Below are 144,179 nucleotides of genomic sequence, written 5' to 3' on the forward strand. Positions count from 1 at the left end.
GGCAGGAGGAGCAAGCGAGTCAGTAATCAGTGTTTTCCTCACTGTCTCTGCTTCAGTTCTCGCCCTGGTTCCCTTCACGATGGATTGTAAACCGAAGAAGCCCTTTCCTTCTCAAGTTGCTTTTGGTCATGCTTTGAGCCTTATCGCACCAATTGATACTGGGACCGTGGACTATTGCCGTGACGGATCTGACCATGTCCCCCCACCCCTCTTACCCCCACCCCGAGGTTGCAGGGTCAGAGGGAGGTGCTGATCGTGGAAGTGCTCAGAACTTTGGCCTGGAAGAGCCCACTGAGTTCTCAGAGCTTAATCAGCTATTGTGGGAGCTTAGAAGACAATGCTCTAAAGAGTTCAGACAGTGAAGGCCTGGCTTGTGAAGCTTCAGAAGGAGGTTTGAGAGTCTCTCAAAGACTCTAGCAGGGCAGTTCATGTGGTAGACTTAAAGTAATCCTCTGTAGTGTGTGGTCAGTTAGAGCTGAAGAGTCATCCATGAGCAAGGCGGGATAAGGACCACTGAAGTGAGACCTTTGCTTTATTTACTGCAGTGGTTCTCAACCTTCCTAACCCTTTAACACACTTCCTCATGTTGTGGCGACCCCCAATAAAATTATTTTTGTTCCTACTTCATAATATGCAGGACATCTGATACGTGACCCTTGTAAAAGTGTTGTTTCGTTCATGCCTCACAGGTTGAGAACTGCTACTTTATTGGGACAATTGCTGATGGTCAGCTGGAGCTGAGAAATCAGCTATGGTTAAGAGGAGACCAGCATTAAGGGGAGACTAGTATCGATGAAGTGAAATTCTCTGAAATTATTTCCTCAGGGCTAGTGCACAAAAGCTGTGGTCTAGAAAGTACCAAGGCTGCACCTCGTACTGCTGCTGAACTTGATAATGCGTAAGAGTCCCCTAGGCGCTCCTGGTTTTGAAGACATGAAGGGTCATGGAGAACAGTTGAGGCTTAGCACTGTGAGAGGCCAGGAGAGGTCATTGTGAAGGTGCATCCCAGATTCAAGACTTTGAGCTACAAGGATTTAATTTACATTGTTGAATTTTGGTTTTGCTTTGATCACAACTATGTCCTGGTCCTTTCCTCTTAGAATAAAAGTATGTAACATAGTTTTCATTTTTACAGGAGCCCACAATTGAGAGTTTGGACTTTTAAAAGTTTTTTTTTTTTAAATTTATTTACCTTTACTTCATGTGCATTGGTGTTTTGCCTCCATGTATGTCTATGTGAGAGTGCCAGATCTTAAGAGTTACAGACAGTTCTGAGTTGCCATGTTGGCCCTGGGATTTGTACCTTGGTCCTCTAGAAGAGCAGTCAATGCCCTTAACCACTGAGCCATCTCTCTAACCCCAGGAGCATTTGTACTTTCAAAGAGACTTTTTTTTTTTTTTTAATAGATCTTGGACTTTTAAAGGATTTATAAAGTTCTGCTTTATTTTATTTGTTGTGATATTAATAGCAATATGGGTTCTCAGGGACAAACAAGAAAGGAAAGTTTATGGCTCAATAGTGTTGTGTGTCAAGGTGAGAAATCAATTATGTTGGCTAATTTTTTTTTTTTTTTTTTGTGAACTTGACACAAAGTCATCTGAGGGAACTTCAAGCTGAAAAAATGGCTCTATCATACCGTGGGCAAGTCTATGGGGTATTTTCTTGATTGATGTGGGCAGTGCCATTCATGGGCAAGTAGTTCTGGCATATGTAAGAAAGTAAAACAACTGAGCTTTCCTCCATGGTTTTTGATTGAGTTCCTGCCTTGAGTTCCTGCCCTGGTTTCCCTTCATAACGGACAACTGTAAAATGAAATGAAATAAACCCTTTACTCCCCAAGTTGGTTTTGGTTATGGTGCTTTATCAACATAATAGAAAAATGCACCGAGACAAAGTCTGATACTTTCTATGATGCACTTTCCACTGTTTGTTCCCAATCTTTAAGAGTGAGGTCTTGCGGGGTTGGGGATTTAGCTCAGCGGTAGAGCGCTTGCCTAGCGAGTGCAAGGCCCTGGGTTCGGTCCCCAGCTCCGAAAAAAAAGAAAAAAAAGAAAAAAAAAAAGAGTGAGGTCTTAGGCCAAGGTATAAAGTTGTGTGACTGATTTTTTCTACTTTAATGTTTTTCACTGAAAAAATATCTTTTGAAACAGTGTCATATAGTGCAAGCTGGCTTCTGGCCTCTACTACTAAGGCTAACCTTGACAGAACTGTCCTCTTGCCCCTGCCTCCCAAGTGTTGGTATCATAGGATTATAGGTATGTGCACTGATTGGCACAGAGATTATTTTAAGTACTTATGAAGCAGTGATATCAAGGTTCATATTATGCTCTGAGCATTTTTTTTTTCTTCCCATCCATGTGTGCTCTGTTTGGCTTCTTTTCGATTTGGAGTGACCAAAGTACATTTGAAACTGGTCTGGTAGTGCCATACACACCTTGGCTCTCAGTATCAGATCTGTGAAGTAGTGCTGTGTCATGACAGGATGAAGGTGTGGGGAGCTTATAGCAAAGACGGATCACGTTGTGTGTGGTGTGCATGTCAAGGTCCAAAATGGACATTGGTTGCCTTCCTTGATCACCTTCTACTTAAGTTTGCTGAAATGGTGTATCTCACAGAACTCAGGGCTCACCAATTCTGGCCAGTTTGGCTAGCCTGCTTGTCATACAGACAAGTCATTGCCTTACACATGTGGGGACTACAGAGCTGCCACACTTGCCTGACTTTTGTTTAGGTTCTGGAGACACACACTCTGGTTTCTCATGCTGACACATCAAGCACTTTATCCACCGAATCAGCTCCATAGTCCTATGGACTTGTGCTCTAAAACTACACGAACAAGCCTTCCAAAACACCACAGTTGACAATATCCATTTTCTCTGGGTGGCTGGGGTAGGTTGTAGAGGAGGCATGAAGACAGAGAGCCCTCCATTGAGGGCTTACAATAGCATTGGCCAGAGTCCGTCCATTTTCTTAATTTGCCAATTCCTTTCAATAATATTATACTCTTGTTTGTATGTATCAATGTTTTGCCCCCATGTATGTGTACTGTGTGCACGCCTGGTACCCAAGGAGACCGGAAAAGGTCATCTCATTCCCTGGAACTATAATAGGTAGTTGTGAGCTGTCTTGTCAATGCCAGGACCAAACTGGAAGAGCAGCTGGTGCCCTTAATTGCTGAGCTGTCTTTTTAAGGCCACTTAATTGCCAATTTGAGAAGAAAACCCAGGTCCTTGGATGTTTCAATGCCTTGACAAATGGGAATGTCTGATTTTGGAGGCGCTTGTTAAACTTGGTGGACTCTCTGAAACCATTTAAGGTCTGTGATTCCTTGTGTATGCCTATACATAGTCCTGGGTATATGCGTGCCCGTGAACAGGGTGCTCCTGTTGCTACGGAGGCCAGAGGTTAACCTTGGGTGCCATTCCCCAGGTGCCACCCACTTTTTTGAGACAGGTTCTTCGATTTGATTGGGAACTTATTAGGTTAGGTGCCAGGGAGTCCCAGAGGTCTGGTTTTGTGTTGTTAGCACTGGGATTACAAGTGTGTGCCACTATTGGTTTTTCTGTGGGTTCTAGGGATGGAATTCATATTCTTTTTTTTTTTTTTTCTTTCTCCAAGATAGGGTTTCTTTGTGTAGGCCTGGTTGTCCTGGAGCTCAATCAGACCAGCCTCAAAGTCCGAGCTCTGCCTGCCTCTGCCTCCTGAGTGCTGGGATTAAAAGGGTATGTCATTACTACCCGGTTGCAGCGTATATCTTTATTTTGTGTGGCAAACATTTTACCAGCTAGCCCTAGTTCTCCAGCCCAGGCCTGTGATTCTTTCTTGTGGGGATAAGGGACAGGTAGAGGCTGGTCAAGGTTGTCTTGGCATAGCTAAGCTGGCCCCACGTCTTGTCTAATTTTCACAGGTACTGGAAGGATCTGATTCTCTTGTGCTCACAGCAGGCACTCGTACCCACTGAGCTTATCCTCCCCAAGCCCAGTTTTTGGATATAGGCGCAAGCATAACAAATGACAGGAAATGAAGAACACTTTATTAATGTTTATTTCTAATAACAAGAAACAGAACATCAGTCCCTTATTTGTACAAAAATACCTGAAAGTTTACAATTAGGTTCACGAGCCAAAGAGCTATATAGCACAGAGTGAAGCAAAGCACGCGGGATAAAGGTTTTGTCTATCAATTAACACCCTCTGCATTCCCTGAAAACGTTTACATGTCAGGTCATTTTCCGGTCACTGCAGTTTACACTATGATATCACAAATCTACGATGAGCTAGTAGCGCCCTCGGAGGCACAGTGATCGGACAGGCTGTCAGGTATTTAAGTGCAGAAAGGAGAAGACAAAACATCTAAGCTGAGGCACATATTTCTTCAAAGTTTAAGCAAACAAAAAAAGAAAAAAGAAAACACGTTTGGAAACTCTTAACACCTAATAATATAACAGAGCCTACGTATTAAAACGCTAAAAACCCAAAGCATTTGGCATTTTCCTTCTCAACTTAGTCCAGGTGGTTACACGGAGTTGTTCTTAAGAAAAGAAAATCACAGGCAGAGATTGCAAAGTCAAACAGGCTCCAAACAACCCTGAGCTGTCCCCTTACATTCATGTCAATTAAATACAAAAATAAAAGTCAATTGTCCTTCAGTCTCCGGTTAGGGGCGGCTGGGTGCCCGCTAACCTAGGGACCAGCTGTTTCTGGTGGAATTCCCAGCTACCTGTGCAAAGGCTGGTGAGCGAGCTCGGGGTCACTGAAGTCTGCTGCACTCAAGGCGGGTGGCTTGCAGCCTTCAACAATTCACTTCAGCAAGGGAAGTACAAAATACTACGTCAAACCAGCTACGTACAAAATTGTGAACCAGAGTCAAGCCTATACTTCCGCTTAAATAGAATGCGTACTTATAAATATGAGATACACATCTTAGCTGTCTACTGTAGAGGCAGAAGAGTAAAGGGTTATGCACTGTGGGGACTGGTCTGTGTAAACTGGAGAAAGAAATCCTAGGGCTGTTTGTTATCTGTTTGTAAAGGTCTGACCTCGAAGTCAGCGGAAAGAAATGAATATGGTAAAACTGAAATGTCCACTATTTGTCTCAAGGGGAAGATCAGTGGGAGCCTGCTGCCAAGTATGAACTTGAGAATTCTCTCATTGTCAACTGAATGATTAACTAGCTGCGAAAGAAAGAGAAATGCAATTGAGCGTTTATGCGTAAGAAAATGTTTTACTAAAAAAAAGTCAAAAAAGATTAAAATGAAAAAAAGGAAAAAAATTCTTCATTTGTTGTAATAACATCTCGTGGAAACACGGTTGCGTGGTCTGTGAACTACAGTGTTCCTACACCGTGGACCAGCGTGCCGCTGGCCTGCGTTACAAAGCGCTGTCATTAATCTTCCACCGGGCCGTCAACCGCAGCGCAATCAGAAGTGGCTCCCTGGGGAGCACTTCGCGCAGTCGGGACAGGCAATCTAGTGGCTAGCTCAGGTGTGTAGCAGACTTCCTGTGTGGTGTCAAGAAAGGGAAATAAATGTGATCACCACAGCTGTCTGTGTTCCTCAAGGGAGTCCTGTCTGCTACTCTCATGCCTGATGAATCATCAAGGGGACAACAGAGGGTCCTCCATGGAGCTCAGGGGACCAATGATCACTCCGGCCACCTTCTGACTCCTTTCTCAAAGGAGGCAAACATCATCCTCCTAAAAACTATCCAATGTTCACAACCACTGTGAGGTACTTCTCACCCTAAGCCAGCAGAGGCAGGACCTCTTCATACCCTGCTCCGGCTGGCTTAGGGGGTTTTCAGTAGGGTGCAGAGGTCATCAAGCGAAGACTCAAAGCCAGCCTATGCCTGTGCCTCTGCAGTGTTTCCTTCTCTTTAATCACCAAACATGCTCAGAGTGACAAGAGCACAAGGCCAACAAGTTGGCATTTTTCTCTTTCGATCCTTTAACCCCACCCCCACCCCACCCCTGTGGGAGAACTGAAATGGCGGAGGCTACTGCAGAGGGTAAAGGCAGCGATCATTCTACAACAGTGGGCGGCTGTGAAAATGGGAGGCACGAGGCACCCCGGATGGATTGTGTGGCATCCACAATGAATACCAATGTGTTCCAAGAAGGCTGGCGGACATCAGTCTGAAGCTGAGCTCATGCGGCTGTGCTGCGCTGGGGAACAGCGAGTTTTCCAAAGTAATGAGGTCTCCGGCACTGGAGAACGAGACACACTAATAATAAATGACCAGACGTCAGCACAACAACAACGATGACCAGACTGTGGCAGCTTGACTGCGTCCACAAAACATGCTTGGTGTCAACTGCGGTTGACACTTTTTATTTTATTATTTCTTAAAAAAAAAAAAAAAGCTTTTCAAGTATAATGGGAAGGACTGGGGTGTCTATAATGTAGGAGCCAAATCCACACTGTCATAACCTGCAGAGCGCAGGATGCCATCTAAGAAAACTTGGGGGACCCATTTGTAGGCCGAAGCCTGCCAATTCAAAAAATCTTTGTCTCATCTGGGTTGCAAAGCCACATCCTCTCCTACCATAGGCTGAGTACAACATTGACAACGAAGAAGGAGTGCAAAAAAGTGATCAATACAAAAAGTAAACATCGCGGTTTGAATTGTCAAGGTTATTCCAGGGCAAGAGTTCATTTCCAATCTTTTCTCTGCGGTTTTCACCCTACGTGGCCTAATCAAAATCATCATTCCAGTTTCTTCCCACACTTGCACTGGATCTCTTCCCTCCCCCAATTTAAATGGCTGATGCAGAGGGAGGTGGTCCTGTTTGATCCGCAGCGGCAAATCTTTGTAAAGTCCAATAACTAATTGATGTTGGTCGGTTGGTACCGATCAGAAAGCCATGTTATTCTGAGTCCTTGGGTGGGAGTGGGTGTGTGTTCTCACCCTCATGCAGGCCTCTCTTCTCCGTTCCAGTGTTGCTGCCTCCAGCCTGAGTGGGCAAGGAGGTCATAAGGCCACGCGGATGCAGTGGTGCTTCAGCTTGCAGGGCAGGACGCCTTTGTTGAGCTGGTAGAAGTCGACCAGCTGAATCAGATCCGAGAACTTGGTGTTCCCATCATCCAGAGTGAAGAAGGTTTGCCCATCATCCTCGCACTGCGGACACAGAAAACACTTGCCATGTTAGAGGGCGTGACCCTGGGGCACAACCTGTGGTACTGCAGGAGACTTAGACTACATTGGACACCCTCCTAATTTCCATGTTTTAGAGGAAAGCAATGGGGATGGAGAAGGTGTTCTGTAATGGCACAGTGGACCAAGGGCACAACTGTTTGGTAATCCAATGACCAAGTGGACAGAAAACTCATGCTCCCCTTGGGAGCCACTGACCCATCAGCAAGTTCCTTTATAATTCTGAGCAGCCATAAGACACATTGGCTCAGGTTAGACCATTCATTCTTGTGTTGAAAAGAGCCAATGTCAAACTGCTCAAGACCCCAGTAGATCTAGACTCTCCTGCTGAGGTTCGCAGGCGCTGAGATCTCAGGGCAACAGGGGCCTCTCAGCAACATCTCCTCTTGGAGACTCTTGAACTTCCCTCAGCCTGAGGCTGTCGGTCCTGTCCGTAAGCTGTGTTTACATTGGTAAGTGCATTAGAGCTAGAGCGGGGACTCAGAGGGTGGGCTGATTGAGCGGGGACTCGGAGGGCGGGCGGACTGAGAGGCTCGGGCAGACCAAGGCGCGGTACTCACGGGTAAGATCTGGAAGTTTCTAATCTTCTGCTGGTGACACAGCGTCAGCACGAAAGCCTTTGGATTGCTCTGACTGTCACGGAGGAGGAACAGCCTGGGGAGTGGGAAACCAGCAATTAATTATTGATTCCTTTTAAAATCCAAAATGAATTGTCCATGTATGAATATGCATGTATGCATGTGCATACCAGCCAGAACTGACTGAGAAAAATGCGCTTGCAAACCAGGACACTTTAGTGTTGTGGCACATGAGTGTTGGCATCTGAGTGACTTTTAGTGGCTACAGAGACCATCATCCAGAAGTCTAGAATGTCATTCAACATTGAAGGAACCAGGGGCCCTAAGAATATGGCTGATTCTGGCAAGACAGAGAAAGTATAAAGGTGGAACTGAAATGTTCTGTGTTAGAGGGTCAGAAAGTGTTCAAAGATTGACAGGGACATGCCAAAATTATCCAACAAAGAGAAGCTTTTCTCTTGAGAAGATGCCTAGCACACAAGGGAGGGCTGGGAGACTACAAAGTGTTCACCTTGGGACAGAAGCCTGAGAAGAAAGTTTTATTCCCACTGCAACAGTACCATAGTCTTGATATTTACTCTTTACAAAAGGGAAAATATTAGCTTGATGGTACAGGAGTCAGATTGAGAGCATCTTCTTCCAGTGTCAGATCGCCACCATGGGAATAGGACAAACAGTCCTCAGATGTCTCCAGCCTCTATATACTGAGGAGGCTACTGCACCATTTGCTGTGTACTCCTGCCCCAGACATATAAGCCAACTCTAGCCATGGGACACTGCCTGGAGCAAATCCAGACACCACTTGTCAGGTCTGGTGTCTGCTCCCAACAGGACGACAATGCCTATGGGGACAATGCCTATGGGGATGTTAGACGCAGTACCCAAGGTTGTGGATTTTTCCTTCTGTTGTGAAGCATACAATGAGGGGTACTCCAAAAATTTAAATGAGTAAGTAGCAACGGTATCAGCGTTAGCTTCTTGGCTTTTATAATGCCACTGTGGTTATGTAAAACCACGCAAAGCTTCCACCCAGAAATCACTAGGAATAAGAGGACATTGAGCTATAATTTACTTTTAAATGATTAAAGTAAATAAACAATGGTGGAGTGAACGTGCTGTCTCGTTAACCACTGGTCCTGGTAAAGTTATACATGAAAGTTAACTGCATTTGCCTGAGACTTTCCTACAATTTCTAAACCATTACAAAATAAAATTTAAAATAGAACAGCAAAAAGAAGCCTAAACTCATGCTTTCCTATACCTGCAGACTTTAGACTAAACTACCACCAACAGTGGTGTCGCCAGCTTGTAAAGTGTGATACCTGAACAGAAGGCAGTTAATAGGACTGGGAGATCCACACCAGCATGCTAGTCCCTGGTTCGGTTTAGCCAGGCTTATAGGGAGAATGTTATCCTGGACCTAAGATATGTCCATGTTTTCCTCATAGTCGAAACCCATCCTTAACTATTCATCTTTATCTGTAACTATAGGGATCGCATGAAATCCGTGAACGTAGGAGGGAACAGTCCTATTTGATAGAGAGGAGAGGGACTAGTGGAAGACAAAGGACAAAGAAGGTAATATGGGAAAAGTGCAATGACAGGTATGTATGAAAACTCTGTAATGAAGCCCATTGTTTTGTAAACCACTTTTTGGGGGGGCGTGGAGGGGACATCACCATGGATGCTGTTGTAATGCGACTCGTGCCAATGCAGGCAAGATAACAAGATGCCACGAAAAGGACGTGGTTACTCACTCACTGAAGTCTGGAAGCCTAGAGTGCTCCTTTCTGCTCAGAGACAAGATGGTGGTCCCTGTCTCAGTCATTTACCTCCCTACTATTTTTGTCTGTAGATAGGGTCCTGGGACAAGACGAAGGCAAGGCTGGGAGAGGCCACTGGGACAACAGTGCTGTGACACAGCTTGCACCCTGAGGTTCAAATTCTCTTGCTGACTCTGATTACCTTGTGATAGCTCTGATGTGAATGTAGATCAACCTGCTATACACAAACATACAGTCGCCGAGTCACTGGCCAATGGCTGCCATCACCCACATCCTCTGTTGTCCAGAGTGGCCTAGTCGTGAGGCAGTCTACTTGAGCAGTCCCAACTATGAGATGCAAGTCTCTCGTGGTTCTAAACTACAGCAGTCTGAGGTTGCTCCTCATAAAAGGGAATTTATAATATATAAATAAAAAGGTGTTGATTTCTTTTTTCTTTTTGTTTATTGCCTTAAAAAGTACAACTAACCAGCCTTGTTCCTTTTTATTAAACTTGAGTGAAGAGGTAGAGGGCACATATGTTTGTATCTGTAGGACAGGATATCACCTCTGCCCTTAACTTGGCATGGCCATCGTGCTTGGCCTCTGGGCTGGTTTCTGCAGGGAATTCCGAGTCCTTGTGTGAGGCAGAGCATGTGTTCAGCACAGTGAGACCTCAACAGGTCACAGATTTAATTAATTCCTTACCCGTCCACGAGACCTTGTTGCTTGATGATCCTGTGAGATTCCTCGCGAGAGATACGTCCATGGAACCAATGCTGAGTCCTGTGAATCACTGCAGGAGAGATGGAGAATGGAGGGTAAGACACGGTTCCTCTACAGAGACCCTCAAGAGCCCAAAAAGCAACATTGACAAACTCGGAGCTCAGCTCTAGCAGTGTGGCAGCTCAGGTCGCTTGGCCCATGCACTGCGGACAGCTTGGAGAGGCTCAGAGAGTGGGGTCTTTGTGTTTACAGACGTGCTTACCCGAATTCAGGGTCGAAGGATGAAGGGGACTTTGGCTGCTTAGGATATTCATCCTTGTGCTTCGCTTCTGCAAAAGAAATGCTTACATCAGCAAAGATGAGAGACTAAGTTACCCAGTATCCAAAACATGGTGGCTGAGCAGTGTCCCCTAACCCTTAGCCTCCATGACACTACCTGACTATGGAGAATAGAGAGGTTACTGGCCAAAATGGTAAATCAAATACATTTTGGTGATTTCTAACCAACTGAGGTTGTGGTAACATGTTTCTTATTTCGACTACTTAGGATACAAATCCTAGAAACTCAGCAGACCAGCACAGGCTAGCACTTTAAGCTCTGACGACTCTCAGAACACTGCTCTCCTGAGTCCCTGTACTGAAGACTTTTGCCCTTTTCCCATAGTATGGATGAAGGACTGGAATGTCTTCTAAGCAAAGCTCGGGGCAGGTGTTCTGCACATGGTCTTTAAATTTCAGGGAAACCTGAGATGGGAGATAATCTTTCCATCTGCACATTCAGCACTTGAGCTTAGAGAGAGAACTGTTCCCCGTGGAGTCCTCATGCGAACGTCTGGCCCCGTGCCCTCAACGAACAGCCACTAGTAATTTATCAGCAGGAACAGCTCAGGATAGACTGGTGAGGAAGGCTGACAGCATGGCGGACCTTTGGGGCCAGCTGCTTCCTGCACTTACTCCCATACTCCCTTCCACTAACACCAGCAGAGCTATTCTCCTGGCAAAACTTGGGTGTATGTGTGTAACCAGTTTCAACCAGACTAGGGTTAGTGCCTCACCCGCCAGGCATGGCCCTCTTCCAGGGCAGCACTCTGGGCTTCAGCCGGGTTATCAATCACTCTTCCAATTTGTCCAGAAAAATCCATGGCCACAAGAGAATTCTCAGAAACACTGCGCTGCAAAGCAAAGGCCACAGATTCTAAGACGCAGGGAATCAGCCAGGGCGACATATCAGAGGCCACCTTCCTATCATAAAACCCGCAGAGTTCCCTGTTTTGGGCTGAAAGCTCAGTTATCTAAACAGAACCACACTCAAAATGTCTTTGGGCTTTGTTTAAAAAGAAGGAAAGGAAAGAAGGAAGGTTGATCATCTCCAAAGACCATGCTTGGGGGCATTAGTTTAGGGAAGTAGACACAAGGCTCTTCTATGATACAGCTCACTCTCTCTTCTGGGAATAAGTACCAGAGAGTCTTTAAGATCATATTTTGATAATATAGTGCATTTCTGCTTTCTGGAAGCAGGAGTGGTTATACTGTCAGTGTCTTCACTAGGAAATGACTTCAGCATCCATGGGTTCCAAAACAAAAGCTAAAGATAAGAACAGGCAAGGCATGCTGCACTGTGGTTCCCATAGCCTTGACCGGTGAGGGCCCTGACTCCACTTACCATAGGCGCGTTGAAAGGAGGAGCCAAACCCTTTCTCTGCTGCGGGATGCGATAGTTTTGGTACAGGAGCATTCCATACTGAAGAGGAAAGACTAGAGTCAGTACCAGCACCCAAGAGCTCCCACAGCCCCAGTCTTGGGGGAGGGAAACGAACAGGGCAATAACACATCACAATACCAAGATCAAGATAATTACCTTTCTAGAGTTCTACATGAGTCAAACAGTCTTAAGTGGTCTACTGCATTTGCTACTACCCATTTTTATGACCGATACACTAGCCTCACTTTATAGATAATAGCATAGAAACACAAAAGAAGGAAGCAAGTGACCCAAAGTCACAAGGAAGAGAGGCATTTGGGACCCGGTACACACAGCCAGTTCTAAAGTCTGTCTCCAGAGGACAGAGGTTTCATATATTTTGAACAGTCCCCAAACCACTCCCAAACTATTGATTCAAAATACCAAATGAGAAAATTGTGAGAGCAAGTGAGTGAGCAGGCACCAGGAAGAGGAAATAAAATTATGAAGTGACTGCATCATCCTCTTGTCCTTCCTTCCTGAGACACAGGCTCTCTTGGAGCTTTTGGTCCTATAGGAATACTCCTCCCTAAAGTACAACATGTACAACATGAAAAACCATTCTCCTGTGAGAGGAGAAGAGAGGGGACAGGTCAAGACAAGTGTTTAAAGTAAAAATCACCAGGAATTCCCTCCTACTGCTGAGAAGATACCAGACTACAGAGTCAAGAATATATAAATCAAACACGTCACAGACGACTGTTAAAAACAAAACAAAACAAAACAAAAAAAAACAAAACAAAACCCAGAGAGAAAAAAATACATCAAAACCAAAAGAGAGACAAAGGACAGTGAGAAATTACTGCTACTAGTGAGCTTTTCCTTCAATAATGTAGGCAAGACTAAGTTTCTAGGGTCCACTAGAACTAGAGTTCAGTTCTCCTAGTTCTAGAAAAGAATGCATGTGCAGGGGAAAAGTCTGTGCAAATCTGCTGTTGCTAAAACTAAAATGTGACTCTATAACGCACAGCAGCAGGACGTCTTAGGGATTTTAATGCAGAGGGTGATTATCTACAACAAGAGCATTTCAGATAGATGGTAAGACACGGAGATAGCTCTATGTCAGCCTGACTGTGGCGAAGGGATCAGATAACATAGCTTTTTAGTAAGTTAAAAAGATGCATGTTGTTGTACTGTGGTGCCCACTGGAGAACAGTGGCCTCTGAGTCATTAGAATGGCCTGCCTGATATACGTGCTTAACTGGGCGCCCTAGGCAAGACCACAGAGCCTATGTTAGAATGTGACTCATGCTGGGCCGGGGGCCATGCTAGGGACTAAGGCTGGCCACATAAGTGATGGGTCTGTATGGCCAACAATGCATGGAAATTGGGCCTGGAGAGCGTCTCTGGTCAGTAAAGCTTTGGGTGAATTATACATTTTGTCATTAGGTTCAAGTACTGTATGTACCTGACTCCTCTCTTCTATCCACTCACACCTATTATCCCTTTCATTACAATAATGTGTATAAGAACTTTGCTGAATTTGTAGCCCTAGCTCATTAATGAGGGGAAGGGAGATCCAGGGGGCATCTCCCAACAATACCCAGTGATACTACTAATAAGAAAATCTAAAATATGTGAACTCTTTTGAGCAACAATATAGAGTCTCAAGTAGAAAATCCCAAATTTGATTTTGGGATTGAAAGTGATAGATCAGTGTTAAAACCTAGGCAAGTGTGTAAAAAATTACTTCAGGCACGTATAAAATATATGTATGAAACAAGCGTATTTCATGTTTACACAGATATTCCTTGGTCACAAAAAGCCAAGATGTTTCTGCTGCCAAGTATTTTGGAGAAGGGTCATTCCCTCTGGATTATACTATATGATTATGTTTGGGAGTGTACGCTCTTCTGGTTCCTTTCCTCAGACCTGCCCTCCCTCGCTAATTGGCTTGAATGCCTTCAAGAAGACACTTAGATCACTGACTTTAAGCTTTCTTTCTTTCTTTTTTTTTTAAACATGTATTCAACATTAACATTTGTCTCTGAAATTCTGCTGTAATTGTAATCTGTGGTACTTTTATTATTACTCAATTGATATATCTTCTGATTTTCTTTTGCCTTCTCTCCTTGATCTGTGAATTATTTTAATAGATAATTTCTATAAGTAAGTATAAATTATACTTTATTTGCATTGGATTTTTGAATGTGATTTTTTTTTAAACTCAGTTACTAAGGAAGTAGAATGTTTTCACATTTATTGTTTTTAGTTTAAAGACTACAAATTCACACCGTTTCTACTAAGAATATAAGGACGCACATGGTGGTGGTTGTATCCAGGGTACGTTGTTAAGCTGTTAGTCATTATGTTCTAGCTGTCTATAGCGTTTCCTTCTTTCATTTCCCTTTTCAGCTTAGCTGACTGGGCTTTAAAGATACATGTATAGTCCAATTAATGTTATTTCCTTTGTGTGCCCTAACAATGTTTCCTGCTTCATTGCCGTGTAGCCTTTCATTTCCTAGTCACATCAAATTAAATGTGACTCTCTCAAACAGCAGAGGATTAAGGTAATGGCGGACTGTTTTGTTGCTTTGTGTAAAGAGACAACGGCCATGTCTCCACATTCAGAGCTTGCCATGTTAAGAAATATCCTTCTGGGCTCTCGGTGAGTAAAGGTGCTTGTCACCAAGGCTGGATTTGGTCCCCAGAACCCACATGGTGAGGGAAAAGACTACCCCAAGTTGTCCTCTGACCTCCATACACATGCCCACACACATTCCCCTAAAGAAACTAATTAATAAATTAACATAATAAAGAACCATAAGCACATCAATAAAGTTCACAGGAGTTTAACATTACAAATGGGGTTGAGTTTGAAGATCTAATGAAAGGAACCCATTTGCTTTGTGAATCTATTGTGCACTGACAGATTTCATTTATTACCTAGTTTCCATTCTGGCCATTAATCCTGGAGGTCCCAAAACGTCAAATAAAAGGACAGATCTTTCTCTACTAACTCAGTAAGACACATAGGTTCTTAAGTGAGGTGGTAGGCAAGTTTACTGCTCTATGCAAGGGTAAAAAAAAAGGTTTAGAGTCATGGACAAAGAATGCTTCAGAGAATGTACCTTAATTCCAGGAATGCAAGACAAACTGAGAGAAATGCTTTTCAGCAGGGGGAGGCTAAAATCACATGGGAGGCAAACCCATTTAGCATAGATGTTGAACAAAAGCAATCTATTAAGTAAAACTAGACTCAACCCTTCCATGGGCCCTGGGGTTGGATGGCTCATGTCCTTGGTTCAGAAGTGGCAAAGTCATAATCTTGAACATAACTGAAGATGTGAGTTATCCCTTCTTCAGGTCATGGAAACCCAAGCTGTGGCCGCTTTCCTTGCCAAGTTCTAGCAGGCCAAGGGTAAGGAATAAGTTGCTGTTGCAACCCACTGAGACTAGAGATGCCTCACAATACTCTAATATGCCACATCTAAAAGAAAATCAGGCCTTTTATTTGCTTGTTATATTGGGCTGTTACAGATTCTACCCTGAAACAGGGAAAAATTCTACTATAAAAATCTTTGAAAATCACTAGCTTTGGCTTCTTTAGGGGAAAAAAAATACAAGGAAGGGTCTAAACCCACAATGCTTACATTTTAGATACAACAAAGAAATACATTTGGGGAAGGGGAAAAACCCTAGCTGCCTAAGGTTTGAACAACCGACTTACGAAGTTAGACAATTAACTGATTAACAATTAACTGGTCTCATACAATTATAAAGCAAAAGCTATTTTAACATCATTAGGTAAGGTAGCCACCACCTCAGAATTAAGGGTTGCAAAGCTGTCCTTTCCCTCTGAACACAATTAGCTTGAGGTCAAATTCATCCTCCTGGTCTTACCCTTCATTTCTACCAGGGACTGGAGCCTGCTTTCAGTAACTGAGACTGCCTGTGTGGAACCTGGAGGGAGTACATGCACCCTAGAGGAGATCTCTTGAGGAGAGGCTGAGGACACTAAGCCACCCAAGTCACTCTGCGGTTCTTAGTCTGCTGCTCTCCCTGGCAGTCGGGTCTAGGCTCGGCAAGGCTTCTCTGACCTCTTTACACCCAGTGCAGTCTTTTGTTCTGCATAACCTTCTCACTGCAGAAAGGACTTTGAGCCCCACATTGAGCTGCTTCAGAGCACTGCAGTGAATTTCTTTGTTTCCAGCATGCTGGTCCTACTGTCAAAGTGCTTTTGCAGAGGAGGCTCCCGTGCCTCTTGGTGGTCTGCTGTCTTGCAGAACATGAACCTAATTGCCTTTTCAGGGTGGGGTAATTTAAAACCAAAGCAACCACAATGGCAGGCTCTTGTGCTGACTCAGCAAGACATTTTGTGGGGGGAATTTTTACATCAGTTTAAGAAACTTTCAGAAAAGGAGGGAGAATAGGAGAAGTAGGTAACTGTTACAACTTTCTAACCCTCTAGTATATAGTCCTGTGTCCAAGAAATGATGAAGAACAAAATCTGACCGTACGTCCTGCATTGCCCACTAAGTAAACCTGCACCAGTGAGCACAGCAATGCCTTTCTCCTACATACACATCATTATACACTTATTTTTTAACTAATAGTTTTTCTAGAACATCGATCAACTTTTTATGTATTTTTGCATTTTTTTTTTTTAAATGAAAGGATTTCTGTCTAAAGTCTAAGCTGGCCTCAAACTCAACAATCTTCCTACCTCCCTCCACCTCTAACTGCTGGGATCTTAGGGATGTGTACCACACCTAGAAATCTCAGTATTTTAACACATAAAAGTATTCCTTTCATGCTCGGCTTACATCCTGTCACTTTGATGACAGACTTTGAACAGGCTTAGAACTTAGAGTTGTCTACTGCAGGGGAAATTCCTTACCCCTTGATGCTCAGAGGACATTTGGAAACATCTACAGGCATTTTTGGCTGTCTCCACTGATTGGGGGCATCTCGTAGAGAGAGCTACAATGCATAGAGCTCTGTCTTTAGCCAAAAGAGCATCAGTTTCCATCAACACTTACAGTGCTCAAGTTGGAGAACCTGGCTCTACCCTTTCTAATGGTCTGAGACCTTACGTAGTAGAAGGATAGACAACTCCAGTTGATAAATCACATTTGGTAGAAACGCCATAGCATTTTGGGCAGGGATATATAGCCTTAAGCCATGTACCTTGAGCAGTCTGAAGGCTGTCATCCAGCAAGTACGGATCTGCTCATCTTCGGCACAGAGCAGACGCAGCTCCTTCATCTCGATCTTCGCTTTGTTTGGCTACAGGAGAAACGAAGAGCCGACCAGTGAGTGAAACAGTGAGAACTCATACACCCAGTGTTAGAGAAGGCTGTCCTCAGAGCTTAGAAACCTTACAGCACAGGGAGATCCAAGTACAACTAGTCACTGGTCATCTACTCAAAGTCTCCCACCTCCCGAGTATCCACAAAGATTAAATAAGACAGTGACCATAAAACACTTACAACAGGTCATGATAGAGTTCAGGAGACAGTAGTCACCACTGTGATAACCAACACTGCTACAATCTCACCAAGAGGGAAAGGACATGGTCTTGGCTGTGGTATGTGTGCATGTACGTGTAAGCCTGCATGTCTGCACCTAAGTGTATATTCACAGCTGTGTGTTCTGTACAGGCACACATCTGTATCCATGTGCCAGTGTTCTCATACACACAGAGCAGGTAGGCAGTACCATGGTCAATCATGACTGGACGCCCACACAAACAGTGGCACACTCAGTGACTGGAGCCACTGCAGGAGGCTAATGGCTACCTGGCCTTAAGTCACTGAGTCCCCTCAGTGATCCACAGAGCATGTGTCTACCTTCCCCAAGCTCCCGGGCTATTACAAAAGAAAAACATCACATCCTAAGCACACAATGAGGACAGTGTAAAGGGAAAGAAAAAGTTTCTGTTTAGAGCAGAAGGATCCACAACCAAATAAATACCGGCCAGGAGAAAAACTCCTTTGCACGGCTCCCAGCCCCAGCCCATGGACTGCATCCATGGAGTACCTTGATGCACATCCCGTGTTCATTGGGTGCGTTGTACTGCTTCTTTCCGGCAATCAGGTAGAAGATGCTGCTTTCTTCGAGGTCAGCCAGCAGCTGCAGGTGTCTGGGTTCCTGCAAAACAGCAGTCAAGTTAACTGGTCACAGTTTCTGGAAAAAAAATCTATAGTGCTAAAAGCTCACCTTTCCCCTGGTCACACACACAGAACTGAAAGAAGATGTGGAATCTGAACAGCACGAGCTCAGACACCAGCTCTGCTAGAACAGACTCGGGTTGTCTCACACGAACTATGCAATTCTTAAAATTTGCTCCAGTAGAGTGAAAACCATAGTTTGCTTTATGAATACAGGACAACAACCCAGCACGTATCCTATGGCCAGGTTGGATCTAGATTCTAAATTCTGGAAACTAAATGCACCCTTGCGTGGACCGAGTCAGTCAGGAAGGTCTGCGTTCAACCCACAGGCGGGTTGACCATCGAATCCAGGGCCGACCATCCTAGAGGACAGGAGCTGCTGTGTGTGATGCCATCCAATTTCTGACAGACCAATACACTGGGTCCCTGCGTGTACCGTTTTATATAAATTGCTTATTAATTAGTTAACACTAGCATAAAAGAGGTTCAGGATTTTTTTAAAATTAAGCCCAAGTCCACAGCAAGAACACCTAGTACAGGGAGCGGTGGGGAGTTCTAAAACTTACCTTTGAAGTCCCCTTGGTGGAGTAATAAAGGCCAGATCTGCGCAGGCACACATACAGCTTCTTCCAAGACTTGCGTCCCACCTCCTTCACCTGCAAGAACCCCTGGATCTCAGGGCAGCTGCTGGAGTTCAGGAAATTCTGCGAAGGAATACACTTTTACAATTAGGCGGTATGCACATAAAACAATTAAAGCACGTATCTTATTACTACATATAGGTGACATTTTCGGAATCATTAAAATATTTGGGGAAGGTTAGGCAAAATTTTCTTCCTTAAAACTTCTTAAAATCCCAACTGATATTGTGTAGAATTCTGTGTAGGTGTTGACATAGAAAGAAGCAAATGGCTCCCACTATAGTGTAGATATAAGGTTGCTACTTTCCTTAGAAGATGGAGGATTTCAGGAGTCTGCTCCTTATTTCAAACTTCCGGCAAGAATGAATGCAATAAGAATTTTGCTTAATACCTGCAGAAGCTGGGCCTGGCCACCGTTGGACTGCTGGCACCAGGTGACCATCTGATCCGGAAAGAAGTTCTGAGAGACAGGGAGAAGCAAGGGTATTAGGGACGCATGTCTGACAATAGTAAAACTTCTCCACGTATGATCATGACCCACTTGTATTGCAGATGACAGTCCTCATTCTGTTTAATTAAATAGTGTCCCACTTCCTAAACCCACGTACCCAGTAAGTCTCAGCTCATCATCTGATAATCAGGTTTTATTCAACCCAAGTATAAATTCCAAGATTTCAGGAAACTTACCACAGGGTTCTTAAAGAACTCGTACTTGGCATAGTTCTTTCTGAATAAGAATTTACTCTCACTTGGCATGGTGCTCTCCACTTGGACCACGATCTCATGGTCCTCCAGGCACCTCTCTGTAGGGAGAAGCATCACATGTAAGATGTGACGAGACTTCAGTGCAATCTCACAAGGTCAAAAGCTGTTTTTAAGTCCTGAGATGAGGAGTCTGTCAGGAACACTAAATTTAACTCTCTAATTCTCTGACAGGTATCTAAAAGAGGTCTGAAAATTCACTAAAACACAAAGTTTGGGTTAGTACCTACAGGGATTTCTTGACACAACATTAATGAGAGAGTCACAAATGATTTCTACTCTTATATTACAAAACTATAGGCAAAGGAACATAGGCATAGACAGCAGGAGGCAGGGCAGGTAGGACCACAGGGCATACAGGTGGTAAGACTGGGAGACCAGTGGATACCAAGCAGTGGGATGTACTCCTCATTCATACCTAGCTAGTTAGCACTGGTCATGCCATGGGATGAAGGCTCCAGCTGGACTGTTTGCCTCTTGCCTTCACTAGGTAGATGACTCACTCCTCTCAGAACACCCTACGTTATGATCTAGAATGGCTGCTTAGTCCCTTCTCTGAACCTCTGCTTTTACAGTAAAGAGAGCATGAAGGAAGGGTCCAGCCTGCTCCCTGCTGACACGAATACCATGTTTGGACGAGCTGTGCTTTTCTCTGTGGAATGGAGATCAGAGGTCCTCCCACAAAGCTCCTGAAAAGCCATAGTGGAGGTGGTAGTGACACAGAACTAACCACATCAAACAACAGGATAAACTATTGACAAGTCCACCCCAGGCTACACATGTGACCTGATGCCAGCCAGGCATTCACAGTTTAAGTGAACATAGGCGCTCTATCCTGAGTCCCCACTGTCTGCCTCTCATGCAGCCATGGCTGAATCTCTAGAAAAATCTCACCTTCGAAGGAAGGGAGACGGTTAGGAAAAGACACTTTAAAGGGTCTCAGAATTGGGAGAAAGAATTTCTGTTCACAAAGGAGAACTGTGGCTATGGGGCACTGCTCCCATTACCAAGAGCAGTTGGGCAGAAGTAGCTTTAGCCTCCATTTTGATACTGCAAGAAGGGGACATCTTGGCAGAAACATATTTAAAAGCAGAATCTGTCCCCGTTGGCAGCTACAACTGTCACAGGGCATGAAAAGCCAGGCTTGAGGCAAACCTAGAATAGTTTCCATTTATTTCTATCTGGGAGAATTCTCCCTGGAACACATGAACGCTTGTGTTTATACAAGGGTTATATTTCCTCAAGACGCATGCGAACAACCACATACATTGACTAAAAACTGATGCATGGTTTAAGAAAACAGCCAGGCTTAAGTTCATTCATTTTAAACAGACTTTCTCGTCCAAAAACACATCAGCGAATTCCATCAGGGGCTTTACTCAGAGAAAATATTATAAACAAACTTAGAACAGAACTCAACGACCCAATAACCTGTAGGTGGTTGCTTTATAGAATAAAATATTTTCACCATTTCAAAAACAGTAAAGCAGAGAGGTAGCAGCCACCCCAGTAAGAATGCAGTGGCTAGCTCTAAATCAAAAAGTGTGCTTTCCAAAGAATCTGCGGAGGCACAGGGACCCTGTGGGGAGCTTCCTAGCCAAGACCAACGCTGTGGTCTGTACAGCTCTGCTCCCTAACAGCAGCTGCCTGGGAGAGGCCGGGGGAGCTGCACACATACTGCACGTACACAGAGGGGAGGGCTTGGTGCCTGGGGAAAGAGGCAGGGGAAACTGGGCCCCACTGTGGTTTCAGGTAACCAGTGACTGCTAAGCTAGCCCATGCGGCCCTAAAGGATCATGCGTCCCTCCTCCCTCCCCTGCTAGTCAGTTGACCCCAGAGGGGCCTCACTGAGGGCTCCTCCTGCAAACCAGCTGCAGCTTTGACTCCAGTTTCCTTCCCCAGGAAGCTGGGAAACAGTGGAGAAACCCTGCTGAGCCCTTGTTCAAGACTCCATAGCTGGTGGCCTCAGGCTGCATTGGTGGAATATCTCTAGGCGTGGATTTATTACTGACTATTCCCACTTTCAGGAGGCTGTTACCGCTTCTCCATCAGTCCACTCCATGACCATAGACTCTTCTAGCAGAAAGGGCACTGGCTCACACAGAGCATCTCTGCAACTCTGTCTACTTAAAGAATTAACTTCTGGTGAAGTTTCCAGTAGACCAGCTGCTAAAATCAGCATAGGAATTGTTTTGAAGACCTTAATTTGAGGTCACCTATGAACTAAAACTATCAGAATGCTATCTTTATGCTCCCATTTGTCACAGTTTTGGGTCATAATCTGTTTTAGAATTTGTCTGAAAGACTTGTACATTGTTCCACTGTTTCCCTGCGTGTCCTCCCTAATAAGGCTCAATATAGACTTGCCTAAGAGAGTTATTTCCCTGGAGACAGTGATTCCCAGGAATGTGAGGCAGGGTGGTTCCATGCTGAGCCCCCATAGGTGAGGCCCCACGCTTCAGGCCAAGACCCAGAAACTCACCCTAGAGCAACAGCCTAGGTTCAACAAGTCTGTGGTTCAGCCCTCAGCAGCAGGGCAGCTGACTCTGAGGAGGGCTTTCTGAGAGGAACCACAGCGCCAGAGCGCCATGTCTCTCCACTCACAGGACCCTGACAAGAGACTGCTGTGTAACTGTGGCAGAAACAGGATTTCCTTTAAAAGAGCTAATTAGCTATGTACTTTTTTTGTGTTTTGTTTTAATTAAATGACAGGTTGAATCAACACCCAGCACCACCATACACGAACGTGCACACTTGCACACACAACCCCGCCCCCCTCACATGGAGGGAAGCAAGAGAATTGGAGGGCAGAAATGGAGCTTGTGTTGGGGTTGCTTTCCAAGATCTAGCCCAAGCGGCAAGTGTGTTTTACTGTCTGTAACAAGAGAGGAACTGGTGTGGAAAGAGCACCCAAGGGAAACAATGTCTGAGCACACATCCAGTTCTTCTAGATTCTGGCCTTGTGAGGCCCATTAATTTCTTTTTGTGAAATGAGACCCAAATTTTAACTCAAATGTTTCTGTTTCTTTTAAAATAATTTCATTTATTCTTTCTTTTACATTTTCCCCATTTTAATTTGATTTTCAAATAATATACTATTCATTTTAAAGTACACTAGTGTACTTCTAAAGTGACTGAGAAAAGAACAAAGAAAGGGACACAGAAATATCGCCATTGGGAGGCTGTATATACCGTGTCCTCTCTTCGACTTCCTTACAGTAAGGTGCTCTAGTTCTTCCCAGAGCTTTAGCACTAGTTTATGCACTGTGTGGTGACTCCACATGACGGCTCTGACCAGAAACTCTTCAACTGAGTGCAGTTTCCAGGCCATCCCTGTGCATTAAGAACCCTGTGCGGATCTGTGTGGATTTTCTCAGTGCACGCCATTCTACCCACAGACTGAACACAAGTACCTGGGACAGTATAGTTCGACTAGACAGACTCATCCCTGCAGTCTTCCCCACAGTCCTCACCCCCTCTGTTTCTTCTGGCTTCTCACTACTGCTTAGTTTTTAAGTGATGTGTGTATCAACAGAGATTGCTAATGCCTGCCGTAGAGCACCATACCGTCTACTTGCAGTCTGACAGGAGTCGGTCATCTCTATGGGAACAATTGACCCCCATTGTCGGTCATTATGGAACAGTGAAGGACTATGACAGAAGGGAGGATAGGTAGTAGATGGGAGAGAGGAGTGTGATGGCTCATGTCGTATGACTGTACTTAGAGTCATTTAAGAAACACGCCTTAGGGCACAATGTGTGAAGGGCTTTCCAGAGGGGTTTGGGCCAGAAGGAGGAGACCCACAGCCTATGTGGAGAGCTCCCAATGAATGTGGGCAGCGCCACTCCACAGACGAGGGTCAGAGCTCAGAGGACTAAGCAAGGCAGTGGCAGCCGCCTCTGCCTCTCCTCTACAGATGAACTGCAACTCTGCTCCAAGGTCTGCTCTATCCTGGACTCAATCCTCTCCCACCCCAAAGCCCCGCTCCATAAGCCTTTCTGTTGTTGTAATGGGGAGAGTAGCTGAGACAACGCACTAGAGTTCTGTGTGCTTGCAGCAAACATTACAGGAATCTGCAAGTCCAAAGAGAGGCGGGAAATCGTGACTCAAGCTCACATCGCATTATCTGTGCTTAAAAACTACACTATATTCTGGAAGAGTGCAACCGTTTCAGTGAATATTCTAAGACAAGAGGCCACACTCCACTTTACTAATCTTTCAAAAGGGTTATAAGAAGAAATTAAAACTGTGAAATTTGGTATCTCTCTTTTAAGACATGGAAGGCATGGGGAAATTATAGCTTAATTGAGTGAAAATTCTGTTTTTAAATACCTGCTCACGATTTTGCAGGCTTCAGACTTCATGCAAATAAGATTTTAAGCAAAAGTCTGAAAGCTTCTTTACCTGAGATGAACCAACTGAGTTCTAAAATACACTCTCGTTCCACAGACAAGATACAGACATGTATGTGCCTGTGCACACACAGTACAGGCTCCTCCTCACAAAGATGCTATGTAGGCATTATACGCCTGTGAGACGCCTCTGTAATGTTATCCTGACTCCCTGTCCCTACTGCAAAGCACTCATGCCTCCTTCCTTTGTCACAGTGAGCTGCTCTCTGATTTGGGCAGCTGTAATCCAGTGGACGATAGGTTCTAACACACGTGTGGGCAGCAAGTCCCCTCAGGGGTCTAGACATCTGAGAAGAACCAAGTCATAGAAGACCTACGACCCAGGCTAAGCCTCTGGGAAGTTCCTGCTCTAAGAACTCGGAAAATTCTCAGAGTATCAGAGGGAGAGGACTTGGAAGGAAGAAAAGTGAAATTTAGGAAAAAGGAAGGGGCCAGAGGGAGTGAAGAAGAACTATTGGCCACCAGCCACTGTGGCAGGAGACAAGGACACATTCAGTCTTGGCTGTGGCATACCCATCTGGTCACATACTGAAGTCCCGGGTGATGTTCCCAAGCTAGAAAACCAGTCCCCTACCTAGTCCCAGTTGTGGGTGGTGCTCCACCAGAGTCCAGCTGTTGTCATCCACACAGTGACTTTTGTAAACCAGCAGCTGGCACAGGTCCCTGGCAGTCATGTCGGTTAGAATCTCCACCACTTTGCTTGTCCCATCTTCACTAAAGACTTTGACATCCTGCAACATATAAACGGGACAAGTACATATGAAGCAACTTTGCATTTACATGAAAGAAAAACAAGATAAAACAAAAGTAAAGACATGAGTGTCTCAACACATGGACAAGTGGGCATTCTGGCTCCACAGACGTAGGCCAAGGGCTATGGGATTCCCTTTCCTCTCTTTGGAGGAATCAGGGAACCTCATAGGCACAGACAGAACACAGCCAAGCCACCAGTCTAGCTTAGGGAGTAACAGAACTCACTAAAACACTACAGGTGGTTCCAGGTTGGACGTTTAGACTTAACAAACTCAGCAAACGTCTGAGTTGACCCTCCTTCTACCCTAAATTGTGGTAACTCTTTCCTCTCTATCTCTACACAGGGTCTACAGCTCCTCCTAGCTCTACACCCTTCACAGCTCCTGAGGGACAGGAGGAAGCTGAGATAAATGAATTAGGGATATGCTAATGTTTAGACTGATGAAAGGGGGCATGGAAGAATTCAGTCATGAAATTGTTTGGCCTTCTTCTACAAGACTGAAAACAAGCCATAGTTTCCAGGTCCTATTCCAGGCCTAGGGAAAGGGAATAGAAATCCTGGGAGGCTAAAAAACATTCTACCTTTTCCAGTTGATGGGGATGCAGTCTTTAGGAGATGTATTTAAATGAACAAAAACAACAACTATACAAACCCTATCACCACCACCACCGACAAAGCTCTACCAAGGACCTCACCTCAGCAGCATGGAAAAGGCAGACAGAGGGACATGGTGGCACTCTTAACTGTGACTGCCTCCTGCCTGGCAGGCTGTTCCTCGTGTTCCTACCTTCCCTGGGAGGCTGGGCTCACGGCTCAGCAAGAGTTGCATGCAGTCCTGCTTCAATCAAGGCTGCCTTTGCCTGCCCGCCTGCCTGCTGCCTGCCTGCTGCCTGCTGTCTGCCTGCCTGCCCGCCTGCCTGCTGCCTGCCTGCTGCCTGCCTGCCTGCCTGCCTGCCATCTTACTCACCCCTGAGGTAGGAATCAATCACTTCAACAGCCTGCTCATGCCCTTGCTAGCACTGATGTAACTGCCTCTGGGCTCTCTTCTCCCACTTGTCTGTAGGGGGACCTGGGGCTGAGGCTGATGACAATGGTGACACCAGCAATGACACGCAGCATGACTGGCTGCAAAACTCCCTGGGTGGGGAAACCCTAGCAGGCTGCTCAGACTGGAGTGTTCTCTGGGTTCTGACCAACTTTCCATTAATCTTTGTCCCCAACTGCTGCCATCAGTGGCAGCTGAGTCTGCCATCAGTGGCAGCTGAGTCTGCCATCAGCTGCCTGTTGATGTCCTGATAAACTACCTCCAGGGGCACAGGTCTCTGCTCCTTTCCCCAGTTCAGATGCTTGGAAGGATGGCTGCATGGAAGGGAGTCAAGCCAGCACTATGGAGGGTGCTATGGCACTGGGCATAGGACCTATGTGTACATCCTCTTGTAGAAAGGACCACTACTGCTCAGTGCAAGGTAGCACGAGGCTGGGGAGACGAAGGTCATACTTCTCTGGTCTTTGAACTCAAAAGTTGGGGTAGAGATGCTTCAGGGGTTTCAGGAAGGGCCCTTCTCTACACAAGAGAAGCTAGGGGAATCCAAAGGGCCTCTCTACTCCTGCCACTCCCTGACTCAGAAAAATCTTAGGGTTTGCTTTCAAACCCTCTTTCACTTTTAAAGAAAAATACTCCTCCCTCTTCTGGAATTTATGCCTCAGTGAAAGTTTGCCTTGACCAGCACAGCAGATGCCTACACACGGCTCACATGACTGACTCCGTCTAGGAACTAACACTTAATTCAGATCAAGAAAATATGTCTGTGGTCTCTAGGCAAGAACATTCTTTCTAAAATGCCTTAACATAAAAGAAACAGACATTTGGAAAGTATAAATGCATTTGATATTCTGGTTTGCAGTGTACAGGGCCTCCTAAGTCAGTGAAGCTTTCCACTCCTCAGATTGGTCTTCTAATGCTCTTCCTTTCCTAAGCTTTGAAACATTTATGTGGTTACAGCAAACAGTGTCTCCTCCAGGAAAGTTATGTGGCGGTGAAGTATGTGTCTCATGTCTCCCCAAGTCTACTCGCCACTCTTCCTGCCCAGATCAGCCGTGGCTCCACGCTTCAAAGTCTGCTTTCAGCCCACTGCATTTTTCTTTAAACTCTTTCTTTTTCCCTCAAACGCTCCACAGCCAACCTCTCTCCCTGATCTATATATAGTCTGGGCAGTACAAACTAACACGTACTCTGTCACAGGTTTATCTCCACTGCTTTGAGATTCCTGCAAAAAGCCAGGCTGGCAGGACGGGGCAGTACGTGATGGGCAAAAAGCTTGCCTCCCACCCTGAACCCCAAAGCCTGTGACAGGGAACAGACAGAAAAGTACACATCTCCCGTTATAGACTCTAACTGACACACCATTCTTTGGCTATTTCCCCAAACTCCACAGGGCTTGCTGCCCACAAGCCAAACAAGCTCCAAGACAGAACTCTGGAAAAACCATTACACACACCAGCAGTGTTGATCTGGGTAAAGGCTGGAAGCTACAGAAGGGACGTTTTGTGGCAAGTATATAAGGCACAAAGCTAATGCTGTGTGCAGCTCCACGCTCCCTCCACGGAATCTTTTAAAGGAGGGTTCTAGGTGAAGCATTTTGTGCCACACTGTCATATGTCCCTTTAGCAGACCTCTGAGCTGTGCTGGGGCTCATTAAGGAATCAAGTAAGGGTTGTATATTTCTTAGGTCTGTGCAAGACCCTGGGCCAAGAGCTCCTGGGAGCAGCCTGGGACGCTTAGGCACACTGAATGCTCTTATTTCTTACTCAGGGTGGACACAGAAGGTTCTCTCAATAAGAGCAAGTTCTGGGCCCCCCGCAACTCATATTTCAGCAGGGTGAGAGCCATAATCTGGCAGCTATTTTCCATGGGACAACTGTCCAGGGCACACATGATTCTGTGCAATCCTGGAAGGGGCTCGAGAGCTGGAGAGACAGAATTCTATCCTGACATCTAGGTAGCTTCCTTAGCCTCACCTTCCTCATCTGAGCCCTGAAGCACTATTTGACAACAAGTGGGACTCACAGAGCCTGATGCTCCATGTATACAACTTTGGCAATGGTAAGAAGTTTTGGCATGACAGTTAGGGCTGGTTCTAAGCAGCAATTCTAGAATCAGAGGGAGCCACAACTCCCTGCACAAGTTACCCGACCTTTCTGAGCCTCAGCTTCTCCATCTGTGAAGTGGGAATCCGTGACACTGCATTCGCAGTGTCGGTTTGACACTGGTTCTTAGGTTGCCTCTTTGAAAATCTCGCAGTGGTCTTTGTCCACAGACCTGGACGGGTGAGTTTCGCCAGCTGAAAGCCTGGAGGGAACTTAGTAGAGAGATGGGGAGGGCTCTAAATACCTGTTCACCAGTACTCCCAATTCTTAGAAAGCAGACCTCAACTGGTTAAGATGCAATGGGAAAGCATCACAAACAAACAAACCAAATATTCAAATGCTTTAAAAACAAAACAGTGATGTGAAAGAGACCCACACGATTACGTCAACAGAATAAAACTTTTTGAGGGGGATAGGGATGGGGGTGCTTTTTTTGCTGTATTGGCCCACTATACACACTGCTGTGAGGGCCCTGATGAGGGTAAAATGTTCCATTGTTCCCAGACTTGCTGTCATCTCTTATACAGTCACCATATAGAGGAAGAAACAAAAGCCCCTTTCTCTTCAGACCTGAAGGAAGGTGTTTAGGAAGAGGGTGTTGGGGCACCTCTCTCCGTGGCCCCAGGCTGTAATCTGGGATGCCTGGCTTTCTGTCTTCATGGTCCCCAGCAGGTGAACAGTGTGGGGGTCTTTTCGGCCTCTCAGTCTTGGCATAGATTCTTACCACAGCTTCCTGTAATAGACCTTGCTGCTGCTGGCTGGAACCTAAGGAATCCTGTTACTGAATTCAAAGGTCTTCCGACTTTGGCAGCTAAAACCCTGCCAGCAGCTCACCTTATAAAAATAGAAAACAGGACACTCGAAGCTCTGTGCCTCCCTGTCCCCCCTCACCAGCTGTCTACACTGCAAGATGTCCCTAAGTAGACGGCCTGGTCCCTGGGGGCACCCAGGCTGGTGTCCAGTCTTCCTAGCACTGCACAGGACCTGCAGCAGTGATGGCAGCCGAAAGAAAAGGCTTTGGGGGACTCAGTTGTCTTTATTCGTCATCTCTGTTTAAATCACCCCTAGATCAAAAGATCTTGAGGCTGGATGCAATCAGGACCAGAGGAGCTCTGGGGAGGGCATGCATGGGACACTCAGGGAACCCTACACTGAGGTCTGAGCAGTGACTGTTATTCTGAGACTGCAGGGCCGAGAGAGACAAAGGTAGAACAGTCATGCCGGAGCAGGCAGAGGAAAGCTGCCTCAAGGGAGCTGGTGTCACCCCAGCCTCATCAGAAGCATTCTGGAGGAGAGCCAGTCCTGGGTCCAGGGTTTGAACCTAGGGCTCTCTGCTCTAGTTGGCCTTTTTTCCTACACTAGCCAGCTAGCTGTTCCTCAGCTCTTTGAATCCTTCTTGTCAGAGAGGCTCCAAGACTTTAGAGCTGAGATGTTTCAAATACCCACAAACAGAGGAACAGGGGACTGCCCCATGACTTGAAGTTTCAGGATGAATATGATGGGCTAAACTAATTTTAGTAAAAAAAGAACTGAATTTAATTGAGCCTTCTGGAGTTTTAAGTTTGTCTCTGAGAATTGAAGCAGAAGCACAGGATTCAGTGGCATGGTCATGGGGCTCTTCCACCCGAAGAATACACAGCCCTGCTTGAATGTTAACTTCAGCTTACTCTGAAAGGGTCTCACTGGCTGAGACTGCCCTGCACTGGTTCTACTTCAGCCGACAAGCTTATGTGGATGAATGGATTTTGTTTTACTTATCTGTGTATTTACCTAATCTGAGATGCATAAACTCTGCTATTTTGACAAAACTGATTTTTATATTTTAACACCAAGTCATATCAAATTAAACTGAAAGCTACTTAGGAAAAAAACCTGTTAGTGACCCAAAGATGAATCAAAACAAGGCTCCCTTACTTTTGTGGCCCCTAGAGCTGCCTGGGACAAAGGACAGAGAGCACTCTAAGCTACGTGAGTTGTTCTGTGAGTGTGGGCCTGTGATAAACATTCAGGTACAGACATGGTACGGAATTAACAGCTCATAATAACAAACAATAACAGCGCTTAATAAAACAAAACAATTCTGAGGAAGTATTGTGGTGAAAAGTATTCAAGTAAGTCATTGCTCTTAAAAATATTCGATTTACTCTTACCTGTTCAGTTACAGAAAGTACTTTACGGCTTCTCTGTCATTCCCAAGTGGCCAGGATCACTGTTATTGGGCTTTAGAACTCTTATTAAATAAAACAAGGGTTGCTTGAACTCAAGAATTGTGATACCAAAATATACAGTCACGTTTGCACATGAACATATGAACATACCTGTACAGTAGCAATATGCACACATATATCCAAATACATACATATGCATAAAGATAATGACTAAAGACAAATACATGTTAGCTTTATATAGAAATGACGTGATTCGCGTATCAAACTGGAAAAGTACAGTAAGGAACAAAGGGGAGATAAACTCTGCTAATCACCGACAGTTCACAGACTCGCTGTGACAACATTCTTGTGAATATGATATTTATAAATAGAAACCCTGACAGAATTGTAAGCATACTGCACACACACTCAAGCCGGGATGTCCAGCTTCACATTACATCAGAGACACTTCACCATGTCATTATGCGTCTTCGCTGCTTCAGAGCTTACAAGGCATCAAGAATGAAGAACTCTCCCACGCTGTCCCCTGCCCCCCTGCTTTTTGTTCTTATTATAGATTAGAATTGTCTTCCAATATATATCTCAGTGCATATGTTTATTTTCTTAAGATGGATTGCTTGACATCATGCCTTGCTAAGACATCTCTCTATTAGGCTTAAACATTTGTCAAGGACTTAGTTGGCTAGACATTTTGGGTAAAATGCTTAGCTGTTGAGGAAAAAGCAAATTTGTGGACACACCCATCTGTCATCTCCAGATCTTCAGTTTCCCCAATGCCCTGGGTATTTCCCCCTGGTGTCCACTTGTCACATCTGCCACACCAGACAGAAATTGTGGTGCAGCATGAACTTTCAGCCCACATGTCCTAGACATGTCCTAGGCTTTGCTGCCTGCTGCATGTGTCAACCCTTCTGACCGGATGTTCTTAGCAGTACAGTTAGAACGGTTCAACACTCAGGGTGTCATGCAAACCTTACAAAGAGTTTGCACTCAACAAGTGATTTCTGACACTCATTGAATGTATTAATCGATACCATACACACCCTCCCAGATGGCTGTCACAAGGACTAAAAATCAGGCAACCCAAGCAAAACTTGCTACTGAGGACACCATTACAACGTCTTCTGGCCTGCTGGACAGATGAGACTGCTGGGGAGAAACTCAAACCAAGAAATAACAGTGTGTGCCCTATTTCCTTTAAACCAAGGGAACAAGGGTCTATTGAGCAGAACCTCAGAAGGCCAACCTCAGAATGAACACAGACCCAAAACTAATGTTGCACATTTTACTGCCTTCTTCCAAGTGGTTGGTACTCAGAGTCAAATGGGTTTCCAGGACAGATTCAGATGCAAATGACACTGCCTCAGATCTCTTGGCTTGTCCCCTTGCTCCAGATGGGCTCAGTAAACATCGTCTAGAGAGTCTTGAAACTACAGAACAACTAAGCAGCATGGTGGACTGTCTGATCCTTTGCCTTCACATCCCAGGCCACGGTCGGCCCAGAGTCTCAGTGATGAAAGGCTACTCGTAGGAATCTAACAGAACCAGGCCAGGGGCTAGTCCCATCAAACCACATGACTGTCTAATTCATGGACCCCACTTGGACAGAGCTGTACCCCATCAGGTCTCTTACTCTGTAGAGGGTAGACTTTCTCTTCTGGGACTTTTCTGAGGTCTGAAAAGCCCCGAAGAGCTCTGGCTGTTCAGTAGAACATATCTAGCCTAGTTCAGGGGAGGGCACCACTGAAGACATGCTCAGACCCCGCGGTCACCAGGCCTGCCATGCCAGTACTGTCCTGTGCACCACCGGAGATGCTCAAGGCTTCCTGACCCCATCTTCCTCCCTTTCTCTGTTCTTCAAGCTCTTCCTCCATCCTCATTATACCTCTCCTCCACTCATTAAACAACTTTATTCCTTATATTGAGGAATATACTTAGAAACCAAAAGCAAAGAGAAAGTGTCAACTGTCTTATTGTTACAGTTTGAACTGAGTGTCTCCAAAGGTCCATGTGTCCAGGACTTGGTCCTTAGACTGGTGAAATTTAGAGAATGGAAGCTTTGGGTGGTCAGTCACTGTGGGCAATCTCTTCAAGGAGACATTGTGGAATTGAGTTCTTCCTCTCAGTGCCTCGATTAACAGCAGCACCCCCACACCAAGGAGGGCCGTGTGATCTTGGACCAGACCCTCCATAACTGAATCAAAATAACCTTTCTTTTTATCTTTAGAGGTTTGTGCCTCAAGTCTACTTTGCTGTAGTGGTGGCAGGCTAACACAATTATTGATAAAACACTGTTTTGTCGTGACTCAATGATCAGAACTCATATTTATATTCCAGAGTTACATGAAAAAGGAAATACTGTCACTTCCCCTTTCAAGTATTTATGATATTGGTGCCACTGATCTGGTTCCTTTCCAGGGCTCAGTGGAGAAAGTGGGGATGGTGTGAACAGAAACACTCCCAGGGATAAAAGCCGAGGAATGCACTGCTCATGTAAACGAATCCAAGATGCCAGGACTCTAAAACCGTTAGGAACCTACCGCTTTGACTGAGCACAGCATGTCTGTGTATGAAATTACAAGAAGGAAACTACTTTGAGGTAAGGTGAAAGATAAACAAGTAGTCATTTGCATGTAGTTGTCTAGAGAACCTGAAGACATGTAATTATTAACCTCTCCAGATGAGGTCAACATCTGTATTCTCTTTCCTAGACGTGTGGAGACTTGGCACTCGTGGCCACGAGAGAGAGAGTTTACTCCATTCCCTCTGCTGAACACACTCAAAATACCCTGCTGGCTTCCCTCCAGGGATTCTCCTCATTCTTATGTTTGTTCTGACTCCACTCAGGCTGGTTAAGAGGGTGAGGTGAATGTCTGGGAGACAAGTACCCAGACATAGATGAGGGGGGAGGGATAAGAGAGGAGGGAGGTGCCATGCTGGGAAAAAAGATACCTCACAGCACAGGCGCACATGTGAACAAGGGCGAGTCTCAGCCAGCAAGGCAGTTTTATACTTAGCCTAATGCCTGCCTCTAGAGTGGAGAGGCTAATTAAGGCTCGGTAGTGGTGCTGAACACTTCCCAGCTGTATGGGATACCCTCAGCTAAGACAAAAAGCTTTCACCTCTGTTCTAAACCAGGAGGAGCCACCAGAGGTGTGGAGTGTGGGAAAAAACACATTCTTAGTTGCTCATAGGGCCTACCTTAAATGTGTGTAATTTTAAGTTTCTTTAGTCTGGGGACTATTTGCATATGCACAATGAGGTTACCTGGGGAGGAGACTGAGTCTAAATGTAAAGTTTAGTTTCAAGAGAGGACTAATCTTTAGCTTGAAGGTTCTTTTATATAATAAAACAATAACTTTAATATGTTAATAGTTTAATGAAGTAGCAAAAGTGGAGTGTTCCATTTGTGGCCTCATGTTGGAGTCTGAGGCATTTCAGATGCCACTTTTGGATGAGAGATGCTTAGCCTGCGTCTATAAAGAGCAGATATTCACATGCTGTGGGTGTAACAAGCTGCCTCCCCACCCCCACACCCCAAGGTGAATTGTGGGTTCTAATGCTAACACAGGGAAGAGTGCTCTTTGAGGGCAAGCAAGATGGCAAGCCCAGCCACTGCAAAAGGGATGCGAGCCTGTTTTCTGATGCTGAAAATAGAACACTGACCAAAAGCAACTTGGTGGGGAAAGGGCTACTTGACTTATAACTAACTCCAGGTCCCAGCCTATCACTGTGGGAAGTCAGGCAAGAGTTCAGTACAGGAACAATGGAGGAACATTCACTCAGCCAGCTTTCCTTATAGTTCAGACCCATTTGCCTCTGGATGGGGCTGCCCAGGCATGGGCCAGGCCCTTCGACATCAATCACCAGTTAGGACAATCTCTCACAGACATGGCCACAGGCCAATCTGATCTGGGCAATCTCTGAACTGAGCCTCCCTTCAGATGACTCTGGGCTGTGTCAAGTTGACAGCTGAAACTAACTAGGACAGAAGCTAATCAGGTAAAACGTTCACTAGCTGGCGACGTTCCCATTTTCTAATGAAATTTAAAGCCGAACCATCAAGTAAGAATTCGCAAATCAATTTTCCCAGGACAATGATTTCTGGTTTCTAGCAGACGCAGAGGCTTTTTCTTCTTCTTCTTCTTCTTCTTCTTCTTCTTCTTCTTCTTCTTCTTCTTCTTCTTCTTCTTCTTCTTCTTCTTCTTCTTCTTCTTCTTCTTCTTCTTCTTCTTCTTCTCCTTCTCCTTCTCCTTCTCCTTCTCCTTCTCCTTCTCCTTCTCCTTCTCCTTCTCCTTCTCCTTCTCCTTCTCCTTCTCCTTCTCCTTCTCCTTCCCCCCCCCCTCTCTCTTAAAATTACCAATGTTCAAAAAATAAGCCCTTCCCCTTGCTGGTCTCTGATTCTGCAGAAGGATCTTATCACCTTAGTCCCTGTGCAGGGAAGGCACAAACTCATTCCTGTAGCTAAAGGCTGGTGGTTCTTTCCACAAGATAAAATTTAAGGCTCATGTTTGCAGTACTCTTTCAAGATAAGAGAGATCTGAGGCTGTAGTAATCAGCTAGGCTTCTCAAATTTATAGAATTTATATAAGATATTTATAGTGCAGAGAAACACTAGGCTGGGATTTCACACGAGATTCCTGGGACGACTTCTTGTCTCATTTTTAGCCAAGCACATGGTCGGCTCTAGGTCACGACTCCCTGCTGGGATTGCATCATTTGTTCAGAGGCGAACAGAGACATGAAGGTACCGTCACGTCGTCCAAGCAAGAGGGACTGTGCTCAGGTTCCAGATGCTGTAAAGCTTGGGGCTCTGAGCGCTTAGCAACACCACGAGTCAGCGTGACAGTCAGGGCAGCCTTTACTTTTATCTTGGGCAATTTAGCACCAAAGCAGGCTCTGTGGGAACTGTTTTTATGTGAGTATTTTTATAATATGTAGTATCTAATAAATACTTAAAATATGTAAAGTTTTTTTTTTTATTTTTTATAAAAACCTTCAAAAAGCTCTAGGTTAACTTGAGTTTTCTTTGTTAACTTTTTCAGGTCCTCTTAGACCAAGTAGGAAATGTGAATTCCCAAGAACGTGGGGGAAAATGCAAAATTTCCCGAACTGTGGAATACCTAGAGTCTTGTACTTGCTAGACAAATCCTGCACCACAGAACTATATCCCCACCCCAAGCTAGTGGTTCTGTCTGGCTGCTTTTGGTAAATTCACATGGGTGCTCCTAATGAGACGGTGCACGGATGTTCAGCTTGCTCAGAGGGGTTCTGAGGCTCAGGTTTGCTGTGGCACCTGACTTCAGTAAAGGTCTTACATGTGAGTGGTCTCAGATACAAATTTTATTCTTTTGACATTTTAGTTACTGACTGCAAAGTGGCCTTGCCTTTCTTGGGCCTTGGTTGATGTTTGAGCAAGTCTCTGGTGGTCTGTTCTATTTCACAAGAGGAGAAGAGGATAAAATAAGTGCCCACAGCGGTAGCTGTGGCATTAATTAGGTCTTGTATCAAATATAGGAAGTAGCTGCACTGTGTCTATATTTTCCGATGTGCCGAATTAATATCTGAAAGACGAGGGTGACACCAGCCTCCTCCAACAGACAGGGAGCTAGGGCTTCCCAAGGTGCTGCTGCTCTGAAGGGGTCACCAGCCCTGTCCTAATATGAGTCTAGGCTCACCCACCACACACTGGGCTTGCCTCTTAGTACAGAGGAGATGGCCACCAGGCAGGGCCTCCCTGGAGAGATGTGAGTGAGTAGGAGGTTAGAGAAAAGAGATGGGTGTGCCAAGCAGAGGGTTTTATCTTTTGACACGGATGAGCTGATATGTCTTACGCCAGGCTGCCACAGGATACTGCCATTGTCTCTGTCTCACTGGGTTATCTCCATCTCAGCTCTGGCTGCAGCCCGGGGACTTCTGTGAGCCACAATTGTCTCAGGATGTGGCACCTGAACTCAAATTAAACCTCGGCTAGGTCTAGGTCGCCATACTTCTGACCTCAGGAGGCACCAGATGACACGACATGCTGTGAGGCACCGAGAGGAGAACTAGGGATTGTGTGAGCGTCTACTCTTCACATTGTAACCACGGTCAGACTTTCCCATAGACCAAGGTCTCAATGGCAGTGCACTCACGGGATGCAGGTAAAGCCTAGGAAGACCCCAGTGGCCATCGGTACATGCAGGAGTAGAATCCTGTGTAAGGCCATCAGTTCAGTTCCAGAAAATTAATTTTAAAACTAGGCGAAGGGAGAAGACCTGTTTGGGGCTGGGGCCGTATTTGTGCACCATTAATGATGGGCACAGAATATGAGACTAATAGTGTTTAAAGAGCGAAAGGAAAAACATGCTAAGGAGTCACTATGTGGTCACGTGAAACTTGACTGGTTGAAGGAGAAGCCTGCCATTGCTGAGCCTGTTATGAATTCAGTAAGGTCCCATCTACAGCACTACCTAACATGAATCAGACCTCCTGTTCCGAGTTCCCTTGTCCTCCATATTTCTCAGAAGTTCTGCCCTTGAACAGTACAATCCAGCAACAACTTATGTCCGCTGTGTCAGTACACTCCAGATAGGACCTCAGTTTTCCCTGTCACCACTGCATGTGTTCAAGCACCTGGCTCACCTACTGAGGTGGAAAGGTTGTGCTTAATGACAGGCCCGATTTTGGTTACGCTAGCTCGGCCTACAGAGACAGTGTATAAGTTCCACATCACAGAACAAGGTCAGGGCAGCTTCTGCTTTCTGCCCCAGATATCCTACTCCATCAAAGTTGTGTCCTCATGAAGGAAGCCAGCCAGGTTTGGTTTTCTGCAGCTAAATATATCCTGACAGTGGCTAAGACAACTTGGAAATCCATAAATCCAGCAGCCATGTTAGTGCCATTGTCATCTGTAACTATGTCAGTCCTCAGTGATATGGGGTCCCTCACATCCTTCCTAATAAGGCTGTCCCACCAGGCTGCTGAGTACACGGCCCCCAGACAAGGTGCACTCAGGGCAGTGTCTGTCGGATGGTAACAAGCTGGATTTAGCTTACTCTACTCTCTGCACAGCCCCTGTCTGTATGGAACGAGAAGCAGAACTGGGGAGCACTGTTGTTTGCAAGAGTGGGGCTGGGGGTCTTTTCTGTCCCCTGCAGAGTTTCCCTCCTGTGCTTCCTTGAGTCTTGGGGCTTCCAGAACCAGCTGGTTACTGAGTTTCCATGAGGCATTTTGTGAATCTATGAAGGAGCCAGGCTAGTGCTGCAGGGCGACCGAGTGTGGCAGTGGCCCCCAGACAAGACCACTGGAACCTTTGGTAGCAGAGCTGCATGTGGCCACACGGCACTCTGCAGCGCTCCAGGTCTTTGGTGTTCACATGTGGTCACTGGGATGGGCTTGTGGAAGTGTCCCATGCAGGGGAGGGTGTCCACTCACATCCTCACCTTCCTAGGAATCGGTACTAGGACTCTGATGCCTAAGATGAGCAACAAGTCCACACCCCACTATCTCTCTCAGGGTTGGGGTCCAAACACCTATGCCAGGCCACTCTTGCCCCTTTAAGGAGCCATTAAAAAGTCCCTGGAAAGGAAACTCAGAGGGAGTGGAAGGAAGGCCTCTAACTCGCCGAGCTGGGACAAAAAAACACAAGAAAGTAGGATAGGGCTTCTGTGGAAGAAGAGACTCAGAAAGAGTGGGATATTGACAAAATTATACAATTTACGTGCATGAGGTTATCAGAGAATAAATACAAAATAGAACTAAAAACAGCCACAAAGAACAACAGCCTTCCACAAGTAAGAAACACCCTCCCTGCTCTCACTGGTCCCAGTTGGCTTGAGGAATCTGACGACAAACACACCAGTGCACTGTTCTCATGAAGAGCCAACTCTGATCCCAAGAAAAACACGAGCAGGCAAAATTCCCGGGTTTCCTTATTCTTACAAATTTGGACAATCGGTGGGGAGGAGGCTTATTTTCTTGCCAGGCAAGGCGAGGGCCAGACAGTACTTTTGTGGTCTACTTCAGGACAGGAAACTTGTAAACAACCTCGGGGACAAACCATACACGATCATCAGGATCCTTACTCAAGGCAGAAGGTCACCAGGGAGGTAGACAGCCCAGATGCACTTCAGCATGTGACCCTGTGCGGAAGCCAGGACCGTACTGGCTCTGAGACAAGGAACACTGACCTCACCTTCTAAGTCTGACAGTGCTGTAATGCGGGTGGCTCGAGAGGCGCTCAGGGGTAGCAGTGTTCCAAAGTCAGCGAGAATTAGAAAAAGCCTAGTGGAGAGCTGGTGCTGTGTGCCACTAGGCTGCAAAGAATGGGGCTTGCTGGCTCCCCTGTGTAAGAGAACAGCAGAGGCGGGCAAGCGGGAGGAAGAGTGGTTCTAGTGGGAAAACAGAATCTTTTAAATTGCAAGCTTGAAAGAGGCAGTTGTAGGTTGACACCAGCCTCAGTTTCCTCCACTGTAGGAGATGGTGGCATCTGTACTGAATTTATAGGGCCAACCAGAGCAGTAAGTGAGCACCGCCGTAGCAGCCTGGGCTGCGAGCGGAGCCTAGCCTCCCTGTAAAGTCACTGTCTCTGTTAACATTCCCTGCCGCAGGCTGTGGTGTGCTGCTGAGCCCTGGGCCATCCTGTTCCCAGCCCACTGCTCACCAGTCGCCTGCCCATGTCTCTGATAGGCTGAGTGGCTGTCACTGGGGAGTTTCTCACATGGGGGCAGTGACCAGCTCTCCACTGCATAGTACCACTTCAAAGGAGAAACAAGGTTTAAAAGGACAGTTATCTCCTGAGTCAAGGGGCCATCTTTGGCCTTGAGCAGGCTGCATTCCAAGTCAAGACCTCAAGATGGAAACTCCGACTGCATCCCATACTGAAGAGCGCACACAGGACGGCCCAGCGGTGTGCGCACAGCAGAAGGGCTGGTTGACCCGGACGGCCTGCTTGCACAATTTCTTTAAAAGAGCTAAAATCATCCTCAAGCATCAAATCATTAATTAAAAAACAACAGCAGTATCAACAACAACAACAACAACAAAACACAGTTAAGATTCTTTGAAACACAGTGATGCGTTCCTCAGTCTGGTGAGAGGCTAAAGACACTTGGATGCTAAGCCCGAGGTCCTGAGTTCGATCCTCCAGGACCTGCATGGTGTAAAGAGAACTGGCTCATGAAAACTGTCCTTTAATTATATATATGCATCATGGCACACATACTGTCTCTAAGAATAAATAAACACATAAATAAGTATATAAACACAGTAATTTTTTTTTTTTTTGCAAAACTACCCTGATACATTCTTAACTTAGTAAATTGAATTTTAGCCAATGCATTAAAAGGACTCATGAGACAAAAGAAGTTCAGTATCAACCCAAAGAGGCCATCTTAGAACTTCCCTCCTTTCTCCACAAAGAAATGCATCACCGTGCTGTAGTCAGGGACCACTTACATGCTTGGCAGGAGGCTGGCTCGGAGGAGGAGGTAAGGAGCTAGGAGCAACCGAAGGAGGGCTCCCAGGGGCCCCCCCAGCGAGCTCCGGAAACGGATTGGGGATGGCCGGAAGAGATGAAGTTCGGAGCTGCTGGTCTTCCTCCTGAAGGCGCCTACAAGGAAGGAGTTAAAAACTAGTGTGCCATGCTCGCACGCACTTGCTGGGTTTACACCCCAGAGAAGGAAATGCTGGGTTTCTATGGATGCTGGTACAACCATGCTCATGATGACAGCACTGTTCAAAGTGGCCCAAATCGGGAAGTAGCCTAACTGTCCAACCGTGAATGGGCATGTCTCTGTAGTGAAATATCATGTAGCCTTAAAAAGAGAATTATTCAAAAAATAAGGGGAGGGAATTCTGACATATACTGTAAGTGCAGAAAGACACATACTAGAAGACTGCATCGTGTAGGTCATATAAAATAGTTGAATTCAGAAAGTAGAATGGTGGGGACAGAGAAGTGAGAGCAGGAGCTCCTGTTTAATGAGTACAGTTTCTGTTCTCTAAGATGAGAATATTTTGGAGACTGGTCATCAATCCCAATTGGTCACTTACACTTTAAAAAATGACGGCTATGCAACGTATATTTTGGGCTCAGCATACCATACTCTATTGGCATCTATCTGTTCAATGTGTACTTCGTACTTAAAAAGGTTTTGTGAATAAAGTCAGATTGAAGAGAACAGGACTTCCTGGTCTTTGAAATTAATACATATCTAACCATAGGAAGCTTCCTGTTTCCTCACCTGAACTGTGGAAATTATCAATTTATGAGCAAAGTGATTAGGACTATACTGTTTGGAAATCAATGCTTCCTATATCGTTCTTCCTAGAATGTTCTCACTACTCATTCTCCTCTGTATTCCTTGGTACTTATTTAGGGTCATCGTTCCTTCCTCCCCACTTTGGAAAATCCAAAGCTCACTAGTTACACCATTAAGCAAAGGATGATGAATTGGGTATAATAATGAAAATAGGAGAGAAATCAAGTTCAAAGCTAAAATGATAATAAATTCCCAGTTCTTTTCTTTGTAGAGTCCTACCAGCGACCTCCTGACTCCATTTCCCAGGGCTTTCCGGAGAGACACTTCGTCCCACTCACCCACCAGTGAGGGAACATTACCAGTGTGTAGAGCCTTCCTTTCAGGATAGGCAGAGAAGGGGCCACTCATGGTCTGCTCAGGTCTGGCCCTCCTCTTATTTCAGCACACTGGGGAACTACCCTTTATATATTATCTTCAAATAATTTTTTGAATATTTTTACCATCTGATAAGATCATTGACCTATGAGCCTTCCTGGGAGAATTGGCTATTGGAAAAGTCACTGTGTGATCAATCACTGGCTTTACCATCCATTCTGACTTCCAAGGAAGACCTGCCTCGCCATTTTTGTATGGACCAGGAAATAGTGCTCTGACCTTTAAGATGCCAGCTCTCTCAGTGCATGGAGGGGACCTGTGCTGTGAGACCTGAGGCAGTCCTTCCTATACCAGCCCATTACAGATCCCGTTAACAGATCCTGATCTTCCTGTAGCACTTTCAGCTTCAGCCTCTTTGATCGACAGAACCAGATGGGACTCTTTCTGATGTTCCAGAAGTTCACAAAAGCCTCCTTCTTTATTAGGGTGTATTGACAGTTTATACATTATTTCAATTTTAACCTCATTAATCTTTTTATGCTATAACATTTCACAGATACTGCGCAGAGGTGTAATTAAGGGGCATTATGCAAAGATGAAGGCAATCCCCGACAGAGGCTCACATCAAGAGGCTGTCCCTGAGGCTGCAGAGGGGAAGTGTCTGTGGAGAGGATCTGGATCCGGGGATGTCAAGATGGTTGTAGAACTGTGAGGACCTGGGAGGTGGAGGGCTCTGTGTTTCCAAAACCTTGCCTGGTCTTTTACTTGAAAGTAACTGTCTCCCTCACCATGGCCTTCCTCCTGCTCCATTAATTAGCTGTGGAATATATGGACCTTCTGAAGACTTTTCTTTTATAACTGCCTCGACTTGGCTCACCCAGCCTGTGGGAATCTTTGGGAGCCCCCCCACAGTATGAACCCAGCATCCACATCTTTGGAAAGAGTAGATACCTAGGGAAAGATGGTTACTGAGGCTGAAGAAGATTTGAAGAACCCTTTTAGAAGTTTCTGGAAGCAGGGAGGTAGAACATCCCAGAGTAGGCAGTGATGTACAACCACCAGAACTGCAGCTGGACTGAGGCCGGGCAACAACCCAAGCACAGTCCACTGCACACACATCTGCGAATTCCCAGAGAGGCAGGAGCAAGCTTGTATTAAGAGCTCATCATTCTCGCTCCGTCGTGCAAGCCTGAAACTCAGGGGAGTCCTGAGACTGAGCCAGGCCAAGGCAGTGCTCTTCAAGAGCTGCCTTCTTCAGCTTGGTTTCATAAACCAAGATGGCTACAGGGCTCTCTATCTTCCCCTCAACAAAACCAAACTCCCTCGACTATGTGCTCGCTTTCCTTCGCACAACACCAGCCCCTCATCTAATCTTCTGTGCTCCTGAACTCCACATAAAAGTCACGTGCTCACAGTGAGACTTTTTCCTTTCTTATATGTTCTAAACCTTTCTTTGCCCAGCTGCTGGGAAAAGTACAGAAGCCTTTTAAAACCCGCTCCTTGCCTCCACTCTGCAGCCTTCTACTTTCCTATTAGCTTGAACTCAGCTCAGAGATCTGCCTCCTCCCAGGAAGCTCCCTCAAGGTCCCAGGACTCTCCTTTTCCTCACTGATATGCCTTTCTGCTCACATCAAATGCTCAGACGCTGCCCAGCACACCCGGGACCACTGAGGGCTGAACTTTTACTCTTTGAGGTCAGCTGGCAGAGGCATGACTTGAGAATCCTGACATACATGGTCAACTACAGCCGAGAGTATCATGACACCCACCCCACTTGCTTCCCTCCATCTCACCGCTTTGTGTCATCTTTACTATCACAGCAGGAAGAACAGGAGCCACTCATGTGACTTCATTAGTGTTATAATTATCCTGCCATACTATTAATTATTGTTGTACATATTATAGTATCTAACTTATAAGTCATGCATCGTTATGATGTGTAGGGAGAACTACAGTAAACCAGGAGCTCAGGCCTGTACTCTGGCTTTCGGATTATGGACCATTTTCCCCAAGATTATAGGGTGACAACTGTAGCTGCTGCTAACAGAAGGGTCTCATCTGACTTGATTTCACAGGCACTGCCCATCACTGTTTGGAGAGCGGAGTGCACTGCCTGTGCAGACAGCACATGTTCTGGCCCACCTGAGCGGTTGAATGTGCACAGGCTGCGAGCGCTGCATCTTCTGCCTCGGGGACGCCTGAGGCTGTCCCCGGGAGCTGGATGCTGACGGCTGGTTGCTGGCACTCTGGCCATTCTCAAGAAGTGGCACAGTGTCAGTGTCAGACTGCATGTTGCAAGCTGAGTTAAGGCTTTCCACGGATGAGTTAATATCGTTGTTCATTAGGACTTGAAGCCCAAGAGCATGCTCTGCACATAAAAAAGGCAAGAGGTGAAAAAAATGTCAGTCAGGGTGTAGAGTTCTACCAAAATGGTTACCTTTGATCAGGCCCTTAAACCAAACAGTATTTTAAAAATACTATGAAATCATATTAGTTACATACAATACATGGTAAGTCTGTGTGTATACATATACATGTATAGTTCAAAATAAAGTTATCCCACTTGGAATGATAACACTTCCTGCAAACGCTATATATCGTCAAGTAAACACCGCAGTGCTAGGCACGGAACAAATCTCCTTTCGGGTTGTTCGTCAGGGGGGTCCAGACCAATTCAGCTGTTGCAGCTGCTCTTGGCTGCCTTCTGGCAGTTAGAGGTAAGTCCCTCCCTACTGCTAAAGATACCATAGGGTTTAGACATAAGACTGGAACACCCAAGCTGGATCTGACTGGTAAGTCTCCTCCCTGAGGATTAGCTTTCACAATACCAAAAGGTGCTACAAAAGCTCCAAAGGGAAGAAGGTGGCCAACAGTCCACCCGGCTATGACACCCATGAAGCACAACAATGGCCAGCACGGCAGGACATCAACCGTGCAACAGTGGCACCCACATCTTGGTGGCAACCAATGATTTCTCTCATTTGACTTAAGGCCAGTACTGGAAACCTACCCAACTTCCCAGGGCAAGTGAGGAAATGGATATTTGAGGAGATTGTTTTACATCACTTTACTACACCAGCATAATTTCTAATGGGATTCTCTGCATCTTTACACCCACAGATAGCTCTAGCTCTCGCCTCCTTGCAACACATGGAAACCATTACAGAGAGCCTAGCTAGAGCAAGTATAGAGAAGGACTGGTCACGGGTGCTCAGATATGTCTACAACACAACTCTTGTGCTTAAGGGACACTGAGGAGGAAGGGACGGGAAGATGGTAAGGGGCAGAAGAGCAGAAGTCAGCAGTGAAGGTGTTTCCTAAAGTTGTCAACTTAACAACCGGACAAGAAGGGACCTAAACTGACTGCATCATAGCACGTCACAAGTTGTAAGATATGGCCAGCTGTGACCCCTAAGCCCCACACAAGGCTGGGAGTCACAGAATGCAAGACACTCTCATAGAGGTCAATGCCTCCAAAGTGTAGGAAGAAATAAGAGAGTGCATTTTGAACCTGCTTGTCATGCCCAGGCTGCTCCTACAGCCTCCAAGCCTAGGACAACAACTGGAGGTTTCTGTTTGAAGTCTCTTCAAGTCTAACACACAGTTAGCAATATACCCACCCCTAGGGGGACTGTGAGGGTGAAGTCAGGCGTAACCTGTTTTCTAATGGAGTCTGATACAGAATAAGCAGCTCCATTTCACCTGTTCACAGAAAACAACACAGACAGGCAACTGGCCTATCAGACAAGGAAGCATGCTTAAGGAATGACGTTACTTGCTTTGTTCCAGAAAACATCAGCAGTAGAGCGCATCTTGGATTTGAAAATAAATTTAGATGCTTGTTTGACTTGGACGATGAACAAGTGGGCTCGAGGATCTTTCTGGGTTTAGCTGGGCCAGTGATCCTGTGGTGCAGTGCTTGTCTGGGGTGCAGTGCTTGTCTAGGGCCAGTGGTCCTGTGGTGCAGTGCTTGTCTGGGGTGTGTGTACACGAGGACTTTGGCCTTCAGCACTACAATGTCTTAGGGGCCTCTTGTTTCTTAAGACTAGAGGATGTGATAACAAAAGATACTAAAGCTCACTAGAGAATACCTGGCAAGGTGTACATTCCAGGGATTAGTATCTCTCTGGTAGGTGAAGGAACAGGGCATAATTATGAGAATATATAGGCAAAAGCAAAAGAACCTTGAAGGGCCCTGGCTTGGAGCTATACGAGAGACCCTGACGGAAGCTGAATAGTGGAAGTGACCTATGGTGCATCTAGGCTCCAAGGTCACTAGGAGAGACAACATAGCAGGTTGCTGAAAACAGTGGTGATGGCTCTAGCCATCTGACTAGTGTAGCCACTGCTGGATAAGAGCAGAGACCTTGTGTGAGAGATGCTGACAAGCAGGGGACAGTGGGCTGTGCGTAAAGAGAGAATCGGTTCGGTGCACACAAGCATTCAGATTGGTAATGAAGAGGAGAAACTATATATAGATAAGGTTAAGGAGGAGGAAGAGGATCGTGATACAGCACAGGTTCTGAAAGGTCACATATTAACCCTTCAGTCAGATACTAAATGGACAGAGTGCTGAATTGGTAATTAAAAATGACCAAAAGCCTAGCATCACAGAGGGACAGTTGAGACACAGCAGAGCACTTGCCCAGTTAGGTGCTGCCTGTGGGACAACAATCTAAGACTCCAGCAGGGCAAGAGGGGGTCACACTTCAGAGTCTGCCGTCTTCTGAGGGGACAGGCCTCTTACAGGCCTCCCCAGAATAGTAGTAGAGCAACATTTAGTCCACTTATAAAAGGAGGGAATCAGAGGAGGCTAAGGAGGAGACCTCAGTGGGAACAGAAGCTACACTATCGTTCACAAGTCTGGTGCTTATAGGAGAGTTCCAGAATACGTGCCTCCTGACACATCTACATTCAGGGCTAGTTAACATACTAACAATTATTTTGTTTTCCAAACAAGTATTTTGTTAACAATTAATAAACAATTGAGAATTATCCATGCTTCTACTCACAAGGAAGCATTTCTATGCTGATAGATCATTTAAGAAGCAACATTGGGTGAAACGCAAAGTTCTCTATACTAAAGGATATGTGTGTGGGAGGTGGGGTGGGGTGGGGCTCAGGCCAGGTCCTATTCACTGACTGAAAGAACCCCGTGCAAACCAAGTTTCGCTCCACGCAGAGCTACTTCCTAAGTGTTTAGACAGAAAGAACGTTGTAAGACACTGAGCCCTATTTCTCCTGCCCTAGTCCTAGAGAAACCTACTGGCAATGCGGTTCCTGGTCCGACAGCGCTCCCAACCTCTGAGAATACGGAATGGCTTGGTCCGTGCTGGCAGATTAGCATTCATGGCTCTTTTTCCCTGCGCTTGCTGTAGTCTTTGGCTGTGCCGACCCCTGGTGGCAGTCCTTGGTGTCTCCTGCCCTATTTCTTTTTTTGGGAACAGGTAAATTCCTGGGTCAGTTCTCTGTTGTAAAGTCAAAGTCAAAACAATTCTGATACTAATCAAATATTATTCATATAAAGCAGGTAGACTCTAGAAGACATAACACATGTACACAGATTGTTGTCCTCTCCTCTGAAGTGAACAATTTCTTCATCTGAATATACTTTATTGGGTGGTCTTTGAAAGGATGCCCAGCTAGTCTGATAACATTCAGTTATCAGCTTACAATCTCCACCAATCAAATGTAGCCACTGTACCTGGATTCGTCAACCTTCAGGCCTTTCAGAGCTGTGAGAACGGAAGTAAAGCCTCAAAGTCCTAAAATGGCTGCTCAGAACCAACCGGAGTATGTCCTGTGAGGATAACTACTAATTTATATGTTTGATACTCAGAACCAACTGGAGTATGTCCTGTGAGGATAACTACTAATTTATATGTTTGATACTCAGAACCAACTGGAGTATGTCCTGTGAGGATAACAACTACTAATTTATATGTTTGAATTTCTTTTAAAAAATTACTGACTTTTGAACTTCCTTAAATTCTAATGTAGACTAAAAATGAAATCTAAACTATTTTTAAACAGCTGATTCTCAAGGGTCTACACTAATTTTATTTTTTAAGTACTGGAATAAGATATACTAAAATTATATTAGTTCTTTTTAGAAAATTATACATATTTATTTATGGCAAGGTGTGAATCACAGCAGTTGGGTGGAGGATAGAGGACAACTTTGAGGTTGGTTCTTTCCTTCTAATTACAATGTGGGTTTTGGGGTTGAACTCGGGTTGTCATGCTTGGAGGTGTCTTTCCCCACTGATCAGCCTCACATTTGGTTCTTGTAAATTTTCTATAAACTTATATTTTTCTCAATGAGGACCTTGTGTGTCTTTTCTATACATGTGGCCAACTGCTAAACTTCTGTGTTCTCACGAATCTGAGGAGAGCTACAATAACCCATTTGGAAATTTCTGCCAGTGAACAGAAGTGGAAGGAGACAGACTAATATGCTCTGATTGTCTACTCAATGCTAACCTGATGGAACAGGTTCCACAAGGGGAACCCTTTAGAAAGAATACTAGGAGAGAAAAGAAAACTGACTTTTATAGACAATTTTACCTTCAATGAATTTGTATGAATGTGTTTCCTCACAAACATGGCTGCCAAATCAAACTCTTAGTAGCGTCTCCCTTCCCTAAAGAGTCAAGTCCCAAATGGGCATGGACTTTGCCCCAAATATTTGAGGCCATCTGATCTCAAATTCACATCTCTTCTTGCTTCACTGTCATTAACAAACTCAAGGCTAGTTTTGTTTGGAAATACATGTAAATTTAGTTAAATAAATTATAATTTTGTTCTTAAGCCATGACTGGTAAATAACTATTTCTCACAAGCCAAGTAAGGTGTGCTGATCTGGAAAGGGCAGAGAGGTGTTGGCAGAGGAGGCTCTCCCTCCCAGGCGGGCGTACCTTAGCACCTTAACAAATAACACACTTCTTGGTTCATAGCACCATCTAGTGTCTTTTTTACGGGAACTGGAGATTAACGGTGATTCTGGGTTTTCTTCACTGAATTATTTTGTCTCGTTAAAGACGGTTGCATTATGCATGTATGATGTATCCATTGTGATGGCCCAATCTTCACAGGAAGCCCCCACGCCCCTCCCCAACGCCTGGGACCATGCAGCGCCTTCCTCGTTGAGAAATGAGGAGCAACATAGGCAAGCTTGTGTGACTGTGACTTAATGACTGCGTCTCTGGGAAGAAAGAATTAAACAGTATGTCTACATGAGAAATTTCTGATTCTTCATTTTGGACCATGTTTTTGCTGCCATTTTCCTAGACTTGAGTCAGAGACATGGCATATATTTGCTACCCTATGTCATCCCAACAAGGACCTTCTTCTCTAAGCACCTTCTGTGCTTGGAAAATCTTTTGAAGTTCAGTTATATGCTACTTTATTTGTGTTTTCTGATTTGTCATTTCGTGGCAGTCACTTAAAAGGCTTGAAGACAGAAATGACTATCAACACTCTTTCAAAATACACTTGAAGCTAAAAACATGACCTATGGAACGAGACTTCACTACAAAAAATAATTTTTGGTACTGAACAACTGTCACGGTTCATACTCCAATCTGAGGGGGCAGAAATCAATTTAACATGTGAGAAGTGTTACACTGGGAAGTTCTAATTCACTAATATTTTATTAAGCATATTTAATAACTAGGTGAAAGATGTTAAGATCCACTCTAGCTTTTCTGTTTTTTTAAAAAAGTAAATGAAGGTATTATTAGTGTCCTTTAAGATTTCATACACCCATGGATTCAAGTACACAGATCAAAACATATTTGGGGGAACAAAATCTATACATCTACTTTAAATATTTGCGATTTTTGTCATCTTTCTAAAGCAATGCAGTATAGCCTATATTAGTAGTTCTATAGAATTGTTTGCTATAAACAATCAACTAGTTCCTATTTTATATGCAAACAGAACACCATTTGGCTCTTGAAACACAAACATCTACAGTCTTAGTTTCTATGGGATCTTGAAGTCTATGTGTACAAATGAGAAAAATTATACATATCAGAAAGAAAGCAAAGGGAGGGTTGAGGTGTCCAGAGTCTAGGGGCAGAGAGAGAGAGTTGATACTTGTGGGTTCAGAGTTGGAACTGGACAGAGTTTTGTGGCTAGACCTGGGTACCAGCTACACACCAATATGACTACTTTTGCTTTTTTTTTTTTAATTATTTAAGGACTTTTTTTTTTTTTTTTTTGGTTCTTTTTTTTTTCGGAGCTGGGGACCGAACCCAGGGCCTTGCGCTTCCTAGGTAAGCGCTCTTCCACTGAGCTAAATCCCCAGCCCTTTTTGCTTTGTTTTTTGACACATTGTCTGGCTATCTATCTCAGTCTCCTAAGTGTCTGGAATACAAGCATGTATAACCACACATGACTCTAATTTCCTACATTAAAAAATACTAAAAAAGCAATTTTAAATAAACTTAAGATTTTTAGATACCTTTGAACATGGCCATTTAAAGTCCCAGTTTCACTGCTTTCCTTGATAGGCCTGTGCCGGAATGAAGTCATGCTCCACACTCACACTTCAGAGATGAAGCCTGCTCTAGCCTAATGTTACTGTACTCTCTCAGAGCTTGGTCACTCACAGCCCAGGGCTCGCCTAATCTGGGTTCTTGATCCTAGACCCTGGGCACTTGATCCTTGTGCAGAGCATACCCCTAAGAATCACTTTATCCCAACCGAGAACCACTTTCCTAGCTGTTTTTTCTCAACTTTTCCAGCATTGCCCACTCAAACATGTCCCACCCCATGATGAGCTCGAGGCATATGGGCATGGATGCTGATCATGATGGCCATCATAGGACTGGACTCATCAAAGTTAGACTTCAGAATGGCATCAGGTGAACAGTAGTGACACCAGCATGGCCAGGGAGAAATGCCAGGAGGAATCCTTGAGAAAATCAGTTTAAGGTAAAGAGGAATACCCTAGTCAGGAGACAAAACAAGAATGGGAAACCCCTGAGGCAAAGGTGTGTGAGCAAATATTAAGGATGCTCAAGAGTGCCTGACACTGTCTGTGGGGAAGCTCTCCAGGTTGTACTGTGAGCACTGGCTTATTATAGGGGCACAGAAATGCTGCCTGTTTCTAAAGTGAGTTACAGTTAGCATGGGGTCCTCTTCCTCAGAAAAATGAATCTTCAGTATAAAATTAATGTTTGATCAGTACTCAGGATAGTGGCAGGAAGCAGTTGTTCACTGTGGACACATCATAATGGCGTGTGTGAAGCTCTACTGCCAATAGAGCCTCAATCAATAGAACTATGGTAAACAGAAAGTTTGTCTACTTTATAGACAGTTGGGGCCCACCATACCCCAGGGGCAGCTAAGTGCCATAGGCTAAAGCCTAGGGCAAATCAAAGTATCTTGGTGGCTGTGTAACTGCAAGCTACTCTCCACCCTTGAAAAACAACAACAACAGTAACAACAGAACAATAAAAAAATGATTGATTGCTTTGTATTTTGATTCCTATGAGATTTATTTTTAAAACAATGTTTCAGGGAACTGTACAATAGTTTCATTTTAAAAAATAAGGAAAGCTACTTATTTTACTCAATGATTCCATGTATTAAAACTAAAGAACTGGCACTGGGTGTTCAATAAGTGTCCCATGGTACAGTGTCCTTCCTCAGATTTTATAGGATCCTCCCACAGTGTTCAAGGAAGCACCTGGGCATGACTAAGTCTCTTCCCAGTTCTTTAAGGTGACTTGGATTCCGCACCAAAGACCCATACAACACAGCAAAGGAATTTTCCACTACCCAAATGTGTCAGCCCGCCAAATGGAAACCAAAGACCTGAGCTGCAAATTACATTGTAAAAGCACAGATACAGCCATGCAATTTCTATTTTTACTTTCAGAAGATACCTTGTATGTGTACACAAGCTACAAAATAACATTCCAAAAGGACAAGAGATAAACTGTATCTTCCTTACCAATTTAAACTGTTTCTTTTCAACCTTCTAATTTCAATTCCTACTTTTTCTATTACATCATAAATCAGGCAGAAGCCTGGATACAAGAAACTATATAAATAACTTGTCACTTTAGAAGGTTCCCATTTTCCACAACCCTAAAAATATTAGTCTAAGAACACTGAACTCGAAAAAGGAAACTCAAGGTTATGGTCCAAAAGTCTGTCACTCATGGGTATTGAGCTCTCAAAGAGTCAATGTTTTAAAACCAAATAAGACACTGAGGAATCTTTATCATCATATTAAGTAGAAACACTGTGCACTCAAGAACTTAACTCTATAAATTCAAAATCTATTCACCTCCTCAATGCTGCTTCATTCACACATATTTAAGAGAGTACAAACTGCCTATCCATCCTCAGTTAAGGTAGTGGGTACAAAGGTTAAAATAGACCAGCTCCGTGTCTCTATACTATTTGTAAAGCATTTCGTATTTTTAAATGTTTACCAGAGAGAGTATTTGAGAAGAACATGTTTATCCTGACTTGAACATTATACAATGTATACATGTACTAAAACATCACATGGTACCTATAAATATGTGTAATACTTATGTCAGTAAAAAAAAAAAAACCCACAAGCATTGGAAAAGGGTTAAGGTACTGAATATAAAGTAGCGGGGAAGGATATAAAAATTGTTATTTTACAACTTTTGGAAAAGTAATTCCTTCTTTGAGTTAAAACCTGCTCTAGTTTAAGTGGTACCTATCAGGGTATGTCCAGTAGGAATGTGAGCATGGGCTCCCAACTGAAAGGGATGATTTTTGGCTTCAGCTTAGGGGAAGCGGGAAGGTACAGCAGGCTTGTATCCTCAGATGAAGGGATTCTTGGCAGAGTGAAGTTCTTGGTCTATAAACACACTCCAGAGGCCAGCACTCCTCCCAGCATGGGTCTACTCAGTGCTTAAGGGAGAGAAGTTGACGCCACCTCTGTTTACAGGCAAGGCAGTCGTAGAAAGGGCACTCGGCTCTCAGAAGAGCCTCAGTGTTAAGGCATCAGAGGCTGAAACCATCCCAGGAGACCCCAGAGCCAAAAAGCCCAGGAGACAAAAGCTGGCTTCTAGGACAGAGACTAGACTGCAGCTGTACCAGCATTGCAGGTTCAGACCAGGGCTGGGTAGAATAGAACATCCAGAGCCATCTCCTAATATGCACAAAGTGCAGGGCTACTTGGGGTTCTGTGGGTGAAAACATGTTCTTGGAATGCACCTGGAGGTATGAATCCCACTCTTTAGGGCTGGGCACAGGATATAAGTAGAATTGAGTTCCTGCTAAGGTCTGAATTTTTGCAGGTCTTGAAACTAGGTACTAGGGCCAACTTGCATGGAGTTGGTGGGTGGGACCTCTGGTAAGTGATTAGGTCAAGAGGGCTTTGTGTCAGAAATAGGATTAGACACACTCGCCCCTCCTACAAGCTGCAAACACAGCCAGAAGGCAGCTGTGAGGAAGGTGGTGCATCTGCAGAGGCCTCTATCTTAGACTTCTGCTCTGTTGAGGTTAGTGCAGTACATCCCTGTTACTTATATGCCACCTAAGCTGTGGCACTGGCTTGTGGCAGTCTGAAGGGATTATGACCGTCACTAAGTGAATGCTTGCTCTTTTCATAATAGTTTTTATGTTATCAAGAATAAATACATAACCCTAAGCAGCACCTTCTTGAAGAACTGACTCAGGAGCACAGGCTCCTCTCAGTCAGAGTGTGACAGACACGTATCCTGATAGAACACGTTCTACGCAGATCTCATAAGCTGGATGCAGATAAGAAAAAGAACGTTACTTTTTTATTTCTGCCTTTCTCTGAAAGGTTGCAATTACTAATGACAAGGACAAAACTGAGCTGTCATTTTCTCAGTACCTATAAGGTGCCATGTCCTATGTGGCACATGTCACAGGGCAGGCTCTTTCTCTAGCTATTTCTAATATCCTACCAAACCAGCCAAGTAGTCATTTTTTTTCTACTTTTTTCTTTCCAGGTAAGGAAACGGGGCTGAGTCATTCAACTTCCGCAATGGAGACTAATGAACAACCTATGGGTCATTTGGAAGAGAAATGCCTCCCACTTGGTCCCCAGATGGCTACACCATTTGTAGAGTGACAGAGGTGCAGCCTCACTGGAGGAATTTCATCACTAGGGGTGGGCTTTAGGGGTTTATAGCCTCAGCTCATTTCTAGCTTGTTCTTTGCTTCCTATGTTTGGTTAAAATGATCATTCTGCTTCCTGAGTCTTCATAGAAATTTGGTCAGCTGGCTTCCTGCTCTGACTGACTGCTGACATGCTTCCTCCCGCCATTTTGGACTCCCTTCTGGAACCATAATCCAAAATAAAGTGGTCTGTAAGCAGCTTTTGGTTAAAGTATTTTATAACAAAGAGGAAACAATATACGACCTAACTCAAAAGTTGGACACATTATCTCCTTACATGTTAATTACTTTCTTTAGTTCTTTTTTACCTGATATAGATTTCAATTTTCTATCTCCCTTTGTCACTAAACTTGAATTTCTACATGGCTGGAATTAAGTTCTTTCATTTTTGCCTCATCACCTAACATTGGGGTCTGGCACAGAGTAGGTACTAAATAGTTGAGTAAGTTCATAAAGCTACAGTCTTTCAGGAAGTTAAACATCCAGTCAGTTAAACTCTGTGGTCAGCTACATCTCTACTCTTTCATTCCTTAGAAAACTGCCACAGGTTAGACTGTGAGTAGACAGATGTGAACTCGTTCATTGTCCTTCCATTAGTAGTTAGGATGCAGTCATTCACTACACAACCTACCCAAAAGGCACACAAGTTCTGCAATAGAGTTTCAGTTATTTGGCATGAAAGCATACTATTTAAAAAGATAGCCAAAAAGATAGCCGAGTTAAGGACCTGCATGCTAACTTCATCTTGTAGGATTATTAAATCAAAGACTTCTAGAGTCTAAAATCAAAATTGAATCTAGAGTCAGAGGCTTGAATGACAAGGCACTTACGTGCTAAGTGGTGAAGCAGAAAATTAGTTAATCAGTAGACGCTAGACTCTAATAGCTACTGATTGGTGATCTCTGCTAACAGTGCTTAACTCCATTGAAAAACTCACTGCAGACCAGCACGCACCAGAAACATACAAGAAGAAGACAGCCAAGAAATCATGTCCAATCTAAGAGTTTATAATTCCTCATGCTGTCTGATACCAGACCAGTTATCATGATGTACAAGTGTCATTATCTGGTAAGATAAATGGCCAGAGCTATTTAATTTTCCATAATGCAGAAGGAATGTAGACACTAGCGATTTGGTGGGAAAAGAACGAGAGGTAATTCTTCCACTTTTTAACATCCTGACTCTAACAAATGTATTAGGCTTTAGTACAGAAGTGAGGAAAATTTCGGTAATTCCACCCCTAAGAATATGCCCATGAGACTTGAAATCTAGAGATTTAGACACTCAAATGCTAATGGCCACAAGAGCCAAAGGTGGAAGAAAATTGAATAATCATCTATCTACAGATGAATGGAGGCCAACATACCAGAATGTTATTTAGCAGTAAAAGATATGAGGCTATAATATAAGTTAATATAGACTAGTGGTTAGAAAGACTAGTGGTTATAAGAGGCAGGAGGATTTACTGCTTAATTGGCTCAGAGTTTCTGTTGGAGGCTAAGAGAGCCTTGGAAATAGCTATTGATGACGGTTGTACAGCACTGTGACTAAAAAGAGCAGCACTGAATTATACCCTTAAGATGGCTACAATGATAAATTTAATTTTATGTATTTTTCCATAAGAAAGTTTTTTTTTTTTTTTAGAAATTGTTAGAGTAGCTTTAAGTATTAGAAAATGAGCCATTTTGAAGTAAAGTGTAGCCCTTTCTGTTGGTGCAGCTAAGAAATACATGGAGTGTTTTTAGCAACTGCCACATAAAAATAAGCAGCTTATGTTAGGAATGAGATAACCAAACAGGAACGACAAATCCTCTTTGCCAGAGAGAAGTAAGAGGTCAAGGAAAGGCACAGCTAATCTTTTATTCTATACATTAGGTCCCTTGTAAGGAACTGGCAACTCTGGGTCCCACATATTTGTAATCCTAAAGTTGGTATCAGAAATGAAGGAAGCAAGAAGGAACAACATGGTGTCTTGGTCCTAGTCAGCCAAGTATCCCAGGAACCTTATATACTGAATTTGGTTCTGGGTGTTGGGTGTGGGGACAAGAGGATAGTAATTTGGGGAAAGCACTGGAAAGGTACCCTGAAGGTTCCTGTGGGGCTTTATGCTTGCCTAGACACAAACTGATCCACTTTCTCCCAGGAAGGGAACGGCCTCTGTACTGCACTGCCAGAGAGCTATAACACCCCAGGACTGCTCACCACAGACTCCCAAGTGCTGTGTGTGTGCCAAGAGGGAAGATGAACATTGCACTTGGACACACTTGAAAGAGGGACTGTGCCCTTGTATTCCATGAACCCTCCCTCGGAGCATTGGCTTCCTTGATTCCCACTCAGTTGGTTTCCCTAGTTTTCGTGTGAAGTGAGTGTTCAGAATCAGAAGGAAGATAGCACACTTGATGTTTCTGCCTGCCCAGACTCTTTGCTATCTTTTCTATGTGACACTGTCTTTACTATTTACAAGAACTAAAGTTAGTTTCTTTCTTTTCTTTCCTTCCTTCCTTCCTACCTAACAGAAGACAATAATACCATGCATGTTACATACATTGTTCCTCCCTACCATGGAGGAGGGGCTAAGTACCATTTAGTGCCTGTGTCATTTAAACAGAAATTTGTATGTACATGCACTGTTCTCTAGGGTTACAGGACAGAGGTCTTAGCCTTTAAGCATGAAGAGCCTCACTTCTAGTTTATTCTTGTTATTCAAATAAAGGACAGAGTTCTTTCATTTTTCTTTAATATTGGAACATATTTGCTATATTCATCCCTAGCTTATGATGATAAACACCTTTGTGTAATTGACTCCAACTTGGGTATAATACTTCTAAAGATTAAACTAAAAGAATTTGATTAATTACGGAGTTATTTAGATTTTAAAATGTGTTAAAATGTGAAACAGGCCTATAATTTTGGCTTCTATACTATTTCAAATATATTTATAAATACATTTCAGTAGAAGCATTCTTATGCCTGTATCTCTCTGAAATACTCTGCATAGACAGACAATATGTGTTCCTTCAAAATTTTGTAATATTCATCTGGAAACTGTAGATATTACTGAAGGAAGAGTCTTGATCACTGGTTCCCATTCCTCTAGAGCTATTTAAGATTTTTTTATTTCCAGTTTCAGGTTTCAGCTCAGTGGTAGAGAAAGCACTTGCCTATGCCTGGGGTCCTAGGGGTTCAGTACCTAACACCACATCTACACAAAGATTTGCCTATTTCAAGAGCAGATATGCTTTTACACTGTTGCGATCATTTATCTATATTTTCACATTCACAGCACGAGATCTTGTTTCTAAAACTCTAACATGCTACTAATATGGTTTGCTTTGATACAAGTCTGTGGGCTGTGATATAACTTTCTATTTACTTAACACAAAAGACTAGCTTTGATTTCATTATTGTTTACTGATCTATTTTTATTTCACTGAGTTCCTATTTTAACTTTTGTAATTGCTTCCTTTGAAACTGCTCAGATTTACTCTATATACACTCTTTTAGCTTCAGCCATCCCTTTTGGAAGACAGAGGTGAGGCTCTACATAGCACTTGAGCAGTGTGTGGACACACTTTCTATCTGCCATACACTCATGCCCATTCCGTTCTAAATGACTGGCATTTCCAGCATGATTCCTTGTGTAGGCCATGAGTGAAATAAGGGTTTGTTTTAAAGTTTCTACAAACATGTTACGTGTTTTGTTTTGACATTTGATTTAATCACACTAGGTCAAAGAACGAGGCTTGCATGAAATGGATTGCTTAAAATTTACTGCAACTTTCCATATATGGCCAACTTTTCAAAAAAGTCAAACAGGTTGAGAGAAGACTCTAGAGTGTCTGGTGGGTGTAAGGTTGGAGGTGAATCTTGAGTGCGAACCTGTGGATACCATTATGGATATGCTTGGAGTCACCTTACTGTCTTGTATCTTCTGTATGACTTCATTTTTCCTTTCCTGTCTTATTTTTTCTTCTTTTTCTATATGGCAGTTCGATTTTAAGAAAAAAAATTCTCATTTTTCTGTTTAGTAACTATAGATATATATGTTCTTTTAGTAAGTATAAACTTTTAGCTGCATTTAACATTTTCAAATATATAATCAAGGCTTTTTACAAGTCTTTCCACATTTTATTTCTCCTAACTAGATTCTCTTCAGGTTTGACTCATACTCACTGATGACTCCCAAAATCTGAGTATGTGGTGTTCACTTTGTCCCCGTTTCAACAATTTGCATGGCATTGCACTAACAATACCATGCTAGTTTCTCTCCACTGCACTGTTACCTGCTTGCCTTTTCCCCTCAATGCTCCCATTCCCCTTTCCTGAAGTAGCACCTTTGATAACCTTTTTCAATATGAGAAATGAAACCAAGGGCATATGCCTGGTAAGCAAGAGCTCTACCACTCACTTATGTTTTCCCAGCCCTGAATCCTTCTTTCAACAAAGCTTGCCAGTAACTTGTTTCCCGAAGAACTGCTTGAAAAAGTGTCATTGTACCTTACTAGAAAGGATACATTAGTATAAAATTCTAGATAGAAAGTTACCTTTCCCTTAGTGCTTTGAAACAAATTAGATTATCTGACACTGTTGTGCCCAGGTGGGTTATTAGTCTCAGTGTGTTAGAACATGTATTTCTTCCCTTTAGATCTTCCTTGGCTTCATTACTTTGGACTAATCTCTATTTGTTCTTGTTGGTTCTGAGGCTACACTACCAGGCCTTTCTTTGGTTCTCTTTTTTCTTCTGGTTTGACATGCTATGTGAAGAAGAGGGCTAAGGGAAGCCAATGTCACAGGTGTGCTTAAAGGTTAAAACTCTGAGGGCAATAGGCAGTTGAATTTCATATGAAAACATGATCCTTTCCCCTTGAAGTCCTATTTCAGGTGCTGTGACACATCAGAGTCCTAGCTTCCACTGGCTGCTCCATAGCCAATAAGAGAAGGAGAACACACAGGAAGCCAACTTTACCTACTGTGTATGAGTAGTTGAGAGTGGAGGATAAGAGATATGTTCTTGGGAATTCCAGATAACACCTGGAATATCTCAACTTCAGTGAGCTCATTTGTCAGTGGTAGGCTATACTGAGTTAAAATTCACACCTCTCCTAATGGACATGTATTCTTTTACTTATATTATATGTACATCTTATATCTATAGCTTATATCAAATATATCATACTTATTATTTGAAAATGTTCTGAGGTGTGAACCTGTGTTTGTCTACTGCAGATGATGGCTCTTTTATGAGGTGCTTGATGCCTGAGAAACCTTATTTGGTTACACAGTACACCTCAACACTGATTTTTTGCTAAATATCATCCTTTTTCAAGAAACAATAAGAAAAATATGACAACTCGTACCAGCTCAAAACTCTGTGACTTCTTGAACTTACACTCACCAGCAGCCCAGCAACGGGCTGTGTGCATTCCCCCAGTGTCACGTCAGGATCACATTCTTCATTCTTGATTAAAGTTTTCACTTATTAGACCTAATTTATCAAATTACTTTCATATTCATTTAGAGACATTTCCTTCTTCCCCAGAGTGATGCCCTCAGAAACCCAACAGTATAGAAGAAATGAGAAAAGAGAAGACAGAAGCCATAAGTATATACATGCAAAACTAGCATAGCTGAAAAGCACGAAAAGGCCCAAACACACAGGATTTTGCTGTGAAGTTACTCAACAGAAAACTCAGCAGCAGGTCCCAGGGTGAAAGGACCCTAAAGTTAAAGAAGAGAACCCCTGGAGAAGGACCCCAGTAGGCAATGGTGAATTGTCTTTGTGCAGAACCCAGTGAGAGGCGAGTCCCAGATAATTCACGCAAAACAGAACATAACTTTTGGCTCACTGAAGTTTGTTCATCCAAAGAAAATATATAGGGTGGGAGAGATGGCTAAGCAGTTAAGAGCGGTAGCTGTTCTTCCAGAGGTCCTGAGTTCAATTCTCAGCAACCACGTGGTGGCTCACGACCATCTGTAATGGGATCTGATGCCCTTCTGCTATGCAGGCATACAAATAGAACATTTATATACATAAATAATAAATAAGTCTTAAAAAAGAAAATGTATAATTCTGTGTATGTTAGATCTTATTGGTCTTAAGAGAAAAAGAAGATGCTGGTGTTTTAATCTGTTAATGCCAGGAACATTTTAGAAAATACAATTGGGTTTTTGTATCCCTAGAATTTACAATTATAGGTTCAACCAGGCACAAATAAAAAATACTTGGAAAAATTTCAATCTTACTAAACATACAGATTATTTTCTGTGTCACTGTCCGCCTAACAACACAGTATAACAGGTGTTGCAACAGTGTCACGCTGTGTCAGGAATGCTAAGCATTGTAGCAGTGATATAGCAGTGAAGTTCTTGAGTAGTTGCAAAGTTAGTCTGTTCTTACCTGGTTGGCTTCTTGGTTGTGGCGAAAACCCAGACTTAGCTAGGTTTTCGGATTTGGACGTTGACTGCCCCACTTTGTCCTAAAAAAAAGAGAGAGACAACAGAGTGAGGGGAGGCATCATACCCGGCTGGCTCGATGTGTGCAGCGTGCAGTTTCTTCTTTTCTTCCAATTCTATCCATATATATATATATATATATGGATATATATATGCAATATATATGCAAATTGTAATCTGTTGTCAAAGGAGCTAGATTTTTTTATTTTTGTTTTAGAATTCACTGAAGAGTAATTAAAAAGGACAGCTGTCGACTGCTCAGTTCAGGCAATGAATGTCAATAATCAACACTCCATAGAGCGCACACTAGAACCATAGTAACTATCACTGGCCTTCCTGGGCCAGAAACATCCAGAGACGGGTCATACAGAGCTCCTTGCAAAGGACAGGGAACTCAGTGGCATGCTGACAAAGTCTTAAGACAAAGTCTTAAGGCAAAAATTAAAAAAGCACATATATAATTCTAGAAAAGTATCTTCATAGAAACAGCCCAAGATGGTAAAAGAAATGTTAAAATATGGGTAGAAATATGCTACTTTATATCCGTATGGTTAAAAAAAAAAGAGCAGTGATTAACTCTTGGTAGTCAAATGTCAACAATCTCTGATAAATCTGTAAAATCTGTGAACATCTTGAAAACATACATACTACTTCTGTAATTAGAAAGGTTTTGAACTGTGCCAAAAGCGCAAAATGTTCATTAGGTCCACTTAATATACAGCCACAAGCAGGGCACAGATGCCACTTCGATTGCAGTGGGATCATATCCCAATAGATAAACATAAACCAGCAATGTCTGAGGTGAACATATCCAACGAACTCCACACTGCCCTTGAGACACGGAACACTACAGAGGCCACCATGAGGTCCAGCAGGAACTGTGGTTCATTCACATCTACTGCCCAGTATAGCAAGATAGCACAATACGACGCACCATTAGTCTAGGAAATGATCCAAGCTTAAAATTCAAAAAGTCTGTGCTGAATTATGTTGCTTTTACACAATGATAATGTCAAAACTTAAGCAGGACAATCATAGATTGAGGGAAGGTCATCTATCACTGATTAGTAGCAACCTTGTACCTATCCATTGTTCCCAGCATGCCAAGCTGCTACAGCATCAGATTCTTACTCTGTCAATGTCAAGAATATTTCAGAATATACAGTTGGTCTTCTGTGCTTTTATTACTTCCCCCGTGGATTCCAACAACTGCACTGGAATGGTTAGAGGCAGAAACACTTCATCTGTGGTCCTATGGACTATCAACAAACACAAAACCCATCGTCATTTATCCAGTTGGTGGCTTCACATTATGTGCAACAGAAAATGGAGCACTGCAAGGGTTGTTGAGTTTCATAGGAATTGACCACCGGTATCAAGTTGCTTCTAGGACTGTAGCAACTCCAACAATATGAATAGGAAAGGGGATGAAACACAGAGAAGTCATATTGGCCTTATTTTCTTAAATTTCTGTAAGTTACTCTTTGATCTTTGCTTATACATATTTCTTCGTTGAACTGGAGCCGAATCCATGTTTTAAGTATGAAGTTTGAACTCTATTAACTCACTTAGAGATCTCAGTAGTTTATCTCAAAGTAAGCATGGTACGCTTGAGTTCTTGCTCAGGGTGGGGTGCGATTTCAGACTGACCGTTTGCTTTCATCTTGAGTTTTCTTCAATTTTCTTTCTGACTTGATGAACTACTCTTTTATATATCTGACATTTATTTTGGTGATTAGTAGGAAGAGAGAGATTTGACAGATGTCACCCAACCAATTTGTGTTTTCTGTTACTATATTAAACACCCAAGATAACACTTATTATCTTGGTTTAATTTGACTCCATTTTTAAAATTTGGTTTATAACTGGTTGGCCTCATGACTTCTGGATACCTAGAGATGCCAGGTGGCAACAGCAGGGAGTCCATGGTGACTTGATTACCTCATAGCCAAGACTTTCAAGAAAGTGGAAAAAGAGAGCCAGAGACAAAGAAGTGGCTGCCCTCAAGAGCAAGTCCCCATCGTCTCTCCCTAGGCTTGACCTCCCGAAGGTTCCATCACCTCCCTAAGGTGCCACCTAGAAGAGCAAACCCTTAACAAGAGTCTTTGGGCAATAGATGACTTGCAAACTACAACACTATTTGTCACCCAATCCTTCCTTTTGCTTGCTCTAGGTTACTGTGCACACATTAAGTCTTGCTTGCATTTGCACGCGTGCGCGTACACACACACGCACACACACACACACACACACACACACACACACACACACACACACACATCCTTCTTAGCTCCCTACTCATCAGTTCAGTACATCTGTCTGCTCTTGGGCTGACATCCTGCATTTTCCACACACACATAGCCCGCCAACAGGTTTTATCATCAGCAGAGTATTTCCTTTCTCACTTCTTTTACATGAACATCTTAGTCATCCTCTTTCAAGCAAATTTCTGAGCCAGGAAAGATTTAATACAGATTTAGAAAAGTCATAGAGCACATAGCTTCATTCATAAAGGCTGTATATCTGACAGTGGGTACACCATACAACCCAGGTATTCAGGGACATCAGTTAGCTTTGTATAACTATACTCTATGATGTTTGTTCAATGATAAAATTGCCAAAGAACACATTTCTCACAATGTATCTATGGTATGGCTTTAATTTTAAGGTTTACTTGAAATATTAAAATGTCTCATCTAAAATGCCCTTGAATGAGTAGTACCACTAATGGAAATGCTGCTATCACCCCACTAGCCTGGACGTAGTTCCCAGAATACTGGGAAGCCTGTACCAAGATATACAAACCCATCATTTCTAGGAGCTCGAGAGACTGTGTTCTAGTGGCTCAGATCTCATTCAGTTGTACTTAAATATACCCTCCTCATCACACACACGGCCCTACCTGACAGCACCTGGCTGTGTCTTGTGAACACTCAGGTCTGAGGCCTCTTCTCTCATGCACTCACAGCACAGCACTTCCCCTGAGAAACCTCAGAAATCAAAAGTACATTGGGCTACATGGGTGCACCTACTTAAAAGGCAAGTAGCTTGCAGGCAGAACTAAGGCAAAATAGTATAAACTAGATTTAGAAATAAAAATATAGCATGCCTAGTTAAATCTGTGGTTTAGACAGAAAATTATTTGGTATAAGAATGCAACCAAATATTACATAGTATTACCAAATATTTATTACATAGTATTACCTGTAACATCTACAGCGTCTTGGGGCATTTTCTACTTCATCTGGCAACACTTATGAAGCCTCAAGCAACCGTTTAAATGTGGTACGATCATGAAATCCCACTATGAACTACATGTGTTTGTAAAATCCCAGATGAAACAAAAGACACATTTTAAAATTAAGAATTCTGTCTCTATGAGAAGTCAAGAAGATTTAACTCATGGTGAGTGAGCCTTAGCTGAAATGTCTGAGACTAAACAATTTTTCACATTAAAAGAATATTTCGGAGTATCTGTGCCCAGATAGATAGAGCTTAGGAATAAATTTCAGGTCAAAACACGAATCAGTTATGTGTCATGTACACCTTTTCCTCACAGTAGACATATGGCATACTTTTATTAATTATATACAGGGTCAGGGACAGATTTTCTAATTGTGGTCTCATATTTTTTTACAAGAAGTTTTTAATTTTAGAGTTCATATTTCAGGTTTTTCAATTTGAAGCAGTAAACCCGTGTACTACAAATGATGACATTTGTAAAATGAAATCAAACCCTCAAAGACAGAGGAGTAAAGTTACCTACTGACTGTGGCATTGACACCCACAAGGTCAAGAGCCAATGTCTGCCCACCATTCCGAGGCAAACAATGTCACACTGCCAGGAGCGAGGGAATGGACAGTGAGGCCAGACTGAAGGCTTCCTCTTCAGGTTAGTTCCTGTTTATCTGCATGTCTGCTTCCTAGCCTCCTGGCCTCCTCCAAGACAGAACTGGGCAGGGAGCGAGAGGGGGACCTGTGGTCCAGTCTGCCTAAGCAGGAGGCCCAGGCAGGGGCTTGAGAGGAAAGCTGAGGCTCTTCTTTGAAGGATAGACTAACAGTAAACACTTTTTAGAATATGCTTCTTAATCACTATGCTGTCTACCTCCAGAAATAGAAGGGAGGGCTAGGAGTGTATTTCAGAAGTTCTTTACCTGAAGCCCTACAGGGCACTTTCTTAGTTAATGCTGGACCTTCTCAGATTCATGTGGTTTTGGAAGTACTTTCTAAAGTAAAATCTGACTGCCAAGCACATTCAAGTAGAAACATGTCTTTGTGAAACAGGAACAGGAAAAGCCCACCCTCTCTTGGGTGCCCCAATCTGGGACACTATACTAAATGGTGCAGTGGTACTCACACAAAATCCTGAAATTGGTGAAAAAGGACAGCGAGGATGGTCAGCTCCATTCTGTCTCTGTTTTAAGACAGCAGGACTGCCTGGGCTGCACCATCAGATCCCTGGACCTTTAGCTTCACAAAATGGTGGCCAATGGAGCAAGGTAAGCCAGGAGGGACAAAAGCTGGGAAGAGGTTTGATGATCTTAGGTTTCATAAGCAATATATTAGTGTGCTGTGTAAAGGACTCTTTGGAATTCTTGCTGAGACCCTCGCCTAGTGAACAGACAGTTTAATTTCTCATTCTACTTATCAAGGACCCAATGCTTCAAAGCTTGGGGAAGTGACTTGGGGAAGAAGAACAAGTAGCAGTGGTGCGTGTGGGGCCTAATTCAAAGGAAGACCAGTGACTGCTATGTACTGACCATCTGTGCGCTAGCTGCCATTCCTCCATAATGTTTTGGTTTACAACAATCTTTGACCATCTATGTTCTTTGGAACATCAGTTGGGATGACTGGTACACCATGCTTGAGTCCCCAATAGGAGGTGGGGAGAGGATTTTGTCCAGGTGCCCAGTGCATAATTCACTGGTATAAGCCCATCTATTCTTAATAGTAGATGTTGCTGTAGCTACTTTCCCTACAGTAACAGACAATTTGGTGAATGCTGCAATCCTGGCACTCGAATCCCTCTTCTGGTGAGATGTACAAAATCAGCTGCCTCAGTGGGTGAAATGCTCACCACAAATCATCTGCAGCCGTGCTTTTGTCCCACATGGCCCTGCCTGTTTAGATGACACATACTTTATATCTATGTAAAGAGCAAAGACCTATGTCAACCAGGCATGAAGCCCAGGCCAGAATAGTTTCCAAGAGCCCAAGGAGAGAAGAGAAGCTCAGCGTGCCAGCTGTCTCTAACAAGGAGGGAGGGTAATAGTTTTTAATCTGTAACGGTGTGATTTACACCTTTTGCTCATAATTCTATTTATATAAGCTGCTGAGTCTAACATGAAAATTGTTTGGGCCATTTCTGGCTAGCCTTCAAAAAATTGTGTCCTATATGCATACATGTGTATATATGAATAGATGATATGTGTTAAGATGTGTGGGTGTGTATATGCATGCATGCTCAAGTTCCCACTTAGATCTGCTACTAACCTAACTACTATGACCTCTGAAAAGCACAGAATAGCCCTAGTACTCAACATCTGGCATTTCTTCAATGGAACTAGCTCCAAAGGAGGCTACTTTTGACAGCATCAGCAAAAGCAATTTTCAATGGCTTAGCTTTAGCACCCGTTCTGTTATGCTAGACATCACATTCAGTTATTCATGGTAGAGTTTTACAACGTCTCATACTTTAAAACACCTACACTGAGATGTTACATAGCTTACGCTTCCTCTGTTGTACGTGTACAATCCAGTGAGTGCTGGTATCAAGACACAGAGTATAACCCTCACCATGTTCTAATTTTAGAATATTTCCATCACCCTCCAAAGAAACCTTGTGTCCAGAGCCTGTCAATCTTGACAAATGGTTTTCCCAAAATAAAATATCTTTGCCAAGTCAGTTTTATTCCCAGTTTTAGATCCGGTATTCCCACATCAAGGAGGCGGCTTGGCCTTAATGTGAAGGACACCAGTTCTAGAATTTCTGCAGATGAGCAGCTACACGACCTTGGGGAAGACTCCGTAGCCTCAAGGGCTGCTGTGGAGAGTCGGTGTGGCCATGCCCACAGCAGCCCTCCATGTGCGGCTGCACTGCCGCCTCTCCTCACAACCTCCATCCCCAGTTCGCTGCGCATCTTCCTCCATCTTCTCTACCAGCACCACCTTGACCATCGCTATCCTCCATGGCTCCCCTCCCTTTCCTCCCTAATCAGTGTTTCTTCTTCCAGCATCCCTCAGCCTCTCCCATCTCTGACACTCATCCACCTCCCTTCTTTCCCTCCATCTCCTCCCTCACCTCCACTTCTACCATCTCCATCTCCTACACCACTCCCTCCTCTTCTAGTGTGGCTTCTACTTCCTGCCACCTACCAGCATCGCTACACCCTAAGCCTCCACTGTAACTCCCAGTGAACCCCACTGTCACCTCTTCTCTAGTTTAAGCACCTTCAACCCACCATTGCTATGATTTCCCTCTCTCCCTAACACCACCTCCAGCACCCTTAACCTTTAATGAACCACTTCCCTTGTGAAAAGACAACTGAAAAGGACGCCAGAGCTTGCACCTTTAATTACATATGGCTAACTATTAGATCTGCCAGCAAGTAGCACCTTAACCTACTGTGAGCTCTACAGTCACTTCAGGCAGGAAACAGGAAGAAGTACCCAGAGACTCTATACCCACATCCTAGAACTATCTAAGCAGTAAGAATGACAACTAAAGCCTTCAAGTATATAAGACTTCCAGTCAAGGCACAAACAGGGGCAGGGATATAAGTGGAAAACAATGCCTTTCTAAACTGAATTTAAAAATACTTTGATTCTGACCTCAAGAAATTATGGCCTCATGACTTAAAGTTTTGGAAAAGGGAGAAATTCCAGGTTTTACTCTCTGAATATTACTCTTTCCTCTCCCCATTACTAAAGTCAGATCCCCAAACACACAATTAGAACAATAAACAGGATGGAGCTGCCTTCAGAGCGGAGTGCCTGGCGCGCAGCAGGCACACCGCATGCCTGTACTCTGCCCTTAGTTTAGCATAAGGAAGGCATGCGCCTTTCCTTGAACTTGCTCAACAATAATCCCAGAGCTTGGGAAGGGCTCTCCCTGTCCTGGCTGAGCAGGAAAAGGCCTCCGGGCTTAGTGTGATGTAATCCTGGGTAGTGGTTCTTCCTCATCTCTAAGTCCCTGTAGATGGCAGAAGGCCAAGGGAATTGGTAGCTCATGGCCAAGAGCTGAGAGGTTACCTGGACCAGGTGTGATTGTTCTTCAGAGGGTAGGTATGTGTTGGAGCATGCAGAAGTTGAAGGTGATGATGGTTCAAGGTGGTACTTCCCTAAGATCTGCTGTGGTTTGAATATGAACCATCCCGTCCTACCCCTGGGCTCCCGTGTTTGGATACTTGGTCCTTAATTCTTGGCTCTGTCTGGGAAGGTTATGGAACCTTTAGGATGATGGATGCTTGATGGAGGAAGTCACCTGAAGCAGGTTTTGAGGTTCCAAAGCTCACACCACTTCCTATCTTTCCTCTCTCTGTTTCTTGTCTGTGGATACAATGCAGCCCCTTTGCTTCCTGCCTGCCAGGACTCACACTCCTGCCCCTGTGCCTTCCTTTCCTGCCTGCCATGCTGGGCTGTGCCCCTTTGAACTGTAAACCAAATAACCCTTTCTCTCATAAACTGTTCTTGTCAGGGCATTTTATCAAAGCAACAGAAAGGAACGGATATAAAATCTATTTTGTCTTTGGATAAAGCATGAGCCTAATATAAAAATGAGCACAGAGGCCAAATCTCAGAGCTTTGGTCAGAGAGTACCTTCTCTCTGTAAGACAAGGCAGCTTGCTGCCTTAGTAGGAAGGATGGTTGGGTTCCTCATAGTAGAAAGGATGATTGGGTTCCTCAGTGTGGGCCTTAAGAAGTTCACCTCATCCTTCACATAGGACAATCTTATTGTGGTTTGAATCAAATATTTGTAAATGACCAGTGTGGCAAACTAAATACCGAGAGCTAACTCTTCGTTGTGTGGGCTATTTCCTCACCTAGAAAGAAGGACTAGTACATTCCCTTTCAGTTCTAAGACAGGACTTGCATATTTTATAAAAATATCCCCAAGGCTCTATTCTTAGAACCATGGTTAAAACAGTATTATAAGCTGGGTCCTGTAGGGCATGGCTACAATTCCGGTGGTGGAGAGGCTCAGGCAGGATTATGAGTTCAAAGCCAGTCAGATATACATAGTGGGATCTTGTCTCAAAAAAAAAAAAACCCTAGGAAGATAGGAACAATGGCCTAAGCCCTACCAGTCACCCCTGCATCACCTGTAGAGATTTCCAAGCTGTAATGGCCCATTAGAGCAAAGTGGTGGAGACTAGCCCCAAGCTTGAATCCTATGCTGCTTCCTGCCTTCCTGACATCTGGTATGATTGAAGGGAGCTGCCTTTACTTTCTTTGCCAACATACTTACAGTTGAACTATCAAACCACACCAACCCAGGTTGAGCCGGAAGTTGACATCTTCACATCAACTTGTCCTGGCTCAGTACATCGTGAAAAGCTAGGAACCCTGGTTTCATTTGTAGACAGATTTGGACAGTTACACCAGTAAATATGCTTAGTCCAGAGGCTTTGCTGGGAAGACATTGAGTTGAGGGGTGAACAGTCCAGTCACAAAACCCAGGGCAGCTTCTCTGGCCATCCTGGAGGAGATGGCTTCCTTTTCTGCCATAGCCTAATATGGGCCGGGGGAGAGGTGGTAATTAGGCAAGGGGCTAAGAAGAAAATCATGGAGGCCTTCACCGTTCTTTTAATAAGCCGTCCATACTCTCCCGTGCCTGAACAGCAGTTATAAATGGCGACAGCCTGGCTATTCATAGACCACTCCAGCTTCAACAGGCAGCAGGAGGAAGAGCCAGCTGCCTCCGTTACAATGGCCCTGCTGCTAGGCTGTGTGCTGCTAGTACTGTGTGCAAATGCAGTGACACTTGCAAGAGAAGATGGAGGACTGTGGGAGTGAGTAGATGTACATATTGATGTGATGTGTGTGTGTTGCACTTAAACTATTCACACTCAGGCTGTCTGTAGCTACCATAAGCTCTTACTTTTCCACTATTAAAGTTGCAAAACAGTTCTCTTCCTCGAGATTTCCCCTTAAATCGTAAACTGATTCTACCCCAGAACATCAATAGGTAGTTACTTACCTGCTTACCTGTAATCAGCTATACTTGAAATGCCTTCCTCCTCCGCTCAAGGCTTCTTTTTCAAAAATGGGGTTCAAAGGTTAATGAGTCCCTAGCTCCATTTGTTGACCCTGTTCTGAGACCAATATGTAGAAGGACCTTTGAAGAGTGACAGTAAGGCCATGGGCCAGTTTTCAGCTGACAGTATGCCAAGCTGCACAGGATGGAGCAGGTGAGAACAAACAAGGCCACATCTTACTTCCATAGCACTCTGCTTCCTGTGTCATTCTTGGGGAACCCACTGAGGGGGGACAGGGAGGCCTCTTGTCTGTTCAAACATTTCCTGCCCAAGTGCTAGGATGCAAGTTGTGGTGGGAATTTCCAAAATAAAATCCAGTGGTTCACACAAATGATCTCCTAAGGATGTGATTGGACAACTCTCTTTTAAAAAGAACAACTGAATCAAGTGTCCTTGATGCTATCAGTGACCCTTCCAATGGTAACTAAGCTGGAAATCATAATTACCCTTTCTAACAAAGTACTTCTCTTACTTTCTAAATATTTTCTAAATAAGACATGCTGTCTTCTCATAACCACTAAAGCAAAGTCCTGCCTTTATGAGGTTTCTTTTTTAAATGGAGACAATAGATACCCACAGACATATTATACAGTTTGCTCATTTACAATTAAAACTTGATACTACAGAATAAAACAAGACACTATAGCAGAGAAACAGTTTGGAGGTTCAGAAGAGAGGTCTAGGGAGTAAAGCCAGTCTTCAGGAAACAGCTGTACTCACAATGACCTTGTAGCCAGGGCAAGTAGCCTTCATCCACATCCCATTTCTTGCCATCCATAACAGTTTTCATAGATGCCATTTTCCCCAAGAGACAGACATTACCCCTGGCTCCTTATATTAGTATCACATTTGGCATTCATCTACCAGCAACAAGAATTCTGGTCTTCCTGATGCTTGATTCTCCTTCTATGCTTTTGTTCTATTTTGTTCCCGGGAGTCTTCCTGTCAAATAACCCAACTTCAGATTTAAGAAGATCCTCAGGTACCCAAAAGCAGCTGGCAGAGAGAGATGTGTCCTGCTCCTTTTCCTTCTCAGCTGCTGGGTGATGATCATGAACACTATCAATGCCATGAACACTAGCATTGATACGCTCCTGGAACTCCAGAGAGCCGAGCAGCAATACAGGAGAAGGCCATCTTCTCAAGGAGAGGGGAGGAGCTTCTCTCCTTTTCTCTAGAAGCATCAAAAACCCAGCCCAGTAGCGCAAAATCCATTAGCGGAAAAGTAAACATCAGCTAGGTACTAAACTCTTTCAAAAGGGTCTATAACATGATACTCACATAGAAATTATAAAATGTCAATTCATAGTGTGAAACTTCAAGGACATTCTGTTTCTCCCCTGTTAATATAGTGCAAAGGATGAGGTATGGTGTGGAAGGAAAGATGGAGGGAAACCCCCCGCCACTTTTTCAGGATCAGCACATGACTATTAACATGTTCTGGAGAAACTGTCAATGTGTGCACTGACAAACAGGGCTGTGAAGCCCATGTGGAACCTTTTGATGCAAGAGCTCATCAATGAGGCAAGGGCTGTGTAGCCTTGCTGAAGCCACATGCCACACCCCAAACATGAAACTCGGCAAGCAAGCACTATATGTTTAGGGAGAGAAAAATACAAAAGCATAAAGGGATTCACATCTGCAGTTAAAAGGCTCCATGTGCCTGTGGTATAGGAACATTGAAACAGTTACTACCTAAAAGGCCAAACACTTAAATAGGAAAATAAACTCACAGTTAAGTTATTCTACTTTAGTAAAATAAGTAATTTAAAAATGTATCATAAATGTATCTTAAATGTATCATTTTTAAGTAAACAGTTGTAACAGCCTAATTTTTATCTATCAATACAAAATGATTGTCTATTTAAAAGGTACCATGTTTTTGGTCAAGGCAGAGATTATCCATGCATCCTCCAACCCTTCTGCATCTGAGTAAGTAAGTATGTTTTACAGCACCCGAACCCAAGCAAGCGAGATTGTCAAAATAAACCAAAATAAACACATGCTTCATCTAAGTGCCAGAGAAGAAGCGATGCCCCGAGTCACTGAAGTGTCACCAACCGTTAACACAGATGCCATGTGTACTGCTCGCCACACTTGAAGAATTACAGCACAGTAAAGGTCCCCAACCAGGAATCTATTTTAAACTTTCTCGGAATACACAAATCACTGCAGGCCTCTGTGCCCAGCCGACTCCGCCATTGCCAAGAGCCAGCCGCTACCCACCTTCCTGAGCTGGGAACATGCCTAGGCTGGGGCCCCCGCAGTGTAGAGCCCAGGCTGGTTGCAGACAGGGCTCAGTGTGTACGTGCAGAAGGAGGAACTGGCCAGGACTCCTGTCTACATTCTCAATAGATTATTTTTAATTCTTTTTTACTCATCTGAGGTAAAGAAAGATCCCAGAGGATTAAGCTGTTTCTCTAGATTCTCTGACATTCACCATGACACAGGCTAAAAGGCTACTTTCTGTCTCTGTGAAGATGGAAAAATACACATGTACCTCAAATATCAATAGTCTGATCCAAAGACCAATGGAAAGACTTTTCATATGCTGGCAATAAAGGGCATTCATACAAAATTTACTCTACAATGAAGGCAGTATAGAGGGCAGAGGTCTTGACAAGAGCAGTGAAGAGCTTTCTAGGTTCAAAGCCCTTGACATTTCAAAGTTATTAACAATGAGTTTTTTGTATTTACAGAATATTTCAGACTCATTCTGTGTTGAGTGAACTGTAGACTCCTCTTCTGACCATCAACCCCGTCCATCATGTTTGGGCCTTTCATATTTCACACTCTTCTGCAACTCATCACACTACCCTCAAATGCTTGGGAGACCCTTCCTGGCTCTCTCATGGTATACTGGGCCTATCTTCTTCCTCAGGAGACATCTCTGACATCCCTTGTCTAGACAGCCCATCCTCTGCCAGACTGTCTTATTGTATTTGTTTCATGATTATTATCACTATTCATAATTATTTCATTTGTCATTGTTCTATGTCTATCTCTTTCAGTAGAGTTTGTGAACCTACTTAATTTGTCTAGTAAGGTCCAAGATGGCAACCTGACCACTCAAAATGTGCTTAGTACACGAATGATACTTAGCATCTGAGAGATTAGAATTCAACTTATAACCCTTGAGCAGCTTCTAAGATGTGGTTGTCTTGATGCTGAGTAACTTGTAAGCATTTCTGGATGTCTGTCACAATCATCATGCTGTTGATGACTTTAACAGAGGGATAGGGAAGGTCTTTGATCTCGCCGAGACAAGAGAATATGAAGTTCCAGATTTTAAAGGTAGAGTCTAGGCCTTCTATGCGAGACGAGTCAGCCCCTGCCTACTATTGTCCTGCCCTACTACTCAATTACTACCCCTATCATTAGAAGCATGCAACAATTTTGAAGCTTCTGTATGTATAAAAAATTCACCTATCAATGACTCATTGACTGAATTATATATCTGATCCAAGCCACAGCTATTAGTGAACACAGCTAGAATTAGAAAATTATTTGTATGTTGAAGATTTTAAGAAGAAATTTTTTCTCTATAAAACCCTGGAGATTTATCTAATTGCTGTAATTGCAGATTGCTCAAGACTGGAACCCACTGTAAATCATCCTGTTTTCTGAGAAATTCTGGAACTGTCATCTAATTTTCCAGGAACACTGAATACATACTGCCAAGTCTTGATGCTGGATTTTTATAAGAGTAGACAGTGCCTTCAAAAGCCACTGAACAGCATTGAACATGTCCTTAAAGTATGACAGAGGAGTGCAGAGAATAGTCAGCATTGGTGCGTTCCTGGTGTCCTGGTTCCTAGGGAAGCAGCCTTGGGCACAGCAGCATCAAGGACAAACACCCTGCAAGTCTACAAAGTAAGGCATTGATTGGAGTCTGTGCCGCTGCCATTTCTGTATGTACCAGCAGGAAATGGAAAACGCCAGGGGGAGGTGATTGAAAAGTAAGAGAGTCTTTGTGTCTTTACCCTTCCCTGGGCCATTATTTGGCCCTCAAAGTCTATCCTGTACCGAGCTGACAATGACACTAGTAAAAGAACTTAGAGAGCCTCTCCCTTGGGATATGGTCCTCTGAGTTCCACACTCTGTTCTCTTGGGCAGAAGGAATGAAGGGCCACACATCATGCAGTGGGAAGGGCTACATTATGAGCCTAAACAAGCAAAAGCTAACTGGCCACATGACAATCATGCCTGTGACCATAGATGTAGCAGAGAGCTTCAATCAGTCACAGCCCCTTTAAGAACAAGGAGACCAGTATGTATGAGGCAGAGGAAACTGGATTTCTACACAAGACCTCACCCACTAAACAGACTCATAGGTTGCCACCAACCTTCACAGTTGGCTCCAGTTTTCATCTCCTTTTCTGGCATGTAACTGATTTTGGCTTTACATGAGATTCAATAATTAGAATGAATGGTATCTTCAGTTTTCTCTGCAGATTTGCTCCTCTTAGAGAGCAAAAAGAATGAAAAAGATTTCACTCTGCAGCCATGGCACTGTAAGCAAATACTTATCACTACATAAAAAGAGACTTCAGAGACTAAGAGAGAAGAAAGACACATTCAAAGAAGTGAGAAAATATGAATAAGGCCAGTACATAGGAAAAGACTTCAGAACCAAGGTGGCAGGATGAAAGCCCGAGAGAGATGGCGCAAGTGCTTCAGTGATGTGAGTACTGATAAGCATAGATCAAGAGTTCCTGCTCCAATCTGAAGAGCCAAGGACCCTCAATCCGTGCACACAGTTTTAGCAAACGTTGGAACTGAGGTCTATTTCAGAACTTGAAGGACACCGAAGATCAGGAAGAGAAGCTGAAGAAATGGAAGAAATAAAGAAGAACTTCTCCCCTAAGATTCTACCTCTGGGAAGAAAAAGACCCATGCTGTGGAAGCTGACAGCTAAGCCAAGCAGCCATCTTTTAAGGAACTGTGTGTCCCTTTTCCATCTGTTCCCTTGCCTGGCAGACTCATGTCTCCAACTGAATGCCCTAATGCGTGCCAGCATTCCAGTGGGCCATTGGAGTTTTTGAAGAGGGGAGGAAAAAACACCCAGTTAATTTGAATACCTAATTTTAGGAATCAATGCACACATTTGTGCTATGACAGAACTGTCAGAAAGAGATGCAGTGATTCTTTGCAGGAAAGCAAGGGTGGGCCAAGGTTGTCTGCACTATGGGGCCTGCTACTTGTCTCCAGTACTCCCTTGGTAATCCGCTAGCGAAGGAAATGGCAGATAAAGCAGAAAGTATTCTGTCAGCCAGTCAAAGCTCTTGGTTCTTTGTGTGTCTTTAAATTGTATTTACTACACTGTGGAACCTGGAGCAAAGACCAAGCAAGAAAAGTCATGCTCCCCCTCCTCAGAAAAGTTACTGCTCACATTTGGTTCTTTTGTAGCATGCTGGCAGGTTCAAAGAATGCTAGCTTTTCTTTCTGAAGCCACCAAGAATGGAGCCTGGAGATTTTTATGTGGTCAGCCGAGTGTGATATCCACAAGAACTCGGGAGAAATCAGATCTGTTAACTTTAATATTTCATAGCTCTCAGTGGACATTAAACCTGACATTTCCATTCAGTGCTATCTCCTGAAGTACACAGTACTTGATACTGCATACATTAAGGATATGTATTCTAGTGTAGGACTAGCACATGTACATGTTGCCCCTCGGATCAAAAGACTCCAGGATAGGCTGGATATAAGCTCTACCCAAATTCATAAGGCCTATTCTCTACTTAGAATGTGACTTTATTTGAAGAAAAAAAATTTTAAACAAAAATTAAGTAATGAGATCAGTAGGTGAGCCCCAACACACACACACACACACACACACACACACACACACACACACACACACACACACACACACACACAGATACACAGAGACAGAGAGACACCACTTAGAAGCATCCAGTCTAGAAAGAATGAACTGAATGTTCTATTCACCAATGAAATCAGCTCACTTGTGGGAAACACTCAAGATTACATATCCAAAGGCAGGCCCAGCAGTGCATGCCTTTAATTCTAATGCTCAGGAGGCAGAGGCAGGAGGCTCTCTGTGAATTCAAGGCCAGTTTGGACTACACAGTTAGACCTTATCTCAACAAGACAAAACAAAAAGCCAACAAAACCAACCAAACAAGAACACAGCAAAACCTATTAGAGCTATTCAGGTACAATGGAAACAATTTGTAATTTCTGCATTTGTGTGAGAAATTTGAAGGCCAAGTTTGAGGCCAACCTGGACCACACAGGGAGACCATTGTCTCAAAACAAGGCAAAACCAAAACAAGTAAAATCTATTAGAGCTAATACAGAAACTTATCAAAGGTATAAGATACAAAATAAAATGAATTGTATTTGTAGCTTAGAACAGTTGAATACTTAAAAAATAATTAAAAATATACAATTTACAAGAATAAATTTAGCCAAGGAGGTAAGTGACCTAGATAACTGAACATTATAAAATGTTGTAAAGGAATATAAATTAAACATAAGTAATCAAAGATGTACTATGTTCATAGATTGAAAGATTGCTAATATAAAAATGCTATCAAAAATCAATCTATAAGATCAATACAACCTATTATCAAAATCTACTGGTAGTCATTTTTTCCCCTGAAAAATCTAAAATGTACGGATTCTCAAGAGAGTATGAATAGTCAAAACAGTATTGAAAATGAATAATAAAGTCTAAGTATTCTTGTTCTCTGTGTCTAAAACTTACCACAAAGCTACAGTAACTAAGACTATTCAGTGCTAGGTAAGGCCATTGACCAGAGGAATAAAACAGCTCTGAAATAAACTCTTGAGGATATAGCTGATTTTCAACAAGGGGGACATGACAGTGTCTCCAATATACTTCTGGGAAGACAGGATGATCTACATGCTGAAGAAAAAAATGGAACCTACCTTACACCATGAACAAATGATGTGGATGGAAGACCTAACTAAGAGCTAATACTAACTCATAGAACACAAGGAGGAAACAGAGGGAATCTTCATAACCTTGTATTTGACAGTGACTTCTCGGATATAAAAATCAGTGGAACAGGTATTGGGAAAAAAAATCACAAAACTTGCACGCATTATGTCAGTAAGGAAAATTAAAGACTCAGAAACAGAGTTTGCTTAAGGAATGCGTGAAAATATGTTCCATATCACTAGTCATTAGGGAACTAGATACTCAACTATACTGGGATGCTAACACGCATACACACATGCACATGCATACAGACAGAGGGTGGAGTTAGTGAGGATGTGGACAAATTGGAGCTCTTCTGCATTGTGGGTGTAAGTGTAAAATGTTGTGGTTGTTGTTGCTTGTGATCCCACAAGAAGCAAACCCTTGTATCAATATATAGCGTATTATACCATGTTCATAGACACTGAAGAAATGTCTTATAAGCCTAAAAATTTACAGTTGACTAGTATCTTAAATGCTACCAGGCTTTCTCATTGACAGCTGCAGAATAACTATAGAAGTGTGCCAAAAACTGTGGCCCATTTGTCTTCCTTAATTTGAAGGCCTATTGACAAATTTGTCTTGCTGTCTTGATTTCATGTGCACATTTAATGTTAAATCCTTCTTTACAGACTGTCATTATAAATAATGTATGAAAGTCTGTTGGTCTATGCTGTTGTGACCTCATAAATACTTAAATAATCGTCATTATAAAGTTTACTCTTCCTTATTAAAACTATAGGTTTGAAATACAATTAAGACAAAGTCAAGAGTTCGATGATACCAAAGTCAACATTTTTCTTTGAAAAGTCAATATTTATACTTCTGGATCCTACAAATGAACTTGAATATGCCTTTGTTCTTTTGGTGTTATGTTTTATTTTTATATTTTAAGGGCCATTTGTACCAATTAAATTATTTTCATAAGTTTGAATAACATTGTACTCAGTAACACTTTTTCTGAAAACTATGTTGGGCATTCCTCACTGCCTTCTGGAGACTGGCAGAGCGCAGGTGACATCTGAACCCTAGCTACCAGAGCTAACTGTAAATCCTGTTCATGATGGACTTGATCTGTATGTGTACACACTCCTATCCTACTGTTGGTCAAGCTGACAATCCAAATGCAAAGCAAGCAAGCAGTGGATTTAATGAGGCTCTGTGACGAAGCCTGACTTACCTCAGTTGCCTTTCAAGACAAGTATCACATGACCACTGGCAGTATGCTCAGTGCACAGTAAACATCTCTGCAATCAACTTGAAGTGTTCTCTTCTGTTTCTAAAGCTTCTCATGACCATGATTTTAAAGCATGGCTGAGGGGGTTAGCCCACAGCCTGCAAACAGAGTCTTGGCAGAGTTTAGCTTTGTGAGAGTGATGCTTTCATTATCCCCAAGTGCAAAGACCATGCTCTGGATACCCAGGCCATACCTGGCACAGTGGGGTGGCAGATGTACTGGGCTTCCGTCTTTTCTCCTCTCGTGGCTGGATCAGGCCCTCAGCCTGTCCCACACTGTTTCCAGCCATTATGATCACCTCTTCCTTTCTCTGACCTTTGCTTTTAAAACATCTGCTTAAGGATGACTAGCAAGGGGAGCCTGGGGTGGGGGTGTCATAGAAATACACATTATTTGAATATATCATAATAGTATCTAACGAGTTATAGTCTAACTTTAAGAAAAGGAAGTTAAAAAACAGCTGCTTTTGTGGGGAAAAACAGAGAGAGTGATCATACAGTGCTTGGGGCAGGCTCAGAAGAGACCTGGAGTGACCTTCCTTGCTATGCCTTAAATGGCACACAGTAATGGGGACTTGGGATAATTTGCCAACTAATAGCTGTGTTTTGTCTTCTTTCTTTATTTGATTTCTTTTTTGTTTGTTTCTGGTAGCCCAGGCTGCCTTCACATTTGTGAAGGAACCACTGATGATGACCTTAGTTTCTTATTCTCCTGCCTCAAATTTTCAATGTGTTAGGATTACAGGCTGGTACCAGCACACCCAGCTTTAAATAGCATAATTGTTGACAGGCAGCTTAAGCAATACAATTTAACTTAAAAAATTAAAATTAAGAAGAAATTTAAGTCTTAAATTATTACCACAAAAGGTTGTACCTTCCATAAAAGCTGGGAAATTCTATTCTTTATGAAGAGAATTGAGCAATGTTCATGATCTATTAAGACAATCACATTCATAACAAACAACAGAACATTTGTGTTCTCAATCTTAATGAAAGGATAAAAAGAAATGAATACTTTAAACATCAAAGGGAAAACAGAGAAGGGACAAATGAAGAAACATCTAAAGCAGAGACAGTTTATGATAGAAGATAGATGGCTTGTGGCAATGAATGTCAATTGTCCAATTATCTCCTGTTCGAGACATTATTCACAAATATTCTAACATTGAAAAATATTTGAGGCAGACTGTAATAGAAAAGTTTTAAAGAGACAGAAACTGAGCAGACATAAAAAACTAAGCAGAAATACAAAATCACTTAGTAAGGCACAGGGAAAGGCCAAGAAAAACTAACTCAAATTTTAAAGTGATACACTGATAATAACTCACATTGTAACTTATAGGAAAAGAGAAGTTAGGTCTTTATTCTTAAAAGATTCAAAATTTAGTCCTAGAGAGATGGCTTTGGAGTTAAGAATATTGGCTACTCATACAGTGGACCTGGTCTGGGTTTCTAGCACACACCTGGAGGCTTCCAATCATCTGTAGCTTTAGTCCCAGCAGATTCCAGCTCCCTCTTCTAGTTTCTGTGGGCATTGCATGCATATGGTACACATACACACATGTAGACAAACCATACATAAAATAAATTTAGATAAACTTTAAAAATAACAAGTGAAGTGCATGGAGTTTTAAGAATGAGGCAAGAGAAACAAGTGCCATGACACTTGCTTCTTTTATAAAAGAGATAAAAGAATAATTCAAAACTCTTAAAAATAGAAAACAGTAAAGATGAAATTGAGTCTAAGCCATCTCAGCTTTTATTATACAGAATATGTGTACTGACTCTGCTACAGCCAGTCACTCTACATGTTACACTTCTAGCTCTGCAAATGTAAGGATTTGCTCACTCTTGCTCTAAACCTCTACGTCTGATTAGTCCTCTCTGCTCCCATCTTTTGGATCTTGAATAATTTTGTACATTTCCCATATCAGGAAGGATATGTGAAGTCTCTGTGTCTTGCCACTGAGAAGACTTACTGTGATGCAGAATCCATTCTCCTGAATCAACAGTCTCACAGACTACAACATCTCCAATGCGGTTCTTTCCCAACTTTATAACTTATACAACAGCTCTCTCTCTTCACAGTCTTTGTAGCTTTTCTACCTACACCACCTGGAAAACAGTCTCCTGGATTTGCACCTACAAACTTTAAATGTGGTCTTCCTCAGGTGTCATTTGTAGGATTCTACAATGGGAAGATTAGAACTGGGATAAACAGGGACTTTGTTTTAAAATAGCTACACTGTGAACAGTAAGTGGGAGAGATTCCGAAGACTTTAGAGATTTTAGTGGTCTTGTTGCTCTGGATGGCTGGTGGTGGGCGAGGCTGGGGAAAGATGAGGAATCAATCCTCTTCAAGCCAGAAATAGCAGGTACAGAAATTAAGTCCCAAAGTTGGCTGGGGCACATGCTCTTGATGAAGAAAAAAAAAAACAGAGAAAAAAGCCTGGAGTCCCACATTCCTTCTAAATCCACAAAACAGACAAGACTTTATAGTGAAATAAGTTTGGGTTTTATACAAAGCCAAATGCTTGGCTTTTCCCTAATATGTCTTTGAGCCTTTAATCTAGTAAGGCAGTTCTCTAAAGCAAGGTGAGAGGAAGTGCTTTTTCTATGATTTAACTTCCCTCCCATGCCTTGTGCTCTCCTCCTCTTCTTCTTCTTCCTCCTCCTCCTCTTCTTCCTCCTCTTCTTCCTCCTCCTCTTCCTCCTCCTCCTCCTCCTCCTCTTCCTCCTCCTCCTTTCCTCCTCTCCACCCCTCTCCTCACTCTCTTCATATTGTTCCCTTTACAGAAGAGTTGGCTGGGCCAGTAGGGTGGAAATCTACTCTGAGGACTCTGCCCAGTGTTGAGACAAGACAGGTCCCCATCTTACGGTGTCACTCTAGGCAGAGACATCAGTTGAATCCTTTGTTCCAGCTTTTAATACCAGGCATTGTTTTCAGGGTTGGGGGTCATTGTAAGAAGGACTTCAGAGGCCTTATGAACTTGTGAAGGAAAAAATAATCTAAGTGTCCGTGAAGACACTCCACCCTGCAAGATATTGTAGATGTTGAGACAACAGGATAACCTGCTAAGACAACCTGTAGCCAGGATTGAGCCTGAACAAGGCTTATATGGTGCTACTGTGAGAAATATTACAGTTTTCTTGAGCTCATAAATATGCCAATACTGTATTAGGGCCATTTTAACAGAAAATTTACAGAAAAACAAACAACTCCCTTCAAAAACAAAACAAAACAACGAAACTCAATACTGACATCTAGGGCATAGTACAAGCATTGGTTTTCAGTATTGAATCCTTGTCTGATCTCCCCTGGAGTGCATGGTTCTTATTCATGCATGTGCATCTGTGACTGGCCACAAAGGTCTACAAAACAACAGATCTGGAAGCTTCAACAAGTCGTTGAATTTACGAACATAGAAATCTCAAATAGGAAGCATCAAGAGTATCTAGCTTCTGAGCGTTTGCCCCTCTATACTCTGGAGACACGTGTCACTCCATGGGTGACCGGACTGACAGAGCAGCCCCCTGCATACATGCAGCCCAGCATGTCTCGACTGGTGTGCTGCTGCGTTCATTATCCTTTCTGCTCTGCTCTCTGCTCCCATGAGAACTACCGCTCTGCTCTGTTGGACATGCGCTCCGTGCTGTTATCTACCTTCCAGCACACCAGTCCCAACATCTAAGCACGTTCTGAGCACCAGACCACACTGCGTGACATCAGAAGCTCCAGGGATTGTGCCTGAGCTGAGACTGCTGGGTTTGATCTCTGTGACGTACCTTAAAACGCCCCATTCACTGCTTCTGGACTTGCACTGTATTCATTCTACTGCAACGTGGGCATCATGTCTGCTTAAAGACCAGTAATAGTCTACACTGCCAGAAATGTACCAATAATTCTGGTATGTTTCCATGCTCTGAAGAAACTTTTTGTCTATCGGCCCATTGGCCATCACCAAAATTAAAGCACCACTATTTCATGTTTTGCAACTAGATCTTCCTTCAGTTCTGACAGGAAATAACAGTGAGAATTACCATTTGTTTCTGAACCCATAGAATGATGGCAAAGAGATGGGTTGGCAACAGAAACAGAAGACCGACAAACCACCAGGATTTCAAAGATCACTGAGCTATGGTCCTTCCAACCTGGAAAAATGCTGGGGTCTCTAAAATACCCACAGATTGAATTTCTAGAAGGTACTGAGAATTCTGATAATTTCACTTTCTGGCTGAACCTCATAAGGGCCAAATGACAAATCTCTAAAATCTCCCAATAGGTGGGAGGGGACCTGAGAGAAAAAAAGACTTTTTAACAACCAAACACTAAAGCAGAAGAGAGTCCTCGCTGCCACTAATTTCAGGGAGGCAACAGGAGTTGGCGTCCTACTCTTTCCCAGATTCTGACATGGATCAAGCAGTGATACTCTAATTCATTCCCCACCACTAGGCATCCTGGCAAATCTATTTCTCACCTGGTAAAAGGAGGTGATGAACCCAGTCTTCTATAGAGGCAGAGCAAACAGTAAACGATGGGAGCCAATATCTCCACCCCATGCCAGTGAGGGGAATAAAGTAAAAGTAGGGGCTAGAAGTGTCGGTGGGGCCCACGGCAGCTCTGCCATCTCACAGTGGTGACAGTGCACGCGGTCCTGTCTCTCTGTCATCTCTTACCCACCGAGGGGTGTGCAGCATCCACTGCACCCTACAGAGCAATAGGGAAGCTGCTCACTAAGAGGAAGGTTAATTAGGATTCAGAGACACAGGGTGCAATGCCTAAAATACAATGGGAGAACAGCCCTCCAGACCAAGAATGAGGAAAATGGCAGCTTGGCTGAGAGGAGACAGCAGGCACAACATCAAGATGACATGGGTGGTTTTAAGTAAGCTACTGTAAAAATGTTTGCAATCAGAGTAGAAAACACTCTTGAAACAAAAAGGAGCTAAAGTGCTATTATTCAAGGGGCGTGTGTGTGTGTGTGTGTGTGTGTGTGTGTGTGTGTGTGTGTGTGTGTGTGTGTGTGTGTGTGACAGGTTAGTGCTGGCTAATCGAGGACGGCAAGGCAAGTGGGAGATGTCCAGTATGATCTATAAGAGACAGAGCACACAGAAAACTACCTAGTCAGGACCATCCAAGAACAGTGACTCAGGTGAGGCCAAAATAAAGTAAGAGAATTCCACAAAAGAATGAGTCTCCTTCGAAAAGAGACTGCTTGTTGTTTTGTGGCTCCTGGTGTCAGCTCATGGTCGACAGACTCCACTCCCCTGGCCCTCTGAGTATATTTGAGAGGAAGCTCGCCTCATGGTGGCTGAGAACGGAATGAGACGTGGAGGGAGGCTGGGATTTAGATGTGCCTTTCAAAGGCCACTTCGAGTGGCCTCTTTTCTCTAAGGCAGACCCTGCTTGTTCTGAGGACCATGAACCCCACCCACAAGGGAATTATCCATCAGTCCAGTCAGAGCACTCAGAGGGCAATCACTGCCCAAAGCCCATCAGCTGACAGCCAAGCTTCCAACACATGAGCTTTCAGAGGACATCTCAGTTCAGACCACAGGCTTTGCCCACACTAGGCCTGGATGCCCTGGTCTGACACTGCAAAGCCATTCCTGGCTGACAACAATCTGCCCTGCTGCAAACCCTGATTCTATTTTGTGTCATCCTCCCGAAATGCTAAGGGATTGGGCTTCAATCAAAGCATAAATTCTGAACAGAGTATCTTTCTATTCAAAGTATCCCCTATGTAAGGAGGCTGTGGAACCTAGGACACTGGCTTGTATCAAATGGGTATTCACAACAAACATGTGGAATGGATTTAAAAACTGGTAGGAAAGTGAGACCAAGTCTATTAACAGTTTAAAATACACCAAAAGCATACCTAATCCAATGAGTGTAGTTTCAGGTCAGATAGCCCCTTAACAACTGGGCTCAGGAATACTGAGCCTTTCCAGTACCCCTGATGGACTGGCACTGTCTTGGAAAAGATACATTTATTCCAGAGCAGGGAGTCCATACACCCCCCCCCTACTATAGCCATTTCCCCATCACACTGCTTTAGGAAGTGCCTGGTCAGGATTTAGGATAAAGTATAGGACCAGGAAACATTAGGTATAACAATGCTAACTGGTTTTCCCTAAAGTCTAAAGCTTTCCACCCTGGTCCTAAACTTAAGAAAACACAGTAACCAGTTACCTCAGTGACTATAGTGTGTGGAGTAGTGCTTCAGACCAGTCAGTGAGCCCCACAATGGACAGTTATGGGAGCTTTGAAAGTGGGCATAATAGTATATACCCGTAATTCTAGAATTCGAGTGTCACTGGCAGGAAACCAAGAGATCAAGGCTTCCTTTGCATATGTGATAAGTTGGGATGGCCTCAAAACAACAAACAAAAATTTCCCAAAAATTTATGGCTAAAAATGTCTGGAAGTGTTTGGTGGGATGTACACTAATTACCACTGATACTTGTGAGGACTCAGTTGTCAATCAGAGCAATAAGGTTCCGAGTGTGTCATTGGTGAGAGTGCTTGCTTAGTATATGTAAAGTCCATGGTTTAATTGCTAATACCAGGAAAACCAAATCAAATATTTATGACAGTGGATAAATGCAGACCCAGCTCTTGGAGTTCAGATAAAAAGTAGGGCCTGTCATAGCACCAGCCTTTCCTGCCAGGAGGCCCCATTCCTTAGGCTGCTATTGATAACCACATTTCAAGCCAGAAAGGCCAACTGTGAAAATAGTCTTCATTTCCCTGCCGTGTCTACATCAAGCAGTCCTGATCAGGCTATCGGAATGCAGAGGCTTTGAGGAAGAGCTCCATTTGAATGATGTAACCAGAAAAGAAAAACACAGGAGATACAACTTGGTCAGATGATCCTAGCAGGGCCAGGAGTGGTTATGGATGGCCTTCTGCCTATTCAGATGTCTCTCTTCAACCCCGAGAAGGCGTGCCAAAACAAAAATAGACCTACACCTCAAGGAACCTCCGTGCTGCTCACAATAAATTCTTGTAGTGGAGAAAGACTCTGGTAGCACTAAGGGGCAGAGAGACCCAAGGGGGCTTTTACTGCTGGATGCCAGAGCACCGGTTATAGCCTCCTTACTCAGGATCACCCTCCCTAGGTGTGCATGCACCTCAAGCTGCACACACTACAGGAAACTCAAACAGCCATTTTCTAACTATTCCTTGGGCTTCAGACACCAAAGCCCTAACATCTATACTCATCTGTGCCATTAGGAAGAGGGTAAGGTCTGTCAGAGAGATGAGGGCTTTAAATCATGTTCTAGAAATGACATCATTTCTAATTCTCATGTTTGGAGACTCCTACCTTCATTGGACCTATTCTTTTCCTGGATCCTGGTTGGGTGCCCCAGAGCCACTGACTAATGCCTCTGCCACGCGTGGACCTTCAGATCCAGAGACTTGCTTTTAAAATGTGTGGGGGCACAATAAGTCAATCTCTAAGATAAAACAAAAAAATGTGGAAGGTCACCACATCAAATATTGTTGTCTATTTTTAAAAAAATGGATGTTAAACTTTGTAGTTGGAAAAACAAACAGTACACTTTTTAAGTCTTACAAAATGAACTAATACACAACCCACCACAATGACCTCAGGGTTGGTCCATAGCCACAGAGACTGTACAAACACTTCTGGGCATTGCTTACCATGACCCCAGACAGCACCTACAGCAGGCTCTGGTAACCTTGCAAAGCAGACCAACATGTCATGGTCATGGGCTGACCTTGACCATCCCCGTGGGGGCCAGGCACCTTCTGAGTCCAGATGGAACTCCTTCATCTGTTTTCCTTTCAGGAAAAGTATATCTCATGCAGTCTTATAGTTAGACATAGAAAACTTAAGATCTTATTAAGGAATACAAAAACCTGGACAAAAACAGACGTCTTAGCTTATTTCAAGATTTTCTAGAAACAAGGTACCTCTTGATTCTTGTTTGGTATCTTTGGTATCTTCCAAAAATTCCTGAGCTAACATAAAGTGTTCTTTCTGTCTAGCATTCACACACTAAATATTTAGAGTAATAACAGTGACTATTTAGACACACAACAAATCCCAACTTCCACAACAAAGATATTCAGCCTGGTTGGCCACAGGGAAGCCTAGACCTTCTTGAAAGGAGGCAGAATAAATTTAAAAAAGCAAATTCCACATTGGAAAGATACAAGAGACTACCATGTGTTCACAAAGTAAGGTACTTAATAGAATAAATTAAGAAATACATGAATAAATAGGAATGAAAGAAAAGGCAAATTTCTAAAAGCAGTCATGAAATTTTAGAATTCTATGGCTAGAACATATGGGCAGCCTCAAAGTGAATCAACAATTCAATCCAGGAGACGCAGTACTGCTTGGTGCAGTACAGGTGCCTGTGGGGCCCTGGATGTGAAAACTAGCACCTTTAAAATATAAAAGTGGTCTGGGCAGACAACTCCATTGACAAAATACCTGCTGTGCAAACATGAAGATCTGAATTTTGATACCTAGAACCCATGTAAAAGGTCACACATGGGAGCCACAGATTCAGGGAGAGATCCTGCCTCAAAACTAACAGGTGAAGTACTAGTGTGTGGGTGTGGTACAGACAGGTTTATGCTCATGTGTGTGCACATGTGTGAGCACAATGAAAACAGGTCAATGTCATGCCTTTACCAACTGCTAGCTTTCTGCACAGCTATCTGCTTCTGTGCCTTCCTCTCCATCATTATGGACTCTCCCTCTGCAACCATAAGCCCAAATAAACTCCTCCATTTGTTTCTGGCCATGATAAAATATTTTATCCCAGAACAGAAAGGTAAGCAATATCACTCACTGAACTCAGAACTCACCAGTTGGCTAGACTGGTGGCCAGCAAGCTCCAGGGACCCTCCTGTCTGCCTCCCCAACACTGGGATTAGAGATGTACATGGCCAGACCTGCTTTTTTTTTTTTTTAAATGTGAGTGCTGTGGGTCCAACTTATGTTTGCAGTGTAAGCATTTACTGAGTCATGTTCCTCACCTTATTATCATTATTTTTAAAGAAAAATATCATTGAAAGAAAAAGCCTAAAATCCAAAGCACAGTTGGCAAGAAAAAGAAATCTCCTGCTTGCTTGAGGATTTTGGTGATAAAGTATGAAACAATAAAGAGCCTTAATCTTATACATGGTATATGCCATGCATAAGCCATATTCAGCAGACACGTAGCTCAAAAAGAAAAGAATGAGCAAAACAAGGCCATTCCCCTTACATCAAAGGCAAAAAGCCCATATGCATCATGAGCCCTAACCACGCCAGGGCCAAAGGTCACATGGTGAAATGATAAACAGAAATGCAAAGGGAATGGGGGATAGAGAAACAAATTTTGAAAAAAAATCATTGTTATTTACAGATGAAATAAAGGACAATCAATCAGAACCAAGATGAACATTGAATAAGGTTGCAATCTGGGAGCAGGCTGCAACCCCTGCCCCCTGAATCCCAATAGTAATGCAGTAATTAGAAAGTTGATGGTAAAAAAAAACCCATTTCATTTACTAAAGCATTAAAATAATATTTTCCAGGCAGAAATCGACATGAGACTCTCTGAAGAGAATGAAGGCTTTGTGGAGGAGCCTGAGGGAGCAGGTGTAGAAACACACAAGCTTCCCAGGATGGGGATACTTCTTTACCACTCCTGCGGGACAGGGGAACACAGCTCACTTCACACCCAGTGTTCAGAGTTCCCTTGTTGAACTGAGGCTTTATGTCCTCAGAACACATAGAAAACGTTGAACAACCTAAACTGACCTTCCAAACTCCTGCTTCCCTCCTCCATCTACACTGTTCACATACTGGGCACCTATCAAAGTGCATCCTGGACCCTCCACTGTTCCTACATGCCTTTCACCCAATCCACCAGCCTAACTAACCTTAGCTATAAAAACAATGGAGAGCCATCCATTCCTACCTCTACTGCTGACAGCAGCCAGTCCTTCTCTTCAGATACAAACACTGCTTTATCTTCCAGCACCCTTGTACCCACCCATCCCCCAGCACTGCAGGGCCCATGAACTAAGAAGCATCGACATGCCACCCTCATCCATCTTCTGCTGAGATATCAAAATATCTGAGCCTAGATAATTTATAAATAGAAGCTTATTTGCTCATGGTTCTAGACGCTGCCAAGTCCAAGTGCATGGCCCTGGAATCTGCTTGGCATCTGTCAAGGGCCTTCTTGGTTCATCAGAACATGGTGGCAGCATCACATGGTGAAACTCAACAAATATCCTAGCTTGCTTCTAGACTCTTCTTGTAAACTCACTAACACCACTATGGGAGTCTCCTACACTCATCTGAACCTTATCGCCCATCCGAGGGCCTCGGAGCTCCATATACTACTTAGAGATTCAATTCTCCATAAAGAAACATGCAAAGGATGAATTCAAATATGATATTTATCGTACATTGAATTCACCCAAATATCCAATGGATGTTGTCGGAAGGAGCCCATCCACCTGTGCCCTTGAGGAGCTCTCCCACCCTCCTCACACCTAAACACAATGGGCTTATTAAGTGCTTCAGGCTAAGTCACATGAACACTGACTACATAGGCCCTGCTCCGTGTATAACTTCCAGGAAACCTAGAAGAACTTAGCCTTCTACTTTCTTGTCTTTTTTACCCATCCTTTTTCTTTCTTTGTCTTTCTTCAGTAAAGGAGTTTAAAGAAAAGATAAGCACACACAGGGAGAGCCATGAAGGGCAACCCTGGAGGCAGCTACACTTTGAGAGGCAGCAGGCAGGTGACTAGATAAGAGGATCCCTCCTTCTATCTGTCTGTCTCCTTTTCCTCCTCCTCCAGGACTGTGTCTCTGGAGAGATGGGAGTCTGAGCTCTCTAGCACCTTATCAGCCTATTATCAATGCTGACCATGCCACCTCACATTCCTCAAAGTCCAGCAACCTTTACTACCACTGCTATTTTATCACACCTTTTCATGCAGCACATTCTACCAGTAACTAGAAGAGACAAGAGCAGGTTTTCAGAGTCAAGTTATACCCATGCAAGTGTGAGGAAACCTTGCCTCTCAAGGGATCAAAATTTTAGCAAAGACAATGAAAAAAAAAAGAATAGCAAGAAAGCAATTATTACTGACTCAGAAGTGCACGGCACTGCACAGAGCAGGTCTGATGAAACAGGATACACACAAGGACTGAAAAGTACTCTACTTAAAAATGCAACTATCTATATTAATTTTCTTAAAATTGGCAGCTGTTTATAAAAACTACAGGTAATCTATTAGTTGGTCTTCTTTGTCCCCAGCTCAGGTGTTAGAAGTAGACTACTGCGTTTTCAGTCTTGCAGACCAGTCTCATGAGGAGAAAATTATCCAAAGACAAGAATGTTGAGCTTTGGCCCTTTCTACTCCTTGTCCTCCAGTTCTAAAAGTGGTACCTGGATTCCAAGGAACCAGGACAGGCAGTGTACAGCATATGCCACTTCAAGGGTGGCATTCAAACTGAGGGAGGAATTATTTTAGAACTGGAAGTATAGCCCACTCATACTGGCATAGCCTCACTTGGTGGCTCTCTTCTGGTGCTCTATGGCCACATGGGGGTATTAAGAAATAATCTCTTCAGAAATGCACAGGCCTGACTATTGAAGCTCCCCTACTTCTTAGTCCCATGTCTTCTGTCACATTTCTGAGTCAGGATATGGTAGTCCCTTCATACTAAACTTAGGATGTACAAGGGGCAGTTCAGTCCTCAGCATATGCTTAGAGGCCCCAGAGATGGTCCATTGGTCTTTCCACCCAATTTGGTTTGTATGTTGGGTGCATCCTTTGAAATTTAAGTGTTGAGAGCACAGAATCCTCAAATTCATGTCAATGGACTTGGAAGCAGAGGTTTTGGGAGACGGTTGGAAGTGTGTTATATGGTGAGACGGTTGGAAGTGTGTTATATGGCTTATACTATTAGGAAGACGGTTGGAAGTGTGTTATATGGTTTATACTATCAGGAAGACTTGACAGAACACATCTGCTCTGTCTCCCCATGTGACACCCTTGGCTGCTTCAGACTCAGCAAGAAGGTCTTTCTGAGGTGCCAGCACCTTGCAGAACTGTGAGTGAAGTTGATGTTTACCAATTACCTGAGCTGGGATATTTTGTTACAGCAACAGTAACTAAAAGATTAAAAGGAAATTCTCGATTTGACTGACTATTAGGGAGAAAATTAGACTCTCCTGACTTCTCCACATTCCCCCATGTTAGGGACTGGAGCTATGCTGGGCTAGCTTGGTAGTCTACTTGTTTTCTATCTTATCATCCATCCTCTCAACAAACCATTATCACAGTGAACTCCTCTGTCTAGCAGGACTCAGCAGATCAGCCTGACCATGTGATGCCTACCATCATGGATTCCTCATTACGGTTGCAGGCCCTGGCTCTAACCTGCTTTCTATCTCAGAGGCTGGAGGGGAGCTGTCCTAGCACCACACCACCATCTCACCACAGACTCCCAGGCCTGCTCCCTCCATCCCGGGTACCTAGTACCCTGGGAGTAAGGCAGACAGTATGCATCAGACATGAAGTAGAGCTTTGACTCTGCTTCAGACCGAACGAAGACACAAACTGCCAAAGGACAACATGGAAAACAACTGTGGGAAGCTGAATCTGTGCTCCACTGCATACCTGACTCGGAAAATTTAGTTAGAAAAGGCAAAAATCCCATATTTCTGTCTCCTTCAATTCCCAATTGTCCTAAAGGAAGAGTCTTATCACTTCTCTTTCCTTCTAGAATCCTTGGGCTAATGGCCAGCAGTTGTGTGGTTTGTACAACCTTACATAACATTTTGTTGCAGCAATCATAATGGACTGAGATAGCATGTACCTCAGATCTAGAAGAGAATGGATAAGCCTACTAGGCTTCGGAATTCATTATTCTTTCATTAACTGAGTCAATTAGTTATTATTAATTATTGAATTATAATTTTTGGGTGCTCACCATATTCTCAGTCTTAACACCCTGAGTTATTTCAACATCTTCAATATGGGCCCTAACTTTGCTTCCATAAACCTAGAGATTCAAGTCATGAGTAGTGTGGCCAACTCTTATCATTGCTCAAGACCCAGGAATGAAGAGTGTGGAAAGGCAAACAGGTTGTAGCACACACGGTCAGCTATTACTTTTATCAGTTCTGCAAGACCTGCACGTGAGCGAGTGTTTAAAGTGTTCTAACTGGGCTTGCCCTCAGGGGGTCCGGAAGGGGACCTTAAGCAGCTGACCTTTGTTCTTCAGGCAACAAAGCCTTCCGATGGGATGTCCCACAGCCATATCTCTGTGGCCCTGAGCAACTGCCCCAGACAGGAGTCAAGAATGAAAGCTGCTTTCTTTGCAACACTCTTCCTTCTAAACCTCTAAAACTTATAGCCCTCTAATGCACCAAGGACAAAAGGCCACCTCACCACCCCCTGCTCATCCCCATCACTGCTAAATAGTTCTACTTTGTCCTAAAGTCTCTCCGATGTTATGGGAATATCACCAGCATTGGTTTCTTTGGCCTCCAACTGGTAAGAGAGATTGAAGATAGAGCTTGTCTGTCAGTAGACCTGTTCAGACCAGATTCACTATACAAACTAAGCAATTAGGGGGCAGGGAAGAGTCAGCTACCTGAACTCAAGTGTCAAGCCTCCCACATTTGATAAAGGCAGAGCTTCTGAGTCCCTCAGACTCCAGAGCCCTGGTACTACCCTGCCTGATCCTGTATCCTCCTGTTCTATGGCTGATGGAAACTGGCCGCTTCAGCCAGTAGGAGGTGGCAAGTGGCTTTGGTCATCAACATTTCCAGGATGTTCTTTTATTTTAGCGTAAGGACACGACAAAAACACCGGAAACCTGAGGAACTCAGAGGTGACTAGATAAGCTCTTCTGAAACTGTAGTTGACACCACAGACTTAGATGTGCCAATGAACAGGTGGGTTCTGGCACAGGGCACTGAAGGGGACATGATCCCACTGGGTCTCCAGGTTCCTGCACCATCCCACACTCCTTGGAGCACGTGACAGATCTCATACACTGGAGCAAGAACGTTCTAGGATACAGGCCAGAATTACTTTTAAGAGACTATAATCTAATCTTTCCACCTTCTTCCTCATTCTTCTAGGATAGGTTGATCTACAGTCACAGGGCATGTGATTGACAACCCAGCCTTCTACACTGGGCACTAGGAGGGCTCGAGAAATGGTCGGCAGTTCCTTTCCTCAGAGTTTTTAATACTGTACTTTTTATTTAAGTGACATTGTACTTAGGTTGTTTTAAAGGTAGGGCAATTTAATATATATATATATACATATATATATATATATATATTTGCTTTGATGTCTCAAATGGTAAATACTGGCAGATAAAGCTCACATGGCCCTGAATTTACACCACACTAAAAACATTTACAGTACATTAAAAAGAAAGCCAGGTGTGGCAGTCCATTCCTGTGATGCAGAGGCAAGAAGCATAGACATTTAGTGTTATCCTTGACTAAATAGCAAGACTGAAACCAGAAAACAAGGAGTAGGGGATGAATGTCAATAGATGTAGCCATTTAGCCACAATTTTTTAAGGCTTTTTAGTCATTTTTAAGGACCAATAGGCCATGAGATTGACAACTTAACAAAATGTTTGTGCTTTGACATCTTCAAAAAGATATTTCTAAAACAACTACACCAGGCTTCATAAATTTTCTCTTGAAACCCAGTCATACACATGAATGTCCCTGGCCAGACCATGTGCCTCCCAGAATGCTTAGGGTAGGACAATGTCTTCTATTCTGCTCCCTGTCAGGAGGCACCCAGAGGTCAGCACCTTCAAAAGTGACTCGACTGTGCTCCCCGAACCCCAGCCTGTGTGTGGACTCTGGCATGATATGTAGTCCCACCATGGAGAATGTTCTTTAGTCTCCTTCTGCACAAGTCATACACATGAGGAGAGGACAGAAGAAAAATGTCACACTTCCAGTATTTCTAGTTTCCAAGAAATTTCTAGCCTTGCCCCTGGGTGAAATGCAGCCTCTTTGGGGTGGCCAACACCCAGAGGTGGCCAGAGCTTGACCATCTTCCCTTTGTCACTGTGAATTCAGAGGTCAAGCTCAAAAACATTTACTGGAGTCCCAGAGAAAAAGTCCCCAGCCACAGAGGAGCAATAGTGCCCAGCTTTTACTGACACACACTATCTGTATTCATCTGTTCCAAATGTATGACATTAAGAATTTGCTGCCTGTGAGGAATGGACCGTGAGGCTCTAGTGAACAACTGTGTATCGCAGGCCTCCCAATGGGTTGGAACATCCAACCACGTTCTGTCTGTGGTCAGGCCACCACATCCGGGACTGAGTACAGCTCTTCAAGGATCTATTTCTGACCTGGGAACATGAGGCACTTTCCAAATGGGGCAAGGGCCTTATCACACCTCTTACTTCTCCTGAGGACTTGGTATAGTACAGTGTACAACGTTCTCCTTGAAAAGCCAAGGCTGGCCCTGAGAGAGTGGGATAAACTCAGTCTAACTTTAATGTGATGAGGGTATCCTTGGTCTGGTAGCAAACTAAGAGTTATCATGAGACTGCGATGGTGGTCTGCATCCTTACCACCATCTTCCGCAACCTTACTTGTCATATCACTCTCTCTATGACCTCAAAAGTTAAAAAAAATAGAGCAAAGTATGTTGTAAATTATTGGCAATTCTTCCAAAAGTTAAACACAGAACTACCAAACGGCCAAGCACTTCCAGGTCTGGATATCTATCTATCTATCTATCTATCTATCTATCTATCTATCTATCTATCTATCTATCTATCTATCTATCCATCCATCCACCCACCCACCCATCTATCCATCCACCCACCCACCTATCTATCTATCTATCTATCTATCTATCTATCTATCTATCTATCTATCTATCTATCTATCATAATCTAGAAGCGGGAGAGTCTAACATGAAGGCTTGGGAAAGCCTGAGGTCTTCACTGCTGGCTTCCAAGATGGCACCTCATTACTCTGCCCTCCACGGGAACAAACATCTCCAGATGCATGAGGATACCAGACCTACTCACTCAGTCCTTTTTTACTAAAGTCCTAATCCCATTCAGAAGGTCTCTGACCTCATGGTTTACCTAGCTCCTAAGAACTGCAACTTTTAATGCTACTGCACGAACAGGAACACAAGAATTTGGGGTCACATATTCAGACCATAGTAGCACACTTATCCATAAATACACTAATCGAAATTAAATTGAATACTTTAAATGGGTAAATTTCATGGTGTGTAAATTATACCTCAGTAAGACTGATTGTGTAAAAGGGAAGGGAAGAGAACACTACAAAAGGCTATTGTCATGAAGTTAATGGGCAAAACAGGGAGTTCTGTGTCCTACAACTTCAAGCCACCATATGCACTCCTCCCCTGAGTATCACGGTACGTTGAAGCACAGTGACTTTTCTGGAAAGTACTGCCTTCGGCCCACTGCTCTAAGCTTCCTCAGCTTAGGAAACCTGCATTGGCCCACTGCTCTAAGCTTCCTCAGCTCTGGACCGTCAGGAAAGTGCAGAGTTGCCCAATATCTCAACATAACTAGGATGATTCTTGATAAAAAGGTGACAAGGAGTGGGACCCAAAGTTCAATGGCCCTATTAATACACCCACTGAGCAACTAGAACAGGCATGAATACAAGAATTTAATAGTGCTTTTATTACCCAGGGAGGTATTTTGGTGTCAGATTTTTTTTTTTAAAGGTAGCACTAAAAAAGAGAATTTAGAATTTAGGGTCACATGTTCAGATAAGACGGAAGCTAATTGTCACTTCCCTTACCAGGGTTAATAATGAGACGGCTTTGACCTACCTTCCAGGACAGGTCAGACTTCATGCTGACAGGGCAAGAGCGTAGTCTGCAGCCTCAGTGGGACATCTCTGTTGTTGCTGTTGACACTGTGAAAGGCCCTTCCTGGTTCTTACCTTACTAAGAGGCGAAGACAGTATGTTGGGGCCCCTGGAGAAGCAAGGTATTAAATTGTACAAGTGCAAAGCAAGTTACTCAGTGGTCGAGGGCTCAGGTCCAGTGCCTCAGGCCCTGTGTTCAATCCCCACAGGACAAGGATGACAAAGAAAGAACCAGCTCAAAGAAAGGCACAATGAGTTTCCTAATCCACTCCAGATTCAAAAGGTTTATGGGTTTTCTGAGAGTTGCACCACTCTAAATGAAGGACGACCTACTACATAAAACCTACAGGAACGCAAGTGAGTTTGCAAACAGGACACCTCAAATATGTATACCGGAAAAACTGATTTATAATTTAGCACATTTAAGAATGCTACTTATGACAATGCAAGGCTAATGACAGAAAAGGTTTCGCAAATATTCCTGGACTAATAGCACTATTAATGGTAGTTCTTAAAGGGTGAAGTACCTTTAATGAAAAATTTCTAGAGAAAGAAGCATTGGGGGGTAACTAGAGGGAACCATACTAAGGCCTCGCTGCAGAAGGCCTGGACATCAAAGTAGCATACTGGTCAGAAAACCAGACCTAGGTCCTACACCACACCAACTGCAGCAGATTTTTTATGGGGCCTTAGAGACCTGTGCATGCTAAAATTAAGGAGCACTGCTTTCAAACAGTGAGGTGGTGTTAAATATTAACAGTTAACAGTATTAACATTTAACTCGTCAGAACTGAAACTTGCTAGCTCCCTTCAAGACAATAAATAAATATTAATAGCAGGCCTCCCTCCTTGCTTATAGCTTTAAATTCTGTGGTCTCGGTTACCTGTGGTCAGCCAACATCTGACATGAAATGGAAAATTCCAGAAATAAGTAAACTGTGCCTGATTCATAAGTACAATCTCACCACAGATGTAAATGCGGACAGGCTCGGTATTGCCATAGTTTGGATCTAAATGTCTCTCAAAGAACTGCATGTGGGGTTGGGGATTTAGCTCAGTGGTAGAGCGCTTGCCTAGGAAGCGCAAGGCCCTGGGTTCGGTCCTCAGCTCCGAAAAAAAGAACCAAAAAAAAAAAAAAAAAAAAAAAGAACTGCATGTTAAAACAGTTGGCCTTTACCTTGGAGCTATAATAGATGGCTGCAACCTTAAATAAAGGAGGCCTATACGGAAATTTTAGTCCTTGAAGGGCTTCAGATATGCCCTTCTCTCTCTCTCTCTCTCTCTCTCTCTCTCTCTCTCTCTCTCTCTCTCTCTCTCTCTCTCTCTCTCCCTGCTTCTCATTGGCCACCACGAGGTGAACACTTTGCTCTGGGACACACTCTCCCCACCAGGGTGGACCACGTTGCTATAGGCCCAAAAGAATGGGGATAAGCAACCATGGAAGGAACTTCTAAATCCCTGAGCTAAAATGAGGGTTCCCTCTTTTTAGCTGATTCTTCCCCGTATTTGTTAAAACAGTGATAGAAAGCTATGAAACTCAGCTCTTGTCTGTAGTTCGAGCCTCCTCTGGGGGGGGTCTCGAAACACTTCTGTGCATTCAAGGGACTCCTGTGCCTGTGTTTGTCTGTCAATCATCTGGAGCTATCCCTCCACTCTTTCTTCTCATCATTTCATTTATTTTCATTGTCATATTTAGCCACTTTTTTTTTTCTTAAATGTGCTGCAGTTGCTGCGACAAAATGCTTGACCGAAGCAACTCACGAGAGAAAGACTTTTTATTTTTGGCTTACGGCTTGAGAGGGTACGGCGCATTATGGTGGAGATGGCGCAGTCGAGGGACAGCTCAGTGCTGCAGGAACTTGGGGCAGCTGGTTAAATTACACCAAGAAGCAGAGGAAACTCCAGCGGAAACCAGGTCTAGACACTATCTGCTACCAGCAACCTCCTTCCTTCGTTTCCCAAAGGTTCTGCCACCTCCCAGTGCCACAGGACCAGCTAGGGACCATGTGCTCAAACACACAAACCTATAGGGTCACACTTCACACGCTAAATGTAGCTAGTTTCAACCCTAGTTTGGGAAAACAGACCAAGAAAACAGGCCGATTCCTCAAAAGTCTGTTGAATGTGACAGGAGAGGGTCTTGTCAAAAGCCATCAAGATTCTCCTTGCAATTTTTGCCCCACTTAAATGCTAAACAACTGCTTAAGGTTGTATCAGCCATCATGGCCATGGCTGACAAAGGTTAAGAGTTCCCAGACTGGCTCCAAAGTGGAGAGAAATCATGTGTAGGTGACTTAAAGTCCCATTTATACCATCAGGATTCTCTTTCTTCCCTGCTATCAAGTTTCAGGCTGAAGCATCCTGAGTTCACCCCTGGTGATTCCTGATGCCTGCAGGAAGCTCTCCACAGACTAGGAATGTTCCTGAAGTGAAGTCCCTGTCCCCAGAAAAGCAGGAAGGCAGAGCCCAATCAATGTTTAGCTACCTCCCAACCCCAGCTCACCATCTCCTTACTCTAACTCCCACCAGCCTTGAGGGAACAAAGCCCACTTGGTTGGAAACAAGAAAGGAGAATACTGGGGGAAAAATGGACAATCATCTATAGATGGGGTTCAGGCACTGATGGCCTCAGGAATGAGGCAAGACATTGGGACATGTCCACCTGTATAGACAATCCTTGAGTGACAGTGGCTTGTAAGTTTTAAATACTGTATTTGAACAGCACATAACTCACCACCTCTACAGAGCAAGCCTGCGACTCAGTACACTGTGAAGTACTAGTCTTATTTCCTCAGCATATCATGGCTAACTAGAGCTCTGTTTGCTGCCTCAGCCAAAGGACATGGGAGAATATTACAGAATGGTACTAGCCCAGGAAGCAATCAAAATTCAAAGTAGGGCTTCTGTTGAATGTATGCTGTTTGCATACCATCATAAAGCTGAAAACCTTTAAAGTCTGGATTAGAAATTATAACAGTGGTAATTCACTTATGAAACTCCCAAAAAGTTAAATTTAAAAAAATGAATCAAATTGTCTCCAGCTATGCCCTCTGTAATGTATTCTATGGATTACAAGCAAATGTGTTCCAACCAAACAATTTTGGATGTGATGAGTGGCCGTACCAACTGTCAGATTTGCCTTTCATCCTCCTGCTTTGGTGGAAGCTGGAATCCTGGGGTCCAGGTTGACTCCCATTTTAAAATGGGATGAAATAGAGAACAAGATGGCTCATACAAAGGCCTCTTCTGACACACTCTCCCAGACCTCCCAGAGTCCAAAGGGCTCAGACTGCTTCCACACCACCCCTCATTTTGCTGTTGTCCCTCTAGTTAGGTAGTAACTCCGCCAGAAGAAGTTGCCAACCTTTTGCCCTAATACCCCAAAGCCCACGTGGTTACAAGGCTCAGAACACAGCATCTCTTCTCCAGCTTCAAGTCCATTAGGAACCAGCCATGGGGGCTGGTGAGATGGTTGACCAAATAAAGGCATTTGCCATCAGCACAACAACCTGACTTCAATCCCTAGGTTCCCTTTTCCAATACCTAGGTCCCCCATGGTGAAAGAAGTGGACTTACATGGTCTGATGACCTTGACACATGGTCTGTGCATGAGCCACCCCTAAATAAAATGTATACATTTAAAAAAAATTAAAGAACCTCCAAAGGGCCTCACAATGATGGTGGATTCCATTTCTCAGATGCAGCAAGGGCCAAGTGGAGTCTGAAAATGGAGGCTGAGCAGTATGTGCTCCAAGGTCATACCCCTCCCCACCTCCCCAAATACTCTGCTACCCTGGGTATCATCAAACCTCAGTCCCCCAGGTCGAAAATGGCATGTTCGTTCACCTGTGCTAACCCAAGAAAGCTTCCTAAGACATTCTTTCTAAGTCATAAGTATGGAACCGTCTGGTTTTTGTGGGACCACAAAGGTTGAAAGTCAGTGAATTCAGACTAAATGTTACCTAATTCTAAAATTCAAAAGATGCACTGTTCTCTGAATTTCCAGAGCCCAGTTCTGGGTGGTAATTACACCACACTGAGAAGAGTGACTGGTGATGGAAATCCTTAGGAGAGGGTTTAGGAACAAAAATAACTCACATTTTAATTCTACCAATCTGGCACTTCTCCCACCCCCTTCAGACTGGTAGTGAAATTGCCATTAACTCCATCTGCTGCCTTCTTCTAACCATTAGCACACAATCCTCCACACTGCCAGGCGGGAGCTATAATCCCCGATTTCTAGTCCAGACACAGGGAGGGGCACGAAGCACAGCAGGAATTCAGCTGGAAGTCCATATGGGGACCTCACACCTACCCCCACAATTAAGTGCATAGTTCTGTGGAACCCTAAATGAGAAGTACCACTTACCATCTTCCTTCTCAGGACTGACGGAAAGGAAAATCTCAGTCGCCCCAACCCCCAGCCTATCATTCCCCCAATCCTCACCCCATTTGCTGAATACAAGGGGTCTGGGCTCAAAGATAATGCACAGGACCATTACCAAACACCCCATCCCAGCCAACAAAACCCAAAGCAAAGAAACAGGGACATGTAGAAAATGATGGCCGAGGCTGAAGGCCCTGGCTACCAACAGGTCAAAATCCCTGCAGTCATTCACTGCGTTCCAAATTCAGACAGAACAAAAATGGAAAAAAGAAAAAAAAAACCCACTCACTTTTTACTCACTGGTCCAGAAATGAAATTATTTGCTAATCCAGACAGCAATGTTCCCAGCCAGCAGCTGCCTGGGTGAATGCTCTGTCCAGGCCTCTTATCAATACCCTGGCAGTGGCTCCCGCCATCAACAGAAAGACGGCAGCTGATGAGAAGAGCAGTCAAAATGTAAACAGGTGATCTGACTGCTTCTCTGAAGACCTACGTCAATGGGTAAGGAATATCGGCTATGGTCATGTGAACAATTTGCTGAACTCAATCAAAAACATAGAGATGACGACAGAATCTGTCACCCAGTTTTAATTAATTGATATTTTCTGTCATTGAAATAAAAGGTTTTATGAATAAAGATTTACAGTGACAATATGCATTTATCCCAGGTTCCTATACTAGACTATTCTCCATTGAGGTTTAAAAGATGACCAGGCCAACCTTAGTATCCTATTTTTAAAGAGAAAAAAAAGGTTCAGCTATCCCAGATGCCCATGTCTGCTTACAGCCAAAGCTGGTTCGCACAACCGCTGTCTACCACTTGGCTGAGAGCAGACGCTACGTCTCCACGTTCCAATTACAGGTTTACGTGGATACAGTTACAACTTGTTACATAACATTTTAAAAATCGAGATTAAAAATGGTTACATAAGACTATCCTACGGCTACCGTCCACCCAGGCTCGCGCGATCCCGGACCGTAGGCGAGCCGGTAGGCGAGCCGACAAGCAAGCGCCGGCAAGCAAGCGAGCCGACAGCCAGCAGCGCAACAGCGCGCCGAGCCCGAGGCCATTCGTGCTCGCGAGCTCGCCGGAGCTGCTCACCACTTGGACCTTTGCAGATTTTGGGAGGCAAACCCTTTCCAAACGACCACCGTGACTTGAGCACGTCTCCTCTTACCCCGAGACCCCCGGAACGTTGTGGATGGCGGAGTACCTGCGCACCTGGAGAGCTGGCTAGCACAGACTTCGCCACACGGGGTCGCTGCGTGCGCGCTACCGGGGTGGCGGACAGCTCCTGAACCCGTCAGTACCCAGCGCGTGGACAGCGCTCCTCATGGACAGCGCTCGGTCGCGCGGCTCGCTGGGGTTCGCCACGGCTCCGCCCCAGCTAAGGGCCTACGGCTCCGAAGAAGGGTCCCGGAGCCCGAGGAGCGTGGAGGCCCGGCAGGCACGCGCTGACAGGCGGCAACATGCGATGACACGCAGTAACACGGGCCGACACGCGGCAACACGCGCTGACATACGTGTTACATGCGCCAACACAGGCCGACAGGCGCCAACACGAACCGACACGGCGAACTAGGTCCTAAGCGAACCCACGGGGCCGAGCTGCGCCGAGCCGAATGAACGCAGCCGGCCCGGCAAGCGCCAACACAAACCGGCACGCGCCAACACAAACCGGCACGCGCCGGCACGCGCCAACACGAGTCGGCATGCGCCACACACAGGCCGGCACGCGCTGGCACGCGCCAACAAACCGGCATGCGCCAATACAAACCGGCACGCGCCGGCACGCGCCCACACGAGCCCGGCACGCGCCGACGCGAGCCCGGCACGCGCCGGCACGCGCCAACGCGAGCCCGGCACGCGCCAGCATGCTCTGGAACGCGCCAGCACGCTCCAGCACGCGCCAACACGGCTGACAGGCGCCCTCACGCACAGACATACGCAGACACGCGCCGACACAGGCCAACACGCTAAGCGAAGCAACACAGCCTCCCGAGAAGCCACCCCAACAAGGGTGCCTTACCTCCCCCGTACCCCCCAAAAAATGCTCGCTTGGACCCACCCCCATTATAGCACAGGTGCTGGGAAGCCTGTCCTGCTGAGCTGGTCCCTGGTCCTCTACCGCTCTCCTCAGCTTCCAGGGAACTGACTGGGCACCCCTGACGACCGGGAGGATGAGGGACGCGGCTGGTCCTTGCGCACTACGGGAACCCCAGGACTAAACCCATGTGACGCAGCCACGCCCCGAGGCCCAGCGGGGGCCCTCTGCTGCCCAATCCCCGGATCCCTGGTTCTCATGGCAACCCTGAAGAACCTCTTGCTCCTAGCTTCTCGTCCTCCCCTCCCCCACTTCCCCCTTCACTCTGATGGGCAAGAACAGGAACAGCGCCTGCAGCTCTCATGACGCCAAAAGTCCACCATGTCCACTGGTTAAACCACACACGGAGCTCAGAAATGGGTGGTGAATTACACCAGAAACACCATTTATTTTTTTGACCTGCGAGAGAAGGGGAGCTCTGACTGACCATGACCAGAGAACCTCAGCATCCAGAATCATTTTCATCTCAAACCCTTTCCCAAAATGTCAAAGCAGGCATATCAGAAAGGAGAGAAAGCCAACAAACACCCACTATTCTATCGGTGAGAAAGTATGGTCCCATATATAGAAAAAGCTAACAAAATAATACTCTATAGCAAGCATCTGCTAAGCACTAGCTCTGTCTCTCTCACATACACACACAAACACACACACACACACCACACTCACACACAGACAGACAGACAGACACACAGCTGCAACAAAGGAAGCAACATATAAAAGGATAGGACATGCTTATGTTTTTACTCTCTCTCTCTCTCTCTCACACACACACACACACACACACACACACAGAGCTTACTGGTATCCTTGGGAGGCTGGTTCTAGAACCCTACAGGTATCAAAATATATAGATGCTCGAGTCTCCTCTATAAGTTTTTTTTTTTTACATACAGCCTATGAGCATCTTCCCCGTGTACTTTTAAATTATCCTTAGATTATCTGACACACTATAAATCCTTGTAAATACATGCTATAGTATATTACTTTTGTATAACGACATGAAAAACTCTAAGCATGGCCAACAGAAAAGCAATTTTTCTGAATATTTTTCACTCAGTGTTAATTAAATTAGTAGATGTGGAACCCACAAATACAGAGCACGGAGCACGCGTGCACTCACACACATATATGCACACACACACACACACACACATTTACAATAAAGAAAGTAAAAAGAAGGTTTGGAAAGATTATTTCTGACTCTTACCTACCAAGGTACAGAGCAGTAGCCGTGGAGTGGATTTTACACTCTCCTCTGACAGACCGAAACTGTAGGTGGCGATAAAAACAGTAGCAGCCACCAGTAGATCTCAGATTTGGAAGCTGAGGTAGACTACGCAATATTCACATCTGCAAGGGGAGGGGGGAGCTTTGAAATCCCAATCTAGGCGCTTTCCGAGGCCAAGCAGAAACGTTGCAATAAGGCAAGTAGGCTGGACATCACTCAGGTTCCTAAGTACTACGGGGGGAAAAAAAAGATGGGGAAACAGAAGACGCTCCCTAGGGAACAGAGGCTTCAAGGTGGTCCTGCTATATAGAATTCTTTTAACTGTGAAGTCAACCCAACAAAAGCAGGTTTGAGGCAGTTCTGAGAGTGGCCACCAGCAGTGCTAAGCCCAAATCAAAGACAGCAAGCCCTGGTCTGAAAACGTAACTTAGACTAGAGATGCTAGTCTTTAGTGGGGATGCTGAGCAAAGCAAACACCACCAGGGACAGAATGACAGACAGAAGAAGTCAATCTTAAATTTCAAAAGGGAAAAGAACACACTTCAGCTCATGGCTAAGCTTAAAGCGCAGTCCGAAGAGAGGAAACCCAGGTTCCTGGGGTATGTTCGGTTTGGACAGTCAACACATATGGGCATCCTTGGACCCCTCTGCTTGGCTGCTAAAAGTTGGGGTAGGTAGGGTAGAGGAAGTCCTTTGCCTGATCTGGACACCTGCTCTGTACCTTCCTGGCCTAGAAGTACAGGCCATATAGGACAAAGAGTCCAGTCCTCACTCTTCTCTATTAATAAAAAACAAACAGACAAAAAAATCCCCCAAAAATGCAAAGGGGGAACAGTCTAATGATGACTCGGGGAATCCAGGGGAGCCGGGCCACCTGTGCCTTCTAACATTCTAGACACCTGCTTTTGTTCAGTGGTAACATCAGAGCAAGTGGAGAAGGGGTAACTGACTTATCAAATGCTTAAGAGCTGAAATCTAACTGGAAATCAGAGATGAAATTTGATAAACTCAGTGGAAGTCCAGGAAAAAAAAATCTCAGAGGTGAGAGACATTACTCCTGAAAAACACAGACAAGGCCGAATCCAAAGCAAGAAGCAGCACTGGAGGTCTGAAGGGGTAGTTAGACTTTAGGCATCTCACCCCTTCCTCAACAGACTTTTCCAGAAGCAGTGGGACAAAACCAACAAATCTTTGGTCTCAGACTAGAAACAATGAGTCTGGTGAAAGTTCCCAGGCCCCATTCCCCTCAGAGCTATGGAGAACTCTGAAGATACAGGTATCAGGGGGGCCACACATACTGGGACAGAGGCTCAGTTAAAGCCACCAGGCTGTGCTCCACAGCTTACTCAGGCACATGCTTCTGAAGTAGAAGGACAGGGAGGGTCTCAGGGGTCCATACACAGCCTCTAAAATGAGACAGGAGACACTAACAGGGGCAGAAGCCACTCTAGCTTTCCACGAGTTAACTATGGGCATCACCTCCACGGGACCTGTCCACCATTTTGTCTATCCATCACTGACCTAAAACAACTTCTTTAACTACACCCCAGTGACCTACTGCATGCAAGAGAACCACTGCCCTGACGGTAAGAAGTGCAATTAGAGAGACAACCCTGGACTCCAGCTTCCCCAGTTTCACAGTCAGCCCAAGTCAGTTGCTGCCCTCAACTCCATCAGCTCCACAGTGGCTCACTAGGCCCCTCCTTCCTACCTATCTCTAGGCTCACTCCACTTCCCATTAAGTCAGATGCAGAGAAGCTAAATGAAACAAAAACGTAAACAAGAAGAAACTATTCGGGAAAAGTTCCTTAAGTTACTATTTCTAAATGAGATAGCGAGATAGTGCACAACAACCCTAGACTTAAGTTATGCTATGCAAGAAGAATGCTGGCTCTGGGTATACTAAGGGGTTGACACAGGAGAACGAGCCGAAACAAATCTGTCACTCTGCTGTAAGATGTGGCACAGTGGCAGACGCTGGCGAGAGAGGTCATGTAGAAGAGCTGTGCCCACTGCATTCAAGTATATCCTGAACCTAAAATTGCCCAAAACACTACTGCAGAATCCAAGAGGGCTGGGGGCAGAGCTGATGTCCAGCAGATACTAAGCCCTGAACTCAGCTGCCAACATAATAGCAAATAAAAGAAAAAAGAAGTCCTTTAAAGTTAAAATGTGAAGGAAAGCTAATAGAAAGGCTAAGGATAAAATTAAGGACACTATGTAAAACGTAAAGCCCCGTGACAGATATAGAATTGTAAATAAAAACTTTTAATAAGAGATCTGGCTGGGGCCCTAATCTCAATTAGTAGAATACTTACTTACCTTACACCGGTGAAGACTTGGAGTCAACCACCAGAGATCACGTGTAGAAGGCTAAAAAAAACCCAAATAAGTAATACCGCTCTTGGAGAATAAAGAAAAGAAATGAAAAGAATTGATTCAATTGTCTGAGACTTGGGGGAAACATGGCTTCTTGCTTGAAAGAGGCCTCGACTTACCCTGTTGATTCCACCGGGTCACAGGTCCAAAGGAATTCAGCACACAGAATGAGAATCCCTAAAGTTTCCAGACACAACAAGAACGGAGCCAAACCACCACCATCCCCCGAAACAAACACTTTGGTCTTCTTTCATTAAAAAAAAAAAAAAAAAGTAAAAATTAAATGAGCTTCATTCTCAGCTCCTGGCTTCCCTAAATCAGTAGCTGGGTTCGACTCTTTAAGGGAAAACTAACTGAAATCTAGAAATGACCTCAACTAAATAAGGCTAGAATGAGGACATCTCATACCTACAAGGCACCTCTTCTGAGGAAAGCTGACATAGACTGCTCTCCATTAGATTTGATAAACCAAGAAATTAAAAAAAAAAAAAACCTGAGACCCATGCATGAGACAAGGCCATGTTGAGGGTGCTGTAGAAGGGAGACACAGAATTGGCAATGTACAATGTACAGGAAGTCTCCAGTGACTTAGGCATGGTCAAAGGGTACCTAAAAGATTGCTTTCAAACAAAAAACAGCAAAAAACAAAACAAGAAAACTGAGGGATTATTTAATGCATCTGAAGATATGATCTGTGTCTGTTTGGGGGCAGTGACAACAAGGTAAAGACACCGTGTGTGTGTGTGTGTGTGTGTGTGTGTGTGTGTTTGTGTGAGTGAATAAATTAAAAAAAAAGGAAAAAAAAAACCCGAAAAAGATCAAAAAAATCTGTGTCTGTTTGGGGGCAGTGACAACAAGGTAAAGACACCGTGTGTGTGTGTGTGTGTGTGTGTGTGTGTGTGTGTGTGTGTGTGTGAATAAATTTAAAAAAAAGGAAAAAAAAACCCAAAAAAGATCAAAAAAATCTGTGTCTGTTTGGGGGCAGTGACAACAAGGTAAAGACACCGTGTGTATGTGTGTGTGTGTGTGTGTGTGTGTGTGTGTGTGTGTGTGTGTGAATAAATTTTAAAAAAAGGAAAAAAAACCTGAAAAAGATAAAAAAAATCTGTGTCTGTTTGGGGGCAGTGACAACAAGGTAAAGACACCTTGTGTGTGTGTGTGTGTGTGTGTGTGTGTGTGTGTGTGTGTTAATAAATTAAAAAAAAAGGAAAAAAAACCCGAAAAAGATAAAAAAAAAACCTGTGTCTGTTTGGGGGCAGTGACAACAAGGTAAAGACACCTTGTGTGTGTGTGTGTGTGTGTGTGTGTGTGTGTGTGTGTGTGTGTGTTAATAAATTAAAAAAAAAGGAAAAAAAACCCCAAAAAAGATCAAAAAAAAAAATCTGTGTCTGTTTGGAGGCAGTGACAACAATGTAAGAACACCTGGGTGTGGGGGGAAAATAAATTTAAAAAAAAAGGAAAAAAGACCCCCCCCAAAATCTGTGTCTGTTTGGAGGCAGTGACAACAATGTAAGAACACCTGGGTGGGGGGGAAATAAATTTTAAAAAAAGGAAAAAAAGAACCCGCCCCCAAAAAATCTGTCTCTGTTTGGGGGCAGTGACAACAACATAAAGACACCTTGAGGGGGGAATAAATTAAAAAAAAAGAAAAAAACAACCCCCCCCAAAAAAACCAAAAAAAAATCTGTGTCTGTTTGGAGGCAGTGACAACAATGTAAAAATACCTGGGGGGGGAATAAATTTAAAAAAGGGACCCCTCCCAAAAAACCTAAAAACAAAAAAACCCAAGATCCTACAGCAAAAAGTAAAATGTCTATGAGTTTAGGACAAAGTTCCCACCATAGACTACAGTGCCAGAGATGTGAGTGGTACTTATGGGACTGTCCCCACTGTGTACATGCCTTATCTGGCCAAAAGAAACAAAGTACTCAGGACAGAACCAAGCAAAGTGTTCACCTTCTACAGTAAAAGGAACCGTAAAAGCCTCAGCTCCAGGGGGTCAGACAGGAGATGGGGGCGGGGGGGGGACTGCAAGGGATGGCTATGTATTAACCTCTGTTTATGAAGGTAAATGTGGGGGACTGCAGTTAAGTCTAGCTTTTTTTTTAAAAAGCAATTTAACTTTGTTCAAAACACTAATGGCTTATCTATCATTCTGATTAAAAAAAAAAAAAACAGTCCCAAAACAACAACAAAAACCCTACCTTCTCTGATCTGATAACTGAGGAACTGAGCCTGTGTCCCTCCACACAGTAACCCAGAGAGCCAGGGGACAGTGCCCCAACCTGTGTGTGCTTGCAACCCTGCAGGCTACAAGTTAGAGAGAAGGGCCAGGCACAACCTGATATCTAGGGGTGATCCCACAAGGAAGGGAGGCACTCCTTTTATCACCTCCTCCCTCCTCCTGTGCTTAGTTACCACAATGAGGAGGTGCACCCCAGGCAGGCACAGCAGCGCACAGTGTTCCCACCTCTCTAGGAACATCCTGGAGTGGTTTCTGTAAGATCCACACGATTTTCATCGAAAGAGAGCAAGCAGCTCCCTAGAACTGGCAACCAGTAGGCTCTCAGGGAAAAGTACACTGCAGCCTGTGCTGGCCCAATAGAGGCCAAGGTGGAAAGATGGGCTCTACAGGCTTTGGGTGAAGCCGGGCCATAGAGACACTCGGAAGACTCCCAACTCACCTGGCTCTACCTCCTACCCAATATCCCAACAGAAAGACCTTCTTGGTAGCAGTCTTCCTAAGCTGGCCCCAGATTCAGCGCAGGACATTGTCCTCAAGTAGCTCTACTCATAGTAGCTTTTGGTTATTACGAGCTTCATGGAGCAGAGATTCTTAAATCTATTGCTAAAAGTTTTAAATCTGGTAGGCAGGGGATTATTTATTTATTTGTTTGTGGACTTTAGATCATTTATACATTGCTGAGCAGTGAGATATGTCAGGGATGAGACCCAAGTCTACACACACAATGCATCTGTCTATCATACACCACATACATAACAGTCTGAAGGTAATCTTATACAACACTTAGTAACGTCATGCCTAAAATAAGCTTCACAGGGTAGGAATGACTGTCCCTTTGTTACAGCATTAAGTTGTCGCTCAAAAAAACATTCTGATTTGTGACTTTTGACTTTTAGATTTATAGATAAATAGCATTACACATAAAGGCTTTTATATCGAAGAGCATCTCAGTTATAAACTTACCATGAACTCCCAAGGACGATACCTTAAGATATTAAGGTCTCAGGCTATAGCTCCATGATGAACTCCCATCACTTTGAGAGACAGGGAAAAATAAGCAAGCCAAAGTCCCCATAAATCTCAAAAAGTGAAGGCAGTAGGTGGTTAAGTCATCTTTCAGTTCATGGCCTCCTATAGGATGGGGGGTGGGGGTGGAGGTGGGGGAGAGGAGGTAGGAAGGACCTGCAAGTATCCAGCATGGTTTTCCTATTGTCAGAAGCTTACACAGAGCCACCATGCTTGACCACACAGGGCCAGCCAGCCACACTCTTCTCTGCAGCTCAACCTGCTCTGGAGGTGCAAGCGAGAATCCCAGGCCCCCGACTTAGCATTGGCTGTGGTGACAATGATGATGGCAGACCAACAGGGCTTTCTGTGCTGTGTGCTTTAGGAATGCCTTGTTAATGGCAGTTACGCAGGCCTAATTACTTGGCTCTAAACCCCGCAAGGAAGTCAGTGAGGGGTGGGGCTGCCCACCAGCACGGCCCTGGAATGGGGCTGCAGCCACTCCTCAGGGGACGTGGTCAGCATGTCCAGGATAAGTGTACGTGCGTACTTCATTCCTGGCTGGGATAAAAGCCTCTATGGTGTCCAGACACAAATCTTTATATAGAGTCTGAAGACAAATGTCACAGACTTCCTATGCCTGCAAACCAGAGACTCCTTTATATATATACCAACTTTCTGCCCATTTGAGCTTATACCTTGTGAGTTTACGCTACCCCACAAACTTCCATTCTACAAAGGCGGGGGTGGGAGGGGGCTGGTTAACTTGTTCAGATTCAGAAATGTAGTGACTTGTAGAACCAAGAGACACAAAGGAATTGCTGGTCAAGCAAATCACAGAGGAAGTGCCACAGTGAGAAAGGTGACTCCTCTAAGCACATATTCCTATTGCCCCAGTATATGTGAGCAACAAGAAATCCTGTTTGGCCGGGCTCAGATCAAGTAACAAGCAACTCTAATTTAGGATCTGAACAATCAAGAAAAAAAAAAAAACCTTTCCAAAATCAAATGGGAAGTAAATGTCTAAAATTAAAGAATACTCTAGCATAGGGGGATAAAAAAGAAAACCTTCTATTATCCACCTCCAGAGCAGAAAGCAGAGGCACCCACCTCCCCCCCCCTCAGATGTTTTTTTGATAACTCTAGAAACTGGTTTTGTGGTTGATATCTCAAAGGACAAGCATGGCACTTTCACAAATGAGCTTTCAATCTGCCTTTTCATTAGTGTACAAACCCTGAAGAATATATCCCAAGTCCCAAAGCACCTATTTGCCAGCTCTCCAAGGTAATTTGACTGCCTCAAAATTCCCCCAGAATCTTCCCTATTTCTGGATTGGATTTTATAAGAAAACAATGACTGCGCTATCAAACTCTGCAGGATGCAGCCAAAACAGTGCTCATAGGGAAACACCTAGCTTTAAATCCCTGTATTAAAAAAAAAAAAAGAGGTTTAAAAATCTGTGCTCTGAGATTTTTATCTAATAAATTCTTAAGAAATTAAAAAAAAAATCCTACAGCTTTAGGATGAAACTGAAGGCACAGCAGACGTCTTTGTTGAAGCGAAGTTCAGTTTCTGAACACTGTAAAGTCTGCGACTTTGATGGAACATCAAAATCAAAAAGCCAAAAGAAGAGAAAAATAAACTTTACAAGGAAGTAAAAAAAAAAAATAAAATGGTGGGTAAAAACCCAAAAAGGAGGAGGAGAGAACCTAAAGGAAAAAAAAAGAGAGAAAAAAAAAAGAAAAAAATGCCCCCCCCAATCAAAAACAGCTTCACTAACGGAAAAGATTTAAATTTGAGCATGTGACCAACCCCCTAAATAAAAAGCAAATAATATTTTCTCATTCCAAAGCCCTATACTGCTGTGGGTTTTTGTGAGGGGAATTTCTCCAGGGAGGAGGACTTGGAGCTGGAGTTAAAGCCAAGGCCTCATCATGGCTCTACACTGAGCTGCTTCGTCTGCCCTCCATGTTGTTTTAACGGGCTGAGAAACAGACACTGGATTCTGCACAGGCTTCCCTCCTATTAAGTGCCAACACTGAAATGTCCGGCGGGGAGCACTGAGTCTCCACGGATGGACAACTGCCCCCAGCGCACAGTTGCAAATAGACACGACGGTCCTGTAGTTTCTTACACGTGGAACAAACTTTCAAGCAAATAGGTTCTCTAAATCACACCATCTATAAAATACCAGTTTAAAAAGAAAGATAGGCCAAGCAAAAATCTGTACAGCTCTAAAATGAGCTAAGGGCACATGGATGGCTTGGTTCAACCAAAGTTTGGCTTCGAAACACTGTAAAGCCTGTGACCCAGCGGGTTCAGCCACATCCTAAATTTTGAGCTGGATCTTTGGTTCTGATTTTGTCCTTCTTGCCCAGTGGAGGCTAACTGGACAGACACAGCTGCTCTGGCTTCCAACCATAGCAGTAACCACCACCCAAAGTCCTAGACAATTAGCCACCAAAAAATCTGCCCTGCTTTCTGGTTCCCTAGTCCGCCTACAAAATCCACTTTGACCAACCCAACACTGGTTCAAAAGCAACATAGGCCAAGTAGTGTGTAATAAGTGATTTAGGTGCCACGAAGCGTTTTAACTTTAATCATAATGAACAAAAATATCATATCAAACTCATGGCTTGATGAATATTGAAGTTTCTTCTCAAAGTAAATGAGTATGTAAGTTAAAAAAAAAGAAGAAAAAGAAAAAAGAAAAAAGAAAAACCTCAGTGATAATTGCTTGGTCTACGTGGCATTAATCTGGAAGGCTGGAAGCAACTGGTCTAAGAAACCAGGCCCCGTCCTCCATTTGCTCTGCTGTGTGTTGAGCAGGGTGTCCCTCCTCTACACCATTTCTTCTAGAAGTGGACATGCTTTTGCAGACGGTAAAAAGCTCAGGAGGTCTCCCCAGAGCTTTGTCCTTTGTTAGCTGGTGCGGCCTGAGGCATACCAGTTAACCTCCTGAGCCTTGGTTTCCAGACCTGTAAAATGGGGACCGTGGGGGCCACGAAGCGCATAAAAAGCAACAGGGCTTTTGAAAGCGCCTTGTAAACTGCGAAATGCTACCTCAGTATCAGTGGCTACACTTCTCAGTTACTGCAACGCCTGCTGGGCTGCAACTCCGTCTGTCCTCAAATTCCCTCCCTGTAATGTGGGGACTGGCCTCTTTCAAATGTTCCCAGTAAAACTCAAAAAAAAAAAAAAAAGTATGTTCAGTAATCCTAAAGTTTTGATTTTTTTTAAAGACAAAAATTTGGTAGGCGAGACTCATTCCTGGGAGCACATTTGATCGCAGCACTCTTGGTGAAATAGTTCTAAGACGCCTCATCCATCGCCTTACACAATTCCCTCAGCTGCAGAAATCCAGAACTCGAGGTCCACTTCTGTAAAATAGGAACCTCACTAAAGTGTAAGCCTTAGTCTGTTCTCGAGGGGGTGAGGTGGGGGGGGCGATGTTAACGACTGGAGTTCTGGTAAAGGAGAGCGAAACGTTAAACTGAGCACCATTTCTGAAACTCAGGGGCTCCAAATGGCTGAATCAGCAATTTCTGAAACAAAGTCTTCTGGGCCTGGCCTTTTAAACAGCCGCAAAGGGAAAGTTGTGCAATAACACATATTTACTCACTAATGCTACTTGTTTTGGACTTTTTCTTTGCATCTCTTGAATGAAACAGTTACAAGAAAAGAGTTTTTTCAAAAACATCCCAAAGACCCGGGGCCTTGTAAAAATCACCTGTGGCGCTCCTACTTTTTTGGTTAAAGCAAATGAAAAGAAGTTCGCGGGGTTTCTTCCAATGCCAAGAGAAGGCAAATACAATTTTTTTAAAAAGTGAATACCCTAATTTCCATAACGCACATGCCGCAGGCCCTCGCCAGGCAGGCGTTTGGAGAGGCAATCAGCAAAGGCGGAGAGTTGCATCAGAAATTTCCTTCTGCAAACGGTACCGCTCTTATCACGTTTCCACCGCTGGCGGGCTGCTTTTTCGCGAGCCCTCAAACTTGGTGTTAGGCCCCAGCGACGGGTAGCGGGGCCACTAACAGACCCGAAGAAAGAAAGGGGTGGGGGTTGGGGCACGAGGGGGGGGGGTAGGGACAGATCCTCGGACCGCGGCCCGGGCCGCGCTCGCTTGGGACTTGGGAGTGTCTGGCACCGCTGCCCGGCCCGCCTGGCGCGCGCGCCGAGGCCGGGGGCGCAGCGGGAGTACCCGCCGCTCCGGTGATCCCCGGGCGCCCACCCTCCAGGGCGGTGGCCCCCGAAAGCGCGGCCTTGACCGCGGCCCCCGCCCGAGCCCCCCGAGCCGTCGCCGTCGGACAAGACGGCTCAAGAATGTCCCTCTCGGGGCCCCGAGCCTCCCCCCGGGGGCCAGAGCGCAGTGGAGAGCGTCGCGGGGCGCCGCAGCCGCGCGCCCGCCGTCCCGTCCCGCCATCCCGCGCCGTCCCGCCGCGGGCCGGGGGCGCCGCAGCCCCTCAGTCCCTTAGCCCCCCGAGGCGACGCCCTTCCGCCCGCCGCGCCTCGCGGGGCCCCGCGTCCCGTTCGCGGGCGGCCCCGAGCGCAGACAATGACGGCGCGGGGAGCCGCCCGGCCGCCGGGCCCCGCGAGGCGCGGACCACAAAAGTAACTTGCCGCCGCTCCCCGCCCAACTCCTACCTGGCGTGCAGCTCCTCGTCGCCTCCGCGTGGCCGCTGGCCACACGTTGCACGAGTCCCTGCGAAAAAGCCGAAGGCAAAGACGGACACTGGACGGTCCCAGTCGCCGTGCGTGAGACGGTGCGCGGAAACTTCGTGCTCCCGTGGGTCTCGGAACGCGAATCCCGCCCGCCACTGGTCGCAGCGCCCTTCTCTTCCTGCCGCCTCCCCGCACCCCACCCCCTCGATGGGCTTTAAACTCTCCGGGCCCCGCCCGCCCTCCCCGCCTCCGCCACCGCCTCCGCCTCCTCCTCCCCCGGCCGCTTTTCCTGCTCCTCCTCCCGCCGCCGCCCGGACCGCTCGGCGGCCGCCAGCGCGGGAGGAGCCGCGGCCTGGGCGCAGGGCGTGGCGCGGGGGGCGCGGGCTCAGCGGCCGCGGGGTTGGCGTGGCACGATGCTCTCCCGCCCAGGCCGGCGCGCGCCCACCATGCTCGCAGCTTGCGGGACCCCCGGCGCCACGCCACCGCCCCGGTGCGCGGCCGCGCCGGCGAAGACCGACCGGACCTGTCCCGAAGGGCCATTCGGAAGGGAATTGTTCGAAACTCAGAAAGTACTCCCCAACCGCACAGTTCAAATTCTTCCTGGGCTGCGGCCGCCCGACACCGTCGTGGGCAGCCCCGGGCCCGGACAAGGAAACTCGGGCTTGCTCACGGCGGGTCGGTCCGAGCCTCACCTTTCTCAGCCTCAGTTTCGCCAGCTGCGTGTGAGTAGCCGAAGGAGGGAAGCCTGAGAGGCCCTTCATTGTTTCTTGAGGCAGCCTAGCAAGCCTCGTGTCCTTTACCTCTGAAGTGGGGCCCTCCTGAAAGTAAAGCCCAGACGGGCCGTGCCCGGTTTCTAAAGTGACCCACGAAAAGGCAACAGGGCTTATGTGATCGGCCCCTTCGAAATAATTCTTAATGTCTATATTGTGTCGCTTTTCTAGCACAGATAGGATACCAATAATTACACCTTTTTCTTGAGTTTCGGCTTGGTAAAAGCAGCCCCAACCGTAAATCACCGTAGTCGAGAAGACACGTGGTGTGAAACATTCGTGAGTTCTCCTACTTCTCCCTCACTCAAACTTCTGAGGTTGTTTCTAGAGCAACTGTAGAGAAGTAGAGAGACTGAGTCTCTTAAGAAGTAACTTCTAGAAGGTTGAGAAGCTGGGAGGGAGCTCAGGGCAAGGATTTGAAAGCTGTGCTGTGCACGTATTGTCCCGACGCGCTTTTTGAGAGCACTGCTCTGGTACCTCTTGCTTCTAACCGTGGTTTTTCCGACCTCAGATTGATGTAATCAATGAAAAGTTTTCCCTTTCTTATAACTGAACACTCACTCCTGTTTCTGGCCGTTGGTCCAGACTCAGAAACCCACAAGGTGAAAATCCAGAGGAAAGGATGTGAAATAAGTCTTCGATTCCCCGGGAAAGGAACACAAGAAGTCTTTTGTAGACAAAGGACTCAAAAGCGAACCAAAGCAGAGAAAACTGGGCTAACTTTTCCCAAGTTGATTTGCTTCAAACCTTTTAGTTTTCCTGCAAAGTCTCACCAGCGATCCATACTGTCCCAGACACAAAGCCTGTCAGGTCAGGGAACTTTTACAGATATTTGAAAGTTTCTACATACTTTCGCAATACTTTTTCCCCCCTGAATCGATTTGTTGGTAAGTTCCAAACACTGTGGACCCTTCAGCCCTCTACACATTGATGTTGCCTTCCCAAACATGGAGATGTTTTCTTATATAACAACCACATACCTTTCAAATCCACAGAATCGTGTGCGTATTTAATCTAGGTTTAAATTGTTTTTTTTTTTCAGTTTATCTGATAATTTAGAACATTCTTTTTCCTTACAGACCAGTCTAGTGCTCTAGGCGAAAAGTTTAATCTGTGTTTTTCAGGCATTCTTACTCACTAGGATGGTCTGGAGATCAAGTATTTTCTTGGTGTCAAAGTCCTGGACAGGCCCTCACCCCCAAATTTCCTTGTTCCCTGTAGACCTCAGCCGGTAGGACCCACATAGCGCCTTTCTGAACAAAGGTTTTGGCCTTATCCTTGCTGTAGCATTAGGGTTTCAGTTAACTCCGGTGGAGAGGGAGGTCCTGGCCGATTCTGTGAGCAGACTACATTACTACCATCTCATCTCCAGACTCCCAGCGCCCCCTGCCCACACATTCCCCCACAGAGGTATTACAGACAGACCCGCACGTTGTAAGGTTAGCAGTGTATAAATGAGCCCAGAGGACTCAGCCTCCTGAGCAAGACAGGATGGCTTTGTAGCTCACAGACTTCCCAAAGGAGTAATATATGAACTAGACCTTGGGTGTTAAGGCACGAAAACAGATTCCCCGGCAGTGAGCGATTCCATTATCGAAGAATGAGCTTCAGGAGGCTCATTCAGCTGAAAAGTAGAGAATCTGATAGACTGACTCTAATTGTAAATTAGTAATGAATTGATTAACATCTGTCTCCCTTGCTGATTGTAGGAATAAGGTCACTGGTAACTATTTACCCTTTGCTAGTGTCCTGCAGGCAGCAGGGGGCCCCTGGTCAAAAGAGGGTACTAAAGGGAGTAAGTCATTGGAAAACTAGCAGTCAAATGAATGTCTCCGTAGTGTAAATGAATGGAGTAAGGAACGGGGTGATCTCTCAGCCCCAGGCATCGGCTCAAATGTTGCCAGTGGCTTTGGCAGAGGGAAAACATGGAGGGTAAATGGCATCCTGACAGATGCTAGTCATGCCGCTCGTCCTCACCGCACATGGTGCCTTCTGGAATAGCTTAGAAGGCAGGGCTGGAAACCAGAGACCAGCCAGTCTGAGGACAGTCCAACAGAACACCCTGGTGGGTCAGTGAGTGATCTGCAGTCATAATGAAATCCCTGTAGGTTATGATCGGTATATGAAACGCCACTCACAGCCCTGGCTCTCTTACAGGCTCCTGTGCTGAGTACCGATCTTTCACAGTGACGCTGCTTCAAGGAAAGAGGTGGTGGACACTTGGGAGGTGGAACCTGGATGGACTCCGAAGGCGGTCTCTTGGTGTGCACCTTTAAAGGTAATACCTGCTTCTCGTCTGGTCCTCTTTTTCCTTTCTGACCTCCATGATCAGAGCTCACAGGCCTTCCCTGCCATGATGGAAGGGATACTTTGATGCCATGAACTCTAACCCACTACCACCAACAACAAAACAAGACAAAACAAGATAAAAAAACCCAAAGTTACACCAAAACAAAAAATCCTTCCCTTATGTTTCTAAAATGTTTAAAAACATAGGGACATAAATTCTGGCATAGTGGCTACCGCAGAAACTCAGGAGACTGTTTACCCCTGGTTTCTAAATCCCTCTGGGCAGTACAGTCAGCACCTTCATGGGTTGGTCCCATTTCAGGATCCTCCTGCCTCAGTGTCTATAGAGCTGAGGTTAACCATGAGTCTCAAGGCCCAACTTGATCTGCATTTTTAACCTACTGGGCATACAAGCACACGAGCAGTCCAAATGCTTCAGGTCTCTGAGCTATTTAGCTTTTCCAGAGTCTAGGGACGAGTGGCATTCAGAATTTTTCTGGCTGAGGCAGTGACTCCAAAGGACCTAGATTCTCAAACTTGGAAGGTGAGGCAAAGAGGAACCTAAAAAGGCCCAAAGGATTCTGGGAGCCAGAGCTGTTGCTGGGGCATGGAAGGGCGAGGCTGAGACTGGAGGGGGAGACTGAAGGGGTAAGGAGATCTCACTCCTTATGCTCAGGCATTTGCATTTAACCTAAAGCCGCTAGAAGATAATGTGTGTGATGAACTTCCTCAGCAATCCCAGCTTTCTTGCTCGCTGATGGATGAGGATAACACCTTGAACAAGTGGTCTGTATCCTAGACGTGTTATCCAGTGGGCAGAGCTGAATGATCAGATGCTATACCTGGAATTATAGACCGGATGGGGGTCAGGACAAAAGAAGCTACATGAGGATCCCAAAGTAGGACTTGGTAATCACAAATAGGACCTTTTACTTCTAGGCTTGGGATAGTATGATGTCCTTTGGACTGTCTATATACTTCTCTTTCATAACATCTTAATATAAACTCAACTTTTCTCGAAGAGCTAGAATCCAAAGGATTTTCAGAGAGAGAAACGGGGGAGCTCCCAGAAAAATATACCCTGAGGTCCACCTATTGAGACAATTTGCTGACGGGAAAAACTCACTCTTTGTTAAAAAAAAAAAAAAGTACGTGTGTGGAGTTTAGAATGGTACACAGTTGTGTAACCGGTAAAGATAGTGGACAGTATTGACCCCAAAAGGTTGCTTCATAACCCATCCTTGCAGTCAACCCCCACCCTACCCCACCCCCTGGGCCCCACATCAGATAACCACCCACCTACCTTCTGACCTTGTGGTTTTGCTGTCAGAGATGGACGGAATAGTACAGTCGCTCCACATGGTGCACATGTTGCCGATGATCCTCACCTGTGTTGTTTCCCAAATTTAGACTTTGTTCCTTTCAAACCCAGGTTAGGATTCTATGGTATGGATGTGTGTCTGTTTCTTCACTCTTTCACTGGTAAGGAGAAATTTGGGTCAGTCTCCGTTTTAGGCAATTATGAATCGAATCGTTAGACCTCTTTGTGAGAAAGCTTTTTGTGGAGACACAAGTTTTCGTTTCCCTTGTGCAAACAGCTAAGCCAAACAGAGAGGTCTTGTGGTGTGTTTTATCAGAAACTTCCAAATTATGTTCAAAGTAATTATACCATTTGCAAATGCACTGAAAATCACGATGGTCCCAGTTGCTTCACGTCCTTTCCGTTTTAGCCATCCATATTAGAGGGTAGTGGTATGTCTTTCCTGCTTTTAGTTTGAGTTTCCCTCACAGTTAATACGTCAAGCACATTTCCCTGTGCTTACTTGTTGGGTCTGTTATTTTGTGACAGATAGTCTGTTCAAATCAGGTTTCTTTTGGGTTATTTTTGTAGTATTGAGTTTTAAAGTTTCTTCAATATGTTTTCCCTTTAGAAGTTCTGTTGCTTGAGGTCTTCCGTTGACACTATTATCTGACTTGAGTTTGCTTTTTGATAGGTGGTTTGGAAGAATTAGATGACTCCAGATAGTTTTAGAAAACTCCATCTGACTTCTCTACAGACAGAGGAGAGCAGCCGGAACACTGACGGGTAAGGAGAATCGTCACTATGAAAAGGACAGTCAACATTGGGCATGTCGGGTCAACGTGCAGTTGCAAGACTCTGGACTAGACAGGAGTGGCTGAGTGCCGTGCGGTAGGACTGGAGTATTGCTTGGCCTTGAGGATGGCGCATGAAGGAGAAGAATACTCCTTGTGGGAGTCAGGGAAGGTCTCAGATGAATGGCCTGTACAAAGTGTTGAGAAGGGCTAACACATTCCTTGGTTTTGTGGGTCGGGAATGGGATAGAAAAGAGCCTGGTCTATGCTCTAGTTAACATTTAAAGAAAGAATCCAGAGACTGGCTCTTTGGTACAAAAATCACACTTGACTGAATAGCAGAACTGGTACCTGGGCCACCACTATCACAGTCTCACACTGGGAAAGTGGCTAAGGTAACTTCACCCTCTGGAGCCCAGTAGTTGCCTTGACACAGAGCCCAGGCAGCAGGGCCAGGACCTAGGGTCAGCCCTTCTCAACACTTTGTACAGGCCATTCATCTGAGACCTTCAGGGCTAGGACCCAGGCTCTGTATCTCTGGGGCAAGGATCTGAGGATGCTACTGAAGGATCCCATGAAGCTTTATGCTTCTGAAGTGGATTTTTCCATATAGAAATGAGATCAGACACATTTGTGCTTTCGATGCTCCAGGGCATGGAAGATGTCGCAGAGCCCACAGGGCAGGCAGCAAGCATGAGATATGACACATATAAGAAAAGGGTGCAGGGAGAGCCACTGGAGGAGGATCTCACTCTGGGGCAGGGCTGCCATCCCACAAGACGTCTCCATCCAACTTGGAAAACTGAGCATCCATTTACAGGATTTGTACCATGAGGCTGACCAATCCAAATCCCAGGCAATTCCAGTTTTGCCTATCAACTTCAAGGTTCTGGCTTCACTTTAATGTTTGTCCCCAGTAACATAGACATGGCTCAAAAAAAAAATCAGTTACTCTAGTGACTGTGTCTAAGGAACCAAGGCGACATTTCCCTTCTGCTCATCATAGACGCTTCTAGGGAATTTCGTTTTATATCTTGTCTGGGACAAGGTCCCAGCCTACAGGCTGAATGGAGGAAGATAAGTTGCAAGTATATGGGATTTTAAACTTTGGTGCAGCAGGAAAGAAGGTTCAAGGAGTGTGTTGCTGGTGGCTGGGCAACCAGAAGGATCCACACACATGTGTCCCATCTTAGTTAAAGGAAGCATTCTAATAAAATTCTACGTGGAGTTAGAATGTGAAGGCTAGCATGCAATTATAAAGTCGAGTTTTCATATAGTCGTGCCTCTAACATGTGAGATCCTTTATAGCCTCAAAAAAATAAAAAATAAACTCAACCCCCTATTTCAATTGCAAGTTAATTAACCACTAATGTCATACAAACCTTGCTTAGTGAGATGTATTTTTTCATCCAATGCATTTCGTAGTTTTAATAATGTAAGTTTCAGGGCTAATAGAAGGACCCAAAAACAAGGGTGAGGTTACTTACATGGTAAAAATTGTTCAGAGCTCCTGGGGTCTTAGTATCCGCACACTTCCCACAGTGTGTTAGGTGGCGATGGAGAGTATATATTTAAAGAGAGGACTTGCAATCAATGTCAAAACTCTTAATAGCACAAACTCCTTCTGTTGGACAGTATATACCCATGAAGAGGATTAATACTTCTGCCAAATAGTTCTGGAGGTGTGCGTGGTAAGAGGTAGCATAGTTGAACTTGCAAGCACGAGCAGCCTTTTCAGGTGGAGAGCAGTGCTCTGAGGGTCTCTGTCCTTTGGGGACTTTGTGCCCTCTATTGGCCAGTGGAGCATGTCACGTGCACAGAGACTTGCGCTTTATGGTCTTTCTCCTTCCCGTGTAGGTTCTTACGGTTGACAGCCTGTCTGAATCGAAGATGCATTGACTGCATATGGAAGATTTTTTTCCCAGGGAAAATTGTTTTCTCATCTACTTTTTATTCTGTCTTCTCCTTTCCCATCTTCTTCCTTCCCCAGACAGGCGTCTTTGAAGCACCTGTATCATCCTACACACGGACAGATTGTTTTATGTAAACACCGATTCTACCCGCACGTCTCAGTTAATGCTTACAGTGTACTGTGAGGTAAATGCTACTAGGGTCTTAGGTTATAATCCAGGAAGCTAATTTGGAGAAGCTAGATGTCTCAAGGCCACTTAACTAAGAGCTTCTGTAACCCATCTGACTGACTCTGTACCTACCCGTCTTTTTTCTCTACTCAGAGCTGTCTCGTGTCATTTTCTTGGCACTTTACTATTTTTATTATATAATCTGTTATCTCAACCCACAACCTCATAAGGTATCATTTACGTATAGATCTGTGATTAGATTGTAATAGGATTAATATTTTCCTGTTTAGGAAAGGTGTTTTGTTTACTTTTGGGTGATACAATGTGATTTGATTTCTATTTAGATCCATGTCCTAGATCCAAGGGGCGGAACAGGGATGATCATGAAAAGAAAAAGATATAAAGTCCATCTCTGAGCCGGGTTTTAACTTATCTACCCCCCTCTCTCTCTTGTTTTTAGAGAATTTGAGGACTTGGCTAGGAATGCCATCTTCAGAATTCTGACCTCTCAGAGCCCAGAGAGAACCACAAGCTGGGGACTGCACTTTGTTAGGTAGCCTGAAGACCCATCCAAAATACCATGGAAGGAGGGCATTGAACATGCAGGTAAGCAGTGTATTCAAAATGTCCAAAAGAAGGAGGTATTTTACTGATGGGCCACAAGACACCAGGGGTCCTTTCAAGCTATAGTGTATGTCAAGTGAATGGAGGCAGCTAGTAAGGGGGTCCGTTTATGGAATTACATTTAGATCATGGATTCAGGCCCTAGACAAAAAGAAGACAGGGCCCTTATCAAGCAGGAGGATATAAACTAAGAGATCAAGATTCATTTACAGAGAAGGTAGGTACCAAGATGTGATTGACTGCCACAGTGCAAATGGCTTCCTTTGGTTTACCATTAGGTCAAGCTGAAACCCCATGTCATCAAGGTCCTTGATGGGGGTGAGAGAGATGCTCAGTGGGGTAGAAAGTGGAAACAATAGGAAAGCCTGAACTCTACACCATCAGTGGCCTTGGAGTTCCCATCTTCAGTTGACAAACACCAAATGCAGATTTGCACAAGGTTAGTGGATAGGCAGGTAGGATGTGCATATTGACAGTCTTCTCGAGACCTCAGAGGATTGCAGCAAGATGCTGGGTGGGGGACTATAATACCCATATCAAAGGTGCCCAGGAGCACCTTAAAGGGAGAACTGCATAGATCCTCTAGCCCACCAAGGAACCCTAAGCAGTTGAGTATAGTTGAACTATAGTTCAAGGAGACTGGGATTTTGTAGAGCAGTTGGCACAGACAATTATCAGGTGCTTTTCTTCTGAGCACTAACATCTCTGCGTATCTATAAACTTCTGGTAGTCATAGGGAACTTCTACAACAGGGGCCATCACTCTCCAGGGAAACTCACTGGGCAACATGGAGACTATCCTGTTGTGTCTGCATGATCTTCCCTGGAGAAGGCTTTGGGCTTTAATGTCAGACAGAAATAGTTGCCAATTTTTACTTTACTTCTTATGAATTGAGCTTGAACAAATGCTACAGACCCACTGATGCAGTTTCCTCAGGATGATTCTTACCTGATTGGGTTGCTTTGGTGGGTTTTACATTGTATAGTTATTCACTAATATAATGTAACACGAACCTCTCATATTTAGTCGCATACAAAAATTATGTGTGCAGAACTGTGGATCAGGAATTTGGACAGAACAGCAAGCGTGGCTACTTGCCTCTTACCTGTACCAGTTATTTTTCTCACTGTGCGACAAATTCCTCACGTAGCAGCTTAATGGAGGAGGGTTTATTTTGGTTGTGGTTTCAGGATGGCATTGTCCTTCAGAAAGGAGAACATATGGCTCAGGCTATGGATGTGGGTGGGTACAGCTGTTGCTTATCCCATTGCGGCAGATCAGGATGTAGACGATGAGAACAGAAGCTGACATAGGCATCTGCAAAGCCCATCCTCCATGACCCCTCTCCACTGACTAGACCTCAGCCATCTTCCCAAACAACTCTTTGGCTGGGATCATGAGTTTCAAACCATACCACTCCACGATGCGAGTCTATTAGTAGAGGGGGATACCTGAGACTAGGTAATTTTATAAGAGTTTACTCATCTCACAGTTCTATATGTTTTGCTGTTTCCATGAGGCCTCATTTTGAGAAACCCAGCATTTCTGGGACCTACCTTAGTTCCTTTGGAGTGGAGCTTCTGGTGACTTCCCATAGAGTCCCACACCTCTGAAAAATACCATGAGGAACAATCCTTTCGTACAACAGCCCTGAGAAGACAAACCACATGTAAACCACTTGCAGGGGTCAGCAAGATGCCTCAACAGATAGAGACGCCGTGAAGCCCGATGACCAGAATTCAAGTCCACGGCGTCCACATGGTAGAAGTCAAGAGCTGACTCTAGAAGTTTGTCTTCTGACTACCACACACACGCTGTGCCACGCCTGTCTCCCTCCCCAGGGAATGAGTAAGTAGCGGGAAAGCATCGAACCACTTCCAAACCATTGCACTCTCTCGATCTGAACACCCAGGCTAGGGTCTTAGACACTGAGCATTAAGGCTTCTCAGTTACAAGGTGGGGGCTTCCAAGTTAGTAGGACAATGGACTCATACGATGCCAGGACCATGGCAGGTGCCCACAGTCAGTGGGGCTTTCTTTTATCACGACCATCATCTGGAGACACATGAATCAGATCAGTTCTTCTGTGGCCTCTTGGCGGTGTACCGATTCTGCCTTTTTTACTTGTGGCCTGGAGAAATAGCGATTCCCAACTTCCTAAGGCAGTATTTCAAGATTCACTGACTGTGTGTGTACCTGTGATTCTCAAGTGTGCCTACCTACCGCCATCAGTAAATGGTGGCAAAGAGTATGACCTGTTCTCATCGGAACTCATGTTGAAGTTTAATTCCAGATGCAAGAAAAGCCATCAGTGTCCCCTGTTCTCCACTGTCACAATATTAGTTTGTCTGCCCTGCCTCACACTGCCCACCATGATGCAGGGGACCCACTGAAGTCATCAACGAAGTAAGTCTTTCTCTCACTTAAATTGTTTCTGTCAGGCGTTTTCTCAGAGCAGTGGACAAAATGAGTAATAAAAATTGGGTTGAGTTTGTTCTCTTGAAGAGTTGGCTACAAAAAACAAAAAAAACAAAACAAAAACTAAGCTTCTTTCCTTGCCACCTCTTATGTTCTTCATGTGTGTCCCCCCTCTCACCCTTCCCCTTCTCTCCGTTAGCTTCCGCCTGACACGTGATGCAGCCAGGGAACCCTCACTGAACCTTCTAGCCATCAGAATCGGGGCTCAGGTAAACCTCTTTTCTTCATACATTGCCCAGTATAAGATATTTCCCATGACAGATGTCCAGGATCATTATTGTTCATGGTCGCCCTGTGGGGAAGGGAACTTGACCTATGAGGCTATTAGTTGCCATCTTTCTGGGGAATAGGAGACTCAGAGCCACAGCCCGGACAGTCAGATGACAGTGCAATGACAAAGAATGCACACCTGAATCTCCTGCATAGTACAGGACACACTGTCCCCGTCCCCACCCTGTTCCATCGACGGTTCCTTTGAAGGTCTGAGCTGGGTGGCCTGCAAGGTGAGCTTTGAGCTGGTCTGCCTGCTTTCCTCCTTATCTCAAAAGCACTCTCCACACCCATCCTGGGGGTGAACATCCAGCCCTTGTGACATCTAGCCCTGAAGTTTAACAGCGAGCTGGTGAACTCCGTGGTGGCTTTGTTCCAATGACAGAAAAGTAGAGAGCAATGCCGTGTGGCTCAAAGCATCTTTTTCTTTTTTCTTTTTTTAAATAACCATCTGTAAGAAGATAAATTTCCCCTATATTCACAAGTTGACAGGAAGAGTTAAAAAAATACTTGAAATGTCAACTATTTATATAACCTTTGGCTTTTCCCAATACTGTGATGTGCATGCGTCCATCTCAACTCCTCCAAAAGAGGAGTAACTTTCCTCTCTTGTTTTGGTTTCGGCTGCCTCCAGGCACCCCTTTCTATGAATCGGCACCCTCCACATGCTTGTCTGTTGGGCATTTGGCCTGTTTCCAGCTTTGGGCTGCTATGAATAGCGTTGCAATAAGCACCCTTGGGCAGGCCGTGTATTTTTTTTTCTCTTATTCCCCTTAGAAAACTGATATTTTGCTTTCCTCCTTTTAGTAGAGTCCTCAGGTTACCTTAGACATGAAGGGCTACTGATGGAGAATATACCTGTGGCATAAGGCAAGAAGGGCCTTGAGGGCTATGCTCCTGGTGACTCTTTGCTTCGCCTCATCCCTTTTCCTATTGGCTGGCGCTTCCCACGTGTGTGAGATGTCCCACACACCCAGCTTTCCCCAGGACATTATGTCTCCTTGCACACTGACCACCCAATTTCCCCACAGTTCCAATGTCCATTTCCAACAGGTTTCGTGTTTACATGCCAGAGTTCATATTCCTAAACAAAGCCGTCTCTTTAGGCTAACCCAGATTTCACACAAGGCTACGTTGTAGGTCGAGCCTCTCTCGAGGCAGAAGGACTGCATCCTGAGTGGGACTGAGTGCAGTTTAGTCTTTATTTCCAAATGGAATCTTGCAAAACCATTCTTCAGTCTTAGTGACTATCGAGGTTTAAATAGGAAGTGCTCTTCGGAGGCTCATGCTTTGACTGTGGCCTGTAGTGCTATCTATCTCTTAGGCTTTAGGTGTTGGGATCCTCTGACAGTAGGCAGCTGAAGATGTGCTTTTGAATATTATATCTGTACCCGGCTCTCTTGAACCCTGTCCTGCTTCTTTCTGAGTCTGTTAGGGTATAAAGAGACTCTACTATACAAACCCTCCACACGAACTCTGCTCTGCCTTGCCTGCCAGGATGGACTGTATCCCCTGAGACTTTGAATCAAAGTAAATCCTTCCCATCTTACGTTGTCTCTCTTTCCAGTGTTGTGGCCACAACAAGACAAGTATAATGAACACAATGCCTTAGAGCCAGCACCCTGCTCTTGCGGGTCCTAATGGATCAGTGATTGTATCAGCCTTACCTAGGTTCCTTCATGCTGTGGGTGCATAGTATGCAAGGTGGGATGGTATTTGATGGGGACAGGAGAGTCCTAACACCCTGCTTTTGCCTTGAGCACTGCATGAACACTGAAAACCTGTCACAAACTCTGTAATTCCACACTAGCGTCTTCTCATTTCTTGTGTTGGTCCTTATACATATGGAAATGGCGGAGAGTGTACCAGGTAGCCTGCCATGTGCATGCTGTAATGAAATACTTGATCCTGGCTACTTTATTTAAAAAAAAAAAAGTTGACCTTATAGCTTTGGGTTCTTAAAAGTTCAGGATTTAGTTCCTAGTAAGAGCCTTGGTGTCACATGATAGCAAGTGGCATCTTGGCAGGATGTGGGGGGAGTTGACCACTCAGTGAGATAGGAAGCCAGATGAAGAAACCACTTATACCATGATGGAGAACTCACGTATGCCATGAGCCTGTGAAGGATAAACAGCATTTTTTCTTATTACCACCCACTAGGCCCTGCCCCTCAAAGGGTCCACCTCCTCTTACCATTGCCACACTGAGAATCAGAATTCCAACATAAACGTCTGGGGGACACACTGCAACCACATTCAATCACACTTTAATCAGCCACCCATCAGCCTGCACTTCTATATGATCTTGAAGGCTCTTACACCAACGCCAGATGCACAGCCAGCAAGCTCAGTAGTATCCCCAGGAGACAAAGACACGTCATTCATTGGCAGAGTGCAGCCCAACACAGCTAACCGGTGAGAACTGATCTAGAGTTCTCTGTGGGACCTTCCAATTATATAAACAGCACATTATTCTATAGCAGGCATCTGGCTGTAAATTTCATGGTGGTTCCCTATATCAGCTGCAGTGTCTGTGGCAGATGACCTCACAGGCACCCCAACCTCGGGGCAGGCTGACCACTTCCACAATTCGTAAACCACTTCTCAGTCTAGGACTTCCTGTTACAGGTCATTCATGCCAATGACAAAAAGCCTCAAAATCCACTCTTGAAAATGGGGTCCACACACAGGTGTGACTGATGAGTCTCTCTCTGCTACTCCTCTCTCCCCCAGTCTCCTACGCTTAGTAAACTCATGCCTCATAAAATTCCCTTTGGTGGCTTAAAAAGAGGGATTTTATTTTCTCACAATGAAGGGAGCTGAGCGTGTAAGTGAAGGTGCCAGGCAGAACTGGTTCCTCCCGTGGCTTTAGCCTTGGATTGGAAATGACCATTTACTTCCTTCTATGGATGTCAGTGTTTTGATCTCCTCTTATGATGACGCTAATCCTATTGGACAAGGTCCGACGACTGGACTTATCTACCTTACTCATCACTCAGGACCTCTCTCCAAATTTGTCCAATTAAGACTAGAGCTTTGACATGTAAAACTGGGTGATAGAATTCAGCCACGAGCATCTCCAGCCCAGTGCTTCCGTGGACATCCCCTTTCAGTGGTGGACTCCAGGTCTGGCCATACCTAGTTCACTCACCTTTTCTTTTCCTTTTTACAATTTTAAAACCGTATTGTGGGTGCAACATTCCTGTGTCTCGGATGCACTATCCATGGTCATCTCGCCCTCTGGGTCTTAGCGTCTTTCCTTCCCCTCTTTCGTGCTGTTCCTTGTGTATACGAATATGTTATAGATGTCCCAGTTGAGGATGGATGCTTCCTGGTCACTTACTCTCTGGATTTGATGAACTCTATAGTAGCCTCTTTCTGCTGCAAAAAGGAAGCTTCTCTGATGAGGGTTGAGAACTATGCTTATCTGTGTTAATAAGACAGGTATTTAGAATGCAGTAGTTGGGGATTATATCAGTTTAGAAACGTGCCGGTATTCAGTTTCATCTCTAAGTTAGATTCATCAGTCATAGAGGGCAGAGCTGATTATATTAGAGTTCCCTAGAAAAACAGAATTAGTATGATGCACACACACACACACACACACACACACACACGCACACACATACGCAGACACTGTGAGCATGTGTTGTATGTAATAAAAGAGAACTTACCAGATTGGCCAATGGAATAGACTGCAGATTAGGTTGTTCAGCAGTAGCCATCTGTATGGTGACTGGTAAGCCAGAGAACCTGGCTGTTTATCAATCCAGGAAGCTGCCAGCCTCAAACAAGGTGAACCAGCGACGTCACCCTCGTCTAAGGCAGAAGCTCTCAGAAGACGTGCTATGGGCTTCTTCAGAAGCTGGAGTCTAATGTTCATGGATAACGGCAGCCACAGTCAACGTACTTTCTCAGAACGGAGCATGTGGAGACCACGCTCTTTCTCTCCTCCCACTTTCTACTCCATCCCAGCTCCCAGTCTACTGGGAGGGTCTTTCTCTCTCAGATGCTCTCCCACATGTCAGACATCTCTGAAATGTCCTCATAGGCACACCAAAAAGTGTTCTTTACTCACTTGCTAGCCATCTCTCCACACAGCCAAGTTGGTGATCGAGATTAACCATCACAAATACAAAGAAGAGGTTGTAGAATAGTGAGAATCTTAAAAAAAAAAAACAAAAAACTTACCCTTATCAAAACAAATGATTTTTGGTCCAATAGTATGAAATCTTTCAAAATGGTCCTATTGAGGAAAACATCTTTAAAATGGCTCATTGGGAGCCATATCAGACAGAGGTTTCAGCTACAGCACTGCCAACCCCGACTCTTTGCAGGGCGAGATCTCCTCCTGCTTTTGTCTCCATCTTTTCTCTCTTTTCATTTATCTAGGTTCCAGAGCTGGTGTCACATACCCTTGCCTCAGCCTAGAGGTTTGCCTATCAGGAAACAAGGCTGGCACCTTCTACAGCGGGTTCTGGGATTTAGGATTAGCCAGGAATCAGCACAGTCTGGGAGAGCAATGGAAGATCACAGTATTCACGAACAAGGACAGATTGTAAGAACTTCCAAAATATAGGTGCTGTATGAAGTCCACCAAATACACATTTTGAATACTCAGAGGCACACCCTTGTAAATTACAGAAGACACATTGTTAAGATAAATGTGTATCTGTGGAAGAAGGAGGTAAAGACAGAAGGGAAGGGGGAGGGAGAGCATGTGCGCCTATTCCTATGGGTGCCTGTGTGTGTACGGGGATTGGGGGGATGGACCGTGTTACACCGGGAGGGGGATATCACCTCCTTATCTATCTCACAATTCCTCTGGAGCCACATCACTTCCCTGTCCACTGAAAACCACCACCAACAAATTCCCCGGGCTCCAGACTTAACACTCTCGACCATCAGACGATGCCACCAGTCTGCTCTCACCTACTTCATCATCACTAGTTGGAGAATCCAACCTGCTTCTTTTTCTTATGTCCTCTGCAGGACCCGGGACAGGACACAGAACATACTGTTCCGAGCCATGGAGCAGAGAAAGGTTTCTCAGTGTCTACCCCACAGACTGGCAGCATCTATCCCTCTTTTCGGTGACAGAACTCTTGACTGCCACAAGTCATGCAGCTGACTTTCCTGCCTTCAGAGGAGTCACGGGTTAACATGCCTAGACTGCGATGGATGAGCCTCATCTTGGGAAAATCACCCTCATGACCACGAGATCTCCCCTGCCAGGTAAATATGTATCCACACCTCCAGCAGGCTTGCTAGAAATGCATTCTCTCAGAATCCACCCAGGTATATAGAATCAGTCACTCTAGGGGTTGCAGCTGTGATCTGCCTGAATGGGTTCTGACAGGCTGGCCTGGGAAACACTGGCTGAGAAACAAGACTCAGGACTCAACCTAGACATTACTGGGCTTGCCTAGCCATATAGTATTAAGTCTCCTGCATTTGTGCCGCCATTAACAGTAAATCCTGTCTAACATTTGCCTTCTCCTCTGAGCTCCTGGGACCTTGATTCAATCTTACTTTCCAAACTAACACGTGCGCTGTGTCTGGCATTGAGCTGAGGCTCAAATGCTTTTGAACTGCTCTCGTGAAGTTGTTTCAAATGATTAACTTAGCACAAGAGATGTCCCTACCTGTGCAACAAATGACACCCCTAACTTTAATGGCCTCCACAGCTGCCAGTGAGGGCAGGGAATACAGTTCACACACCACACCTTTCCAAGAGAACAACTCCAGGGAGAATCTCACCTCCTGAACAATGCAAGAATAATCCCTGATAAGACTCTCATTGTCCTTGGTGTGTTCTTAAACCAGGCTTTTACTCCTGTTTAAACAATAGGTGTGCAATTTTTCTTGGTTCTCAAGAAAATGGCTTTGTGTGGCAGCAGCCCATTCCGGAGGGATGACTTCGATCCCCGGTTCCACTTTGGGAAAGCCCTTGGAAGCCTTTGCCATACTGAGCTCAATAAAACAGCAGAAAGCAGGTTGCATCCACACAGTGGCTTAGACAAAAACAGATACTAGCTATAAAGATATATGTGGGATCTTTTGTTGTCTTCCTTATTTCAAACTCATGATGACTTCATGAACAAAGTGACTGCTCACCTCTGTGAGCTTATCTAAGAGACCACATTCCTGTTCCTTTCTGTAGCTGATTGGGCTGCTGGGGTCTCCTTAGCCAAGAGAGTACTTGGCAATGTTGTGGGGGAACGATGAGAAGTACAGAACGGTTACTCTCAGCACGGGCATTTCTTGCTTGGGGCATCCATTTGGGGAGTATAGAGATACCTCCCAGCCTCGTTCCCAGCAAAGGTGCTGGGAAAATTAAAGTCAGGAGCTGACTCGTGAACGAGCAGTGGAAACTTGAACACCAAAGGGAAGCAAATGTACAGAGTGTTACAAGATCCACAGAGAAGGGTCCCCATAAGAGACAGGGAAGGACTGGCTGCTGGACCCAACTCTCCAGGCTTACTCACCAGTTTTCCCTTTGTCAAGGTGCATGTGAGTGGTCTTCTGTGTCTTAAAACTTAAGGAAATTGGGCTGAGCACAGTACGGAACTTGCAGTCAATTAGAGTATTTTGGGGGTGACAAGTACTTGATTGTGATTGAACAATTATTTTGTCATTTGTAGGAGGAGCAACAGTGTGGCATAAAGTTAACCATGATCCTAGGAGTCACACAGCCCAGGCTCAAACATGACTTCTTGTTTCCAGCTGATCAGTCCGTCTTAGGTAGGTTAACTTTTCTGGACTGGTGTTTGCCTAGCGCTTGGAGTTAGAACTGTGCTCAGTAAATACAAGCATCTCACAATCCACACCTTCCCCACTGTGTCACAGTGGTTTGAATATTAGTCACAGTGTTGCTGAAATCCAGTTCAAACGTAAGATGTTTAGCTGGATTCAGGAAGACTGGAGTGTGTGGAAAGACTTTATAAATTGTAAAGGGCGGTTGGGTCTCTGTGGCTGTTAAAAGTATTCTAGACATACTGACTGTACAGGGGATACAGTGTATCAATCACATGCATCTTATTTAAATGACTCTAAGTAGCCCTGGTTTTGGTACAGGCAGGGGATCTCAAAATCCTCTGTAGATTCTGAAGGATAGCTGTCCTTCTTAAATCAGTTGTTTTCAAAGTGTATAGTCCCCTGAAGAGCAGGGTCAGCATTATTTGAGAACGCCTTAGGGAAACACGTTCCTCAGGTGACTGGCTCAGAAATTCAGTCAGGCAGTTGACCTTAGGCAATTATTATAAACAGAGGATCCACCCCCACACCGCCCCTGCAGACAAGCAAGTTCTAGCCAGAGGCCCCAGAAGAGCACACAAATAAAGACCCAGACCTTAAGAGTCAACTTTCAGTAAGTTACCAAATCCATAGCATTTGTCTGTACATTCTATAGGACGTGACAAGGGAAGCCCATGGCCAGGACCACGCATTCCAAGAAAGTCTTAGCCCTTGGCTTTTCAGAGTGGCATCTGACTGGTACTTAGACCCTCAGGCTGCATGCATACATTTGCTCGTCCTCCAACAGGAGAGAGGAACAACTCCTAGGAGCCCTGACGGACATGCACAGGCCGGTCTTGGCTATGGCCTTACTGTACCTCATCGCCTGGTCTCCGGGCTTTTGAGACTGACTTTAGCATCCTCACAAGAGAGAAGCAGGGGCCCTCAGGAGTTTCAGCAAGTCCTCTTACCACAACTCCAGTCTCTCTCCCAGAGGAAGGCCCCATGTTGCTTCTTGCCTCCCTTTCTTGGTCTTCCTCAGGCTTAGAAATCCTTACACCCACCTGGCTTCCATCACATCCATTTCAGCCTGAAAGGCCTCTCAGTGAAACAACCTGTGTAATGAGGAGACCAGTTCTTCCGACTCTCCAACAATTTGGAGAAGCAAGGATGTCATCGACTGAGTTCTCATTTGATTCGTGTTTTAATACCTGAAAGACGTATTACTGGTTGGAATTGCTGATGTTTCAGAAAATTGGAGAACATTGAAACTTTTTAATGGTAAATAACAAGTTTACACAAAACCTGATGCCTTATCGTTTCATCAGAAAATACAACGCTAGAAGTAAAGTGAAAATCTAGTTCATTACGCTAATTATAAACCACAGCGACAAAGAAGAAACGTTTCTGTTCTTCTTGGTTCTTAGAAAATACTTCATATTAACACTGCATTCAGTGTTTCATTTTTTTAAAACAAACCTTCTCAGGTCAGGTGTTGTGGCCTTCACCTGTAAACCCAGCATTTAGGAGGATGTTCCGGGAGGACTGGAAGTTTAGGCCAGACTTCGATACATAGCAAGTTTAAAAATGGATCAGGTAGGAGCTGGAGAGATGGCTCAGTGGGTAAGAGCATTGGCTGCTCTTTCAGAGGACCTGGGTTCAATTCCCAGCACCCACACGGCAGCTCACGATTGTCTATAACTCAAGTTTCAGTGTCTCTGACTCTGTCACACAGACATGCAGGCAAAACACCAGTGCACATAAAAGTAAGGAACAGATTGTAGGATGTACTACTGTACAGTTGTGTCTAAAACAACAAAAAATGTGTCTGACTGCTTATACATTCTACGAACTCAAAATTACCGGGTTGATAAGTCTTTATAATACCCGTGTGTTTTGCAAGAAGATTCCAAAATAAAAATTCTGTTTCGGTAGCTTTGAGGTAGAGTATGAATTTGAAAAAATGTTAAACATTTTATTGACCAAACTTCCAGTAACAACTTCCTACTTGCTATGATTTAATGTGATGGTGAAATTAACGAGTTAATATTTGGAGTTGAGACCTTTGGTATGTGTGTCAGACAGAGGCAGAATGGAAAAAAAATACATATAGAGAGAGCTGTGTTTCTTAAAACTGTTGTTTTCAAAGTAAATAGTCCCCAGGCAGCAGGACCAGCATTATTTGAGAACACCTTAGAAAAACAAGTTCCCCAGGTTATTGGCTCAGAAACGCAGGCAGATTATATACATTGTGTCTCTGTGTGTATGTAAGGAAGGGGCAGGGGCTTTATTAGATTGGCAAACTCAGCTGTTGGAACTGAGTGCCTTTGCAGTCCTAATCTGGAACCGAAGTTCTCAAAAACTCCTGGGGAGTTATGGGTCTTCTGGAATGCATTCTGGAAAACCAAAGAAGCTGGTATCTGATGTCAGCAGGGGACAGCAGTGACAGTAACAGAAAGAGATGTGCTTGCTCCAGAAGATGTCAGGCAGGCATGCGGGCAGCGCTGAGTTTCCTTGGCTCTTTACATCTGAGCCACAGGCTGGAGGGTATCACTCTCTGTGAGGGAAGGTCTACTCCCCTTAGTCCTTTCTAGAAATTTCCTCATTGACATGCCCAGAAGCTGTTTTTCTAATTAACTCCAGGTCCTCTCAATGTGACAATTAAGATTAGTCACAGTGATAGGTGTTAATGACTGGTATTGTCAACTTGGTAGGGTTTAGAATTATCCAGGAAATGGGCCTCTGGTTATGCCTATGGGAGATTGTTTTGGCCATCTTTATTGATGGGGGAGACTTCTCAGTTGTTGAGACAGTTCCTGGCAGGGAATCCTGGGCTGTATACAATAGAGAGGACAAGCTGGGAAGCAGCCTGCTTTCATTTCTTCCTGTTTCCTCATGGCAGATGTGATGTGATCAGCTGCCTTAAACTCCTGTAGATTTGACTTCCTGGCTGTGACCGTCTTCACCTTGAACTGTGAGTTAAAATAAAGCATTCTCTCCCCTTAGGCTACTTTTCTGAGTGGCTTTATCCCAGCAACTGGGAAGACTAAGGTAGGCAGTTAGGATTAGTTCATGAAGGTGGGACCCTCGTGCTTGCATCAGGGACCTTAAGAGGAAAAGACCTCACCTGGCCCGTGTGCTGTATCTTGCTTGGGGCAGCAGGAAGGCTCTCTGTAGATCCTAGCATCCTGCATTAGACTTCCCTTCCAGAACCATGAGACAGACAAACTTCTGTTCTCTGTAAGCAACTCGACTCTAACATTTTGCTAAGGCAAAAGATAATCCCCCCTCCCAAAACCCTAAGATCCAAATTTATGGATGAATAAAATTTATTCCTGCCAGTGGCTCAGAGGTGCTAAGCAATTCCCCCCGCCCCCCCCCAATCTCTTAAACAATGCAGGGCACCGGTGGTTTCAGGCTAGTTCCTCTTCCTGGAAGCAAATATGTGTGATGTGTGATATCGTGGTGTACTGTCCCACTTCGTGCTGATAACCAAGACTTTGCGGCCATGAACTTTCTCCCTCTTGGCCTTTGCTCTCTTGTCACTCTTACTTCTAAATACATTTTAACCCGTGTAACATCTCTATTTGCTCAGAAATGGGCAATCAATCAGCTCTCAGTGTATCTCACTCAGGCTAGCCGTTGCGCCGCATCCCTCAGTGTGGGTGCAGATTTCCTTTACTGATGGTAATTGCCTTGATGATTGGATGCCATAAAAAAAAAAAACAAAAAACTCATGTTGATTTGCTTACATTTCTGGAAATTGTTTTCCTTAAACATGAGGCTACAAGAGAGTTTTGTTTTGATGTCCCTGGTTCAGGAGGATGGCATGTTTGTGACCTAAATGAAGTGGCAGGAGCAGAAGCTGCTCCTTACAAACTAGCTACAGTTTCGGTCCTCCTGGATGTGGACTAAAGTCTTGTGCTGTTGTTTCGGTGTTAAACAGGAACTGACAACCTCTCCCTCATGGAGGACTCCCAGCCAGCCAGTATCAGCCACGGATGCTCGCCCTAGCATCTCTCAAGCCCTTGCTGGGATATTGTGGGTCACTAGACTGCAGAGCGACAGCAGAGGTGTGTGGCCATTTCTTGCTCGTGGTGGCAAATGCAGGGTGCAGGACTTCTATGGAGATGCTCGGCTTTTCTGGGTACACTGCTTCTCATTGTGTAAATACGAAATGTCCTCCAGAAGCCATGTTTGAACCCTTAAGCCCCACGTGGTGACGGCGGGAAGGCGACAGAACCATTAGGGTGCTGCTTTGCTGGAAGTGCTTCATCGCTTGGCTTTGGTATTTTAGTTGGCATTTGTCTATTTTTACTTTATATTTTCTTTCTCTGCTTCCTGGGTGTGAACGAAATGGGATCACTCTGCTCCCTGGCTGCCGAGCCAGCCTCTCGTTCCGGCATTGGTGTGCTTTCCCCGCTAGGATAGACTCTACGTCATCTGGAACTGTAAGCCAGAATAAACCATTTCTTCGGCAAGCTACCCTGTTGTAGTAATTGTTAGAAAAGAATCTAGCATGGCATTAGCGGGTACATTCATCTCAGCAGCTGCCTGTCCCAGGGTACCCTGTCATGCTACCCCCAACTATTTCCTGTCCCCAGCGGTCTGTCCACCCCAGGTAGTCGCATGCCATGGCCGCCCCTTCCTGGCTGGCTCTCTGCCTCGAACTCTGCTCACATTCCCTGTAACCTGGTAAAATCGAGACCCAAAAAGCTTATTAATTTAGCAATCAGATTTATATGTTGAATTTTCAATCCACAATACATCCACACAATAAACTCAGAGCCGAGTGAGTAACAATATAAACCGCCCACCTAGATAGGATAAATTGACCTATTAAAAAAAACTATCCCTTAAATATTCATAGCTACCTGTGGCCATTTAAGGCCACCTGGATCTGGGTCATCCTCCTGTGCCTCCTTCTTGGTTCTCATCCTTACTTTTTACTGTCCAATTACAGGCTTCACCTTAACTTGCGCCAGCCCTTACCTGCATATAGACATCAACCTACGCTACACTTGTCGTATTTTATCAGAAAAGAAACTAACATGCTGTCTGCCATCCCCCCACCCCCACCTCCACACACGTACTCAGCATACCAGTCATGGTACAGGGTTGTTTATGGCAGAAGAGTAACGCTTCCTCATGTCCTCCTTTATCCAATGAGACAGACAGCTAAGATGCCCTACTGTCACCCACGATAAGCAGATGGTCAGCATCATGACTACGTGAGGCTCAGAACAGTCAAGGCGCAGCCAAATACTTGAGGACCGTTAACTCCATTAAAGCAGAAGATAATTTTGACACCTAAATCTTCTTTGAGTGTGTCTAACACTGTCAGGATTTGCTTCAGAATATACAAAACAAATCTCTGAGTTAGGATTAGGAGCTAGAGTAGGGTAGAGTTTCTGCTTCGGGGCCGCTAACCTGTTCAAGGCGTGACACATTTGAGCTCTGAGGCAGTTGCACTGTGTTCAGTGTAATGCTCTTACTTGTCTCATCCACCCGATGAAGTAAACCGTCTCTCAACATTACACCTTTGGTTAGGAAAGGAAGTCCATCTTAAGTACAGATCCGGGGACAAACTCTGCTGCCCTTGGAGGGAAGCATGGCCTCTGAGTGATCGATGTTTGGTTTGCACTGTGTTTGGAAAAGCCCATGGAGTCTTCGGCTGGGCTGTGCTCTTTGAAAACAGGCAGCACGATGACCCCCCTCTTCTCTGCCCATTGATCTACATAACTTCTAAAGACAAGGCATGTGACACTGGCCACACAAACAGAGACTGCTTTGATGACAGGAAAGGGACTTTCTGCTCCTATTTTTCTGAAAGAAATGTGTATTTTTGCGTGGTTCTTTACCCAACAGTTTGGCCTTTGATGCCTCCTTTTGTCTAGTAGGTGCCACGATGAAGCACCAACTCTCGAGGGCTCATCCTCCCTAAGGGTCCACATCCCTGTGCTAGCTCAGCCCCCTGCCCTGTGCCTTCATGCCCCCCGCCCCCACTCCTTTAAGCTCTTCCCCCATGTTGTGAGACAGGGCTTCACCTTGTAACTTGGATTTAGACCTGAAATTTACTATGTAGAACTCTTACTCCTCCCAGATTGTCCTCATTTTGCTTTTTCGAGTCTTTTGTATGCTTACTTTTTTTTTTTTTTTTTTTTTTATGAATCGAGAGCAGTAGGGTTAAGTCTTCCCATGTGGTTCTCTTTGCCCATGTGATAGTACCTCTGGCAGTTGCTTTATAAACTCGATGCTGTGTTATTTGATGCACATGTACCCATCACCGTTAGAGTGTATTCCGTGTTATACCCTTTGTGACTGAAGAGCAACCCTCTTCACACTATGCAGAGCTTCTTGGTGACATGTCTATATGTTTGAAAAGCTTTTATGTTAAAGATGATTGTTGGAAGAAACAAAATAAAAAATAATTGTTGAGATCAGTTGATGGACACTTAGATATTAATTGTTGTGTCCTTTCAACTTCTCCAAAGGCCTCCTACTGAAAAGTTAGGATGTGGTAGGCTGCCAATGAGAAAGCCACTCAGAGTTTATATTCACACGTGGCTGCGGTTCGAGGGACAGGAAGTGAACAATTTCAACCTCAGAAGACAGATTTAAATCTAGGACCGAGAGCCAGAAAGATGTCTCGGCAGTTAAGAATATGTGCACTGAACCTGGGCTCATTTCAGAGCACCAGCATTGAGTGCCTCGCAGCCACCTGTAACTGCAGCTCAAGGGGATCTGATGCCCTCTTTTGGCCTCTGCACGCATTTCACTTAACCGTACGCACACACTTAAAAGAACCAGGAGTCGTCAGTGTCCTTAGGACCCCGTTCCTTATGGAATAGGAGCAAAGAACCTCGAAGAATCGTTGCAGTCATGGAATGCCCTATGTGAAAATGGAACTCATGTAAGGAGTGTTCAGTGAAAATGACATTTGCATCTTAGGGAGGGTCCTCCCCAGGACAACCAGTATTTTTTTTTTCCCCTCAAGAGTCCTGATTTTGAAGCCAAGGTTTTGGCACCAAGTTAAACCACCTTAGGCAAATCAATTTAACTTTTGGGTCTGTCTTATTTTTATTTGTCAAGTAATACATGTCATGGAAATTGTTATAATAAGAGTCACTAATATACAATTGCAATATATGATAATCAATTAAGAGTGTATATTAATTAAAAAATTTTGCTCTCTCAACAAAATACCAGTGTGGTGCATTTATTGTTCACTGCAAGCCAGATATATTTTTTTTTATTAACTTGAGTATTTCTTATATACATTTCGAGTGTTATTCCCTTTCCCGGTTTCCGGGCAAACATCCCCCTCCCCCCTCCCCTTCCTTATGGGTGTTCCCCTCCCCATCCTCCCCCCATTGCCGCCCTCCCCGCAAAAGTCTAGTTCACTGGGGGTTCAGTCTTAGCAGGACCCAGGGCTTCCCCTTCCACTGGTGCTCTTACTAGGATATTCATTGCTACCTATGAGGTCAGAGTCCAGGGTCAGTCCATGTATAGTCTTTAGGTAGTGTGCAAGCCAGATATTATTCTAAGAACTTTTCAAGCATCGCACATATTAATTCTTATGTGCATACTACTCCAGCTAGAGATCCCAGTTTAACCTGTGAGGAAGTACGCACACAGAGATAATTGCTTTGCCCAAAATGGCTCAGTTTGTATGTAGGAGAGGTTGGATGTAACACCAGACAGTCTGGCTCCAAAATCCTTACTTTGATCTGTAACATCATCTCAATATAAATATTAAGAGGGTGGAATTCTATTATTGGGAGATTACTAATTTGATCGACTGGGATCATTTTTGACATAACCTAAATATGTACATCAGATTTTTTTCAGACTATTCCATTCTGTGATTTAAGCTCTCTAGAAGTTCTACTGAGCAAATTAAGTTGAGTAAATAAACCTGGTCTCAAGTCAAACACTTAAGAACAGCAGCAGCAAAGCCTGCCCGGTAGCTGAAAATCTACAGCTAAGTAGTATCTTCATGAAACTACAATTGGGTAGAAAATTTCAGCTGGTAAGGATCTTACCCAGATAACCCGTCAGTATGTTGGAATGTGTATTTGATAGGCAGGAAAAAGGCTATTATAGACTCAATTTAAAGAATCTTCTCTGGTGAGGTCCACGGACCACACAGAAAGTACACACCGCCGTGTTTGTTCTTTTCAAAGGAGAAGAGACACTGTGTGGTCAGAAGTATTGGTGCATACATGCTGATAAACTGTCAGCCTATTGCTATCGCTGGAATATGTCCCCTAATGCAAAATGTTAGAAGCATTGTGTTTTATATATTCCTGTGTTTGGAAATGGGACCCTTATGTGGCAGTGAGGATCAGAAGACACCATGAGGATGCAGTTCTCATGATGGCATTAGCTGTTTTATAAAAAGGAGTAAGACAGCCAGGGTAGCATCGTTGCTCTGCCTTTCCTTGATTATAATGCAGCAGAAAGGCCCTCTCTGGAGGCTGAACAGATCCCAGGACCATGCTTTTGGATTTTCTAACCTCTAGAACCATGAGCAAGAACCATCTCTGTTCTTTATAAGTTATCCTGTATTGGATCCTTTATTACAGAATAGAACACATATCCCAAAGATTATGAAAGAAGGCGATTGCCTGTAACACTGAACAGAAAAAGGCCTTTGAAGATGCAGGGGATGAGTCATCTGGGGTTTCCACCATCGTGTCATGTCTAGCTAGATGGGAAAACTGCTTTGACGGCTCACATATTCAGCACCGTTTTAAAAGGTGACAGACTATTTGACCAACAAACACTAAAAAAGAGACTTGGGGGCTTCTGCGAAGTTAGTATGAGGTCACTCACTGTTAAAATATAATAGGGTGGCTTAGACCATGCCTTCAGTGACAGGCACACAAATGACCAGTATCACATATCACCTTTATTTGCAGACAGGCCTGTCCCTTAGCCTGTTCTGGCCACTGTCTAGTGTTAGCATTGGCATCAGCTTTAGAAAGACCTGGACTGGGGAGAAGATTCATTGGTTACAACTATTGAAAGAAAGACAAAAAGATCCAGAGTCTGTAATTTTCCCACCCACATTAAGTTATTTGGATAAAACTCTGCTGTCATAAAAGGACTGAGCTCACTAAAAATAAAATATGTCTGAGAATACTTTCTCAGGTTTGACTGCTCTCTGTGTGAGAAAAAAAACACCCCCAGAAATTTGGGGGACCTCTGCAAAATACAGCCCTGTATCAGAAAGTGTTGGCTTTTGTTGAAATTTATTGCTGGAGATTTATCGACTTGTGAGATAAATATTGACCAAATCAAAGTCAAGGTTATTACTTATCTTCAGGAATAATAAATCTTGCTGTTTTCAGTGACACAAAGTCAATATGTACTCTGCTGCATACATTCCAAATGAAGAGCCTCATTGAAACATCTGTAAATCTCTCCATCATGATCACAATGGTGGCTTTAAAATTTTTACCACTAAAGAAAGAGTGGTGTGGGAGTGTGGTAGAAGGATCTGCTGTTCATTGCCGTGAAGCCTGGTAGCCAAGTAGCCCCACTTTCAGGGTGAAGGAACACTGGCTTTCTCCATGATTGTTAGTCGGTTCCTGATGTCATTGTTTCCAACTCAGAAGAATCAAATTTTTCTCACCCTAAGTAGGAGGTAGAATGAACTATAGATTCCTGACCACAGGAACACTGCAGGATGAAATGTGACTTTTTAATACAAGCACTAAATGGTTTCCAACAAAATTGAAGGAACAAGAACAAATTAAATGTAAACAGTCTTGGCATGTAAGCAAGGCCTTTTTTCTTTTTTTTTTTTTTTTGAGAACATGTTTACCTTCCCAGTTCACTCCATCCACATCGATCAGCAGTCATAGGGTAACTAGCTCTGTATCAGAAGTCCCTTGGAAAAATGGTTGGGGATGCAGAATTATGGAAAACCATTAATTCATCCCTTGGGAAGTTCATCTCCAGGGAATCATATTGGATGACTAACTGAAGGGTATCTGCTTTGTCAGGGTTTGCAATCACAATAGGCTGCCTTCACCTGAGTCCTCCACGTAGATGGATCCAACTGTGCAGGTATTTCTTACATCGTGCCTGGCTGCCACTGTAGGTGCTCAGCCTCAAAACGGAGTCCAGCTCTGTGGCACTGCTTATGGCTACCTCTCTTCCACAGTGCTGTATTCTCCCTAACTGGCTGTTCTTTAGTTCTTACATTTTGTTTATTTTCAGAGATGATGACCAAACTCACAGCCCTTGTGCAAATTAAGCCAAAGTCTTACCACTGATCCACGCTCTCAACCCTTGCAGTCAGCTTTCAACCTAGTAGACACACCTTTTTCCAAAGTTTCAGCCAGACACACTTCTGTTTAAATCCCTTAGTTTCTCATGGACTAAGACAATAAATTACAGTATGGCCCCCTGTATCTGCAGATTCCATGACTCAATCATGGAATTGAATATGCAGATTCAATCACGTGGCTTTAGAAATATTTTGAAATTAATTTTAGAAATTTTCTTGATTGATTATGTTCATGTGCGTGTGTGTGGTGCGTGCATGCATGCACATGTGCATACGCCAGGGTGCACGTGTGGAGGTCAGAGGACAATTTGTGTGACTTACATGAACTCAACTCATCAGACTTGGTTGGAAATACCTGTATGCAAATCAAACCATTTTGTTGATCCTAACCATTTTTCAGAAAGTTTCAAAAGTCAAAAGTGTCTATGGAGCATTCTGGTGAAAGATAGAGAGTGCTATATTGTCTACCATGGTTGCATTTATATTGGACACAGATTGGTTTTTTGTTATCATTCCCCAAAGAAGATGAGGGCAATTGGCAGGTTGTGCACATTGTATTAAGCGTTACAAAGAGTCTAGAGGTGATTTGAGGTATCAGGAAGATGTGGCTGTGTTATGTGAAATTACTTCTTCATTTTGTATAAAGGACTGAACACCCTTAGATTCTGGAACCTACATGGATCCTGGAATCAATGCTTCTAGATGGCAAGGAATATTCCTCACACAAACTGGGGGGGGGGTGTCTTAAAACATCAGCTTTGTTTGTTTGTTTTGAGATGTCAGGGGTATGAGTCCCAAATCAGGAGTCTTCATGGCCATACCCCTAATGCAGATCCCTCCTTGCCTCTTCCAGTTTTCCAGTGGTTGTGCAAACACTTGTGTATGCACTCTGTGATGTGTAGCTGTATCACTTCTATCTCATTTTTTGTTGCAAGGCATTTCCTCCCTGTGAGATTCTGTTATGTTCTATCTTCTTACAGGGACACCAGCCATTGGATTAGGGCCCATCATACTGCAATAGACTTCATCTCAACTTAATGGTACTCTTAAAAAATAAACCCATCCCTATAAGGTAACATTCAAAGGCACCAAACTCATATATTTTGGGAGACACTGTCCCTCCTTTCACCTCTTTCTAAGAATGAACTTGCATCAGTGGACTCTTGACCTCAGAGGTCTCATCTTTGGTACCTTCTTCCTTATGCCCCAAACATCCTCTAGCACGCTCTATTCAGTTTCTCACATACTGCTGACTCTGTACTGTGTTCTATCAGTCTTTCCTCTGCTTGGGATCTATTCTCCCAAAGTAGACTCTTTTTCTCTCAAAGCTGTACTCAGAGAGCCCTCTTTGACCACTCAGTGCAAGTCCACTAGTCATTGTGTTTCTGTGCATGCTGCACAGATTCATCACCAACTGGAGTAGATTTTCTATTTATGGCATCTCTCTTCCATGACTATGTCTGCTGCTAAAGAGCAGGGGCTCCTTGCCTGTCATGTTTGTGCTTTGTGAGAACTTGCTTGCACAGAACGGTCTTTGGATTTGTTGATGAATGGTTGGTAAGCTTCTTCCAGCACAGCCTTGCATGTAATGTGGAGATTCGACTCTAACTCTTGTTTCATTGCTTTTTCAAACCTGCCACACACCTAGTCTGTGTCTACCACACCAAATAGGCTTAGCCTTTCTGGAGAGTTATTACTTGGAAGTTTTGAGGAAAATGAGAATAACTTTATGAGCATGTATTTTTTTATTAACTTGAGTATTTCTTATTTACATTTCAAATGTTATTCCCTTTCCCGGTTTCCGGGCAAACATTCCCCTAATCCCTACTCCTCCCCTTCAATTTGGGCTTCCCCTCCCCATCCTCCCCCCATTGCCGCCCTCCCCCCAACAATCACGTTCACTGGGGTTCAGTCTTAGCAGGACCCAGGGCTTCCCTTCCACTGGTGCTCTTACTAGGATATTCATTGCTACCTATGAGGTCAGAGTCCAGGTCAGTCCATGTATAGTCTTTAGGTAGTGGCTTAGTCCCTGGAAGCTCTGGTTGCTTGGCATTGTTGTTCATAAGGGGTCTTGAGCCCCTTCAAGCTCTTCCAGTTCTTTATATGAGCATGTATCTTGACCTTAAATTTGTGTTTTTATTGTGGATTTTAACTTGCATTTTGTTTACAAAGTTTAAGAGTGTATTTTTATTTATTTATTTTTTTTTACCAATCTGTACTGTAAAAGTATCCAGGATCTACAGCAACTCAGTTAAAAAAAAAGGCTTTCCTGAATCTCATTTCTTTAAGAGACCCTACATTTACTAGCAGAGCAATTGGGTTTTGAACAATACACCGTCAGAAGAGTAAAAGCAATATGTGCTCACTGTTCAATTATCACCAACTCAGACTTGAATGACATTGAAGCCAGTGACATCCAACTGCCTCTTCTCAGTAGTGAGAGGGTGGACACTGTAGGAACAGCTTGGTTTGCAGTGTCTTTTGGATCCTTCAAAGTAAGTGAATTTCTCAGTCTCTCTGGGCCTCAAAATCCTTATTTGTACATGGGGTGCAATGATTGGGGATACAGTTGGCCTCCTGTGAGATCATCGTTGGTATTTGATCGGAATCTTCTTTTGGAGTCGATTAGCTCATTAGGAGGAACTAATGCCCTCTCACTGGTGTGTTATTGGTGATAACAGATTGGTATGAAGCAAGGCAGCTCCTTGTGTTATCAAAGCCTTCTGTACCCATGTGCTCCTTCTGCTTCTGCTCACTGTGTAGCAGCAGAAAACCCTTCACCAGATATGGCTCGTGAGCTTGGACTCCCCAGCCTTCAGTAACTGTGATCTCAAAGGGATCTCTTTCGTTTCTTTATAACTGACTGACTTGGGTATCTTGTTATGGTGACAGAAAATTGACTAAGACAAGGGGTCAGCCAAACTTTTACGTGAAAAGCTAGTTAGTATACAGTTTTCACTTTGCAAGCTATGTAGGCACAGTCACCAGCGTGAAACTGGAGATCACATATAAACGAATGGGCAAAGCCATCCTTAGATGTTTAGAATTAGGAGTAATGTTCGTAAGTCACACAGATATTCTTTATTTCGTATTCTAAACCATTTGAGCATATAGTAATAGTTCTTAGCCCATGGACCATATAGAAAAAAGTACTGGGCAAGTTTGGCTTGTGAGCTTGCTCTGTAGGGGATATAAAGGCAACAGGTCAGAGTCATTGTGACAATTAGTGGACATATTCTTTAGCTAATGTCCCAGGCTTAGCCCCATGGTGCTTATTCAACATTGGTATTGCATATATCTCTATCCTGAAGGGAAATAGCTTCTCCTATGACAGAGAGCAGGAATGGGAGGCCCAGTGACCACTTAGGTATAATCGGTGAGCTGCTGCTTCAATGCTCACTCTCCCACTAAGGATCTTAGCAGTTTTATTCTAGCCATTGATTGAATATTCTCAGAGCATGACATCTACTGTCATTTCATCTTGTCTCCAGCACAGCATTGTGTCATGTTCTCCTCCCTCCCCAGTTCTTTCTTTTCAAGGACACCTGACTTTCTCTTCTGAGTTTGCCGGATTTCGAGAGACTAGGAAACCAGGCAGTAGGTACAACTGGTCAGAGAGCCTTACTCTCAGAAAGACTTCTGCAAGGGAAAGTGTGGAAGAACAGTCTGTGGTGTAGAGGCAAGAACAGGCTATTCTCTGAGTATGTGGGGGAGGAAAAATTACACGGAGGGAGTATTTCTTCCATGAAAGCCCGTCATGTAGAGTTAAAGCACACAGACTCGGGAGTCAGTTCTACCATTTCCAGAGTGATTGGACCAGAGGGTCTCTTCACCTCTCATACCTGGTAGTCATAAAGGTCACTACAGCATGCACATCACAATGCTGTAAATGTTTCTAAAGTGCTGTAAGCACAGATCTTGGCTACTGTGGTGGTTTGAATATTCTTGGCCCAGAGAATGGCACTATTCGGAGGTGTAGCCTTATTGGAGTAGGTGTGGCCTTGTTGGAGGAAGTGCATTACTGTGGGTAGGGGATGGGCTTTGAGGCCCTCCTCCTAGCATTCTGAAGATGCCACTCTTCTCCTGGCAAGATTCAGAACTTCCAGCTCCATCTTCAGCACCATATCTGCCTGCTGCCATGTTTCCTGCTATGATGATAATGGACTGAACCTTTGAACCTGTAAGCCAGCCCCAATTAGATGTTGTTCCTTATAAGAGTTGCCTCGGTTATGGTGTCTGTTCATAGCAATGGGAACCCTAATTAAGATGCTACATACCTAATATGGAATGTTTGATAAGTGTAAGCTTCTCTCTCTAACCCCATGATAGAGCTAGAACCATGATCTACTGCAAAGAGGCAAGCATCTTAAAATTGAGCCATGTGAAAAAATGGCATAACTTCATTCTTCATGGCTGAAAAAGACTCCATTGTGTGTGTGTGTGTGTATATATATATATATATATATATATATATATATATATATATACATATATATATATATTACCTTCTCCTTATTCACTATTATGATTTTGAAAACATCAATTTTTTTTACAATGTCACTATTGTGAATAGTGTTGCAATGAAGAGTTATGTGCAAATATCTGTGATATGTAGAGTTAGAGTCCTTCCAGTAAATATCAGTAGTGTTATCACTGGATCTGGTAGGTCTGTTTGTAAGTTTTTGTTGTTTGTTTGTCTTTAGAAACCTTTATACTGAATTCCACCACAACATTAAACTCACCGAATACTTGCCATGTGAAAAGCCCAGGAAAAGAGGCAAGCCAGCCAATCTTTCCCTTCATAGAATTTATACCCCATTTTCTTTCTCTTGTTACTACTAACCAATGCTCACACTTGCCCACCTATGGACACACACATTCTACTGAATGTCACCTACAAGTTTCAGTGCACTTCAAAGGGACTGCTTTCTAAAGTCTAGTAATCATTTTTTTATTTGTGCTTTAGGCAACTAT

The 144,179-nt window shown here is 44.3% G+C and overlaps 1 protein-coding gene and 1 long non-coding RNA gene across 20 annotated transcripts; one reads left to right on the forward strand and one right to left on the reverse strand.

Annotated features, from left to right (window-relative positions):
* Positions 1–4,018: 4,018 nt before the first annotated feature.
* Positions 4,019–111,765, reverse strand: Grb10 (growth factor receptor bound protein 10). Of its 18 annotated transcripts, none has more exons than NM_001401404.1 (18): positions 111,548–111,753; positions 59,120–59,198; positions 45,845–46,009; positions 42,721–42,946; positions 39,398–39,551; positions 27,839–28,003; positions 24,465–24,621; positions 19,403–19,518; positions 19,107–19,175; positions 18,641–18,778; positions 17,941–18,051; positions 17,089–17,187; positions 11,881–11,958; positions 11,273–11,389; positions 10,480–10,546; positions 10,200–10,287; positions 7,713–7,806; positions 4,019–7,116 (listed from the first exon to the last, which is right to left on the reverse strand). In NM_001401404.1, exons 3-18 carry the CDS (start codon positions 45,927–45,929, stop codon positions 6,970–6,972), a joined length of 1,911 nt encoding a protein of 636 aa, NP_001388333.1. In that variant the 5' UTR covers positions 45,930–46,009; positions 59,120–59,198; positions 111,548–111,753; the 3' UTR covers positions 4,019–6,969. The 18 variants fall into 18 exon arrangements, with proteins under 18 accessions (NP_001388333.1, NP_001388332.1, XP_063129556.1 ...); XM_063273486.1 differs by lacking the exon at positions 111,548–111,753 and adding an exon at positions 101,256–101,296 and having other exon boundaries at positions 4,028–7,116; XM_039092307.2 differs by lacking the exon at positions 111,548–111,753 and adding an exon at positions 100,006–100,202 and having other exon boundaries at positions 4,028–7,116.
* A 7,499-nt stretch (positions 111,766–119,264) lies between these two features.
* On the forward strand, positions 119,265–136,139 carry LOC102552764 (uncharacterized). Of its 2 annotated transcripts, XR_010057587.1 has the most exons (9): positions 119,265–119,405; positions 121,108–121,271; positions 121,706–121,829; positions 122,041–122,110; positions 126,563–126,728; positions 127,163–127,405; positions 128,815–128,914; positions 131,808–131,879; positions 132,852–136,139. It is a non-coding gene; the product is annotated as an uncharacterized LOC102552764 (long non-coding RNA). The 2 variants fall into 2 exon arrangements; XR_005493422.2 differs by having other exon boundaries at positions 121,108–122,110.
* Positions 136,140–144,179: the final 8,040 nt, after the last annotated feature.

This window comes from Rattus norvegicus, chromosome 14 (genome assembly GCF_036323735.1).
Source record: "Rattus norvegicus strain BN/NHsdMcwi chromosome 14, GRCr8, whole genome shotgun sequence".
NCBI lineage: Eukaryota > Metazoa > Chordata > Mammalia > Rodentia > Muridae > Rattus > Rattus norvegicus.

Coding starts and splice junctions, on each gene's coding strand:
- Grb10 (XM_039092307.2), bottom strand. Junction 24,622..27,838: donor AGAAGCTGAGGCTCAGAAAG/GTCGGGTAACTT, acceptor TATATGTTGCAG/GATGTCAAAGTCTTTAGTGA. Junction 10,547..11,272: donor AAGAGGGCCATGCCTGGCGG/GTGAGGCACTAA, acceptor TTTCTTTTGCAG/AAGCGAAGCACAAGGATGAA.